Genomic DNA, 107,296 nt, shown 5'->3' with positions numbered 1-107,296 from the left:
ACACTGGTGCAGACGCCAGTGTGATTTCAGATGACACCTACCATCAGCTCAAACACCTGCCCCAGTTATCCAGTGACTTCACAGCTTTCGACAGCCCCGGAGGTAGACTTGAATGTCTAGGACTGTTCACTACCACATCTAAGTACAAGGGCCGGCAATATAAGTTCAACATCCATGTGATTAAGACAGCAAATGGCATCAACCTGTTAGGCCATGATGTTGCGGTGGCAATGGGATTGGTGAAGAGAGTGGAGGAGGTACAGGGCACATTCGGGGCGGATCTGGGCCTCTTGAAAATAAAACCTGTGAGAATATGCCTGCGGGACTATGCTGTCCCATACAGCATTAACACAGCGAGGAGAGTGTCTGCTCCTCTGCTTCCCAAAGTCAAGAAGGAGCTGGAGAGGATGCTCAAGTGCGGCGTCATAGAGGAGATCAGTGAGCCAACAGAGTGGTGTGCTCCCATGGTTCCAGTCCCCAAGAAAACTGATGATGTGAGGATCTGTGTTGATCTAAAACGACTGAACACGGCTGTGAAGAGGGAGAGATATGTTCTGCCCACCATAGATGACATATTACCAAAGCTGGCGGAGTCTCGAGTGTTCTCCCTGCTCGACGCGGAAAGTGGTTTCTGGCAAATTCCACTAGAGAGAGAAACAGCTAAACTGACCACATTCATCACCCCAGTGGGTAGATTCTTTTTTAAGCGGCTTCCTTTCGGGATCTCCAGTGCACCGGAGATCTTTCAGAGAGAAATGTCTCGGCTGTTCAGAGGCCAAGAGGGAGTGGAGGTGTACATGGACGACATCCTTGTCCATGGTGCAGATGATAAGGAGCACGAGGAGAGACTCCAGAATGTTCTGCGTATCCTGGAGTGTGCAGGTCTAAAGCTCAACGACAAGAAGTCGTTCTGCGCCAAAGGCAGCTGAGCTACTTGGGGCATCGAATTGACAGTGAGGGCATCCAGCCTGACCCCTCAATAGTAAGCGCCATCACAGAGCTACAGCCACCAAGTGACGTGCCAGGCTTAAGAAGGTTCCTAGGCATGGTCCATTATCTCGGGCGCTTCTTGCCTAACTTATCGGAAGTGATAAAGCCACTCAACGACCTGCTGAAGTGCGAGGCTGTGTGGATGTGGGACGCAGCACAAGACAACGCATTCCACAAGGTAAAGCAACTCCTCTCCACCGCACCTACACTGGCATTCTATGATGTAAACAAACCTACCATAATGAGTTCAGATGCAAGCAGCTACGGGCTGGGGCCTGGGCAGTGTACTGCTACAGAGACACTCAGATGGACTGAAACCCGTAACATTCTGTTCAAGGACATTAACTGATGCTGAGAAGTGCTACGCGCAAATAGAGAAGGAGTGTCTAGCTGCTGTTTGGGCCTGTGAAAGATTTTCCACTTACCTCTATGGCCTAGACAGCTTCATAGTCCATACAGACCACAAACCGCTGGTCCCTCTGATCAACAACAAGGACCTCGATAGAGTTCCCCTGCGCTGCCAACGATTGCTGATGCGTCTGATGAAGTACAACCCCATTGCAGAGTACGTGCCTCGGAAAACACTGACAGTAGCTGACACACTTTCCAGGCAGCCATTGTCTGTAATTCTGAGTGAAGTGTCAGAACTAACCTCTGATGTTTCAGCGTTCGAGGACGCAGCTCATGCAGCGTGGCCAGTGTCGCCATCCAAACTGGACCGGATCAAGCAGGAGACGAGCGTGGACTACGACCTTCTGGTGGTGAGCAGACTGATCACAGATGGATGGCCGAAGCATGTGAGCAGTGTACCAGCACAAGGCAAGGCATATCACCACTGCAGTAACAGCCTGTCATTATCAAGGGGTCTTGTGCTGTACGGAGACCGCATCGTGATTCCTCACAGTATGAGGAAAGAGATACTCAACCGGTTGCATGACGGGCACCAGGGCATCACCAAGTGCAGGGAACGGGCACGCATGAGTGTGTGGTGGCCCGGGCTGGAGAGAGAGGTCCAGGAACTGGTGACAAAATGTCCCGAGTGCATGCAGGTCAGACCTACACAGAGGAAGGAGCCTCTGATTACAACGCCACTACCACAGAGGCCCTGGCAGGCGATCGGGGCGGACATCTGTGAGTACGAGAAAGAAAACTACTTGGTAGTTGTTGACTATTATTCTCGCTACATAGAAATAGCTCATCTACCAAACATGAAGAGTGAGACCACAATTGCTCGTCTGAAAAATATCTTCGCCAGGTGGGGTTGTCCAGATGAGCTTCACACTGATAATGCTAAACAGTTCACAAGCAAAATGTTTGAGAGTTTCACTGTGACATATGACTTTAAACTCATCACCTCTAGTCCTCACTATCCTCAGGCCAACGGTGGGGCTGAGAGAGCAGTGCAGACTGCGAAGAGGATCCTACGGCAGGATGACCCGTTTCTGGCTCTCATGAGTTACAGAGCTACACCAATACAAGCCACGGGTGCCAGTCCTGCACAGCTGATGATGGGCCGCCAGATCAAGACGATGGTGCCTACAGTCGATAAAGTGCTGTTGCCTGTGTGGCCCGACTTCGCTAAGGTGCGTGAAGCTGACGCCAGGGCGAAAAGGAGCTACAGGCATGCTTACAACCGACGCTATGGTGCCAGAGCACTTCCACCTCTCAGGCCAGGGCAGAGCGTGGCAGTGAAACTCGACGGTGAGTCCGGCTGGACGACAGCAGCAACGGTTCAGCAGCCACACTCAGCTCTGAGGTCCTATCTGATCCAGACAGACCACGGGACCTTGCGGAGGAACAGGCGCCACCTACGACCTACATTCCTTCCTGGAGAGGCAGAGGACATGCAGGCGAGCGAGCAACCATCGCCACCCCAGCTTACACCTCCGAGTGACGTCACGCCGCTCTGCACCCCGTCCTATCTGGAGCGGAGGAAAGCCATGGTGATCGACGACGACGACATAGACGACGAGATCATTGTCAAGGTTTCGGCTCTTGGAGGGGCCGTGTCACCTGCTAGGGAGCCTGTTTCCCCTGTTCGTGTGACTGTCCCGGCGCCGGTGGAGCCTGAGAATCGTCTTCCAGAACCAGCTCGGGTGACTTCCAGGGGCAGAGTCATCCGTCCACCTGAGAGGTTTAAAGACTTTGTGTGTTATTAGACATGTGGCTTGCCTCAATGGAGCAGAATAACCTCCGGCAGCTACAGAGGTGACTGGGTTGTCTACCCCATACCCTCAGTAAAAAAAGAAAGAAAAAAAAAGTAACACACAATGTTGGTTTATGTTCTATTGTGACTTTCTCTGTTAAAAAAAAAGAAAAAAGAAAAGAGGAGAAAAAGAGGAAATGGGGAAAGGAAGTATTGTTATTATGACACTTTGGTTAATGGCACTTTTCTATTTATTATTATAGCACTTTGATTAATGGCACTTTGATATTTAAAAAAAGAACTGATTGATATTGTGGTTACAGTATTACCTTGCACTTCTAAGAGCTCAGATTATTTGCTCGTTTGAGAGGACACTGCACTAATTTTGTATTCAACAGTATACACTGTCTCTGACTCAAAGAAAGGGAGATGTCATGTGAATGAATGTGTGTGTCTCTAAGACCAGACCATATTAGGCGCTCATGCGCCGGAAGTAGGTCATTCCATGTATGCTACCGAAACAACGCTGTGTGTGGGTGTCTATACGAGAAGCAAATAAACACAACAACCTATGGAGTTAAAGCAGGTCGTCAAGAGTGTTTATTATATCGGTCATAACTTGAACACTGCTAACGTATTTATAATATTGGAAACGCCGCGCTGTGAAGAACCTCTACTGTCTTTAACTATGAACAAACACAACACTCTAACTTACCATCTTTAGATAATAAAGTACTCAACCTCTACTGTCTAAAAAATTGTAAAGTCAATTAACGACTGATGGCTGTTTGTTGTAGAGGGCGCTGGCAGACTTTGTCCGATACAGAATGCAGGAAATTAAGTCTATGTAACAAAAGAAATCCTTGTACTGGGCAGCTCCTAGTAGTCAACAGGGTCAGACAGGTTGTACTGGGCAGCTCCTAGTGGTCAACAGTGTCAGACTGGTTGTACTGGGCAGCTCCTAGTGGTCAACAGTGTTAGACTGGTTGTACCGGGCAGCTCCTAGTGGTCAACAGTGTCAGACTGTGGTTGTACTGGGCAGCTCCTAGTGGTCAACAGTGTTAGACTGGTTGTACTGGGCAGCTCCTAGTGGTCAACAGTGTTAGACTGGTTGTACTGGGCAGCTCCTAGTGGTCAATAGTGTCAGACTGGTTGTACTGGGCAGCTCCTTTATTGGATAATCCTGCATTCTGTGAGCAATTTCAGTCTGAGCTAGCCCAATTTTTAATGATTAATAATAACTCCCACCCCTCCTACCCAACCCCCCCCCCCCACTCCTACCCAACCCCCCCCCCCCCCCCCCCACTCCTACCCAACCCCCCCCCCCCCACCCACCCAACCACCTCCAATGTACAGTCCCCCCCCACCCCCACCTACCCAATCCAATGTACAGTTTCTACGCCTAATGTATATACTCTTTTCTTTCTGGACTCTTTTTGTATCACAAACAGTACTGTAATTGCAAATCTGGTATGTCATAAATGTATAGATGTAGCAGTACTGTCTATCTGTATGTCATGTATGTCATATATGTTACGATGAATTGAAAATGGGGGACCCTGATGTAAACAAGACGAAAGTCTTTCTCTGGTCTGCATCCCCTTAACAATTGTATGTATTGAGCTGTACTGTACTGTACCCATTCTGCAATCTGTTAATAAAGTTTTCATTCATTCATTCATTCATCCGTGGATGATTTCAGGATACTTTGGGACGCTACTAAAGGCTTTGTCAGAAATAATGCTATTACTTTCTCTTCAAGTCTTAATAAATCTCAGCTAAAACGAATATCGGAATTAGAAACCATTCTGTCTACCATCTCAACAGAGGCATTACTCTCAGCAGACTGCCGCTACACTAGCCAATGTTAAGAGTGAACTAAACGATCTTATCAGGAAAAGAGCCAAATCCTCCATCCATAAAGGTAGAGTAAATCAATACTTTCATGGTAGTCGACCGAGTCAAATACTGGCCAACAAACTACGCAATAGTGATCTTGTATAGGAAATATTACTACTGTTACATCAGAAAATGGTGAGCTGCTTACAGATCCAAAATTAATCAATACAAGATTTGCTAAATTTGATAATGATTTATATACTACAGAAGGCGAGCGTTCCTCTGAAGAGATTGAATCTTTTTTAAGTGGCCTTAACCTCTCTGTTTTGTCACCAGTTGAATCATGTTTAATGGGTGCTCCTATATCATTACAAGAACTCAAAACATCTCTGGAAACTATGAATAAAGGCAAGTCTCCAGGGTGGGATGGCATTCCCCCTGAATTGTATTTGCGGTTCTGGGACGTCTTAGGCCCACTACTACTTGAAATGATTAATATATCCATATCTAAAGGCTCCTTAGGGAGAGACGTGAATATGTCCCTAATCTCTCTTTTATTAAAAAAAGGTAAAGATCCAAACCAGTGTTCTAATTGGCGCCCTATTTCTTTAATTAATACAGATGCCAAACTATTTTCTAAAGTATTATCTTGCCGTCTTGAAACGTTTTTACCTAAACTGATTCACCCAGATCAAAGTGGTTTTGTTAAAAAAATACTTTCGTCTGATAATTTGCGACGTCTCCTTCACATTGTCAACTCCGCCTCTCATGCTAAAGTGTCGTCAGCTGTTCTCTCTGTTGACGCAGAGAAGGCCTTTGACCGTCTGGAGTGGACCTATCTTTGGGCTGTACTGAAACATATGGGACTAGGTAACATTTTTATAAATATGGTACAAATAATATTTTTTAATGCATCAGCCAGTGTCATAACCGGAAATATTGGTTCTCCTCCTTTCAAAATCACTCGTGGAAGTAGGCAAGGGGATCCGATCTCTGCAAGCTTGTTTATTTTATCCCTTGAACCTTTAGCCCAAGCTATACGGCAATCAGAAAACATTAAGCCAATCTCTGTAAATTCTACTGATCATCATATTTCGCTCTATGTGGATGACATCTTGTTATATATGGAGAATGTATCTCAGTCTCTCTCAAGCCTCCTGAAAATTTTGACCATGAGATCCCGGTTGTAACCCAATTTAAATATCTTGGTATTGATATATTTCCTTCAATTGAAAAAATTGTGTCTGTAAACTACAATAGAACCATTAGGTGTTATGGTTTGTAAACAACCCCAATAGCACGACACAGACAGGTAGTTCAGAGTTAGCCAAAAACTAAACGTGTATTTATTTTCAAACAGAAAGAGCGAAATAACAACATGAAGCATTCAGGGGGAATGTCCTGGAGCAGAGTAGGCTCTGCGGCGCTGCGGCCTCTGGCTCTGCGGCTCTGCAGCTTAGCCCAGAGCAGAGTTGGCTCTGTGGCGCTGCGGCCTCTGGCTCTGCGGCTCTGCAGCTTACTGTCAATCCACTCGGAGAGGAACAGAGAAAAAAAGGAATGTCAACAACCGAACGCAGGGATTACGAGGCAGTCCAGTAATAAAGCTGAGTCCAGAAATAACAAAGGCGATACCTCTTCAGTGTTAACGAAACACACAAAAAAACAGATAGATCTTGAGTCCAGGAAAAACGAGGAAAAACAGGGCATCAAAAAATACACCAAGGAGCAAGGTGAGATACGGGCGCGGGTCCACGGGAGCAGAGAGGGGCGACAGCGGCGAATTCCAAGGCGTACTGGAGAAACAGATGGAGAACAACACGGGAGGAACAAGCTACAGGCGGAGGTAGGCAAAACGACCCGACAATGAACCTTCAGAAACCCCGAGTATATAAGGGCTCCCTTCGAGCTGATTCGAAACTCCCTTCAGGTGTGTGGAGGTAATTGGTACCTGGAAGCGTGTGGTAATGGACCAATCCTCACAGTACCCCCCCCTCCACGGGAGCCACCCGGCGACCTGCCCGGCCTCGGCTTCCCCGGATGGGACCGATGGAAGTCGGTGATCAGGGCGGGATCCATGATGAGCTGGCGGGAGACCCAGCTCCGTTCCTCCGGACTGTATCCCTCCCAGTCCACCAGATACTGGAACCCCCGTCCTCGCCGTCGGACGTCCATGAGCTGGCGGACCTTCCACTGGAGGTGTCCGTCCACCATCTCGGGAGGAGGCGGATCTGGAGAAGGAGGCATCAGGGGACTGAGAGAGACAGGCTTCACTCGGGACACATGAAAAACAGGATGAATGCGCATGGACGCAGGAAGCTTAAGACTCACCGCCGTGGGACTGAGCACCTTCTGGATCTCAAAAGGGCCGACGAACCGGGGGTTAAGCTTCTTGGCGGAGGATCGAAGCGGGAGATCCTTGGAGGACAACCATACCCTCTGCCCAGGTTGGTACGTCGGCGCAGGGATCCGGCGTCGGTTAGCTCCCCGACTGGCGCGTTCCGATGCCCGGAGCAGCGCAGTCCTGGTGATCTCCCACACTTGACGACACCGGTCGAGATGATCCTGCACGGAGGGAACTGCCACTTCCGACTCCTGTGCAGAGAAAAGAGGGGGTTGGTAGCCCAGGGATACCTCGAACGGCGAGAGGCCGGTGGCGGAACTGACCATGGAGTTGATGGCGTACTCGACCCAGGGGAGGAACCGGCTCCAGGAAGCAGGTCTCTTGGCGGCAACACAACGGAGAGCAGACTCCACGCTCTGGTTCATTCTCTCTGTTTGTCCGTTAGTCTGTGGATGGTAACCAGACGAAAGACTAACAGTAGCCCCCAATCCCTTGCAGAAGGCCCGCCATACCTGGGAAGTGAACTGGGGACCCCGGTCCAAGACGACGTCCTGGGGGAAACCATGGAGGTGGAACACGTGGCTTGTCAGGAGGTCCGCTGTCTCGGAAGCTGAGGGAAGCTTGGGAAGGGCCACGAGGTGAACCCCCTTGCTGAAACGATCCACCACAGTCAGAAGGACTGTGTTTCCCTGGGATGGTGGAAGACCAGTGACGAAGTCCAACGCCACATGGGACCAAGGGCGGCTCGGAATGGGAAGTGGCTGTAATAGACCGGAGGGTGCCTGGTGGGAGGCCTTGCTGCGGGCGCAGACCGTGCAGGCCAGAACAAACTCCTTGACGTCGTTCCTCATGGTGGGCCACCAGAATCGACGAGCCAGGAAGGAGAAGGTGCGGTGAACGCTGGGGTGGCAGGCAAACCGGCTGGTATGGCCCCATTGGAGAACCCGGGACCGGACTGAGTCGGGGACGAAGAGGCGACGGAAAGGTACGTTGCTTGGAGCGGGATGGAAACGTAGGGCACACCTGACCACGGTCTCGATGCCCAAGGTGAACACTCCCACCACCCTGACCTCTGGGAGGATGGGAGTCGGATCCTCAGTGGTTGGAGCCCCCTTGGAGTGTAACCGGGACAGAGAGTCGGCCTTCGTGTTGCAGGACCCAGGGCGAAAAGTCAACGAGAAGTCGAACCGACTGAAGAAGCTGGCCCACCTTGCTTGCCGGCCGTTGAGGCGCTTGGATGCACGGATGTACGTCAAGTTCTTATGGTCCGTCCAAATGGTGAACGGTGCCTCGGCCCCCTCCAGCCAATAACGCCACTCCTCCAAGGCAGCCACTACCGCCAACAGCTCCCGATTGCCAATGTCATAGTTCCTCTCAGCAGGAAGGAAACGACGAGAGTAGAAGGCGCACGGATGGACCTTCTGGTCCGTCGCCGACCGCTGAGACAAGATTGCCCCTAGTCCAGTATCCGAGGCGTCCACCTCCACAATAAACTGCCTCTTGGGGTCTGGGTGGAGCAAGACCGGGGCGGTGGTGAACCTCTTCTTGAGGGAACGGAACGCAGCGCAAGCCGCTGGAGACCAGTCAAACGGCAGGGAGGGAGAGGTCAGCCTGGTAAGCGGTTCCACCACTTGGCTGTAGTTCCGGATGAACCTCCGGTAAAAGTTTGCGAAACCGAGGAAGCTCTGTAGCTCCTTCCGAGAGGAGGGTTCCGGCCACTCCTCCACAGCCTGGATCTTGCGAGGGTCGGCTCAGGTCAGGCCGCTCTCCACGATGAAGCCAAGGTAATCGACGGAGTCGGAGTGGAAACGGCACTTCTCAGCCTTAACGAAGAGCCGGTTGTGGAGGAGGCGCTCCAGTACTCGGCGGACATGCTGGACATGTTCCTCGAGAGTCTTGGAGAAGATGAGGATGTCGTCAAGGTATACTACCACAAACTCCTCGAGCATGTCACGGAGGACGTCGTTCATGAGCGCCTGGAATACCGCCGGAGCGTTGGTGAGGCCGAACGGCATCACCAGATACTCGTAATGACCCCTGGGAGTCTTGAAGGCGGTCTTCCATTCATCGCCCTCTCAGATACGGACCAGATGGTAGGCACTCGAAGTCCAGTTTGGTGAAGACGGTAGCCTGGGTGAGGGGCTCGAAGGTGGAGTTCATGAGAGGAAGAGGATACTTGTTCTTAATGGTGATCTCGTTGAGTTGGCGATAGTCAATGCAGGGCCGAAGATCTCCATCCTTCTTCCCAACAAAAAAGAAGCCGGCCGCCACCGGGGAGGACGAGGGCCGAATGAGGCCTGCTGCCAAGGACTCAGAGATGTACTTATCCATCGCTGCCTTCTCAGGGACGGTCAGACTGTAGAGGCGGCTGCCGGGAAAGGGAGCCCCAGAGCGGAGGTCGATGGCACAGTCGTAAGGCCGATGAGGAGGAAGGGCCTGAGCCCGGGACTTGCTGAAAACCTCCCCGAGGTCGTGGTACTCGGGGGGAATAGTTGAGAGGTCCGAGGGCGGCACACAAGGGGAACTCTGGGGGCGAAGGACTGGACGCCGCCTGAAGACACTGGGCATGACAGGAGGAGCTCCACCCCATGATGGTGCCGGAGGACCAGGCGATGTGGGGCTCATGCAGCGCGAGCCAGGGCCGACCCAGGACTACTGGGACAAGAGGGGATCTGGTAATAAAGAACTGGAGTCTCTCAACGTGGTTACCAGCAATGGTGAGGAGGACAGGACAGGTGCGTTGAGTGATGTCAGCCAGGCGGTGCTGATCCAACGCGAAAACCTCCAAGGGCCTCTCGAGGTTCTCAAGTGGAATGTTGGCCTGGGTGGCAAACTCAATGTCCAGGAAACTCTCATCAGCACCCGAGTCAACGAGTGCACCCACCGTCGCCCGCTGGTCCGCCCAGGCCAGGGTGACGCTCGTCAGATGGTTAGGAGGTGCATGGGTGTGGGAACAGGAAAAACGGCTCACCAGGATCTCCCGGGGTCCCAGCAAGCCTAGTCTTTTGGCCGGGTAGGACAATTGAAGATACGGTGTCCATCCCGGCCGCAGTAGAGACAAAGGCCGGACCTGAGCCTGGACTCCCGTTCGGCCGGGCTAAGGTGTGTGCGTCCCAGCTGCATGGGTTCCTCCTTGGTCACAGATCGGGAGGGAACGAGACCACCAGTCGCGGAGGGGGCAGGACGGTCAGCAGTCCAGTCACGAGTACGGGGGGTCTGGGGAACGTCTGGGGGTCCCAGTCGGGCTCTCTCACGCCTTCTCTCCCGGAGGCGTCCGTCGATGCAAATGGCGAGGCTGATTAGGGCCTCGAGTGAATCGGGCTCCTCCCGCGAGCTGGTCCCTTACAGCGTCGTTGAGCCCCTTCAGAAAGGTGAGATGAAGCGCCCGATCATTCCAACCACTCTCGGTTGCGGCCAGTCTGAACTCCAGCGCGTAGTCGGTGACTTACTTACTACCTTACAAAATGAGCGGCAATCTGGTGGTTTAACTGTGCCAAATTTTAAGTTATATTTTCAAGCGTTATCATTTCGTCCTCTGTTGAGTTGGTTTAATTAAAATTCTGAGGCCCCCTGGCTTAATATTGAAAAACATATTGTGGCGCCGATTCGTTTACAAGACATTGTCTTCACAGATATTTCACTAAAGCAGTGTAGATTACGTTATGGTCCGATAATAGCGCATGCCATATCTTTATGGCGCAAATATGAAAAGTTACTTAAATGGGATACTAAGTGGCATGAACAGACTCCCTTATTCCATAACCCTTTTTTGCTTAACGGAGGCCGCAGTTTTGTAGCTCAATCATGGTCCAATTGTGGCATTCATGTACTTGCCGATGTTATGGAGGACAATGGTCTAAGATCATTCTCAGATCTGAAAGAGTCATATAACTTACCTGGCACCTCCTTTTTTAATATTTACAGCTCCGTTCGGCTATGCGAGCCTATGGAGTTCCATGGACCAAACCAACTACTCACCGTTAATTACTTTGTCTAAAAAAAACTGCAGGTCTCTCCAAAGGACAAGTCTCTATCATTTATAAAGATCTATCACAAAGATGTACTTCGTTAATACCTGTTATCCAATCGTGGAGCACAGAATTGGGATTAGAACACCATCACTCTATCAATTGGACCAGAGTTTGGGGAAATATTACTATGGCATCACGAAACCCAAATCATCAGCAGATTCATTGCAATTTTGTCCATAAAACATATTTAACCCCCCAGCGCCCTTCCACCCTGACGTCTCGAGCCCCAGCATCCTTCCACCCTGACGTCTCGAGTCCCGCAAAGAGGACTCCTGCTCGCTCTCAAGCGCAAGACCTGTGTCCTCTCTCTCTCGCTGCCGACAGCTGCACTGAAGTGCACCTGCTCTCATTCTTCTTCCCCCCAAGAACATTATAACCGCCGTGTTGTTCACATTCCTGTTTCACATTCTTGTTATACTCTGCTTGGTTGGGAAGAATAATTAAAGAACCCTAAACCGCTCCATTCTCTCCTCCTGTGTTTTGCTATTGGGCTCCGCAAGAACCCCCCCATCCTCACAGAACACTGCGACCATGATGTCGGACTCAGCAGCACAGGAGGCCGGTGAATGGAGCACCAGCATCCAGGCCGCCGTCAACGGACACGCCAGTCTGGTAAATCAACACTCACAGATACTGGATGAGACTATTGCCCAACTCAGCGCTCTCACTCTCAGCGCCGCGGAGCGAGACAAACGATTAGAGCGTTTCGAAGCATATTTAACAGCCCAGTCATACTCCTGGTATCCCCACCTATAGTATCCCAGTCCCGGGAACCTCACGTACCCTCGCCAGAGCGTTACGACGGAAACGTTGCCAAATGTCGTGCCTTCCTCTTCCAATGCTCTTTAGTGTTTGGGCAACAACCTCTGACATTCCAGAGCGACAAATCCAAAATATCCTACCTGTCTGGTTTGCTGACGGGGCCCGCGTTAGAATGGGGGACAGCCCTCCACTTCAGTAATTCCCCCCTCTGCAATTCGTACTCCGGGTACATCGCCGACATGCAAAAGGTCTTCGACCATCCTCCCGGTGGTTCGGATAGAACGGCCGCCTTGTTTACCATCCACCAAGGACACCGTAGTGTGAGCGAGTACGCTATCGAATTCCGTATTCTGGCAGCGGGTTCCCAGTGGAACGATGAACCATTACGCAGAGCTTTTCGCCAGGGCCTCAGCGAAGTTCTAAAGGACGAATTGGCGTCGAAAGAGAAGCCTACTTCCCTTGACAACTTGATTAACTTAGCCAGAGAGCTGGACACGCGTCTCCGGGAACGCCGCCGTGAAAAGGTCAGCACCGTCAACAGTGTCCCGCTGCAGAGCCACAGGGCCGCTGAGCAGGAGCGCCCCGTTAATAGCGTCCCGCTGCAGCACCGCAGAACCGACGATTCGGAGCCCATGGACCTCGACCGCTCTCGCCTTCCTCTCCGCGAACGCCGTTACAGACTCAGGTCAGGGGCATGTCTGTACTGCGGGCAACTAGGCCACTCCATCGCCTCATGTCCGGTTCGCCCAAACGACGGGGCTCGGCTGTGATGCTGGGCACATGCACAAGCCTTAAATTTGTTCCCAGTTCCGGTCCAAATATGCAATTCAGTGCCACGCTTTACCACAACGGTCAATCCCTCCCTCTGTCCGCGCTGGTCGACTCGGGCGCAGACGAAAACATCATCGACGCTGGGGTAGTGTCCCACTACCACATTGACACCGACGCCTTACCCATCCCCCGAGATGCCCAAGGCCTAAACGGGAAGTTGCTCTCGCAAATAACACGCCAGACCACGCCTCTCCGCCTTCAACTCTCCGGGAATCATAGCGAGGAGATCCGTTTTCACGTCACTGATTCTCCCCATAACCCAATCGTTCTAGGCATGCCTTGGCTAAAGCTACACAACCCTGTAATAAATTGGCCAACGGGCTCAGTCACGAGCTGGAGTGCTCACTGTCACGCCTCTTGTCTCCGGTCGGCGCGGTCACCACTGGGGGCCACTGGTTCTCCCGTTCCCAACGAACCTGTTGACCTCTCGACTGTTTCTCCAATTTACCACGACCTAGAGGCTGTGTTTAGCAAACAACAAGCTCTCTCCCTACCTCCTCATCCCCAGTACGACTGTGCTATAGACCTGCTCCCGGGAGCCCCGCTCCCCGCTAGCCGCCTGTTTAACCTCTCACGCCCAGAGAGAGAGTCTATGGAGAAGTACGTCCACGAGTCCCCGGCCTCTGGCATTATTACCCCCTCCTCCTCTCCTGTCGGCGCAGGCTTCTTTTTTGTGTCCAAGAAGGACCACTCCCTTCACCCCTGTATTGACTACCGGGGTCTTAATAACATCACGGTTAAGAACAAGTACCCCCTGCCTTTGATTAACTCTGCTTTCGAACCCCTGCAAGGCACCACCATTTTCTCAAAGTTGGATCTCAGAAATGCCTATCATCTGGTCCGCATCCGGGAGGGAGACGAATGGAAGACGGCCTTCAAGACCCCGCTCGGTCACTTTGAGTACAAGGTGATGCCTTTTGGGTTGACCAACGCCCCTGCTGTCTTCCAGGCCCTTGTCAATGACGTTCTCCGTGATGTCCTGAACCGCTCTGTCTTTGTCTACCTGGACGACATTCTGATTTTCTCCCGCTCCATGGAGGAGCACATCCAGCATGTCCGCCGGCTAGAGAACAAGCTGTTCGTCAAGGCGGAGAAATGTGAGTTCCACGTCTCCTCCATCGGGTTCCTCGGCTACATCATCGAGGGCGGCAAGATCCGGGCGGACCCCGAGAAGATCAAGGCGGTGACCGACTGGCCCCGTCCCACCAACGTCAAGCAGCTCCAACACTTCCTGGGGTTTGCTAACGTCTACCGGCGTTTCATCAGGGACTACAGCCGGGTCGCGGCACCCCTTACTCAACTCACCTCGCCTTCCGTGCCTTTCGTCTGGTTGGACAGAGTGGACTCCGCCTTCGCCGAGCTACGCCAGCGCTTCACCTCCACGCCCATCCTTGTTCAGCCGGACACGTCCCGCCAGTTCGTGGTGGAGGTAGACGCCTCAAGTACCGGAGTGGGGGCGGTCCTTTCCCAACGCTCCGCCCTCGACCAGAGACTGCACCCCTGTGCCTTCTTCTCTCGCCGCCTGACCCCGGCAGAGGTCAATTACGATATCGGGAACCTGGAGCTCCTGGCAGTCAAACTGGCACTGGAGGAGTGGAGGCACTGGCTGGAGGGATCGGAGACCCCCTTCCTGGTCTGGACTGACCACAAGAACCTCGCCTACGTCCAGACGGCCAAGCGCCTGAACTCCCGCCAGGCACGCTGGGCACTGTTCTTCACCAGGTTCAATTTCACCCTGACCTACAGGCCTGGCTCCAAGAACACCAAGCCAGACGCCCTCTCCAGGCAGTTCGTCCCCGAGGAGGGTTCCGCACACCCGGACACCATCCTTCCTTCCTCCTGCCTGGTGGCCGCCGCCACCTGGGAGATCCAGTCTGTCGTCCGGGAGGCCCAGCGCGTCCAGCCTGATCCAGGTAACGGCCCACCTAACCGGCTTTTTGTCCCCGACCTTGTCCGCTCCCAGGTGCTCGAGTGGGTCCACGCCTCCCGGTTCGCCTGTCATCCTGGGATCAACCGTACCTTGTCCCTGCTGAAGCGACACTTCTGGTGGGTCACCATGAGGGAGGACACCCACGACTTCGTCCTTGCGTGCACCGTCTGTGCCCGTGGAAAGGCTTCCCACCAACCAGTGGTGCGTTATTGAAATCATCTGGGGTTGCACGCACCTAATGCACGCACGCTCCCGGCGCGTGCGCGCGCTCCCGCGAATGCGCATTTAATGTCCCCTCGCTTGAGCACAGACTAAAGACAGTGCCTAATTGCCTCTACGAATGGAATGTAACACATGTCATTCACAACAAGTTAGGTGTGAATGTATCTGAGAACGTATTTAACACACCTGACGACCGGCGCTATTGATATGCAAATAGAGAGTACTTATCTGGGGTTGCCCCGTCCCATGAAGAACGCATGCCTGCCACCAACCACCAGCCGGGCTCCTCAGGCCGCTCCCTGTTCCCGGTCGGCCTTGGTTGCATGTCGCCCTGGACTTCGTCACCGGACTGCCTCCTTCACACGGTAACACTGTTATCGTGGACCGGTTCTCAGAGGCAGTGCATTTTGTCGCTCTCCCCAAACTCCCCTCTGCTTCAGAAACCGCGGACCTGATGGTGCTCCACGTCTTCCGTCTCCACGGGATCCCGGTGGACATCGTCTCCGACAGGGGCCCGCAGTTTATCTCCCAAGTATGGAAGGCTTTCTGCCGGTCCCTGGGGGCCACGGTCAGCCTCTCCTCCGGGTTCCACCCGCAGACCAACGGTCAATCGGAGCGGGCCAACCAGGACCTGGGATCCGCCCTCCGCTGCGTGACCACAATGGAGCTTTCTACAGCTAGATTAAATGGTGCAAGCTATCAAACAATAGATAGCTGGAACCATATTCTCTATCAAGTTAGGACCTTTACTATATAGCTAGCAGGACATAACTAATTATATCTGTATAATTCCCTTTATTTTTTTGGTCTTTGTTGAAATCTTTGTTAAATTCTTTTTCTTCTCAGGCCTATGACAGGGTGGGTTGGGGGGGGTTACTATTATTAGTATTATTATTATTTTATTTAAAAAAAAAATGTCAACGGTGGTTGGTGCAGGGGTTAGGATTAATGAGGCAAGGGGCAAGCCAATGCGTGTAATTGGCAAATAATTTAAATTTATGTTTTTTTTTTTTTTTTTATCCACTTTTTCTCCCATTTTCTATATTTTTCTCCCATCCCAATTTCGTATCATCTAATTCAACCCTCCCATGTCACGGACGCTGTTTCTTGCCTCCCACAAGCCGGCTGCAATGTGGACTAAGTCATACATAGCACAAGTCCCCTCCGGTACTTGAGGTAACAGCAGTCGCATCTTTTCACCTGCGCAGCTCGATCTCTCAGTGGCGAGGAGTAACGCGTGGGAGGCTCACGCTGCCCCCGACACTTCCTGATTCTACTGCGCAGGTGCACCAACCGACCTGTAGGAGTCGCTGTCCACAACGCCCGATCCCCACCCATCAGTTTCCCACCCCCTAATACGGCCAATGTGTATTAGTATGAACGACCAGCTAAACTGAAAGCAAATGTGGAGCGCTGGGCTCGAACTGACGAGCCCACCGTCTCCAGCATTTCGTGGCGAGCGCCTTGCCCACTACACCACATAGCCGCCATTTAAATTTATGTTTTATGTGCATTGTATGCCTGTCCGTGCCTTTTCTTCCAAAAAATGAAAAGAAAATATATTAAAAAATAGTAATAATAATGCAGGAAATTAAGTCTATGTAACAAAAGAAATCCTGATTATACGTGCGCCATGTAAAATATTTAAACAACCATTAAGCAGTGTTGGGCAAGTTACTCAGGAAGTATAGGAGTATTTTGTTTTTAGCGCCTTTGAGGTGCTTTGGTACCATGAGGTGCAAGCATAGTCATAGTACCCTTGAATGAGTGCTCCTGCCAGTCTGCAGGGTATTCTTGTTTACTAGAGAGGAGATCCGGTACAAGAATCATGTCAAAAGAGACACTGAAAGGGAGAGTTTTCTTAGGTTTGGACTTACATGTGCTATAGATAACATTCAGCCACTCAATGTTGACCACTAGGAGCTGCCCAGTATAACTACAGTCTGACACTATTGACCACTAGGAGCTGCCCAGTACAACCAGTCTGATACTATTGACCACTAGAAGCTGCCCAGTACAACCAGTCTAACACTGTTGACCACTAGGAGCTGCCCAGTACAACCACAGTCTGACACTGTTGACCACTAGAAGCTGCCCAGTACAACCAGTCTGACACTGTTGACCACTAGGAGCTGCCCTGTACAACCAGTCTGACACTGTTGACCACTATAGGAGCTGCCCAGTACAACCACAGTCTGACACTGTCGACCACTAGAAGCTGCCCAGTACAACCAGTCTGACACTGTTGACCACTAGGAGCTGCCCTGTACAACCAGTCTGACACTGTTGACCACTATAGGAGCTGCCCAGTACAACCACAGTCTGACACTGTTGACCACTAGGAGCTGCCCAGTACAACCAGTCTAACACTGTTGACCACTAGGAACTGCCCAGTACAACCACAGTCTGACACTATTGACCAGTAGGAGCTGCCCAGTACAACCAGTCTGACACTATTGACCACTAGGAGCTGCCCAGTACAACCAGTCTGACACTGTTGACCACTAGAAGCTGCCCAGTACAACCAGTCTGACACTGTTGACCACTAGGAGCTGCCCTGTACAACCAGTCTGACACTGTTGACCACTAGGAGCTGCCCAGTACAACTACAGTCTGACACTATTGACCAGTAGGAGCTGCCCAGTACAACCAGTCTGACACTATTGACCACTAGGAGCTGCCCAGTACAACCAGTCTAACACTGTTGACCACTAGGAGCTGCCCAGTACAACCACAGTCTGACACTGTTGACCACTAGGAGCTGCCCAGTACAACCAGTCTAACACTGTTGACCACTAGGAGCTGCCCAGTACAACCACAGTCTGACACTGTTGACCACTAGGAGCTGCCCAGTACAACCAGTCTGACACTGTTGACCACTAGGAGCTGCCCAGTACAACCTGTCTGACCCTGTTGACTACTAGGAGCTGCCCAGTACAAGGATTTCTTTTGTTACATAGACTTAATTTCCTGCATTCTGTATCGGACAAAGTCTGCCACCGCGCCCTCTATAACAAACAGCCATCAGTCGTTAATTGACTTTACAATTTTTAGACAGTAGAGGTTGAGTACTTTATTATCTAAAGATGGTAAGTTAGAGTGTTGTGTTTGTTCATAGTTAAAGACAGTAGAGGTTCTTCACAGCGCGGCGTTTCCAATATTCCAATACTATGCGCGGCGTTGTTCTGCGAGCGAAAGAGCTGTGCAGCGTCGCATAACACGCGTCGATAAGGGGGCGTGTAATAGGGTAGGGTCACGTGGGGTCAGTGGCCAATCAGAGCAACTGCGGAAACGCACAGTTACGTTGTAGGTGGCATTCACGCGAGCGGGCCTGTGACGGTCTCGTGACCCAAATCAGCCATTGGGAGAGAGGGGCCTGAAAGCGTGGGTCTGAAAGCGTGGGTCCGTATGGTCTGCCGTTCTGCAGCTGGTTACTATTGGCAGTGACGAGCAGTAGTGCGTTATTGAAATCATCTGGGCTTGCACGCACCACGTGCACGCGCGCCCGTGCGCGCGCTCCCGCGAATGCGCATTTAATGTCCCCTCGCTTGAGCACAGACTAAAGACAGTGCCTAATTGCCTCTACGAATGGAATGTAACACATGTCTTCACAACAAGTTAGGTGTGAATGTATCTGAGAACGTATTTAACACACCTGACGACCGGCGCTATTGATATACAAATAGCGAGTACTTATCTGGGGTTGTACACAGAGTGCAACCCCGGAGATGGGAATCTGGCCTTAGGGTGTGTAAGTGTAGGGCAGGTGGAGATGGCTAGGAAGATGAGGAGCATTGGTGGAGTGGGTATAAGTGAGGTAGTGAGAGTAGGGGAGAAGAGGGAGGGGGGATATAAGGGGGTGATAGCTGGGGTACCGGTCGAGGTTAGCATAGAGCAGCTGGTGGAAGAATTAGGGAGGGACGGGCGTAATGGCATAGTTAAGAGTGCAGAAAGGATGAAGAGGGGAGCAGATAGGATAGAGACGGAGACGGTAGTGATTAAGTTTGAGGGTAAGGTTGTTCCTAGTGTAGTGTTTGTAGGGTATAGGTTGTTTAGGGTTAGGGAATTTGTTCAGAGTCCTCTTAGGTGTTATAGGTGTCAGGGGTTTGGCCATATAGCTGTTTCATGTAAGAAGGGACAGAGGTGTGCTAGGTGTGGCGGGGAGCATGAATATGGGAAGTGTGGAGAGGGAGTGAAGCTGAAGTGTTGTAGTTGTGGTGGGGAGCATAGTGTAGCGTTTAGGGGTTGTGAGGTGATGAAGAGGGAGGTTGAGGTTCAGAGAGTGAGAAGGGATGATAGGATTTCGTATGCAGAGGCAGTTAGGAAGGTAGGTCAGGGAAAGCAAGGTAAGGAAGGAGAAGGGCATTTGGCAGTAAGGGTAGTGCAGGAGGATCAGGGGAAGCAAGGTGTGGATCAGGGGTTTAGAAAAGGGCATTTGTCAGTAGAGGAAGTACAAGAGGAGAAAGAGAGGGTGTGGGGGGAGAAGTTGGAGATAGTGGCATTTGTGACAAGGGTAGTGAATACAATAGTGATGGTTAGCAGTAGGACAGAGAGGTTAAAGTTAGTAGTTGAAGCAGCAGTACTAGACATGGGTATGAAGGGGTTGACAATGGGGCAAGTATCAAGGGAGTTAGGGAAGTTGGGGAAGAGGGTTGTTGTGGGTGATCAAGTGGGAGAGTTGGGGAAGGGGGTGGTGGGTGTTCGGGAGGGTCGGAGTCAGCCCACAGGGGGCAGTGAGTGACTCGTGGATTGGGTTTGGATAGGGTGGTGATGTTAGGGATGGGTTTTGTTTTTGTTTTGTGTGTTAGGGGGTTGAATGGATTGTACAGTAGGTGGCGGTATGCACCTTTTGTGGTCGCGATCTGACATTAAACCATTGAAGAAGAAAAGAAGAGGGGAGAATGGAAGACTGGCCCGATTTCCGGGTCGGTAGGTGGCGGTAAATGCCCCAATTTTGGTGGCCGTCCGCCGTAAAACACCATTTAGAAGAAGAAGAAGAAGAAGAAGAAGAGTGCAACCCCGTCCCATGAAGAACGCATGCCTAGTGACGAGCCTCCACCAGGCGACGCGCTGCTCGGAGCGAAACAGTTGTGACGTAGTGACGTTTGGAAAATGCAGGAAATGCACAAGAAAAGAAAACTTGGAGGCATTTTCGAGGTTGAGGTGGGCATTTTACGGAATAACCATACACTCGCCGCCACAACCATCGTTTGCTTATATAAAGTAGTTGCTAAACAATGTTGTTGTTTTTGCTTTCTATCGCCGTCGTGTTTTAGTCAGACCGTAATGTTTTCGAGCGCTGACAGGTACTTCGAGGTTGGTTGCAGTTCCGCATGAGAGGGAAGGGGTATGTCCACTTTCCCCTGATATTGATACTGATGTATTGGTTAGCTAACGTTGCAACTCGGCGCGTCCGTCTGATATCGTTAATAATGACTGACTAGATATACAGCGATAGAATTTATTAATATAACATTTATTTGAAGAAATGAGTAAGTCACAAGGTCCGTCTAGGCCCGTGTCAAGCAAGCAGCAGGATCCTTTGGACATCCGGTCGGAATTATTTCTAAATAGAAGCTTTCATTCAAACTTGATCAAACTAAAATGTAAGTGATGTCACACAAATTTAACATGCATACCATTGGGGTTAACTTATTACATTTTGATGCAGATACTTTGGTATTCTAGTACTGAATAATTGTTCTCAAGCTCAATTCAAAGCTCTGTCAAAATAAAAATCTAAAGGGGTGCTGTCACTCAAACTGAGTAGATACGTGTAGAATCATTTCAGTACCTTAAGTTACAGCAAGAAAGAGTGACATTCAATTTGTTGTGGTCCCTCGACCATAGCAGCTTCCAATAATATAAATACAATACAATTAGCATAGAATAAGAATAAAATAAGATAAAATGACAAATAAAGATTATTATATATACAGTTTAAAAAAAAAGTGCAGTGCCGAAAACAGGGTGTAGAGTTATATACATACTTCATAGTTCATGGGAAACAACTGAAAATAAACTGCTGATTGCGTTTAAAGAAATACTACAAGCTGTCAGATTACTCGGAAGGCCATTAAACGGGCCAATTTCAAAGCTCTAATAAAAAAACGAAAAAAGCTACCACTCAAACTGAGTAGATACAACACACAACTGTTTTTCAGGGGCTGCAGTGGGCTCGGTAGCAGTACTGTCTATCTGTATGTTGTGTGTGTCATATGATGAATTGAAAATGGGGGACCCTGATGGAAACAAGACGAAAGTCTTTCTCAGGTCTGCATCCTCTTAACAATTGTATGTATTGAGCTGTACTGTACTGTACCCATTCTGCAATCTGTTAATACACTTTTCAATCAATCAATCAATCAATCGGTTTTAAAGCTAGAGTGAAGATATTGGTATCAGGTGAAACTAGACATTGGTATCATGCTAGGTTGTTGGGAAGGGGGCTAAATAATGCTCCAAGTTTATGCTACATTTTGGTGATGCTACACAGCTGATGATTGTGTTTAAATAAATACATTTTTAGGAGCAAGACCCACAGGTTTAGAGTAGTATTTCTCTAAATGCCATCAGCAGTTACTTTTCAGAGGATATGCCTTAAAAAAGCAGTTGGACATTAAATATGAACTAGTAAACGACATGTATACTCTGTTTCAGTGTTGGCACCATGCACTTTGTATTTGTTCTACTGGTCTCTTTTCATTCAAACATTAAATGTAAGGTTCCTCTTAGTGTTCTGATGTTCACTTGTTGGGTGTCATAGTTAAGATGACTGCTTTCCATTTCTTGTACTTTTATTCTGAAGGCAAAATTGCTGTACCGGAAGTGAAACTGCTACCAGGTGCTGCTGCTCTGACGGAGCTCTTTAGGTAAGTAAACTGAGATACACAAAGCGACGCCCAGATCCATCACTACTGTAGATATCTGTATTTTGGTCCTTATTTGGAAAATAAGGTATGAGTGATATTCCATTATAATGTGGGCCTGTTGAGCCCTTAGACATGTAACAGTGATTAAGGACTGCGCAAATAAATCTGAATTGAGTGTCATGATGTTGGCAATGCTTCATTAGACAGATAATGTCTGCCTTATTCATTCTCCCTCTTTCTTTCTTTCTCCTCTTTGTTCCAACTGTTTATATACTAGATGGCTTGCTCTGAAAGTGAAAAGGGTAGCTTGGAGGATGATGGATTATCTGGGGCTGCTGGTGGTTCAGAGCTGTCTGGCTGTGCCTTGGCAATGATGGAGAAGGAGAGAGACTCCCTCCTCAACCCTTCAGAAAGTCCTGGAACCTATGGTGGCAGTGCCCCCGCCAGCCTTCAGGTAGCTGCCCCCTTGCAGGGCTATGATGTGGAGTTCGACCCAGCCCTAGAGAGCAAATATGAATGTCCTATCTGCCTCATGGCCTTGAGGAATGCTGTTCAAACACCCTGTGGCCATCGATTCTGTAAGAACTGTATCGAAAAGTCCATCCGGTATGCTATTACTTGCTATTATTTGTACATTTTGGGGGATATTTTTCCATTTCAAATCATGATGTAGGCTTTTTATTTCCTTATCATCGCATTGCAAGCTCGCTAATTCAACAAAGGATTCCTCTACCCTTCTAGGTGGCGTTTATACTTTGTAAGATGGCATGATGGAGAATGTAGCTTTGTGAAGATATTTCCCTCTCTGCCTCCTTCCCTAAAGCGATACCGGGCAGCGATGCCCAGTGGATAATGAAATGCTGTTGGAGTACCAGCTTTTCCCTGACAACTTTGCCAAACGAGAGATCCTATCACTAACTGTCCGTTGTCCCAATACTGGCTGTGAAGAGAAAATGGAGCTTCGTCATTTGGAGGTAAGAATTATCTTAACTAGTATAAATGCATGCAGTGACATTTCCTGATTACTAGAATAGCCCTTGCAAGTCCATTGAAGAGAGGCACCTGAAGCGCTACTTCTCACAGGTGTTGGTTTACTTGGCAGTGGTCACCAGCATTTTTGTGGGGTTGAGGGATAGGGGTTGCGTTCATCATTAGTGGTTGTCACTAAGAGTCCATGAAGTCTCAGATGGTGGGGAACCGCAGTGGGACCGCTGCTGTTTGTATATGAATTTGGCTGAATTTTGGTATGTTTTTCTCTTCTTATTTTTTAAGAGAAATACAACCCATTTAGTTAATTTTCGCATATCAGTGCCCACATTCAAATAAACACTCATTTGTGAAATACTAAACGTGTTATCAAGCGTGTAAGTCAGAACATTATAAACTGAACGTGTCTGCGTGGAAAGCAGCTATTTTTGGGTTTCACTTTCACTTACAGAGCAGTTTTAACTTCATGTGAAGGAGAGAAAGAAGGCTCTAGAGATGAGACACAACGACAGTGGAGGATTCAGAAATATTTCGAATTAAACCCTGCAGCGAAAGCTTGGCTGGAGAGGAGCTCAGAGGATCAGTCCAGACCAGCAAAAGTACGTTTGCGCAGTATGTGATCAATGCCCTACATTGATCCGTTAGTCAATGAACAGATAGAAAAATTATGGATGCTGCTATTGTCCGTTGGTTTCTTTTTTAAATTAGAACCTAACATCAACTCTCTCTGTCCAACAAATGGATACTAATCAAAATGAAAATGTATTAATAACAGACGTAGACTGACAAGACACACCGGATCAATGTAGCCGTATAACATCAAAGATCAAAGTATGTGTTCTACAGATACTGAGCGTAATTTTGTAAAATGTTCGGTGTCACCGGTAATACCGGTGTTGTCGTGAGTTTATTAATCTTGGGAAATTCCACATCACCATGGCAACCCTAATGTGAATTATGACAAATGGGAATCAAGCAGGTCAGATAACTGACAGCAGTGTCCCTAGAGATGGCAAGCTATGTAGGTGGGCCGCCGAAGTAAATGGACCTATCCCAAGCCTGCCCTCTTTTCTTGATCCTTCAATCACAACTGTCACTTCCTCAAGTGACAGTTGTGATTGGAGGATCAAGAAAATAAACAAGGAGCGTCCTGGTGGCTCACCACGTTAGGGCGCATACCATGTGGTCACATCATCCTGTGTTTGAATCCGGCCTAAGTAGTTGCATGTCATCCCCCTTCTCTCCGCCCCCAATTTCCTGTCACTCTCTGTCCTATACAATGAAGCAGATAGGCTCTAAAACAGGGGTCACCAACTAGGCGAGTCAATATATGGTTTAACCCCAAAAAATTGATACAAAAGGTTTTTCAATGGATTCTGGTAGTATTGGGAATTTGGGCGTGCTAAATAACATACTAAAAGTCGACCAAAATCGACCCCTCCGAAAGCCGTCATTTCCAAGTTACAATGAATGACCTTCAAGAGACTGTCTGGAGCAGCATTCATTGTTGACATGAGTGGGACAAATCTATTGTCCTGCAGGTTCCAGCCCCAGTCTAGAGCATATATACCATCATCTGTTCCCATCCAGACCATGACCTGGTAGTATGCTCTACGACAGTGGAATTTGGTAGCAGATTCAGTTGGTGGTAGACGTTCAGGCGTTACCGTTGATGAAGCTGAGACAACCTTCTTGCTGAAAATGTTATATCTCATTTTTGCAAGCGAATCTGTGCACTTTCCACCAAAAAAGACAGCCATTGCTTGGCACCCAAGGTCATCGATCACATCTGTTGTCTGGTTTGGTACAGTGAATGCATTGGCACAAGCCTGAAGGACAGGATCCCCTTTTACAAGTTTTTGGAATGCTGTCTTTTTGCCAACTCCGAAGATCCGGGAAGTTGTGTCACAGCCAGTCACAGCATGGATGAACAGCAACTGAGAACACACATCCTGTCCGAGTACTTCTTTCAAATGGTTTATGGCGTACACTTTAAAACTGCCATCAGCTTTCGACTTGTCTGATCTGAAATAAAGGCCCTTGCTATCTCTCTGTGCATAGTAAAGAAGTAAGACGAGGAGATCAGTATCTTCTCCAATCAGCGTCATGGTGTGAAGAAGAGATGATCCCACTGCGGCCCTTACTATGTCTACATCAGCATCTCCAAGTGAATTGACCACAGTGCAATCCCGTTCTTTCAGTTCATCACTTATCATGTGGATCAGTTTCTGTTTATTCAGATCTCTTGACAGGAACTCCTCCTTCTTACCTGAGAACTCTGTCTCAACAGTGAAGTTGACAATGGGATGAATATTGTTTCCTCTTCTTTGATGTGTGTTGTCTTTAATGGATGGCCCATCCTCATAGCCATCAAACACAATGGTTGTAGCTGAGCCATAATGTTGGATGGTGAAGTCTGCATATGACTGTGCAATTTTACCATAGCTTTGTCCGTGCTTCCATTGTATTCGGTGAAGGAGTGAACCACCATCAAGAACATAATGCTCCGTTTCTGGTACAGAATCTAGGATTGCATCACTTGCATGATCACAGATCGCGTGCGCTAGTTGTGGTTTATCAGCTTTGCGGAAGACGTTTCCGGCTTCAAAGAGGGCAGGAGGGAAAGGACTGAGTTCGTAACGCATAACCTCCTCCAATGACAGCTCTCCAGTTTGGGAGACAATAAGGAAACGTTGAAAAAGAAGTGCAGAATCAATGATTCGATCAGGAGCAACCTTGATAGACGATTTTTGTCCAAGGGTTATGGCTTTATCCTTTCTACTAAATGAAAATGTGAATGCCGGCTGTCCGATCATTTTGTGCATGATGTTGCGTCCAACAGAGTCATAATCATGCACGTTCACTCCATCCTCAGCGACAACACCTGTAACAACATTCCTTAAAGAAGAGTCTGGAGAGAAAGGTGAACATATAGCAAGTTTTGAAGTGATCTTCTCCAGGTCAGCAGCATCCCTTTTCATCCTTGCCTCTGTTGAATCCTTGTGCTGTTCTGATGTTGTGTATGTCTGGTTTGAGAACTCCTGCATTGCGGTGTTATACTCTGATGTTATGCCCTTTGACATTGTCCAAAGGGATCTCTGATTGTCGGTCATTCCACTTCCATGTGTCATCCCTCCTGTAGTCTTCAATGACCTCATCAATGTTGTTTCGATTACAAGATCTGAGCTGAGGCCTGCCCATGATTGGCTGCTGCGACGGATAACATGAAAACCCTTTTCAAATTGTCTGAAGACATCTGGGTGGTTGGTGTGAAGCGGACTCATCTCTTGGACATAAAAGTGTGCAGATTTCAAGTAATTGTAATGCCCAGCCGCAGCGAATATCGGCATTCATTCAGAAACAGCGCGTAGGTGCAAAAGCCAGGAACCTGTGCGATCTGCTGTTATCAGTGACCTAGCAACTTCTAACATGTGTTGGTAATTTAGCCACAACTGACTAGTTTTGGATCTAGCACACAGTTCCATCTTCCTTTTTCCCAGCTCTTCATTTATTCTAATGAGGGTCTCTGATGTGAACACTGTTTCCAATGGCATTTCACCCTTAACTATTGAGGTATACATTGCTTCAGACTGTTCAACCATTGCTGCAAATTCATGACTATCATCTACCATTTCTGATATTATCATGCGGTTAAGACATTTGTCAACCAGAAGATGGCCACGGAATGCTCTCTGAACTGATTTGCCTGTCTTCATATGGGCTACTGAGTTCTCCCCATAGACTACCCCTAGATTGTCCTTAAGTCCTGTCCTGTACATCAGTGTACCAATTGCTCCTAGCAAATTCATAAATGTGTGAAATCCTCCTAGGAGCAGGACAAAGGACTTGAGGTGACTGCACTGTGGTGAATCTAGGATTATCTCTGCTGCTTTCCAATATAGGGGTTGGTCAAATGTAACTACTGGGGCAAGGTGGTGTTTGGATGCCAGACCACAAATGAACTCGTGTTGACAGAATGCATGTTTTGTCTCCGGAGTACATGTCTATCATTGGTAAGTATCTCACTGAAGACTGCCCTGGATGTTCATCTCCCTTATGAATAATGTGCATCATCCCCTGCCAACCAGGTGCAGGCTGTTTGAAATTGAACGATAACTCCCAAAGCAGATCAACCATCTTGTTACATTCTGCGAGTCTTGGAAGTTCTTTAAATGTGGTGTCTCTGCAAAAGTGTTTGGCAAAGTGATAATCTAAGTGATAGTATGTTCACAAGCATGTCTAGAGGTACCAGAATCAAGTGAAAAATCATAGTTATATATTTTTTTCTATTGAGATATATAGCCATTTTAAGCTTGGTCTGCCGCCATTTTGGACGCCATCTTGAAAATTAAGCCTTTCTGGAAGGTGTATTTTCCTAGATTTTTAGTATGTTAGTGAACATGCCCAGAGGTACCAGAATCAGTTGAGAAATCCTTTGCACCATATTCTCAATTTGAGATATAGCCATTTTAATATCTCCACCGCCATCTGGGACGCCATCTTGGAAATGGCGGCTTTCGGGGGGGTCGATTTTGGTCGACTTTTAGTATGTTATTTAGCACGCCCAATACTATCGGAATCCATCGAAAAACCTTTTGTATCAATTTTTTTTGGGTTAAGTGCTTTTTTTCCATAGATTGACTCGCCTAAACCTTTTTGAAACTGAGAGCTACTTCATGGGTACTGAGTCATACGAAGGGCTACCAGTTTGATACGCTCTTCTGAAATAACAAATTTGCTCAGTTTGACTTTAGTTATATTATTATCAATGATAAATGATACTCATCTTTGTGAAGACACTGATCACCTTAACACATCCCATGCCGGAAACGGCTTACGACGTGTTTCAAGTTCATGCAAATTCTGCCATTCCACGGCGTACGACGTTATTGAGATCATATTTCATTTTTTCGCCATGTTATTCATAATTCCCTCACGGATCCTGGTCTGATGCAGTGGGAGCATGCACAACTCTGCAACGCTTCAATACTGCCGCCTGGTGGATGATCGGCGAGTTGCAACCGGAAGTGGATCTCTTGTGATCCCGGTGCATCTGACAAATGCGTCCGGCACTCGCATATTGTTGCGTGACTGTAGACACACGTCCGTGTGTAGCGATCGCTGCCATAACGCAATAATCGATACGATTTGGCCGTTTATTATGATGATACAAACCGAAAAAAATGGATTTAGGAGATCGCCGTCAAATAAGTGGGATCTTTCTCCTCCAGTCTCATCGGTGAACGGTAAGAGGACGCTGACGTTACTTTCAGCCTGTTTGTTTATTATTATCAATGCAAACTGCTCTGATCAATATATCACCCATACTACATAAAGCATTTACTGACGATCACGGAATTATAAACGACCCCCCCCCCGTTCATCCGTGCATGATAAGTCATAACGTTTAGGATCATGTACAGTTGACATTTTTAATATAGCGTGGATCGGCAACAAACGGCAGTTGATAATCTATATATGCGTTTATGCCTATATCTCACGTTCTAGGAATTACTGCAGAAAACGATAAAAACATATTTATATTCTAGACGGCATTTTCGTATGAATGTATGAATGAAAAAGTATAATGTTCCCACATCCTGAACGATAGATAATCGATGTTGAATGGGCCATAGTAATGTCAATTTAGCAATACAATTTAAAAAGTTATAGCCCTGCAAAGAAGGTGAACATCTCCATAGACTTAAAGTGGTGGCAGAGAGTGGTATAAGATGCTCAAATTGCGTGGTAGGGAATGTGTTAATGATTTCTCACTATAATTATCAACGATGACTGAACATGGTGGGAAACGGATATCAATATTCAACACTTTATTGCTTATTGCTATTTATCTCAGCAATTGTTTTCAGATGATCACTTCACAGTTCACACCATTTCGTAGGAAAGATTTCCCATTTTCACAAGCCACTGATGAACCCTTTTAACAAATCATGAACTATGTTGCACCATGTACAATGTAATGTTTATAATTATGTAATGTTTACGAAAAATCTACTTTCATATTTTTTTTATAAATCTTATCAAATTTTTAACTAATGACAAACTGCTGCATTTTTTACAAATTATATCTTACATTTCATGAACACACTTATGCAATGTTTAAATATTGTATTCAACTTTGCCATGGCACTGCCATGTTGCCACTGACTGACAACATCTGGTTTCTTTGTTAGTGGGAAGACTGGCATTGCATGCTGTTCACCAGTGTATTGTAATCTGGTGTGTAACCTGACACTGCAACTCTGAGTGAGTCTTGCAGAACTTCTTGATGAAGTTCATGTCAGAAAACACTGATTCACAGAGATAGGTTGAACCAAACAGGCTGGGACACTCCTGTGAAAAAACTTGGGTTATTTAGATCTCGGCGGGGAGCACGACTTCCCAATGCACTTCCATCAGTGAAAAGGTTGGGGCGTGACCAGTGTTGCGTTGCTCATATCAACACTGGTTGCACGCACACTAATGACGCCACGTGCACGTGCGCTCCCGCGCATGCGCATAAATGTTCCCTCGCATAAGGACCGACTAAAGACAGTGCCTAATTGCCTTTTCGAATGGATGTAACACCTGACGACCGGCGCTATTGATATGCAAAGTAGCCAGGTGGGTACTGCGAGTTGGAGCATCAGTCGAGTGCAGCGCATTCCTGTGTGCACGGAGTGCAACCTCGTCCCATGAGCAACGCATCACTGGGCGTGACGTGGAAAAAACTCGCAGATTTTGCGTGAGCTCTCAAGCGCGCGCCCGTATTGCGATCCGTGCAATAATATTCACAGGGTAGATCTCGTCGTGGGACACAAGTTCCCAATGCATTGTCCCGTGGGATTATGCCCCCCCGCGGCGATATTAATTGAGGGGCGGATTTGCGGTGATGGAGAAATGAAACGGGCAACATTTTATTAGAAACGCAAGACTTGCCGCGTTCATCTGGTCCTTGGGGGCTACCTGGTGCCCGCGGGGCACAGTGTTGGTGTCCCCTGCTCTAAAACATATCTTTAAAAAAAACATTTTATTTGATGCATAACACATGCATTGGTCCAATAAGCAGTAAAATGGAGCCTACTATTTAAAAAATAAATGATTGAAGATAATTCTTCCCAGTTAATCTTTGAGTGTCGATTAGTAGGTGGCCCCTACAGTCTGGTGGACGGGGCCGCCCACTAATGGCTATGGCAAGGGAAACAATATGGCTAACGTCACTCAAAATAACATACGGCTCATAATCCAATCTCACTTCATGCATCGCTTTCATCCGTTATTCCTCCCAGACCCATGTGACGCAGTGCCAGTTTGTAACTGTGCTGTGCCCACAATGCCAGCAGTCTGTGTGGAAGAGCCAGCTGGAGGAGCACACAACCCTTCAGTGCCAACGCAGACCCATGTCATGTCCAGAATGTGGGGAACGCTTCGTTTATGAAGACGGACAGGTACGGATGGTTTCACTGGAATTCTGTTGCTAGGGGAACAGTTTGGACACAAATGTATTTCCCCATCAGTTATTGCATTAGTAAACATTGCAACAGGGAAGTTAACTTGGGTCCTTTAGAATGTTATTGTTCCGTCTATGGTTTAACAGCAGTAGTTCACATACAAATTGGTGAGAAGTGTAGCGTTATTGATAAAGAAATTATTTAATTTCCCCCTCCTTACCTGTCCCAAAGGGGTTAACTATTGAACAGCGAATTTACTTAACAGTATATACAAATAAATAGGATAGATTTTACAGTGTATACCTCAGTATATGATCAGCATATCATGACATACCTAACAGATATACTTCAAGTTTCAAGTTTGTTGATTAATGATCACAATAAAATACACATACTTTACGGTGAAATGCTTGGTTCTGTATGAGCCCCTGAGAGTGTGCGCCATACAGTAAGTAAGTAAGTAAAAAAAAAAGTAAAGAGGTATACAATCTAAGGTACAACCTAGGTACAATCTAAGTACAGTGAGTAAAAATTAGTAAACAGTGAGGTACAATGCAGAAAATGAGGTACAAAACTTTGAGGTAAGGTGCAAATGCAAATTAGGTATGAATGTAGTGCAATAATAGATAAATATAATGTAGTGTTAAAGTGTCTAAAGTGAGTGTTAAGGCGAGTATTCGTTTAAAAGTGAGTGTGTGCATGTGGATGTGTGTGCAATGAGTGTAGATGATGGGTTGTTACATGGAGTCATTGAGCATATGCTTCATATAGTATCAACATTATGACAACCCCTCCTTGCTTGCTCCCTCAGCTTCATGAGCTGCAGTGTCCCTTTGCTAACGTGGAGTGCGAGTACTGTGGGATGGAGCTCATCAGAGACCAGGTGAGTGAGGAGGGACGCATGTCCATGATGTATATACTGTACGTCTTGTAAAAATAAAATATATACTGTATAAGTTAATAAAAGATTATCCTTGCAACAGTATATAAAAAGGTTAAAGGAAATAGAAAATGTTTTGTATGAAATAGCATCATGACAATTGTATTACAACCCGATGACGTAAAGATAATTATATCACATTGTAATTTATACTGGAAAACAAAATACAGTCAAATATTATTATACTACTACAATTAAACTGCCATAGATTCCCCTGCATATAGTGCTGATATCAGTCCATGCATTTGAGTGTCAGTGTCTCCAAACTCGAGATCTTAACATGGCAGGGTTTCTCTTACCTTCCAAATGCCCGACTTTGAATGGAGCTTAGTGGATATCCTTTTTGTTTCAGATGGAGTCTCATCTTGATACAGATTGTCCAAAAGCACCAATTGCTTGTACCTTTAGCACCTTTGGATGTCGGGAAAGGGTAGGTGTTCAGGAGCTGACGGTGACATTTTCTACCACCATAACACTTTGTGTGCCAGCGCTGTAAAGGATAGGTATTTTCACTGTGCGTCACAGTGTTTGCAGGGCTATATCTATATTCTATATTATAGCTATGGAGACAATACTATGGCTCATTTGACATTAACTATCCATCGTTCAACATGTGTAAAAAAGAATACGTCTTTTCATGTATACGTTCGCGTGTTATACCGTGGTGAATATTGTATAGTTTCAGAATGATCCTGGTTAATTCCTGGTAACTGTTATGGAGCAATATGTGAATTTTACTAAAAGCGTTCGCGTTGCTCGCCTGGACACGCTACTATTTCCAATTCAAAGGTATATAATGGGTATTATGTTTTATCATAAATGCATGAAAAAGGGGGGGGGGGGGGATTGTCAGCAACGGCATACGTTTTGGAGTATGTTACATATAGAGCTGCCGCGGTATCGGTATTACCGCGGTATCGCTGTTACATCATGCCCACCGCAGAGTTGGGCTGAATGCCGCATCACCGCTGTTTTTTTATAATAATAATAAAGTACCCTGCTCTCGTTGGGCTTGCGGCTCTGCAGATATACCCTACTTCTCTGTCGAGGTTCCAAGCGACCCTATTGGGTACCAGAAAAGTCACATGAAACACTGCAGACCACTGATTGGTCAGAAGAGATACGCGTCACACGTTGGAGCGTCTTGCAGTGCTTTTACTTCCTGAATGTCAGCCATTGATCAGAGCTCACAGTCACAACACGGCTAATACGTTAGCTCCCACCGGAGACCGGAGTGGATTACCGTCGCTCCTCAGGGAATGAGGCATAATGATTTTACTGCAACGAAATGTTATAATAAAAGCCCTTCGTTCTATACACTTGTCTGATTGAAAACTTTATTAACAGACCGCAGAATGGGTACAACTCGGCACGCTCTGAGCAAAGAAAGGAACTGAGATATGAATTGAGTAACGCTTGCCTTGCTATGGTCCGGTAAATACGCTGATGTTATTGAACGTGTAACTATATAACGTTAATGCCACAAAACGAATGCCTTTGTAATCATAAGTAGTAACGTTATAATAATAATAAGAAGAAGAAAGGGTCGGGGGGGTAACCGGCGGGCGCGCCGCTACCACCCCTGCCCGCGACACAGAGGGGAGACTTCGAATCCGTGTTTCACTTTTAATAACGAATGCGTGCTTGCCGAATCCCAAACAATATTCATGCTGCAAAGTCATCCTCTAAAGATAGACATTTAGACTAGAGGCAGGCTATATGCTATAAAGAGTAGACTACAAAAAAAAATGCATTCAAACTTTTTTTGTGTGTGTGTGTGTGTGCGGTAATAACCGCAGCGGTAGGAAATATTTAGCAAATTTGTGCGGTAAGGAAAACATCAATACCGCGGCAGCTCTAGTTACATATGATCGTTGCGATCGATGTGAAATCATTGTTGGATCAAAGTAGGATTGATGTCGTATAGTCCTTACCTTTACTAGGAGGTATCCCAAAAAGAATATTCCAATTGTCTGATCGCGATTTCCAGTATTGATGTCGATCGGGTCCCTGACATGAAGTGGCACAAGATATGCCTTAAGTGTGCTGAACGCGTTTCGAAGTGGTCGGATGAAGCGATTCACTTGGCTTGGTCTAAATTCTCTGCCCGGACCATAATACAATGTAACACGCAGTGTGAAATAAGGTTTCAATGGGTGGGCGATACTGCAACCTAGCATGATGCGGCCAGTATTGCACTTTTGGGATCTCAGAATGATTTCCTATGGTAACACAGAGGTCCGTGAACCTGTAATGAATAAAAAAAATTATAATAAAAGAAAAAACGACCAAAACCTGAGAAATCTCGGTCTTGTGCCCAATGTGTTAAATTTAACCCTTTTAGAAAGATGAGTGTTCGCAGGGCAATTTGTGACTAGTCCTTTGTACGTGCGTTTTCAATGAGTTCTATAACACTGCCGTGATGTCAGGTGGGTCATGTAAGGAGTTTGATTGATTGATTGAAAATGTTATTAACAGATTGCAGAATGGGTACAATACAGTACAGCTCAATACTAACAACTGCTAAGAGGATGCAGACCAGAAAAATACTTTTGTCTTGTTTACATATGGGTTCTCCATTTTCAATTCATCAAGACATACAAATATACGGAGTCCACAATGCAACACAGCTCACTATAATGTGGATGTCTTCTAGCCACTACCCTCCTGTAATACAATTGTCGTAGCTTATCAATAGTTTGAGCATGGATCACACATATTCAAGCATTTCGAGGGGGGAAATAATATATAAATTATATAAATTGAGTCGGTGTAAGGGACCAAGCAGCCAGACAAGGAGGACACAGTGGTAAGGGACAAAGTAAGGGTTTTATTTTACCCATTTCAAAAACATAATTTAAATATAACATAAATGGTCCAAATAATATAGCAGGACAAAAACAGACCTGAACAGAACGGAAGACAACACACAAAAGAGAACTCAAAACTATATATAGGTCCTGGCCAGACACATAAACATAGGCAGGCTAATTGATATAATTAATATTTTACTCTACTATCTTAAAAATGCACATTAATCAAATAAACAATAAACATACAACATATAACATATCTACCGAACTAAACAACCAATAATCTTAAGTAATAAGGAAAATACATATAATAAACTAAATCACAATACATGTGACATGGTTTGGTCCACCACCCCCATCCGGCTATTTAGGGTGGACCAGTTGCAGCTGCTCTGTTTGCCCAGAGTTAGGACGGCTGGCTGTAGAGTTGAAGCAACCAAACAAATGTTAAGGGTGAGGGAACAAGTTAATATGTGCGGGTGCGGCGCACAGACGCATCCGTCACATACTCCCCCTCCTCTGGAAGCTCGCCGGCACAGCGGGACAGTTCTGACTGAGCACATCAGTGAGGAGGGCCATTATTTACAATAAAAAGTTAAAACATAAGTGAAGGTGCCCCCTGAAGGAGTCTCATTTCCTCCTCCCCATCCTGCCCCATCAAACCAACCGTTGATGAGGCAAGCAGGTTACTGACCAGTCTGTATGAAGAGACATTTTCACCAGTTAAGTACAGTCTAATACATGATGGCACCATGCAGCTCCCCATCCAGCTTCAGAACACAGCCTCCCTTTCACATAGGGCCTCTTGTAGTTCTCCCCTTCAGGCATAACGGCTCTTCAGGGCCAAGACACTACGCCCCACACAGGGCCATGGGCCGTCTCCGCTGGACTTCCGAGGTAGCTGCATCTTGGACACTGAATCTGCAGTCGTCTTTGGCAGGACCAGAACAGCTACCCCCTCTTTGTAGGAGTTTCCCAGCTGTCCCCGAACCGGGCTCTGCTGCTCCTCCACAAGACACACCAGCAGCTTTCACCTGCCCCCATCATGCTGGACCTTCCTTAGCACTGGTTACATCAGAGTCTTCTGGTACATCAGACTGCTGCCCGGGGTTTGCTCCACCCCTTCCTCCCGCATCTTCTTCAGGGAAGCAAGGAAAAAAATTGCGCACAAAAAAAACCCACTGTGTACTCTGCGTGCTGATCCCACCGCTGTCACTATTTGTAAGGGACCAAGCAGCCAGACAAGGAGGACACAGTGGTAAGGGACAAAGTAAGGGTTTTATTTTACCCATTTCAAAAACATAATTTAAATATAACATAAATGGTCCAAATAATATAGCAGGACAAAAACAGACCTGAACAGAACGGAAGACGACACACAAAAGAGAACTCAAAACTATATATACCGTAGGTCCTGGCCAGACACATAAACATAGGCAGGCTAATTGATATAATTAATATTTTACTCTACTATCTTAAAAATGCACATTAATCAAATAAACAATAAACATACAACATATAACATATCTACCGAACTAAATAACCAATAATCTTAAGTAATAAAGAAAATACATATAATAAACTAAATCACAATACAAGGAACCCCCCCTGACATCTCCTGTGACATGGTTTGGTCCACCACCCCCATCCGGCTATTTAGGGTGGACCAGTTGCAGCTGCTCTGTTTGCCCAGAGTTAGGACGGCTGGCTGTAGAGTTGAAGCAACCAAACAAATGATAAGGGTGAGGGAACAAGTTAATATGTGCGGGTGCGGCGCACAGACGCATCCGTCACAGTCGGCAACAAAGATAATGCTGATGTTAGCTAGCTGACCCACCTGATGTCACATCAGCTTTCTGGAACTCTGTGATTAGGGTAGAGCAGTAATTCAGTATCATTGTTTATCGTCTTTAAATGGATCATAATGTGACGAAATTATGATATTGTTGTACACAATTCTGTTGTCTAAATCAATGATAACAAGCCCATATTATCTCAAAATGAAATTGTAAGTATTTGAGGGAATATCACACTTTACAAAACCATGTAGCTCAATGCAATGAACATCTTTTGCATATGTGAGCAGATGAGGTGATGTAATTTTGGAATAGCACCCAGCCCTACAGATGTAGCCCTTTGGACGGTCCACCCTGCCGAGTGGTTTCCGGTGGTTGCCGTATTTACGGTATCAACCACTAGGGGCGCTCGGGTTGCACCAGGTTATATTTCGTAGATAGCTCAGCTCTACTCTATGGGATGTCCCGTGTCACCTGCAACTTTTTTTTTTTTATCCACTTTTTCTCCCATTTTCTATATTTTCTCCCATCCCAATTTCGTATCATCCAATTCAACCCTCCCCTGTCACGAACGCTGTTTCTTGCCTCCCACAAGCCGGCTGCAATGTGGACTAAGTCATACATAGCACAAGTCCCCTCCGGTACTTGAGGTAACAGCAGTCGCATCTTTTCACCTGCGCAGCTCGATCTCTCAGTGGCGAGGAGTATGTCACCTGCGACCTTGAAAGAATTCCGCTACTTGCACCTTTACTTGTCCGGCCACGCCCCCTTCCACCCATATTCATATAAGCGAGGGGCGTGACCGTACTCCACCTTCCCTATTCTTTCACTTCAGGAAGTGTTTCGCTATACGCACATGGCATGCAAGTGGCTTTTAGCTTAGTTATTCTCTGTGGTTACTGTTTTTCGGATCCCGAGGATGGCATCACCAACAATTTCCGTCACAACCTCCTCTATGCGCCGCGGGGGTTCCCTGGTCCCACATTCGTGGCGAGAGGGTGAGCCTCGGCGGCGCGCAGAGCTGGGTGCGCACCGTCCAGAGACCGTTGAGCGCCCCTCTTCAGTGAGAAGGCCCTCCGGCTCCGGCGTCCCCTCCGGGTATCACTTACGGCGCAAGCCCCCCGCCGCTGCCCGCTCCCGTCATTCGGTGAGCGGCTGTGGCTGGTGGTCGGGCGGTTCCACCAGCACTCCCTCCTCCCAATCTCCACTATTCGCTATGGCAAACGTCGCCGAGTGGTGCCGCTCAGAAGCCGTCCAGCGCCCTTCCCTCGTGAGGGAGGTGGCTCCGGCGTCGACATCAAACGGACCCCCGACAAGAACGGGCGCGGTCTCTCTGATGGCAGACGAGTGCGGCACAAGCTCTCCGCCTGCTTGCTCACGCCGTTTCTCCCGGTGGTGAAGCAGGCAGGACGGGTGGTCGGTAGTAGGAGGAAGAGTATGCGCGGGCCGCAGGGTTCAGGTCCCCCAGTCTCTGCGGAAATGCTGGTGCCGGAGTGGGCCCTACGTCCCCTACTAGCACATCCCAGATGTTGCATGGAGGGGACAGGGTTTCATCTTCGGTGCCTCGCTGGCGAGGTCAGTGCTCAATTAAAAAAAGCCCAGACGCCAAATGGCAAGTGACGCGAGATGTAAACATGGAGAGGAGTTCCGTGGAGCTAACCTCGAGGGGAAGGCACTACGCCCGGCAGCAGGTAAGGGAGCAGGTCTATGCCTGGCAGGCTGTATTTCCCCCCCCCCCCCTTCTTCCTTCGTCTCTCTCTCCCCCTGTTTTCTCTCTCTTGTACACCAAACCCCCATATTCCCCCTAAGAACAACTACGTTTCCTTCGATAAAAATACCCTCTTAGGAGGGGCGGGTTTTCATTGAAGCAGCGTGTAAACGTTTCACTGAACGTGTTGTGTATACTTCGACATGGAGTATGAGTGTTACGGGGCAAATTCTTGCTTGTGAATAGGAGCCGCTAGTGCTCGTGTGGCCAAGTTTTAGATGAAACTTGGCTAGTGACTAGCATGCTGTGGTTTTTCCTAGGCGATGGCACGTGCATATGCGATATGCTCGCGTGTGGGTTCACTTGGGGAAGACGACACACGGCTGGAAGCCACCCTCCTTTTTTGACCTCGTCTGTCTCTTCACTTTACGTGAGGTTGGGTGGGTGGGGGGGGATATAAACCGTTCTATGGATGTGTTATATCGATTTGGTGAAGTTCCGACTAGGCGTGTGACGGGGAGGTGGCGCAAATTGAGCGCTCCTCTTCCCCGTTAAAGAAAAAGCTCTTTCTCCTGCCTTTTTCATCTTACCCCTTATTCTTTCCCCCCTCCTCGAATTACTATGTTAAATAAAAAGGTCCCTCTAAAGGAGTGACAAGTTTTTGTTTGTAACAAGCGTGTGTTTATTCACTGTATTTTGGGGTAGCCCTCGTACGAAATAAGTAATGAGGGCCCGTTGTTTGTCTGTAACAGCTAAAGTTGACGGGTGGTGTTCTCTTGTGTGTGGGGGAGTTGTGGGGTTCATGTGAGAACACGCCTTTTTAAACGGGCGTAGACTCTGAATTCACAATAGACCTATCTCAAACCCTGCCCCTTTTCTTGATCCTCCAATCACAGCTGTCCGAGGTAAGCGACAGCTGTGATTGGAGGATCAAGAAAAGAGGGCAGGGTTTGAGATAGGTCCATTGGTGTTGCTATCATGTTAGCTTGCTAGCAATGTACATAGCACATAGCCAAGGGCGCTGCCCCTCTCTTTCACTCAGTCTGTGTTTTTTCATGTGATCAAGTGAAAAGCATGGCGGACGACAAGTCTTTCGCTTATGAAACGGAGACGCAGGGCTGCGGGTGAACGCGCCTTTTAAACAGGCGCAGCTCTGAGCCCACGGTTGGTAGCTAGCTGCTATGTTTGTTCATGGTGAAACAAGCACACTATTGTGGGTGTCTTTCATTGTAAACACAGCTAGTGGTGCCGCTCCGTGCTTCACCTCATATATTCGTATTTTACGCGAGGGTGGGCGGGGATAAACCCTTTCCCTTTTTTCCTTTGGGTATGTTTATATCCTCGGTGGGATTCTGACTATGAAGGGGGAGGACGTAGCTCAAAACGAGCGTGCCTCTTCACTCTGGGACCTCTCGTGCGCGTTAGCGTCATCACGCGAGTGCATTGGGTTCCGCCCCGTCAGCTCTCTCGACGTCGGGGCAATATTTGCATACCCTGCTCGTCTTGGGGAGAAGGGGGGGGGGGGGGGGGGGGCAGGTTCTCAGCCATTAAAAACGTCACAGGCTTCGCGTTTTCTTATTGGCCCGAGAGATATATCCGTGAGTTGAGATCTGCGTGGCAGGTCACTATGAATTGGAAATAGGGGACCCTGATGCAGACAACAAACATCTTTTTCTGGTCTACTGTACACATCCCCTTGGCAATTGTATGTATTGAGCTGTGCTGTATTGTACCCATTCTGCAATCTGTTTTCATTCATTTATTCACTCGCGTTGTCTTTTAACACATTCGGGGCCATTGGGATGTGTCTAATATCACTCAAAGAGGACCAGCAAATGTAAACGGACTTGGGGCTGTTTGTAGAGCATCCATTCTCATTGTCAATCGAGACCAGGCATAAACCGTCCCTTCAAAATGGCTTAAAGAATTTTTTTTTTCATCAATACGTTCTCATTTTATAGCGCAGTGCATATAAGCGTTATAAGGGATTCCGGCTAGGATATTTCCTGGAAGGCGAGATAAAGGGCTAATAGCTACTAACGTTATATCCAATGGCATTTCCGTTATACAGATGCTACAGTTAAAACTCAAACTGCATATGATCGGCACGATCCTCAAGCATGTATGCATGAAAGGGGGGGGGGGGGGGGCGCGGGGGACGTTGTTTCTTATTGATTACCAATAACCGTGTTCGTCTAAGTAGCCACATAGGCCGATCGCCTGTTTCAGTATCATAACAAGGCCCGACTTGGGCTGTAATTTACGTGAAAAAGATCTTACCATGAGCCGGTTGGATCCCCCAGAGCATTTCCCCGTTATCGATCGCCATCTGGTAGATCGATATGTCCATTGGCTGATGATAAATCCCCTTATTGCATAGTGAAATCCGCGATCCAAAACGTAATCCAAGCTACAGGCTGCACATCCAGAATCCAGCTAACTGAAAACTCCATTGAAAGTAAAAAAAAATAAAAATAATGCTCCGTTCAGCCACAGGGCACACTGCATTATCGCGACAGCGCCCCTAAGAGGATCTGGCCGGTATTGCACTTTGGCGAATTCAAAGAGTAGGGTACATCTGCAGTGCAGCTCGGCGACCTTGAATAGGTTATTAAAATGGGATAAAAGCCAAAACAACTTGCCACGGATATAGCCGTGCTTCTGTCCACAATGGGTGGAATAGAAACACGTTTATATCCGTTGTTCGTCCCCAATGTGTTAAGAGGTCTCTCCGAGATAAACCTGGCGTATTCCCCTCTCGTATGAGTGGAATTTGTGACTTATGGTTTTTTCCCCCAGGCGCTGTATATAAACCCTGTGTCACCGTCCTTTTGGACCGGTTCCTTCCTGGTTCTACCCAGACAGGGGGGAGAAACGTTGTGGGGGCTCTTTCTTGTTAGAATTCGCCCCCCACCGTGCTCAGGTTTTACGAGCCTACACGCTGTTCATATCAGCGCTTGGTCTTACGGGACCGGTATTAGCGCTGGCCCGGGCATGTTTATGTGTATTTGAATCGGCCTTCGGGACCAGCACGCCCTGGTCTGGCCAACGGCATTTTATTCGGTCTGCCGGGACGTTTTTTTTTTTTATCTCTACCGAGCGCCAGCTCACTAGGCTAGCTCGAGGGCTTGCGTGCATCTCTGTGGGGAAATGATGGGGTAGATCAAACATCGGTGGGGAGGTTTCACGCCCGTTAGGTGGGCCACCGGGAGCTGTGCGTTTGCATGCAGACCGCCTTGGTGGAGAGGTGCGGCAGCGTGTAAGGGCACGGGACTCATCCTCTGCCCCCCCCCCCCAGCGGAGCCTCCTCTTCGGAGAGAGAACCTCCTTACAGAGCCTCCTCCTCCGGGAGTTTTTCAGGCGGAGAAGGGCCTTCACCTGTTGTAGGCCCTGTCCGATGTGCTGGCGGTGTAGAGGGTGGTGTCACGAGTAAACGCCTGGAGCGGTCTCGATGCCGCGGCCTCGTTGATTAATTTGTTATCAGCGAGCCAGGTGCAGATTCTGCCGAGTTCTGAGCTGAGGGTTTTTTCAACCTGTAACTTGTTCTTGTCAGAGACCAGCAGGGCTGAGTCATCTGCGAACAAGTTGCAGTCGCAAGCTGACGACATGACATTTGCATATATTAGGAACAGTAACGGTCCTAGTCACATACATACCAGGGCATACAGTGAAATGCGGGTGGTCATGCCTGCATTGATTGTGCAAAATACAATAATGAAATAGGCATAGAAAAAAATAAAATGGATAAAACACAAGATATGCATGGTAAAAAAAAAGACATGCTAGGTTCCTGAGAAACTGGTTCTTATATACACTACTATGCAATATACAATGTTGACTCTTAACACTTTGAGCGCCACTCACGGCTAATCTCGGGTTTACGATAGTGACGTTGAAAGCCACGTCACGGCTTTTCTCGGATTTTTTTTTTGCGATCTGAAATCATATTGCATCACCCGAGCCTACCGTTGGAAATCCAGGGGCCGCCGGCGATCAGATGTGTAAAAAGCGCCCCCTATCGTCTCCCAGATGGTAAATCACCCTTTTGGAATGGACTCAATGAAAATGGATGGGGGAAAAAAAATATTCCAGTCCACATTTTCCAGTCCACTGATGCAGCCGGAGTTACCAGAGTTCATTCTGGATCCTCTGAGCCGCGGTGAGCATGGGTTATACTGTACACACGTTGGATCAATATACTTATCGATTTTTCCGAATGGTGATCAGGAATTGGAATAGACCATTTGGATACCATCTGATGTCGGGTAAGGAATCTATGTTATCAGTGTTAGGATAATCAGACTCGTTTTCGAGGAGATATAAGCTTTTTTGTGATATGTGCTCTAGCTGTTTCACTGTAAAATCCATGAGGAAATGAAAGCAGCTATTATCAGCGCGCAGCTCGAACGTACGTGCGTGCGTGCACGTATACTATTGATCATCTAGCGTTTATTTGAAAACGATTCATAAATAGGCCGACAAATATCAACGTTCTGGAATATTCCAGTAAAAGGCGATTATCATAGAATAGGTTGTTTTTCACCTGAAAACGGGTGCTTTTCAAAATGCTCTCAAACGGAAATGAAGCGATAAAAACACAATCTGCCTTGACAACACTGACTGGAAAATGATTCTTTGATAAGCGACGGGCAGATTAGACACATAGCCATAATTTAAAACATAGATTAGGCGATATTAACGTTAACATTAGCGCCAATGGTGGCATTCAGGCACTAAGTCGTGCGCCCCCTGGTGGCACTGAAAGTGTTAAGGGGATGCAGACCAGAGAAATACTTTTGTCTTGTTTACATCAGGGTCCCCCATTTTCAATTAATCATAACATATATGACATACAGATAAACAGTACTGTTACATCCAGACATTTATGACATACAAGATATACAGTACTGTTTAAGAGACAGAGTTTCTAAAAGAGAGTATATACAGTTAATCTACTTCTGACCATTATAGTCAAAGTATTTTCCTATGAACTGAAACTCATAAGACCACATAAGGCTAGCATCATTCAGTTACAGCTACTGTATATTGGCCAACATTAGCCAGCTATCTAGCCAGCTACTGCACCATAACTGCCAGCTAGCCAGCTGGCCACCCCCAATCCAGCCAACTGTACAAATTACGGTCTCAGCCAATCACATCGATATGTACAGTTAGTTAGCTAGCCATTCCATTGCGAATTAAAAGGTAGGCAGCCAGCCAGTAGCTAGGTAGCTAATGTTAGCCAACTGAGAAAGATAGCTAACGTTAGCTAACCAACAGCCAGCCAACAGCTGCAAGCCTGCAACGAACGCCTCGAAGGCCAACATTAGACAACGCCTCATGTATTAAACTAAAGTCAATCGTTGAATGGGTCATTTTGTTTAATGATTCAGTGATGTTGAAAGAAGAGCTGTCGAGGAGCTCCAAGCTGCACTTGGAGCGAGTGAGAGCTGAGGAGTTGTTGACACAGGTCCGGGAGGGGAGGGGGAGGGGCAATGCCGCAGCAGCGAAGAGAAGAGAAGACACACAAGAACGCCAGCTGGTATCGATAGTGCAGAAAGTATCGATATTGCGGGAAATTAGTATTGAAACTGTTTTAAATATTCAGAATCGATATGCATCGAAAAATCAATATTTTTGACAACACTAGTCTCAGGTTACATGGCTCAGAAGTAAAATGTGGAGCCCGGAGTTTTTATTTCTCATGCATTTCCATTGACTCCATTCCAATGGGTGCAATACCATCCGGGAGACGATAGGGGGCGGTATTTGCCCTTTCCGAGCTCAGAGCCAGTCCCAATGATAACGTGAGGCTGGATGAATGAAAAATGAATGGATATCGCGAATAAAAGAAATAATGATTAAATAACGAGATTTCTCGTCATTGGCACTTAATGCATGGTGGCTCGTCATTGGCACCCAATGTGTTGAGGCCTGTTGGAGAGGAGTTTTTTGGCACAGGGATTATAGTTGACATTTTGAAGCAGGCAGGGACCACGGACTCAGCCAGGGATATATTGAATATGGATGTAAATACTGGGGCCAGCTGGTTTGCACAGGACTTAAGTATTCGTCCTGTTATCCCATCTGGGCCAGCCGCTTTCCGAGTATTTATACCCATGAACATTAATCTCACGCTGTGCTCCGTCAATAAGAGTGTGTGTGTGTCCGTCCCCCCCCCCCCCCCCCCCCCCGTGGATGAGCCCCTTCCTCCCGTGGTAGCCGGCGTGTCAGTGACGTCATTAGCCGGTGAGCTAACGTCGCCACTGCTCGCTCCAAACCTGGCGTAAAAGGAGTTGAGTTCATCTGCGAGAGGCATCGGCACTCACTATTGAGGGGGGGCTGACTTTATAATCAGTTATCGTTCGTACTCCCCGCCATAAGCCTCTTGTGTCGTTCTGTGCCATCTGTGTCTCCATCTTGTTCGCATATCGCCGTTTAGCAGCCCGCACCTCCTTGCGTAGCATATAAGCTGCTACCTTATACTCTTCCATATTTCCCAATGCTCAGCCCAAGTTGTAAGCAGCGGTACGAGCATTCAGGGCCACTCGGATGGAATTGTCCACCCACGGTTTCTGGTTTGGGAAAACCTGCACCACCTTTGTGGGGACAATACCGTCAGCTAATGTTGCTATGAAGCTAACAACAACATCAGCAATGCATATTCACTGACGTCACTGGAGCTTGATTGGAGCATCCCCCAGTCGACATCATCCAGTGCGTCCTGTAGCGTGGCCTCTGAGCTCTCGGACCACTGCTTCACCTCTCGTGACACAACAGCCTCTCGGGCTCGTTGTTTGTAGCTTGGCAGAAGAAATATGGCGTTGTGATCTGATTTACCTAGCGGGGGCACTGGTACTGCCTTATAACCCTGTTTGAAAGGGGTGTAGCAGTGATCCAACGTATCCCCCCCCCCTAGTTGTGCATTTGATATGTTGGTAAAAGTTTGGCATAACTTTTTTCAAATTAGCCTTGTTGAAGTCACCGGCTACGATCATAGCCGCGTCCGGATGTTTGTTTTGGTGTTGATTCAAATAGTCCTGTAGGTCAGTCAGCCGGAGCTCTGGCGGTGTCGGCTTGCGGTGGAATGTAAACTGCAGTTGTTATTATGGCTGTGAATTCCCGGGGGAGATGGAATGGGCGACAAAGGATGGACAAATGTTCAAGGTCCGGCGAGCAGTGTTCTGTTCTCTCTCCTCCAGGTAGGATTGCATCCAGCTCACTGATAGAATTTCAAAACCAATTGCTTTTAGCTTGTCAATCAGAATGGAGTGATTGACAGTGTCGAAGGCCTTTTGTAGGTCCAGCATGACCATACCGCAGTATTTGCCCGCGTCCACCTCTTGTTTGATGTGGTCGTTCAAATAGAGAAGGCATGTGTCAGTGGAGTGGGATGTTCTGAAGCCAGATTGGAATTCGTAGATTCGATTTTTTCCCGTGGGGTACTTTTCGACCTGTTCGTATAAAAATAAAAAATTTTGACTTTGGAGCTGGAGGTAAGAATAGAAACAGGGCGGTAGTTGCCTGGGTCCAGTTTGCTGCCCTTTTTGTGCAGGGGGGTTACTCTCGCAATTTTGAAGTCTTATTGGCAGCAAATGTAAAGCATGGCATATAACAGAACAGCAATCAACCTCAAAATCAACCCCGTCGGCACCGGGGTCGGATGGTAGGTAGACAGTCCTAATGGGTGTAACTGTACTATCAGGGCTGTGTCTTCTATGTCAAAGAGAGCAATCTTGTGCCTCCATAGATGCAGCGTCATGATCTGGCTCAGCACATGCAGGAATTCACACAGATGCACATGCACTTCATGGCCGAGTTCCTGCAAGGCCTTAGCCTCAAGAGCACCACACCCCAGCCTCTCTGGACATCAGGGGTGTCCTGCTGTCCTTCCTCTGATGACCAAGGAGCCTCTGCACCAGTATCAGGAGGTTCCAGAGTAGCTACAGCCAGCTGCTGCAACAGCAGCACTGCCCCCAGTCAGCCCAGCGAGGAGGTACAGAGGCTCAGGGAGATGGACGGACGATTGGTGAAGCAGGACCACCAGCTCCGCGAGCTCATCATCATCAAGGAAACGCAGGTACAGCATATCCTGGTGTTTCAGTCCATTAACACATTGGCGACCGCTGGGATGCGTCTAATATAGTGGTTGAGGACCAGCTTTTGTAAACAGACCTGTGTCTTTTTGTACAGCTAAATCTATACTTTATAGTATTGCTATCTGTCCATTCTCATTGTCAATTGAGTTCATAAACCGTCCCTTCAAAATGGCGTAAAGAAAAAAAAATTCATCAATAGGTTGTCATTTTATAGCGCCGTGAATATAAGCATTATAGCGGATTTTGTCTCAAATATTTTCTGGAAGGCTAGTTATAGGGCTAATAGCTGCTAACGTTATATTCAACGGCATTTCCGTTTTACATATGCTAAAGAAATAACTCAAACTGCATATCATCGGTAATGTCCCAACACATGTATGCATCAAAGGGGGGGGGCGGGGGACGTCGTTTATTATTATTGATTACCAATAACAGTGGTCGTGTAACTAGCCACATACGCTGATCGGCTGGTTGCGTATCATAGCAAGCTCTGATCCGGCTGTAATTTATGTGAAAAAGATCTTACCATAAGCCGGTGGGATACCCCCGAGCATTTCCCCGTTATCGATCGGCATCTGGTAGATCGATATGTCCATTGGCTGATGATAAATCCCCTTATTCCATTCCTTTTTCCATCTGCGATTCGAAACGTAATCCACAGTACATGATGCTGGTTCAGGATCCGGGTACTAAAATACTCTATTGAAAGGAAGAAAAAAAAAGTGGTCCATTCACCCACAGGGCATACTGCAGTGGAGCGATGGCGCCCCTAAGAGGATCTGGCCGGTATTGCACGTTCTCGATTTCACAGACTAGGGAATATATGCAGTGCAGATCTGCGACCTTGACCCGGTTATTAAAATGATATAAAAGCAATAACAACTTGCCACGGCTTTATACGTGATTCTGTCCACAACGCATGGATTCGAAACCCGTATTTATACGTGGTTGGGCGGCAAAGTGTTAACATGTCCCATCTAATCGATATGTCCCACTAGTCGGCACATTGCCAGGTGTTTGGTCTTGTTGTTCTTTTTTTGTCAAAACTCAGAAGAAACCAACCTGTCCCATTCATCCCACAGACACGTCATCTGGCAGAGTTGCGGCAAAGGGTGTGTTCGCTGGAGGAGACGGTGAAGGAGCTGGAGGCCCAGCAGTGTCAGGGCGTCTACATCTGGCGCCTCAAGGGCTTCTCTGCTCACCTGCGCAACCAGGAAGCAGGCCTGTCGGTGGTCGAGCACAGCCCAGGCTTCTACACGGGCCGTCCGGGGTACAAGCTCTGCCTGCGCCTGCACCTGCAGTCCCCAAACGCCCCACGCTGCTCCAACTTCATCTCCCTCTTCGTCCACACCATGCAGGGCGTTTTTGACGGGCAGTTGAGTTGGCCCTTTCAAGGCACCATCAGGCTGGCCATCCTGGACCAGGGCCCTGACGGCCAGGATCATGTAGAAGTGATGGAGACAAAGCCAGACTTGCAGGCTTTCCAGAAGCCCGCCATCCATCGCAACCCCAAGGGCTTTGGCTATGTCACCTTTTTGCACTTGCATCAGCGGCATCAGCGGGCCTTTGTCAAAGATGACACTCTGCTGGTACGTTGTGAGGTGACACCGCGCTTCGACAGCGCTCTTCGCCGCGAAGGCACAGGGGTGCAGCCCAGATGACCTGAGGCCTCAATGTAAGGGGACTATGTCTACATAAATTAAAGTATTTCTAAATGTGCAGTTGCTTATAAAAGTACTACTTCATTTGAAAATGGGAAAGAAATTAAGTGATTATTAACATACTTGACAAGGAACGCCAAATCTGGGGCTTAGTGCCCGTTGTGGCAGGTATACTCTACAGTATATTTGGATGAAATAGTATCCATGTCAATACTGGGGAAGTGTGTGATATGGTATTTCCTGATATTTTGGTATTTGTGTTTCAAAGGGTTCCAAAGGCTCAGAAATTTAGAGAAAAAAGGACTGTGTAAGAAAGTATGCAACATAGTATTTATTGCTCAAGTTTTCCTCCGTGTCAGTTTATGATTTCTTTAAAATGAAGATGTAAGCCAATCATTCTGTGCGTCTTTGTTGAAATGTTCTCAAATCTACTCAATGTTCATTTACAATGCCTACGTTTTATATTCTACACTTTTGGTAAATCTGCTACCAAATTGAACAGTCTTCAAACATCATCAGATAACTTGCTCATAAACATCTAAATGCCTAACTACCAAGACTGAATATTTCTGTGCAAGACAAATTTTCGGACTATAAGCAGCGCCTTTTCCCCCATTTTTCGACCCTGCGGCTTATATAACGGTGCAGCTAATCTATGGATTTTTACAGCTAACGGCCACTAGGGGACCTCCAAGCGAGTCAAGGACAAGTAACTCCCAGAAACCAGGGCTGGATATAGGAACAGTCAAGGACAAGTAACTCCCAGAAACCAGGGCTGGATATAGGAACAGTCAAGGACAAGTAACTCACAGAAACCAGGGCTGGATATAGGAACAGTCAAGGACAAGTAACTCACAGAAACCAGGGCTGGATATAGGAACAGTCAAGGACAAGTAACTCCCAGAAACCAGGGCTGGATATAGGAACAGTCAAGGACAAGTAACTCCCAGAAACCAGGGCTGGATATAGGAACAGTCAAGGACCAGTAACTCACAGAAACCAGGGCTGGATATAGGAACAGTCAAGGACCAGTACCGTACTCAAACAGCCATCTCTTTCCCGACAATCCCCTCTGTGCACGAATCCTTACATATGGTAATTAAACATTAAAACACCTGCGGTTTATAGTCCAGTGCGGCTTATATATGTACACATCATTCAATTTAGCTGCTGCGGCTTATACTCTGGTGCCCCTTATAGTCCGAAAATTACGGTATGTCATAGTATGAAATTATATAACATTTTAATGTGCCTACATTTTCAGTTGTATTCCTTATCCAATTTAGTCTGAATAACTAATATTCTAAATAGGGATGTCCGATATATGGGTGATTTATTTTTTGATGAGCAAAACTGGGCAGATGCATATTAGCTGATGATAGTGTTTTCTTTTATTTATCGGTATCAGTCCAAGGAGCAGAACAGGACAGATGTGAACAACCAATGATTGTTTATCTTGTCTGGCTGCACAGGTTTTATGGTGTTTCTCTTGCCATGCAGGTTTTGTTTGGATACTTAAAACATGCACAACAGCATTGAAATACATTGCAGAAACAGAAATAAAGACAGAATATTTTCCAGAATGTTTTCATGTCTTATCACTTTCAAATATGTACAAAATTGGATTACTGTTGGAACTTGTTTTTATACAGACCACATCATATCGATATCGGTAAATATTGGTTACCAGCATAAATGTATTATTGGTTTCATCCCTACTTCTAAAAATAAGGGGTGGTTGTCTTTTTGCATTTGTTTCAAGATGTATTTACAAGGGATGTTGTAATTCTGTAGGGCACTGTATTCTTACACTTTGGAGAGCAGGAGTGAGCTTACATGTCCAGCTGAAATGGAGCAAGCTCTGAATCACCTTTTGATTGATTGAAAACTTTATTAACATATTGCAGAATTGGTACAATACAGTACAGCTCAATACTAACAACTGCTAAGGGGATGAAGACCAGAAAAAGACTTTCGTCTTGTTTACATAAGGGTCCTCCATTTTTAATTCATCAAGACATTTATGACATACAAATATACAGTACTGTGTAAGAAAACGAGATCATAAAAAAATTAAATATATACATCCGAAGGGGAAGAAACTGCACATTTAAAGGAAACCACTTTAAAGCCCAGTGGTTTCCTACAGACACGGGCAGCTTCAAGCTAGATACAAAAAAAATATAATAGTACAATTAATACAATTATTTCCTGGCATCTGATGAGCTGGTAATTCCTCACGGTGTGTACTTAAGACGAGGAACATGATGGTAGTGTTCGTTTTCCAATGCAACCCCAGGAACACCACTTGGCAGGCCAAACAATTCAGATTTTGTTTGCAGAATTGTTATAAACAAATGTGCCTACCCAACCTTTAAATGGGAATACTATTCAATATAAGTGTTCACTGTGTTATTTGTATCACTACTCATTACTCCAGTTACTAATATTTCGGTGTAGACCTTGGGTATCTTCAAAAAGGATGATCTGCACTTTGAATTACTGTAATAGAGCTGTGTGTTTTCCTCTGTCATCACTGTAGATCTTTAACAAGTACAATGCACATTTGTCTTGTTTTTTTGTTTTGTTTCTTTTATAAATGTACAAGGCATTTTCAAGTGCCTAAAGTTATGTAAAAAAGATTCAAGTGTAAACATTATTAAGGCAAGGTCATGGTTTTGATTTTAAAATATACTCTAGTCAGTCAGTTTTTCCAAAGGTGCACAGGGAAGAAATTAAGCATGATCTTAATAATAATAATTTAAAAAGAAAAAATGGAAATGTATCAAGTTGCACAAGCTTTTTTTCCTTTTGTTTGTTAAGGTTGCATGGATTTAGATTCGAAAGACATGCTACTAAAATGGTGCTACTGTAGAACTCTCTTATGCTGCCTTTTTTAGCCTTAATGCTGCCTTTTTTAGCCTTAATGCTCATCTTGATTTCTTTTATTTTCTTGTATCGTCACAATGTTTTAATCTTATGTTGGACTGTGGACTAATGTGAAAGGAGGTTGTCGCACACTCATAGCCTTGACGCAAAAATAACCCGTCAACGTTTCAGATTTAAAGATGGACTATTTATCTTTAAGTACACTGGCATGTTTACTGTCCACTCACTCCCACAGCATAAAATAATATGAAAAGTTCCACCTTAATTAATAATGCAGAAAACTGTAGGTGTTCCAGGACAGTGTGCAGTGTCACTGCTATGGCGTCGTCCACAGACAGTTAAAGCCACATAGTTACCTTTGTCTTTTTAGGTGAATGAATGAATGAATGAAAACTTTATTTAACAGATTGCAGAATGGGTACAATACAGTACGGCTCAATACATACAATTGTTAAGGGGATGCAGACCTGAGAAAGACGTTTGTCTTGTTTCCATCAGGGTCCCCCGATGGAAGGTAACGGCACAATGGTTGTCCCTTGAAGCACACTGGGATGACAGACTACTGCTACAGTGATGTTCATGAACACAGGAGCCAGCTCGTCTGCGCAGGAATTCAAAACACATGGGTGGGACCCCGTCCGTGGTTTCACCCTTTTGAAGGTTCTCCAAACCTCTGATGTAGTGACCCCAGCTGAGCTCCCCTTGTAGTTGGTGAAGGGCGGCCCTTAGCCCCTGCCACATACACCTCATGTTGGAGTCCTCTCCTCCATACTGGGACCCAGTTTTTTTTACTTTATTGTGTCAATGAAGTCACTCTACATTTAGGTGTAGTATATGTACACTACACACATATACATAGTTACACGTATCCATACATACATGTATACATACATACACACAAATGTACACGAGTAGATTATTTTCTTACCCATCACCCATACAAAGACATAACTGCATCAAAAGAGTAAGTACCAGTATAGATGTTATGATCCTGGACTAGTAAACCTATCCATCCATAGTATACATCCAATATCCATCCCTACTCGTCCCCACATACATGTAAAAAAATAGATAGATGGGAAAAAAGGAAGAGAAGGAAAAAGGACTTGAATTTTCATTATAGGTGTAGGCCTACGGGGTGTTCCCCAACAATTGAGTAGTAGATCAAAGATAACTCTGCCTACTGCTACTCTAGTTTTCTATTGCTGTTTCATGTTACTTAAATCCTCATCCAGCTTGCTCTTATAGTCCCTTTTTGCATTTTGATATCATTCTCTTAGTTTGATATGGATGTTTGAGTTCATCCATGGTTTGCAGTTGGGTCTCGGTAGGATGCTTTCATCCACCAGCCTGTTTATGTGTCCGATGACATGACAGATCCAGCCCTGAAGACAACTGTTGTGTCGAAACATTGGCTTGGATGGGTTATTTTTGGCTATTAGGCTATGAAAAACCTTCCTTCACATTATTGCACTTTTATCATGGTCAGCAACTCTCCAAGATTGGTGTGCGTTACCCTTTTACTTATTTCACAATGTTGGACCGTGAACGACACTACTACTGCTGTTTTTATCTTTTGATAAGGTTGTTTGTTGTTAAAGGATAATACATGCAGGTATTTTTGTTTGTTTATTCTTTGTTTGATTGTCTTGGTTGCCCCTTTACATTACTCAGTCAGTACATTTACAGATATCGGGTTTGTTTTCCTGCCCTCAGAAGCCATTTGCTGCCATTTGTTTTATAATATGATCAACTTCCACAGATGTGTAAATTACTCAAGCTAGATAATCCATCACTGTAAACCTTATAGGGATAGTTCAGATTTTTATGATTATTATTATTTTTTAACCCTAGCCCTATTTCTTACTTACCAATGATGGTGATCGGTAGCATATGGCAATCCATGCTGTTCCTGGTACTATAGTATCACAGGTTGACAGGAAGCGTGTATATTTTCCCCAACGGAGTTTCACTTCCGCATTCGGTTTGCGCGATCTGATTGGCCACTGATGTTTTTTTCAGCGTTACTCCTAACAATCGCGCCAGCAGGCTGTTACCCTAACCTTAACCAACTAACCCTAACCTTAACCAACTTCGAAAGAGAGCGACTTCGAAAGAGTCGCCAAGCAGTTTTTTAGGAGTAACGCGATTGGTGCTGAGCGAAACGTCAGTGGCCAATCAGATTGCGCAAATCGAACACGGAAGTGAAACTCCGTTGGGGAAAATATACAGGCTGACAGGAAGGGCTCCCTATACAATCCCCATCCCTAACATAAACATTAATTAAAACTGTCCTTTTAACACTTTAATCGCCGGAAACGCCGTAACTCGTCATTGCCCGCCATGCTCATTCTGCCGAAGACGCCGTAACACGTCTTTGATATCAATATTTCAAAAATCTGTGATCGAAATCATATTTCTCCTCCGGGGACCTGAGATATACTGCTGATCTCCACTCAACTCTCTAACGGTTCAAGAACGCCATCTGGTGGCCGATCGGCAGATCGGCCAACAGGAAGTGACACGCCAAACAGGAAGTGCTCATTCATATTTCGTCCGGGCACTCGCGATCGTTAGCCGGACCCCATCTCGACACACTGGATAATCAATCGCTTGCCCTAACTCAATAAACAACGTTATTTGGACGTATATAGTATTATACAACCTGGAAATGGTTCATCTAGATCAACATCCCATAATCGAAAACTGTCTACTCCAAGCTGATCGTCCAACGGCGCGAGGAAGATACGGTAAGATCCAGCGTTATTTTCTAACGTGTTCCATATAAACTGCTCTGATGATCATATGACCCACACTAGGTGAATGATATAACGTTGCCCACGGAATTATAAACAACCCCCGCCCATCCGGTCAACATCAGATGATACGTAGTAACTTCTAGAAGTACCTCCAGTTGACATTTTTTATCTGGCACCGATCGCTACCAAACTGTATTTGATCATCAATATAATGCATTTGGGGCTATAAATAAAGTTCTGGAGAAAGCTGCAGAAAACGATAAAAACATACTTATACTTTAGACCATATTTTAGTATGAATATGTGAATGAAAAAGTATAACGTTGCTACACCCTGAACAATGGATATAGGACATTGAATGGGCCATAATAATGTCAATTTAGCAATAGAATTTAAAAAGTTATAGCCCTGCAAAGAAGGGGAACTTCTCCATAGACAAATAGAGCTGGCTAGGGATGGTAAATTATGAATTTAACCATGGCGATCAAAGTGTTAACATACACCTATTCATGTGGCTCTACACCTAAGACTGTGGAATATACCCCCCATGGATTATAAATACCATTGGAGTAACATAAATCATTTACTGTATATGCCATGGATTACTGCATAACTGAGACGCAACTAGGAACTGCACAGCTGTGACCAGAACATTTTGACATTATTGACTAATTGGCACGTGATTGGGTGCAGCTGTCAACAAACTATTGTATCGGAAGAGGACGTGGGGATTGGCTGAAGACCAACCCCCCCCAGGCGCCTCCCCCCAGCTCTCTTCTAGTTTCCCAAAGGTACATGATGAGGTCATAGAGACACACCATGGGCTTTATAATGGGAGCCCACAGTCAATATGGCAGACCTTTTCTAGCGGAAGTCTCAGAACGTGTGTGAGCATACTTCCTTCTGCGACGTTGGCTTCAGTTGCATCCTCTAACTTCATCCTCCATCCATGAGGACCCTACGGAACTGATGGAAAACTACACACCACAACTGATTCCTCCGCCAGTATACTTTGTTGGACCAACGACACCAGCAAAGCTGGCAGTATGTTTAACTCATTACTTTATATTTTTACATTCAGTGTGGTAGATCACAGAAGATATGAATTGCAAGGTATCAAATGCACTTCTCAGCTTTTCTTTTCTTTATTGTACAGCAGTTTGTAATGTAGGCTACATGATGTGATTGGATCCATTTAACATGAGAGCAAGTGTTTTCCATGAATTGTATTTGTTTTCCTAAATATTATTTAATTTAGTGCAGCTGGTTGTTTAATTAATCTGACTTAATCATCCATTATACTGTACTCCGTACCTGCAAACAAAGCTACTAAAATACTAAAAAGGACTACTTGTGAATATATAACCTTCATCTGTCTGTGTATAAAACCTTCACGTGTGGGTGCTGTGTATAAAAAGGCTGTAGTTATTTTAAGTCTTCATCCCAATATGACTGAATAACCTCCTTTCACATCCTAAGTCATTCAGATTCAGATTCCTTTATTGAGCCATTTGTGTAAAAACACATTGGTAATTGTTGCAGCAATACAGTGTATGCATTTTCTTTTCTTTTTTCCCAGTAAACAACACCAACACAGACACATGACAAGAAACGAAAGAGTAATGAGAGTATATGAGCCAAAACATCAAGCGACGTGTCACTGTCCAAATTATGTTTCGAGCTTGCTGTACATTCAGGAAATCTTTGACATCATGGCCCCTTTGCCTGATGATGATAAACCACTGTTGCTTTTATTCATCAATGTAAGGGAATCTTTTGTTCGCTCCATATCCTGAGGGACCTGCTTCAGCATCTGTCCCTTCTGGTCTCACTTCACTGTCAGTACTTGGTTGACTAGGAGGTTGTTCCTTGGAGCTGCTCGCCTTGGTACCTGTCAAAGAGACACGATTTAATATTATCTTTACAATGTTGAATAAGTGAGATATACTATTAATTGCATGGTATTTAGTTTTCATTGAGCATTGTCGTCATTGTTTTTAAACATATCAGAAGATCAAGCTTCTTAACCCTTGAAAAGGTCTGTGCATGGCACCAGTGACTCCTAATAATAATTCATTGTATTTATAAAGCATTTCTCAGGAACCCGAAGTCACTGGAAAGTCGAAGTCCATGACTTACCTGGAGCCCTGGGAGCATCTCTCTCACATTTGAGTGTGCTCTTGGCGAAGCACTCCGCCATCCAAGACAACACCTCTCCACAGTATTTCAGCTGAATGAAAACGGGTTATTTTTTTATAGATTAAAAATACATATTGTGATTATTCCCTCTTTATTGGCATAATATTGGTGTATTACTTTTCCCCCAATGTGTAATAAGTAGGGATGTTCCGATCACGTGATCGGGATCGGGGGCCGATCACGTGATTTTCAGAAGATTTAATTCAACAAACATGACCATGTTCACGTCTTAAACTCATACTGAGGCCTTAGTTTTGGTTTTAAATTGCATATCATCATTAATTTATTTATTGTCACACAGAGCAGAAGAATTTTGCCAAAACAAACGCATTTCCTTTGATTTAATTATACATCAAATGATTTATGTCAAGGATGAGGGACATCCACTAGTTGCAGAACTTGCAGTCACCTGATTTTTACTGACGATGGCGCCATTGCTCTGATGAAGCAGCAGGTTGGAGGCAGAGTTTTTAGATTACTCCGGTTGCAATGCCTCGCTTGAATGAAGTTATATTATCGTACTTGGCTTATCACGTCCCGCTCTTAAGCCTATCGAGATATACCTCATCTCATGTACCTACTGTACTTACACAACGAACAAAACCAATACACCCACACCTGCCGGGTCCCGCCCCTACGGAGGCGTAGCCTATAAGATAGCAGGCACAGTCCCCAATACACCCTTCCTCTATTTTCGTTCCCAGCATAGCGGATGCAATGCACCTTATGTAACTAGTGTTATGAAAAGATTAGAGAAATTACGTAATGTTGAAAGCTTACCGGAGGTTTGCTTACCCCTGGCATCTTCGAGGCATGTTTCAGCGACACGACGGGCCTATGTTGATGTTTCCTCATCTGACGACAGCAGATCAAGGGGCAGCGTACATGGTTTGGCTATCGGGCCGGCTTGTACAACGGTGAGTCCTGTGTCATTAGGCATCAATGTTGGTATTGGTAATGCTGTGGAGTATGTTTCGGCGCCAGGGCCGGGGTGGCTTGGTGAACGTTCCACTGCAGTGGACGTTTTCCTGGCAATCCTGGAGCACGCTGCTAACGCTAATGCTACTAATGCTACTACTGCTAATGCTAATGTTGACGCTGAAATGGGTCGTTGTTCTAATGATCCCCGCCGCGGGACAATTCCGCTTTTCCCTCCTCTTACCCGCTTCATTGATGAAGGTCAGTCGGTTGCTAATGTGGGGGATTTCGCTGAGTCCTATTTACCTTTTTTACGGGTAAACGAACTAACAACTGGGTGCAGGCCGGGTGTACCGTGGCTACATAGCCAGGTAGCTTTGATCCTGTGCCCCGGCGGGGATGAGCGATGTCCCACCCGGCCGATGCTTGAGACCGCATCGGCTCGGAGGGTGGCAGTATGGACGGATGAGTGGTATACTGCTGCAGGATGGTTTGTAGCGGCGGCCAGTGTTATGGCTCAGCTGGCTAGTTTCCTATCCACATTGGCGTCGGGTAGTAGGGCTATGGGTCCAGCCGACATTATAAACATGTTGCATGTTTGTGGTGTTATAGAGATCTTGACTCAGTCGCAAGCTATAACTGCGGGGAGGATTAGGATGCTGTCAACGTTTGTTGTTCGGCATGTTTGGTTGGAGCACTCTCCTCTTGGGGAAGAGGATAGGTTTTCTCTCCTCATGACTCCTTTTTCCACGGAAAGGCTTTTTGGTCATTCTGTGGAGGCGCAGGCGGTTGTTGATCTGGGTTCTACATCGCCTCACGCTGTGCAGCCAGAGGTGGGAGCACGGTCTCGTCAACAACTGTGGCGAGATCCTCGACAGGCGGCTATGTTTCCCCCGCCGGTGGTGCCCTGGGCGGAGAGTCAACGGGGTTCCACAAGGCTGACAGCCTTGGCGGCCGAGGGATCAGCCATTTTGGGTGAATTCGGTTTGGATAAAACAAGCCGTCGTCACTTTGCCGCAAGCAGCCCGCTCCCTGTTCAATCCTCTCTCTGTTACCCACGGAAGCGGGGCTCTGATCGTTCTCCTTTGGCTGCGGGCCGCAAACCTTCTTTGAAGCGCATGCGGCCCCATTCTTCACTTCTCATGGGAACAGGGGCTGACACCCAGTTGATGGCTGAGCCTGGGTCTGTCCATGAGAATGTTGTGCTGTCGCGTGGCTCCTGCACCACACATTGTGTGATGGGTGAGCCTGGTGTTATGGCTGCCACTAGCTACAGTGGTCAGCAGGGGGACTCGAGGCCTCTTCTGTTGAATGCACAGCAAGGGTTACCCCGGCCTCGCCTTCGCCAGGCGGGGTATCGCGCTGATGCCTCCCACTCCCGTGAGAGCGGCAGTGGTCTGCGAAGCAGAGGCGAGTGTGATTTGGGTGGTAGCAATATCACTGCAGGGCTTCGGCGTGTAGGAGCCCATGGGGTCCTCATGCCTTGCGTGTCTAGCTGCGGAACGACTCCTCAGCGTGTGCTAGAGGGGTGTTCAAGGGTGGAGGTGTGTCAACCAGTTTGATGACAGCTTCTCCCGTATCAAACCGGCCCTTTCTGTCGGGGTCCCCCCTTGGGTGCGTCGCACAGCGGGAGGGACCGGGCCAACTATCTACTATTTCTTGCGGCCCAGCGTCAGTTGACGGCGGGTGCGCTGTGGGATTATTTTCACATATGGCGACAAGAATGCCATTTGGAGGAGTGGATAGAGAGAACGTTGAGGGAGGGGCTTGTGTTACAGTTCGCACAACCCCACCCTCCGTTCTCAGGTTTGGTGCCGACCCTATTGTCAGGGTCAGAAGCAGTGACAGCCCTGGCCGACGAGATCCAATCTCTGTTGGCGAAGCAGGCCGTCGTCGTGGTTCCGAGAGAGGACGCGATGTCAGGCGTCTACTCCCGTTATTTTCTGGTGCCCAAGAAAACAGGGGGGGTCAGACCTATACTGGATCTGTCCGCGTTCAATCGTATGCCAGGTCTCATACCAGGCTGGTGGTGGAATTCCTCACCAGGCTGGGTTTTGCTGTGAACTGGAAGAAGAGTACGCCTCTTCCCAGTCAACAGGTGGAGTACTTGGGCTTGACGCTGAGGTCGAGGCCCATGATTGTAACCCTCTCGGAGCAGCACCGGGTGTCTTATCAGTCGCACGCACGGTTTCCGTCTGGGAGGGACGGTCACGGCGCTGCAAGTGATGCGTCTGCTCGGTATGATGGCATCTGCTCACACGGTGGTTCCTCTTGGCCTTCTCTTCATGAGGAGGATACAGAGGTGGTTTTTCTCTATGAGAATAGATCCGGTGAGGGACAAATGGAAACGGTTGACGGTTCCTTTGTCGATATGGGGAGATCTCGCCCATTGGAAGAGGCTGGGTATCCTCACCATTGGGGTCCCCATGGGCAGCAGGCGCTCACACGTCGCGGTCTTCACCGACGCCTCTCTCACGGGTTGGGGAGGGACGTGTCGGACCCACGCAGTGGGGGGCAGCTGGCCGGCGGTTCATGCCGGTCCATCTACCCCGCACATCAATGTGTTGGAATTGAAGGCGGTCCTTCTGGTCCTCAAACGGTTCGGCCACCTGGTGGTAGGCGAGCACGTTTTGGTCAGGACAGACAGTGTGACGGCAGCGGCGTATATCAACAGGCAGGGTGGGACTCGGTCCATCCACCTGCACCGGGCGGCGGTCGAACTTTGGCTATGGGCATCTCACAGGCTGCGCAGTCTGAGGGCGCTCCACATTCCTGGTGCAGGGAATATGGGCGCGGATATGATGTCTCGGGGCGGTCCTCGTCACGACGAGTGGGAACTCCGCCTGACATAGTCAGACAGATCTGGGATCGGTTCGGGGAGGCCTCGGTAGATCTGTTTGCGTGCCGACACTCTCACAAGTGCCCCTTGTGGTTCTCGGTCAGTCGAGCGGATCATCCCCCCTTGGGGGTGGATGCCTTCTCGATCTTTCCATGGCCGCCCGGTCTTCTGTACGCCTTTCCTCCTGTACATCTGTTGGGTCAGCTGTTGGAGCGGATACAGAGGGAGTGCAGGACGGTGATCCTGGTCGCGCCGGACCGGGGCACGGCAGTGTGGTTCCCGGTCTTGATCCAGCTTCTGGTCGCTCCTCCTTGGGTTATTCCTTGGTCGGCGACGGCCCTCTCACAGCACAACGGGTCTCTGTTCCAGTACCCGGTGTTGAGCCAATGCCTGCTGGTGTGGCTGGTGGGAGGGTGAGTCTGGAGAGGATGGACCCTTCTGTGGTTGATACCATCCGGAATGCACTTGCTCCCTCCACTGTCGCGCTTTACGCGGGCAGATGGCGTATGTTCCAAGAGTGGTGTAAGGCGGGGGCCGGGACCCAGTCTCCTGCCCCCTGGATGCTGTCCTGAGTTATCTCCAGTCTCTCCTTGATAGACTGTCGGCTTCGACGGTTAGGGTATATGCAGCAGCTATATCCTCCTATCATGAGGGGTTTGAGGGGACTGTCTTGTTCAGCCACCCTCTTGTGAAGCGTTTCCTGCTTGGCGCTCGACGCGTTAAGCCGGTGCAACGCTCTTTGGCTCCGACTTGGGATCTTCAATTGGTCCTCGGCCGGTTGTCCTTGGCCCCGTTTGAGCCGCTCGAGCAGGCGCCGTTGGGACAGCTCTCCTTCAAGACCGCGTTCCTGCTGGCTGTCACCTCTGCTAAACGCGTGGGTGAGCTCTGTGCTCTTTCGGTACGTCCAGAGTGCCTGTCTTTTCGGGCCGATTGCGGTGCCACTCTGCGACCTAATCCTGCTTTCATGCCTAAGAATATCCGGAGTTCCTTCCGCTCCCGGGATATTGTGGTTCAGGCGTTTCGTCCGCCTCCTCACACTAGTGAGTTGGATGCGGGCCTTCACCTGTCATGTCCGGTCCGCGCTTTGGGAATTTACCTCAGCCGTACTCAGGACATCAGGGTTACCGACCAGCTTTTTGTCTGTCACGGTGGTTCTCGTGCGGGTAAGGCACTGTCGAAACAGCGCCTGTCCCATTGGTTGTGCGAGGGCATTGCTCTCTGCTACACGTTGGCTGGGCAGGATCCCCCTGGGGGCGTCAGGGCGTACTCCACTCGTGGGGTGGCTGCCTCTGCCGCTCTCCTGGGTGGGGCTTCGGTGGGGGACATCTGTGCTGCAGCTTCATGGTCCTCCCCGGGCCCCTTTGTAAGGTTTTACCTCATGGACATGACCAGGGGTTCTGTCTCCCAGGCGGTTCTGGGGTCTGTGGCCTTTCCTGCTTCCCGTCCTTGGTAGGGTAGCAGGAGTGTATGGGTATGGGCCACAGTGTGTTAAGTCACACGTGGTTCCGCCTGTGCTGTGTGTTCAAGGGGTTCTAGTTCCTCCTTGTTCGCACTCCGGTGGAGTTGACTGCGCCCCCCCCCCCCTTCGTTAGGGAGGATGGGGTGACAGGACTCCCCAAACCCCTTGATGTGGGCTTTCGGGTCCTCAGGGGGTACATTTGTCAGGCCTCATGTCCGCTCTTACCCCATATCTCGATAGGCTTAAGAGCGGGACGCGATAATCCAAGTACGATAATATAACGATAGGTTATGTATATAACCTAGTTATATGAGTACTGGCTGAGCATCCCGCTCTTAAGCGGCCCTGAGTCCCCTTGAGGGATCTTTTGACTGGGAACGAGATTTTGGCGAGGAAGGGTGTATTGGGGACCGCGCCTGCTATCTTATAGGCTACGCCTCCGTAGGGGCGGGACCCGGCAAGTGTGGGTGTATTGGTTTTGTTCGTTGTATAAGTACAGTAGGTACATGAGATGAGGTATATCTCGATAGGCTTAAGAGCGGGACGCTCAGCCAGTACTTATATAACTAGGTTATAACCTATCGTTAACTTTTCACCTGGATAACGTCAACATACAGGGTGAATGTAATGTGAGAAATGGGAGGGAGGGGGGAAACAATTTTTTTTTTGTTTTTAAAAAAGAAATGGTTTGGATCGGATCGGGAACGATCGGTATCGGTAGATACTCAAAATCACATGATCGGGATCGGATCGGGAGCAAAAAAATGTGATCGGGACATCCCTAGTAATATGTAAAGTATCTTATTGCTGTTAATAGAGGTAATATTCATATTTAATACTTTTTGAGTAACTACCCCAACACTGTTCACATATTCACAAATATTGACTCAAACATAATTATGTGAATTCCTAAAATGGGTGGCATTCCCCTTTAAACATGGCAACATTCTAGTGGTGCTGTTGAAACATCTGATGTTACCTGAGCTTCCATGGAAGTCAGGCGTTTTTCTTGATCCTTGAACCCACCAACAATCCTTAACAAGTTCTGGACCCTTTGTCAGAAAACAAATCTCCGTCAAAGCACTGTTTCTTTTAGTTATTTTTTTATCAAAAGTACTGATAATTTGAGCTCAAGTTGTCTGCCACTGCCAGAATATACGATACAACTGACACTCGTACCCAGAGCTGTCTCTACACCTGTACGTCACAGCCTCTTGAAACACCTCTGCCCAAGAGGGCAAAAATGTTTACCAATTCGGGACGCGTGTATCCTTTCCGCAACGGAATTCGGTTTCCGGGTTCCTCTGATTGGCCGCGACCCCCACATGACCCGCCCCCCTATCCACCGCTCTGCCGCTGCCGCGCGCGGCAGAACGAGCGGCCGCGGACTCGCTCGCTTCCTCAATTTATACGCATGGAAGTATTGACTGAATGAATGAATGAATGAATGAAAACTTTATTTAACAGATTGCAGAATGTGTACAATACAGTACGGCTCAATACACACAATTGTTAAGGGGATGCAGACCTGAGAAAGACGTTTGTCTTGTTTACATCAGGGTCCCCCATTTTCAATTCATATAGAACGACTACGCCGTAACAAATCATTAAAGAAATATACCGTTAACTGGAATATGTTGTGCCTTTACACATATGTTGGATTGTGTAATTGGTTTGTCATGACAAACAAATAAAAAAATCGCGATTTACCCGCTGGCTACAACAACACACAGTGACTGCATGTAGTCACTGTGTGTTGATGTTGTAGCCACCTCCTCAGAGGCGATGCCGCTCGCTGCAGCACATTCTCGCCGCGGGCTGAGCTCTGGTGTCCGCTGGAGCAAGCCAGAGACAGCGGGGATTCGGCTCCCATCAGTCGGGCAAGAACTGCAGGTTTTCAGCCTCTCCCCTCTCTCCTGGAGCTTAAGGGGGAGCTTACTCCTGCCTCTGAGGAGCGCAGTGTGTCACTGTGTGTTGTTGTAGCCAGCGGGTAAATCGCGATTTTTTTATTTGTTTGTCATGACAAACCAATTACATAATCCAACATATGTGTAAAGGCACAACATATTCCAGTTCTGTATCACACTAGCTCCCGCTCAGCGTCTCATTGTATATATCTCGCTTCAGCATATATATACTGAATACATTTCAAAATGTACCTTTAAATGCCAGCATTCATCTGGCCACACCCCCATCTGCTTACCTACATAAGCAGGGGTGGTGCCACACACTCATCTCCTTCTCAAATTTCATCACAAGCAACGTGTTGCTCATATGCCCACTTGACGTGGAGAAAAATATTGGCTGACAATGTTTACGAGGAAAGGAAGAACAAGACATCATATCTTTATTTTCTCTCTCACTATTTTCGAGAAAATACGGCGATATTGTCTTCGTCACTGGAGTGTCTGGAAGATGGTGATCATTCTAAAATCCTCCACCGGTTTTCGTATTGGGAGCACGCCGCTGCATGCCTCTCAACTGCAGTTCCTTGCTGTGCTGGTTGGGGTGAAACCTTTCAGGACACAGCTGAACTGTAGGACGCGCCGCTGTTGTGAGAAGCGGTGGGTTTCAGGTTGGTGAGTACTGTTTTGCTTGCGGCTCCACTTGTCTGTTAGTGCTATGGGGGCTAACTGACAATGTTTACGAAAACCGGCCCCAGATTAAAGTCTTTTGTTCAGCCTCTTAGGCAACAGCGGAAGACCTTAGTCTGAAGCCCATTTTAGTTAACTAGTGGGCCACGACCATTAACACTGGTGATCCCTGTGTTTTCTGGACGAGTGGATGTTTTCTCTGTCACCGTGTAGGCCCCATCTTTCATATCCAAATGAGAGTATTCCCTCACGAGGAAATATGGGCATAGATGTTCGTTAGTGGAAGATCTGTGTTCAAGTCAGCTACAGGCCAGTTTGGTATTGTGCTGGCTCCGTCGGGTGTTGGTAAAATCACCGTTGTAAAACTGTGTTAACATCTTGTTTCTCTTTTCTCTTAAAAAGTGAGGAGGGTTTCAGAACGGCGGCCTGTCTGAGTGAGTGTTATATCATTGTGTACAAGTTCAGGTGATAGCTGCTTAGCTTACGTGCTAGTGGTGGCCTACTGTTAGCCAGTCAGCTGTTAGCTGCGGCGCTAGCCTGCTGTGATCACTAGGTGGCCTACCTGGCTAGGCTAGGAAACGTTAGCTTGCTGCTATCGGCCGAGGCCCAGCGCGGGGTGGCTCCGGCCCCTCGCGCGCCGCCGCGGTTCCCAACTCCCCTCTCCCTCACGGGGAGAGGCGGGGGGGATTCGAAGTCTCCCCTCTGGTCACGTGCACCGTTCGCTCGGCGTCTCGCGGGCAGGGGCGGTAGCGCCCGACGGTTAGAGCGGCCGTTAGCTTAATGCTACTCTGTTGAACGTGCTTTGATTATAACATGTTTTAAACACTCTTGACTACGACGTCATCTTTGACAGAGGATGTTCGTCGAACCTGCCCTGGGCCAGGACGGCAAGGACTGCATCAACAAGGGGGACCGTAGCGACGGGATGGAGCGGCGACGCTGCCCAGATCAACAACACAGAACGGCTGTGTTTACTACGGTGCCTTGAGACTGCACTTTGCTTGATCTACGCTCCGGGTAGGCAAGGCCTGACCAGACCTTGTACACTTCTTCTGGCTTTCCCTTCTAAATGTTTTGTAAATAACGATGTTTTCCAAAACGAGTGTTGCTGCACTACATTTAGGATACGACGCGAGTTATGTGTGAATTGTCTTGTCACTGGTATTTAGCTTCTCCATGCAAATCGGGTTGTTGTTACAGATGTGAAAATGATCTGGTTTGTTGTGTTGAGAAACATCATGTGTGTTTATATGTACTGTGTACTCACAACTAAGGGGGTTAAACTAACCTATAAAGCTATGCTTAGTGACAAATGAGTAAATAATGATTCTTTTCTCAGCCTGTAATGACAATGAACAGTGTGTTCACATATTAACAGGTTTTCCTGTTTTAACTGGCCGTATTAAGGGTAAAGTAGGAGGATTGTGTTTCCCCCCGGTTCCCTGGGGACTTCTTCATCCTCCTCTCAGACATGTTGTTGCACTACATTGTGTCACTGTGTGGAGTAGGGATACGATGTAACCCTTAGCTTGATTGCTGAGGTTGTGCTAAAACTGCTGGAGAAACTTTATTTTCCTAAAAGAAAAGATTGTTTGGTCGCTTTCGTGTGTGCTTAGCAAGGCCTGTGGCCGATACTAATCGAGAATTATGTATTCTCTCATTATGAAAAACGGCGTTCCTCAGTGTTTTTGCCATTTTTTATAGGTGATGATGGGTTGTGTGTGTCATGTGACCTACAACTGGGTTGGACTGGCCACAGAAGCACATGTGTAAGTTTGGTACCGGGGCTCTTGGAGAGCCCTCTCTATTCTGTGTTTTTTCCTTAGTAAAAATCAGATAGCAGGTTAGCTCATGCGCTGTGTGAAGCTGTCAGACGCTTCATGGAGCTGACTATGACTGTGTCATACTCTCTTTTTGTCATTACATCGTATCTGGGTGTGGGGTCGTAAAGGGGTGAACTGGTAACCTTTCCTCCCCCTTTTTTCTGTTGGTCAGGGGTAAACCCACCTGTCCTTCAAGGTTCCTGTCACGTTGCGGTTCGGCACGTTACAGGGTGAGGGGGGGGGGGGGGGGGGGGAGTTTCCTGGTCCCACGGCCTGGAATATTGGGCGTGTGCACCGCAGAAATTCCCCCGCCATAGAGTACGTCACTGTGCGCGTCTCTGTTGGTAGGACTTCCGTGTGCTGTTCAGGTCCATGTGATGGATCTGTTTCGGGGGGTGGTCAGGGCTCCTCCTCACCAAGCTCCTATTTGGGCCTTCTGTGAGTTGGGACTCTCCTTCCATGTGAGGGAGCCTCCTTCAGAGTACAGAGCCTCCTCCTCAGATTGTCAAGGTGAGTGGACCCTCAAGAAGGAGTCCTACTCTATTGTGTATGTATTCGATTCAATTCGATTATTGAGTGTGTATGGGTTCAGTGCCTCTTCCCCGGAGAGCCCTAAAACCAATTTTTTACATGGCTCAAGGTGCAATATATTCTTATCAATCTGTACAGCTTGCGTGGGAAGTCTCTCTGGGGATTCCCGTCTCCTTCCTATGGGAGGGTGGTGGGATGTAAAAATGTGAAAAAAATTTACCCCGGCTGTGTAGACTGGGATACATACTGTTGGTGCTTCCTTCTTTTCTATTAAAAAGAGTTGGAGTTAGGAAGTATCACACCCCTCTTGTCGTTCCCCTGGGCGCCTTGGGGATTCAATGACAGGTCTAAATAGCCTGTTCATTGATGTGGGTGTGTCCCGACGCACGTACAGTGCTAGCTCTGGGTGTTCTGTAAACAGGCGACTGACTGGCACGCCTTGGTTGCTTGAGGTTAAAACGGTGTTTTTATAAAGCAACTGGGATGGAGGTTTTTCCTCTTCCGACGACCAAATCCGACGACCTGGTTTGGTTATCGACGGATTCTCGTTCATATCTGGGGGATGATGACGGAATGGATCTGAACATATGTAGAGGGGTCTCACGCCCTGGGGGTGGGCCACCGGGCGCGGTTCGCCCGAACGTCTGGGTGGCGCCTTCTTTTCATGTTTAAGATCAACACTCATATCTGCCCCTTCTCCTGGAGTAGGCATGTCGGCGTGGTTAGGGCACGGGACTGGTTCTGGTCACGCTGGTCCGGATCAGTTGAACCCGTTGTCCGCCGGGGATGCAGATCTGCTGTTCTGGTACCCTGAGGGACTTGGGCTTTTTTCAGGGGGAAAAATGCCAGGTCGGTCCGGGTGTCACAGGGTTAAGCGCTATGGAGACCCTGGTTGGGTACATATTTTACTGAGCACTGTCGTAATGGCTTACGGCCATGCCAACCTGTACACGCTCGATCTCGTCAGATCTCGGCCGCTACACAGGTTGGTCCTGGTTAGTACTTGGTTGGGAGACCGCCTGGGAATACCAAGTACGGTGTGCTTGGGGCTGGTTCTCCATTCTTTTTCACTCCTCTCTCACGCATGGCGAAGAGGGGCCTGTTGGGGTGGTCTTTGACCTCCTCTGGTGACCCTGTGCTTCCCGTATCGCCGGGCCCGGTCCGAAGTCATGTTTCGTCGACCCGTAGGCCTGGGTTAACCCTTTTTTGAAAAACTGAAACACTTGTACTGCGGTATAGCCGGTGTATACCCGCAGGTGTGTTTTGGAGTTTTTTTCTTGAGGGGTTATAGGAACAACCACCGCATTGGGTAACACCAAGGTGGTTGATTCCCTGGTGTGTTGGAGCAGTGTCAACTCCCGGGTTCACCGGTTGAGGGTGCCCCTGCACGTTCATGACGTCTGCCAATCATGTCGGCCTTCTCTGCCTCAACCCCTCTGGGTGGGTTTTTTTTAAATGGAGGCTTGGTCATGCAACAACGCCAGCTTACGCCCCTTCCGCCGGTGCGGCTGTGTTCAGCTGTCCCCTCTGGCGCCTGTCTCGTCCGCAGTCTCCAGGCTAGGGTTAACAGCCTGTTGCCTGGTTTTTCCCTGGTGCGCTGCCTGCTTCCGTTGGTTAACCTTTTTTGTGTGCTTACGGCCATGCTGACTGCCTGTTCTGCAGGGTCAGTGTGCCAGGCGGTGTACTATTGGGGGGACGGGGCCCGCTCGGCTGAGGGGCCTTTGTCCGAATACGCTGGCGATGTGGGGGGCGGGGTCACTAAGTGCCCACCTGGTGGGGTCTTGATGCTGGCATCATGGACTTCTCCAGGCCCCCGTTCCAGGGGGTCCAGTCCCTTTGGTGGGTCTGGGTCTTCCTTCGCGCTCCGCTGCTACGGCCTTGCCACGGGGTTGGGTTTGCCCTTGACCCCGTGATTCTGGGGGCAGTAACAAGGTTGTTCCCTCCGTTCGTTCCCGGGTGGCATGCGGGTTGTGCGTGTGTGTAGTCGTGGGGTCAAGCCACGGTCTGCTCACCCTGTGCGTTGAGTTGCTTGAGTGCCTCTTCGCACGGTCAGGTCCGTCGCCCTTCCGTGAAGCCCCCAATAGGGGGGGTGCCCTCCATTAGGGGGGGTCGGGGGGGATCGGCCCTCCCTGATGGCTGTGGGGGGCCTCAGCGGGGTACATTTGTCGAGCTTCTAGCTCCCGCTCAGCTCCTATTATGCAATGAGACGCTGAGCGGGAGCTAGTGTGATACAGAACGTTAGGTTATGACTATAACCAAGTTCTGTTAACACTAGTGGACGCTCAGCGTCTAGACGCCGCTGCGGCCCTTGATTTTTCATTGTGGTGAAATTTGTTGGGAAGGAGATGAGTGTGTGGCACCACCCCTGCTTATGTAGGTAAGCGGATGGGGGTGTGGCCAGATGAATGCTGGCATTTAAAGGTACATTTAGAAATTTATTCAGTATATATATGCTGAAGCGAGATATATGCAATGAGACGCTGAGCGTCCACTAGTGTTAACAGAACTTGGTTATAGTCATAACCTAACGTTAACGGTATATTTTTTTAATGATTTGTTATGGCGTAGTCGTTCTATATGAATTGAAAATGGGGGACCCTGATGTAAACAAGACAAACGTCTTTCTCAGGTCTGCATCCCCTTAACAATTGTGTGTATTGAGCCGTACTGTATTGTACCCAGTCTGCAATCTGTTAAATAAAGTTTTCATTCATTCATTCATTCATTCAGTCAATACTTCCATGCGTATAAATTGAGGAAGCGAGCGAGTCCGCGGCCGCTCGTTCTGCCGCGCGCGGCAGTGGCAGAGTGGTGGATAGGGGGGCGGGTCACGTGGCGGTCGCGGCCAATCAGAGGAACCCGGAAACCGAATTCCGTTGCGGAAAGGATACACGCATTCGGGACATCCACGACCAAATAATTTTTAAAGAAAATGTGGGTATAACGTTAAATTATCAGAAAAGCAAACAGAGTATAGTGCTAACGCTGTGTCTTTTTGGCGTAAGGAAACTATACCGTTATGGCTTCATTGTCATTTCCATGGACACGGTGAATAAACAAGGCTGCACAGATGTCGTGAAATTAAATTATTTAACTTTTTTCAACAGATTTTCAGTTCTTATTTATAAAAGAGACTAAAAAACATGGGGGAAATAATAATACAATATTGTTTATTCAATAGGTTAAATGAATCAATAAATAATTGAGTAAAAAAAACTGTTAGTTTACTTCCTGTTTGGGAAGAGATGTTTGACAGTGGAAAGTCGTCCAATTATCTGCGTAGGAGTGTGAATGGTATTCAACCTTCTTTCAGGTGTAATTTTTTCAATGTTCTCTCAGAATTCTATCTTGGAACTTCTTAGCTTGTAATGGTCTCAAAATGTTATATTGCAATATTAGACATATTACACATCTGAAAGAACAACAAACTGAGTTGTGAAAACACTGGTCGATCAAATCATCAAAGGGGAAACGTTGGCGAGACGGCAGTTTACTTGGAGGAAGTACTCCTGAGTCTCTCCTCGCTGCTCTCCCAGTGCAGGCGCTCCAATTTTGCCAAGTAGTTCTCCTTCTGCATCGTCTCCCACGTCATCAGTCTCTGGTCCAGCCCTGCAGGCAGTTCCCTCTCTAGACACACACACAGTCCAGCAAATGAATAACAAAAAAGGCCATTTCCAAGCATTGAACAGGTGAGGTACAGTAGTAGAACTTTAAAAGTGTTTAGTTTGAACTGTTTAAAGTTGTATGGTACAGAGTTTGTGTATAATTAATTTAGCCATATATTGTATGGTGCACAGAATCATTTAAAAGTGAACATTACACATATGCTTGGCACACACAAAAAAAAACTAAAAACAACTCTGCTGCTCTGAAGGTATCTGTATTATTGCAATGCACTAAATGGGGTGAGGAGATGAGAGAAAGGGCGTTCACACCCAGATGCTCCAGCTTGGACTCCGGCCTCTTGAAGAGGCTAAGGAGGACCTGGGAGATGTGGCTGATGATGATGAATGGCGGAGCCAGGGCAGGACGGTTATGGTATTCCACTATCAGGTTGTACCTCTGGAACTTCCAGAAGATGTCTGTGTTCCCCTGAACCACCTGGAATGTGTAGCTGGCGGTGGGAGAGTGATAATAAAAATGTATAGATTATTTTACATTTAGAGGGTCTCAGTCAGACTGCAATGTCACAGTCAACTGTTAACGGGTTGATAAAATCAACAATAGAATAATACCTGCGATCAATTGGTGAGGCTTTCCTACCTGCTGCGTGGCATCCCTGTGGTCCCCAGCCACTTTTGCAGTATTTGTTGAGGTAAGCTACCAAATTAACCCTACTGAGGTATCCATTTTACTCAGTGGTGGTCAAAATTAAGGTAATGCTAAAGTAGACTATATAAATAGGCACTATAATTTAACACTTTCAGTGCCAGGCCGTGTTTTCCTTTTTACCCCGTTGATGCCACGGTCCACGGCCCATGTAACGTTAATATCGCCTAATCTATGTTTTAAATTATGCTATGTGTCTAATCTGCCCATCGCTTATCAAAGAATCATTTTCCAGTCAACATTGGCAAAGCAGATTGTGTTTTTATCGCTTCATTTCCTTTTTATAGCATTTTGAAAACCACTCTGAGTCGGTTTAGAAGAAAAAACAACACATTCCATGATAATCGCCTTTTACTGGAATATTCCAGAACGTTATCATTTGTCGGTCTATTTATGAATCGTTTTCAAATAAACGCTAGATGGTCGATAGTATATGTGTGCGCACGCACGCTCGTGCCGTGCGCTGATAATCGCTGCTATTATTTCCTCATGGCTTTTACAGTGAAACAGCCATATCACATATAGTGGAAACGCTTATATCTCCATGAAAACGAGTCTGATTATCCTAACACTGATAACATAGATTCCTTACTTGACATCAGATGGTATCCAAATGGTATATTCCAATTCCTGATCACCATTCGAAAAAATCGATAAGTATATTGATCCAACGTGTGTACAGTATAACCCATGATCGCCGCGGCTCAGAGGCTCCAAAATGAACTCTGGTAACTCCGGCTGCATCAGTGGACTGGAAAATGTGGACTGGAATATTTTTTTCCCCCATCCATTTTCATTGAGTCCATTCCAAAAGGGTGATTTACCATCTGGGAGACGATAGGGGGCGCTTTTTTCACATCTGATCGCCGGCGGCCCCTGGATCTCCAACGGTAGGCTCGTGTGATGCAATATGATTTCAGAACGATAATACAAAAATATATAAAAATCCAGAGAAAAGCCGTGACGTGGCTTTCAACGTCACAATCGTAAACCCAAGATTAGCCGTGAGTGGCGCTCAAAGTGTTAAATAATGTACCAAGAAGTGGACATTACAATCTGAGTTCACAAGATTATATCTCATACGATGTTCCCATTTGTGAGAACTGAATTTGGGAAACATGCTTTCAGTTATTATGCTGCTCCGTTCTCCTGGAAGTGAATTATTACAAAAAGATTTGAAGCTGTGGAGTGTTCATGTTTTTAGTTTACATTGTCTCTCCTTTTTAGTACTTTTACTGTCATGTTTTTATTTGTGGTTGTTCTATATGTGAAACTATCTGTGTGCTGCCTTCTTGGCCCAGGTCCACTTGGCAAAAGAGATTCTTACCTGCTGTCTTACACAAAAAATGCAACTATGATTTTGAGCCTGGACTGCTGCTACATACAGATACTTTTACATACAAATTATCATTGTCATATATGTGTATATAGTGTTATATTGTATTTATCTCATTCCACTGCAAGACTGCAATTCGAAACTGGCCCCTGTAAATGTCCTAACCCAACCCCCTCCAATGTACAGTAAATGTCCTAACCCAATAATACACGATACACGCATTTTCATATAATGTATGTAGGCTATATAGTGTTGTGTTTTATTTATGTTATTTATCTTACTTTAATCTGTATATGACTTGAGCTCTAATGTGTCTAGTTCTCTTATAGCTGAGCTGACCTCATCTCTCAACACATTTCATTGTACCGTTGACCTTGTGTTAACATAAATGAATAAAGAAACAAAGTAACTTGAACATGAGATGGAAATCTCAATGTGATTTACCCTGGTTAAAGGATAACTAAAAACGATATTTTGGCCTCTGATCTGAATACAGTTTGACTTCTGACCTGAACATGGCAATGAGGAGGTTGAGCAGCAGGACGTTGGTGACCAGGAGAAAGATGACCAGCAGCAAGATGACCAGCCAGTTGGCATAGGTATTGGGACAAGGTGGCAGCGTGCCCATGATTATCAGCTCTGGGTCCCTGGTGCAGTTGATCTTTGGCATGTGTGCCGCTGTGCCCCAATTGATCAAAAGATGAAAATATTAGATTGACTTAGATTACAATAGAATAGGAAAAACATGGACATGTTGGTTTGTTTTTGCTTTGTCAGGCACACATATTGGTCCAATCAACCATGACCTACAAAACATAAAGTAGCATAGTGGTTGATCTAAAGTACATATTTATAACAGTTGGATTATGAAAGAAACTTAACTAAGGAAATTAATTATCCAAACATAAAATAAAATACACCATTTAGAATTACAATAATGTGCTATGGTATTTTGGCCATATTTGACAGCCATAATTCACCGTCTATTTCCTCCAAAGGGATCTGGCCAAAAATGTGCAGGTAGGGGCGATACAAGGCCCTGCGGAACATCCAGTCAATCCTTGGGTCGTTAGGGTGGAGCAGAGCCTGGGTCGCGACCCCATATGCAATGAGCCACACACTCAAGAAGAAGAGGAAGAAGAACACGTCCTTCATCTGGAAAGGAGAATTAGTCAAATACAAGTATCATGTTAATGAATGAAGGAACATTTATATCATCTAAGTGTATTGATTTAAAGGCCCAATCCTTGATCCAAATGTAAACAAATGGAGTGCCCCACCACCAGACATAAGACTGACATGAATTCTTTATTATATTCGCTGTATTTTGTGGCTGTAGGTTTGTTTACATTGGTAATGTTTGTAAACACTTGAGTAAAACAGATGAGTAACACTATATTTACAATGAGTTAAGTTTCCATCTACAGATCAAAATATTCAAGAGTGTACAATATGTGAATCTACTGCAATATACTAAATATCCATTCATAGGGTATAACAATACATTAGTATTGATTTCATTTTTACTCTGGACTCATTTCTTAGTCTTTCTTATATTATTATTATTATTAAATGGTAGTAGTTGGTAGTACAATGGTAGTAACTAGTCATTTACGTCACCATTCTCTCCACAATGATGATCTTTGGACCCAGCTGTTTATGAATGGCAAAAATGTGGATGAGCCTGAGTGTGAAGACCATGAAGTCCAGTGCCAGAACAGTCCTTCCTGCCTCATAGGTGCTCTCAACCATCCTGCCACACCAAACACACCACACAGATTACTCAGATCATTTACTCACCTCAAAGGGTATATGGAGCACAAATAAGTTTAACCCACATTAACCCTTTCACTACCACACTACAAAGGGTTAACACGTTCACGTTTCGTAATTATGCCACATCAATGTGGAGCGCCCTACCCACAGCCGTAAAACATTTTTTTAATCCCTACCCACCTTCAAAACCACTCTCAAAGAGCACCTACGGGAGGCTGCAATTCGAAACTGGCCCTCATAAATGTCCGAACTCCCTAACACCCATCCACCCCCTCCTAATGTACATTTCTCTCCCCCTCGTATACATATATTTACTGTTAGGATCTCTGTTTAACAGTACTGTATATTTGCATATCGTATGTCACAAATGTAACAGTACTGTATATCTGTATGTTGTGTATGTCATAAATGTCATTATGAATTGAAAATGGGGGGGACCCTGATGTAAACAAGACGAAAGTCTTTCTCTGGTCTGCATCCCCTTAACAATTGTGTGTATCGAGTTGTACTGTACTGTACCCATTCTGCAATGTGTTAATTAAAGTTTTCAATCAATCAATCAATTCAATCAATCACTACCACACTACAGAAGGTTAACCTTTCACTACCACACTACAGAAGGTTCTATTTCATTATGGCTGCCGCTCAGCATCAGTTGCATATATCTCGCTTCAGTGGATATACACTGAATACATTTCAAAATGTACCTTTACATACCAACATCCGTCTGACCACACCCCCATCTGCTGCCTACATAAGCAGGGGTGGGGCCACACACTCATCTCCTTTTCAAATTTCATCCACAAGGAAGTGCCTGTTATATACCCACTTGACGTGGAGAAAATATTTAGTCTGAGGAAAGGAAAACAGAAGAACAAGGAGATACGTTGACATTATATCTTTATTTTCTCTCTCACTATTTTCGAGAAAATACGGCGATATTGTCTTCGTCACTGGAGTGTCTGGAAGATGATAATCATTCTGTGTGACCTCCACCGGCTTTTCGTATTAGGGGCTCGCGCCGCTGACATGCTCCCCAACTACAGTCCTCCTTGCTGCGGCTGGATGGGTTTGGCCCTCCGGCCATGCAGCTGGACTGTGGGAAGCACTGACTGTTGTGAGGAAGCGGTGGCTTCCAGGGTGGGGTAAGTACTGTTTTGCTTGCGAGCTCTGGTTGTCTGTTGATGCTGTGGGGGTTAGCTGACAATTTTACGAACGCCGGCCCCAGATTGGGGTCCTCTGCTTGGCTTCTTAAGCGGCGGACGGAGGATCTTGGTCTGAAGCCCATGATGGTCAACTAGTGGGCCGCGACAGAGGCCTGGTTAAAACCCGGGATTCTCTGGACAAGCGGATGCTTCTCTGTCCCGTGCAGGCCCCATCTTTCACTTGAGTGGAAGTACACCCTAAACGAGGAAATGTGGGCATGGATTTTCGTTATCGGAAGATCCATGTTCAAGTCGGCTGCAGCCCAGATGGGATTTGTGCCGGCTCCGCCGTATGTCTGGTAAAATCACTGTTGAAAACTGTGTTTGACATTTCTTTTTCTCTTCTCTCTTAAGGATGAGGAGGGTTTCAGACGGCAGCCTGTCTGAAGTGTGGCTTGTTATGTCGTTGTGTACAGTTCAGGTGATAGCTGCTTAGCTTGCGTGCTAGTTGTGGCCTACCTGTTAGCCAGTCAGCTGTTAGCTGCAGCGCTAGCCCGTTGTGTCACTAGGCTAGGAAACATTAGCTTGTTGCTATCAGTCGAGAGCGGCTGTTAGCTTAATGCTACACTGTTGAATGTTGCTATGACTATAACATGCCTTAAACACTCTGACTACAACGTCATCTTTGACAGAGGATGTTAGTCGAACCTACACCGGGAGCCCTGCCAGCGAGGACTGCGTCAACATGGAGAAACATAGCGGCTGGGTGGCGCAGCGACGTTACCCTTGTCGCCAACACGGGAGATGCCGTGTTCGACTTCGGTGTCCCGTTAACCAGATTGCAGTTCTCTCGGCCTGCGCTCAGGGTAGGAGTCCCGACCGGACTTTAAACACTTCTTCTTTCCTTCCCTTCTAAATGTTTTGTAATAACGATGTTTTCCGAAACATGTGTTGCTGCAATACATTGAGGATACGACGCATGTTGTGTGTGAATTGTCTTGTCACTGGTATAGCTTCTCTCTCCATAGAAATCGGCGTTGTTGTTTACATGTGTAAAAATGATCTGGTTAGTTGTGACGAGAACATGTGTGTTCATGTAACGTTTGTAACGTGGGTGAACTCACAACTAAGGGGGTTAATTAACCTGTGAAGCTATGCTTAGTGACATGTGATTGAGGAATGAATTCTTTCTCAGCCTGTGATGACAATGAACAGTGTGTTCACATATTAACAGGGTTACCTGTTCAACTTGGTCGTATCAAGGGTAAGGTAGGAGAGGTGATCCCCCCGGTTTCCCTGGGGCTTCCCCCCCTCCTCTCAGACATGTTTGGTTACAATATATTGTGTCACTGTGTTTGTGGGGATACGATGTAACCCTCAGCTTAATTGCTGGGGTTGTGCTTTCCGCTTGAGAAACTATTTTTTCCTAAAGAAAAGATTGTTTGGTCACTTATCATGTGTGCTTAGCAAGGCCTGTGGCCAATACATAATCGAGGATTCTGTCTTCTCTCGTTATGAAAAACGGCGTTCCTCTGTAGTGCCATTTTTTTTTGTGATGAAGGGTTGTGTGTATCTTTGGGATATACAACTGGGTTAGGTTTGGCCCACAGAAGCACATATGTAAGTCTGGACCGGGGCTCTTAAAGGGGCCCTCTCTGTTCTGTGTTTTTTCCTTAGTAAAACTCAGGTAGCATGATTAGTACATGAGCTATGTGAGGCTGTTAGATGCCTCATGTAGCATGCTATGACTGTGTCATGCTCTATTTGTCATTACATCGTATCATGGGTGAGGGGTCGTAAAGGGGTGAACTGGTAAACCTTTCCTTCCCTTTTCTGATTGGTCAGGGGTTAAAACCACCTGTCTTTCAGGGTTTCTGTCATGTTGCTGTTCGGCATGTTACAGGGTAAGGGGGGGGGGGGGATTTTTCTGGTCCCACGCCCTGAAAGATTGGACGTGTGCACCGTGGAAATTCCCCCGCCATAGAGTACGTCACTGAGCGAGTCTCTGTTGGTAGGACTTCCGTGGGTTGTTCAGGTCCATGTTATGGATCTGTTTCAGGGAGTTGTCAGAGCTCCTCCTCACAAAGCTCCTCCTCGGGGAGAAGTGCCTTCTGTGAGTTCGGACTCTCCTTCCCTGTGAGGGAGCCTCCTCAGAGTTTCAGAGCCTCCTCCTCAGATTGTCAAGGTGAGTAGAACTTCAAAAAGGAGTTCTGCTCTATTGTATGTGTATTCGATTCAATTCGATTATTGAGTGTGTATTGGTTCAGTGCCTCCTCCTCGGAGAGCCCTAACCCAAGTGTTACATAGCTCAATGTTGCAATATTTCTTTTCAATCTATACAGCTCGCGTGGGAAGTCTCTCTGGGGATTCCCGTCTCCTCCCTGTGGAGAGGGTGGTGGGATGTAAAAATGAAAATAATAAATCAGCCGCGTCACGTGGGATTCATGTCAGTCTGTGTTTCTTTCTTTTTTAAATAAAAAGAGGAAAGAACATGAAGCACGACGGCTCCTTGTCGTTCTCCCAGGCGACTTGGAGGAACAATGTCTGGTGTCTTGTTAGACTATCCATTGATGTGTTTGGGTCTCGACGTGTATGTAAGTGCTGGCTCTGGGTGTTTCTGATGGGAATCACGCATGAGGCTGGTGCGCCTTGGTTGCTCGTGATTAAAACAGCGTTTTTATAGGGCAACTGGGATGGAGTTTTGTCTCTTCCGAGCGCCAGTTTACTAGGTTTGTCTCGACGAATTCTCGTTCATATCTGGGGGATGTTAACGGAATAGATCAGAACATAGGTAGAGGGGTCTCACGCCCTTGGGGTGGGCCACTGAGCGCGGTACAAATGGGACCGTCTGGGTGGCGCCCTCTTTTCATGTTTTAGATCGACACGCATACCTACCCCCTCTCCTGGAGTGGGCATGTCGGTGTGGTTAGGGCACGGGACTGGTTCTGGTCGCGCTGGTCCAGGTCAGTTAACCCGTTGTCCGCCGGGGACGCAGATCTGCTGTTCTGGTACCCTGAGGGACTTGTGCTTTTTTCGGGGGGAAAAATGCCGGGTCGGCCCGGGTGTCACAGGGTTAGGCGTTATGGAGCCCCTTTGTTGGGTACATGTTGTACTCTGCACTATCGTAATGGCTTACGGCCATACCAACCTGAACGCGCCCGATCTCGTCCGATCTCGGAAGCTAAGCAGGTTCGGTCCTGGTTAGTATTTGGTTGGGAGACCGCCTGGGAATACCAAATGCAGTAAGCTTAGGGCTGGTTCTCCATTCTTTTCGCTCCTCTCTCACGCGTGGCGAAGAGGGGGCTGTTGGGGTGGTCTTTTGGACTTCCTCTGGTAACCTTGTGTGCTTCCCGAGCCGCCGGGCCCGGTCCGAAGTAAAGTTTCGTCGACCCGTAGGCCTGGAATAACCCTTTTTTGAAAACTGAAACACTTGTACTGCGGTATAGCCAGTGTATACCCGCAGGTGTGTTTTGGAGTTTTTTCTTGAGGGGTTATAGGAACAACCACCGCATGTGGTACCAAGAGGGTGGTTGATTCCCTGGTGTGTTGGAGCAGAGTCAACTCCCGGGTTACCCGGTTGAGTGTGCCCCTGCACGTTCATGACGTCTGCCAATCGTGTCAGCCTTCTCTGCCTCGACCCCTCTGGGTCGGGGTTTTTTGGTGGAGGCTTTGTCATGGTGCGCAACAATGCCAGCATACGCCCCTTCCGCCGGGGTGCTGTTTTCAGTTGACCCCTTTGGCGCCTGTCTCGCCCGCAGTGCTCCAGGCTCGGGTCTAAAGCCTGCTGCCTGGTTTCCCCGGTGCGCTGCCTGCTTCCGTTATGGTTAGCCTTGAGTGCTTCAAGTTTCGGCCATGCTGACTGCCTGTGTTGCAGGGTCAGTGTGCCAGGCAGCGTACTAGTGGGGGGAAAGGGCCCGCTCTTGGAGGGGCCCTGTCCGAATACGCTGGCGATGTGGGGGGCGGTGTCACTTAGTGACCGCCTGGTGGGGTCTTGATGCCTGGCGTCATTGACCTCTTCGGGCCCCCTTTTTCCGGGGGATCCAGTCCCTTCAGTGGGTCTGGGTCTTCCTTCGCGCTCCGCTGCTACGGCCTTGCCACGGGGTTGAGTTTGCTCTTGACCCTGTGATTTTGGGGGCAGTAACGAGGTTTGTTCCTTCCGTTCCTTCCCTGGTGGCATGCGGGTTGTGCGTGTGCGTAGTCGTGGGGTCAAGCCACGGTCTGCTCACTCTGTGCGTTGAGTTGCTCAAGTTCCTCTTCGCACGGTCGGATCCGTCTCCCTCCCGTCCTCCAATGAATGAATGAGGGAGGGTCGGGGGGGCTCGGTCCTCCCCGGTTCTGATGGTTGTGGGGGGCCTCAGTGGGGTACATTTGTCGAGCTTCTGGCTCCCGCTCAGCTCCTGTTATGCAACTGATGCTGAGCGGCAGCCATAATGAAATAGAACGTAAGGTTATGTATATAACCAAGTTCTATGAATTATGGTGACGCTCAGCAGCTAGGCGCCACTGCGGCCCTTGATCTTTCATTGTGGTGAAATTTGTTGGGAAGGAGATGAGTGTGTGGCCCCACCCCTGCTTATGTAGGCAGCAGATGGGGGTGTGGTCAGACAGATGTTGGTATGTAAAGGTACATTTTGAAATTTATTCAGTGTATATCCACTGAAGCGAGATATATGCAACTGATGCTGAGCGTCACCATAATTCATAGAACTTGGTTATATACATAACCTTACGTTAACCTTTGCTAGTGAAATGGTTCACCTTCTATAGTGTGGTAGTGAAAGGGTTAAGTATCAATCTAATGAGGAACTATATCTTAGCAAACATATAAGAATAAACATTATGTAACTGATGGCTCCCTTTTAGAATTAGCGGTAAGCAGGTAAAACATGGGGATTTGAGGGTCAAATCGATAGTTCTTTACTGTGTTGTTGGGAAGTGACGTACAGTAGAAGCCATTCTGGAGGGATTTCAATGAGAAAATCAGGTCTGAGACTTGGGTAACTGATACTTACTTAACGGTTTCTTCTAAAGATTTATTTTTTGGCGTTTTTATCGCTTTATTTCTACTGGGCAGTCCAGTAGATAGAGATAGAGGAGGAATGGGAGACAGAGAGGGGGGAAGACATTCGGCAAATAACGACGGGTTCGGGAATCGAACCCGGGTCGGCCGTGTCGCGGCTGAGCGCGCTATGTGGTTCGCCACTGGGGCGCCCCTACTTAACGGTTTCTTGACATATTTCCTCATTACATCCTTGGTACTTAATCATTATTATTGTAACCCCTACAGTAATGTGTGTGTATACTATTTCTCTTATGTCTTATTTTCTTCAAAGGGCATCATAGATAGTCAACATCACTCACCTGCACAACACTCCTACAACAAAGAGCAAGATGGCAACCATGTCACACTTATTCCAGTTGTCCTCCACGTAGAGCTTGAACTTCTTCATGATGTTTATCTCCTCATCTGTGAAGAAACTCTATGACACACACGTTAACATTCAACTGAAAAACATAAAGATTTGTTATAATGGCAGTTTTTCCTATTGTACAGAGGATGTCTGTAATACGCTGTATGTGCCTGTTGTATTGTATTGCTGACATGAGGTCACCTGCTCTCAAAGGCCACTCACTTTCCTTTATAACTGTAAGAACAATGAATGGCGTGCTGCTAAATCATTACATTATGTACATAATGTACTTGTTGATGTACAAAGTATAATCTACTGTTTGTCATTTGTCTTGCACTGTTCTGTTAATCCCTAATAATAATAATAATGGATTGGATTTATATAGCGCTCTTCTCTGACTGACTGTTGCTCTGACTCAGAGCGCTTCACATTATTCGTTCATACACAGTCATACCGGTGGTGGTAAGCTACAATTGCAGCCAGAGCTGCCCTGAGGCAGACTCACGGAAGCGTGGCGAATAATCAACGCCTACGGCCCCTCCGACCACCACCAACATTCATTCACATGCATACACATTCATACGAGGCAAGTAGGTTAAGTGTCTTGCCCAAGGACACAACGGCAATGGGATGGACATGGGCTTGAGCGGGATTCGAACCACCAATGTCTTGCCCAAGGACACAACGGCAATGGGATGGACATGGGCTTGAGCGGGATTCGAACCACCAACCCTTCGATCATTGGACGCCCCGCTCTACCCCTGAGCCACGCCGCCCCCCTACTGTCCTTGTACTATGTGTTGTCCAAGTGTTTCTGACTGTGATTCGTATTCTCTCACAGACCAGGGCCTGTATTCACAAAGCTTCCCAGAGTGTGAGTGCTGATCTGGCAAACAGCAGCCAGGAACACTTGACTTTATGACCTTATTCAAACTAACACACTGAAACTGACTCTAGATCAGTACTCCCACTTTGAGTACTTTGAGTACTATGTTGCCTACACTCAATCTATACCTATCTACTGCCTTACACTGTAATTTAACTACCTACCCCAACCTAGTCTATCCATATATAACACTGTATGATAGCCATGTACATGAATACTGTATATATGATGTATAAACATGTATCTATATCTGTATGAATATATCTGCATATATTGCTGTATACATACCACTGTGCACTGTACAGACTGTACTATATCTATATCTGTGTATATCCCATACCTACCCTTATTCGTTATACCACTGGCCAATATACCATAGTGTGTTCATACTTGTATCACTGCACATAATAATACTGTACGTACATTCGATTTGCATTTAGTCAGTAGCTTTGTTCTATGTGTAACGGATGGTATCGTGAAGCGCAGTCAAGAAGGGCTGGGGTGAGTAGCGGTGCTATGGGTTAAACTCACTCTCACATCCTCAAAAAAAGACGCATAGACCCAGCACTTAGAAGTGAATTCACCTCTTGGTACAGCGGTCTGTGTTGTTGCCTGCGGTGTGGGAGACCGGGGTTCGACTCCCACTCGGGGCATCGAAGTTTGAGGTGACGTTGTCACAACCGTTACATATGTATTCCATATAATCACTTGTTACACTGTATAAAGGTATGGTGAAATGGATTCACCTATGACCTTTTGTTTTATTGATTATGTAAGTGATATATGACTGATTTATGCTGAATGTTTCATATTTGTATGTGTATATCTGTGAGGACCACAGGAAGAATAGTCAAGACGTCGGTGATGACTAATGGGGATCCTAATAAACATAAACATATTGTTGTGCAGTTTACTGTTACTTAGTACTCTGGTTAGATGCCAACTTATTTAGTTATACTGTACTTGTGCTGAACGATGACAATACATTTAAATCTAAATCTAATCTAATCAGACAGGAGCTTGACAACACTGTCTTTGCATAATTTTGTGGCTAACTAGCAGGTTGCTAGTGTGAGGAACAGTATGGATTGTGCTGTGAAAACAGACAAAGAAGGTTTTTCAGTAAAGAGGAGGAAGGATGCCTCCTCTATATATCCACCTGTCTGAGTTCCTCCAGCACCAAGGTGAAGACCCAGAAGTAGAGGATGATCTCTGGGGCTCCAGGACCTCTAGGGGGCGCCGGGCGGAAGTCTAAGAGGAGCACGTAGGTGAAGAGGAAGAGGAACGCAAAGTACATGATGACGTTGCCAAGGAACACAGTGACAGGAGCACTCCAGAAGCGCTGCCAGCGCCGCAGTAAGAAACGCCACCACATGAAAGCGCTGCTCTGGGCTGCTGGGCCACCCAGCGTCTCTCTGGAAAGTAAACAGAGGGCACAAGGTGATCACTGGATCAAGACAATCACTCTATCACTTGCTACATAAAAACCGGAATGTAATTAATTCCGCTCTTATCTTTGGAAACAAATATGTTTGATTTCATTGGAAACTCACAGAGGGTCACCATCATCTGTGAGCAGTAGAGCCTTCTCTGTGTCCAGACTGTCCAGCTCTGAGAACTGTTCTCCTCCACCGTGGCTGTCCGACTCCTCATCACTGAAACACATGTAAGTTCAGGCTAAGTGTTTATGAATGCACTCTCACACGCGCACACACACACACACACAGACACAGACACAGACACACACACACAGGCACACGTACCAACCAACTCGCTTACACACAAATGTAGACCTGAAAGCAGCTTTCGATGGTTATTGTTTTAATTTTAACAAGCCAATAGTCACATGTTATTACGAAAGGGTGTGTGTGACCCTGCAGCAGTGGTCACCTGAACTTGATGAGGTTGGTCCAGATGAGTGGAGGACAGAAGAAAGACACCACTAGTTTGGAGATGGCTCTGTCCGTCGTCATGGCACCCCACCAAAGCTTAGTGAGGAGAGCCTGGAATAAACAAAAAAAAGTACTCAAGTACTTAGTTACTGTCAACTGAGAAAACATGAACACTTTGTGTTTGTTCCTAAATTCAGACGTCAGAGTCTCAACTAAGAGGGTATTGGCATTTTCATACAATATACCACAAGAGGGCACCATACACCATGGAATATGTTGCTGCTATTCTCCCCCCCCCCCCCCCCCCCATCTCTGTGTGTCTGTCTGCAGTCTCATTTTCACTTCTGTTTAACACTTTGGTTGCCTTGGGTTAAATTAATGATATACCATAGATTGCCAGCGCTATTTGTCTATGGAGAAAGTCCCCTTCTTTGCAGGGCTATAACTTTTTAAATTCTATTGCTACATTGCCATTATTAGGGCCCATTCAAAGTCCTATATGTATTGTTCATTGTGTAGCAACGTTAAACTTTTTCATTCACATATTCATAGTAAAGTATGGTCTAATGTATAAGTATGTTTTCATCTCTTTCTGCAGCTTTCTCCAGAACGTGATATATAGCCCCAAATGCATTATATTGATGATGAAATACAGTTTGATGGCAATCAGCGCGATATAAAAAATTCCAACTAGACGTACTTCTAGAAGTTACTACACGTCATCTGATGTTGACCGGATGGGCGAGGGGGCGTTTATAATTCCGTGGGCAGCGTTATACCAATCATCTAATGTGGGTCAAATGTTGATAAAAGCAGTTAGTATCGAAGATGGTAACGTTACACGCTGAAACTCACCCCAGTCTCCGCGCGCCGTTGGGCGATCATCGTCGAGTAGAAATTTTATCATTATGGGATATATTATTACCCGGTCCATCTCCAGCTTGTATAATGGTATATACGTCCAAATCATGTTGTTTATCGAGTTATTGGCAATCGATCGCTATCTAGTGTGACAAGCTAGAGTGCCGGAACCTATCCCGAGTGGCCGGAAGCAATAGGGCCGACCAGCAAAACCTCTACTGCGCTTCCTGTTAAGCAGTTGCGCCGATCGGCCACCAGATGGCGCTCCTGAACCGCCAGAGAGCTCAGTGGGTCCTGCTGATGGATCTCAGGCCAGCGGAGGGGGAATATGAATCCGATTCCAGATTTTTGAAATATTGATATAAGGACGCTGTACAGCGTCCCCCGGCAACTTTAGCATGGCCAGCAATGACGCTGTAAAGCGTTTTTAGGCAGTCAAAGTGTTAAAGGACAATTACAGTGTATTTCATTTCATGCCCGATTTCTCTCATCATTCCTACAGTTTACATTGTCCACACAAGCCATTTCCTATTGGATGATTCTGTTGATTTAATTTGGCAAACGTTTCCTTTATTGTAAAGCGGTATTGAACAACCACTTAACCCCCCCCCCCCCCCCCCCCCACCCAGTGAGTGGAGACTAGATGACTTGATACTAAATATGGTAATAATACACAGACAGTAACAACAATCACATTATTTTGTCTGCACACTTTGATTCAAGTGTTTATTGTCCCGGAACTTGCTGCCTGTTGTCAAAATCAAAAGAACACTGATGGGTTATTTGTAGTGATGAGGATTGTTGTCTGCAGAACAGTGTAGGAGTAATTAGTGATTTACAGTATTTCAACACCAGGAAGGAACAGCATGCTTAGCTACCTGTCACTCGTCAAATGTGAAGAATGTAAATATAGGATTATATACAATTCTTTCCAACCCTAACCCTTGAATCAATCAAAGGAACAGTTGAAATGGTGCCAAAATTTACAAACCTTAACATAACTCAAAGGAACAGTGAAATTGGTACAAATACAAATACTATATTTTGTGTCCCCTCTTTTTACCTGCACTCCATCATGGGCAAAGAAGCATTTGGCATCTGCCTCTGTGGCCAGGTTGAGGATGGTGGATTTGCTCCAGCAGCGAGTTCGCCTCACCAGCAGAGCATATGCCCTGTCTTCACTGTTTGAATAACACTCCCCAAACAAATCTGTCAGAATAACACAGTGGTAGTGAACTGACCATTCAACAAAAAAACGAAAAACTGAAATTTCAAATAATTTACTGTCTGGGTGAAATCAGTGTGTGACCGAGGACACATTTTGTCTCGTAAAGAATGACAAATGAAGAGTAACCGTAGATGTATTTCCCCAATTTTTAAACCCAATACCAAGAGCTGTGTGCAACACTTTAGGAATCAAAGCAAGATGTTAGGAGTCAAAACAACACGTTGGGAATCAAAGCAACACGTTGGGAATCAAAGCAACACGTTGGGAATCAAAGCGATGAGACTTGACACATAGAAAGATGTTAGATGTCTCTTTCAGAGAAAATGGATTAGAGCTTATTGATTGATTGATTGATTGATTGATTTAAAATTGTATTCACCTATTGCAGAATGGGTACAATACAGTACGGTTCAATACACACAATTTTTTATTTTTTTATCTACTTTTTCTCCCCATTTTAAATTTTTTCTCCCGTCCCCAATTTCGTATTGTCCAATTCTACCCTCCCCTGTCTCGAACGTTGTTAGGCCATGCCTCCCACAAGCCGGCTGCAATGTGGACGAAGCCTTGCATCACGTGTCCCCTCCGGTACTCGAGGAGGCAGCCATCGCATCTTTTTCACCTGCACAGCGTGATCTCTCAGCGGCGAGGGTCTGTGTGGGAGGGACACGTGTAGTCTTTTACCAACAAACTTGCAGTTCCGCGTTTGCGTTCTGCGATCTGATTGGCCACTGACGTACGCTCTCTCTACGCCCAAACAGTGCGTTACGCTAGTTCTGCCTCCAACAGCCTGCAGCCTGCTCGCTAGTTCTGCCTCTAACCTCTAACAGCCTATCCAATTCATATCAATCGAAATAACGTATTGTCGTATTGTTTTCATCTCTCTATATTAACGTGAGACAGTTTGCATCACTTCCCACGGTTCTCGGCACTTATTCTACCGGTAGTGTGGTAGTTGTTGCCACGGTATTGGGTCTTTGGGTGAATACTTCATTGGCGGGGAAGTAGAACACTGATAGCGGTGTGTGGACCGTCCTGCGAGCACCAGACCACCGTCCCGCGAGCCCCAGACCACCGTCCCGCGAGACCAGGTAGAATTTTAGGTGCACGGGAAACAAGTCTCGCGGGGCGGTGGTCTGGGGCTCGCGGGGCGGTGGTCTGGGGCTCGTGGGACGGTGGTCTGGAGCTCGCGGGACGGTGGTCTGGGGCTCGCGGGACGGTGGCCTGGGGCTCGCAGGACGGTCCACACACCGCTATCAGTGTTCTTATTCCCCGCCAATGAAGTATTCACCCAAAGACCCAATACCGTGGCAACAACTACCACACTATCGTTAGAATAAGTGCAGAGAACCGTGGGAAGTGATGCAAACTGTCTTGTCGTGCTTTTTTTGTTTTTTTTATTGATCTTTTCCCCCCTCCTTTTTCCTCCGATTTTCTCCCATCCCAATGTTAGTCGTTATGCCAATTCCCAATCCCCTTCCTGGTCGCTGCGCACTTACCCCCCACAGTCGGTCTGGGAGAGTGGAGGCTATCACGTGCTTCCTCCGACACACGTCTAGCCAATCAACCGCTTCTTTTCACCTGGCAGCGCGGACTCTCACTAAGAGGGTGTAACGTGTGGAAGGATCACACTACCCCCCTTAGATCCTATCCGCGCTGAGCAGGCGCCCCGACCGAACTGTAGGAGTCGCTGTTTACAACGACCCGGACCCACCCCGCCAGCTTTCCCACCCTCTAATACAGCCAATTGTATTAGTGTGAACGGCCAGCCAAGCTGGTGACAACGCCGGAGCTGTGAGCTGGACAGGCGAATCCAGCGTCTCCGGTGTTGGTGACGAACGCAATCTCCGCTACGCCACCTGACCGCTCTGTCTTGTCGTGTTTTTAACATTTATGTTGTGTTGATGGAATCACGTTAATATAGAGGGATGAAAACAATACGTTATTTCGATTGATATGAATTGGATAGGCTGTTAGAGGTTAGAGGCAGAACTAGCGAGCAGGCTGCAGGCTGTTAGTTAGAGGCAGAACTAGCCTAACACGCTGTTTGGGCGTAGAGAGAGCGTACGTCAGTGGCCAATCAGACCGCAGAACGCGAACGCGGAACTGCAAGTTTGTTGGTAAAAGACTACACGCGGGAGGGACACGCCGCCCTCGTCGCTTCCTGATTCTACTGGGGGGGTTTGGACATTTACCGGGGCCAGTTTCGAATTGCGGCTCCCGTAGGTGCTTTTTTAGAGCGGTTTTGAAGGTGGGTAGAGATTCACATTATTTTACGGCTGTGGGTAGGGCATTCCACATTGTTGTGTCATAATTGCGAAACGTGTTTAGTCCCTTGTTTGAGCCGAATCTGGGTTGGACATGATTTGTGTAACTCCCTCTGGTGTTGTGGTCGTGGTATTCACTGTCCTTTGGGAAGTATTTCGACATATACATGAGTACCATAGTGGTGTAGTCAGTGTATCTTGTAGACCAGGCCCATTGCAAGTTGCTGTACTCTGTCTACTCTAAGCCATCCTAGGTTGTTAAAATGGGCAGGGGTGAGGTGGGTTTTAGCCCTTGGTTCTATGCTTGGTTAACTGTCTGTAGTGTGGTAGTGAAATGTTAACCTTCTGTAGTGTGATAGTGAAAGGGTTAACCCTTTGTAGTGTGGTAGTGAATGGGGTTAACCTTCTGTAGTGTGGTAGTGAAAGGTTTAACCCTTTGTAGTGTGGTAGTGAACGGGTTAATAGTCGCCAAACTAATTATGCAAGTCTATACTGATCAGGAAAAGCAGTGGATCACACTGGAACTTAGTTTAGCACTCTCAGCAGGGAGAAGGTGGTATTGGTAATAGCTGTCATCAAAAAATCTCTCACCAAGGGCAAACTGCTCATACTTGGCTTCCTTCATACTGCGTGCAGACTTAGCCTCAGACTCTAGGCGAGCCATCTCCTTCAGGATCTTACAACCAGCCAGTGCTGCTGCAACAGCCTCTGGGCCCTGAAATATTGAAAGAAAGGCTGAACCCAATGTCAATATATTAGACTCAGCCTAAGAGGACTTTTGCAGAATCTAATGTTGTGAATATGCCAACATTTACAAGTTCACCTGAAGACTCCATGTTCAGAGCCTGCAACTCACTGTGTGTGTGTGTGTGTGTGTGTGTGTGTGTGTGTGTGTGTGTGTGTGTGTGTGTGTGTGTGTGTGTGTGTGTGTGTGTGTGTGTGTGTGTGTGTGTGTGTGTGTGTGTGTGTGTGTGTGTGTGTGTGTGTGTGTGTGTGTGTGTGTGTGTGTGTGTGTGTGTGTGTGTGTGTGTGTGTGTGTGTGTGTGTGTGTGTGTGTGCGTGCGTGCGTGCGTGTCTTCCTCAGCACATACTTATCTAACTCTGTTTGCTTTTCAACTGCCAATACAGGCACTAAAATAAAGCCATGAAGCAGACGACAGAGCCTACTTGATCCTCATTTGAATAATGCTCTTGAAGGGAAGATAGCTTGGCTCAACTCAATGAGTATAAATATACCATTTATAATTTTTTCCAGGGCTGACTGGCGCCTGCCAAGTGCAAGCCCTCATCATTCTGCTGTGCTCCCAGATCCAGGAACCACAGGCTTGGTTTCATTGGTTTCAGCAGTGCAATACATATAAGTCTGAACCCAGACCAAGTGACACAAATGGCACATTTAACCAACAGTGGCTCGAGCAGTCATCTAAGTGTGTGTCCCTGAGCCACTGAACCCTGAGCCACTGAACCCCTGACTGCTCCTGACGAGCAGGTTGGTACCTTGCGGCTGCCTCTGCCATAGGACAGCGATGAATCAGAGCTGGCAGATTGGTACACCCCATTAAGAGCCAAGCTACGCTAACCTGAGCTGCACTCTGATAGCTTTTGGCTACTGAACAGATCCATTCTCATCCATAGCTGTCTGTGTGGTAGGTACAACATGTTATACAAGTACATCTACCCCAGTACAACGTTTTAAAGGTATAATGATAAAATGATAAAATAGAACTATATAGACTCATACAAACATAATCCCTCTCAATCATCACTTAACACAAACTACAAGTGTGTGACAATGTGTTTATCTACAGAGACCCCTCCCCCTGCCTGGATTTTCTTTCTTTCTTTCTTTCTTTCTTTCTTTCTTTCTTTCTTTCTTTCTTTCTTTCTTTCTTTCTTTCTTTCTTTCTTTCTTTCTTTCTTTCTTTCTATATTGCTCTGCACGGGACGTTTCTGGGCTGACCTTTGGGAAACGAGTGCACTTACATCAAATAATGACATATCAGCCTATTTGAACGTTTTATCAGTCAAAGTCAAATAATGATGTTCCAGGAGAATGATATCAACACATGAAATAGCAGGTGTTATGCACTCAGGCCACTGAGCTACAAAGAACATGGAAGCAAAATCCAAGGACAAGATGATTGATGATTGGCCGGGGTAGGAAATTAATACCAGCCACAATGCTGGTAGATTTTGGCTGCTGGTTGGTTAGTTTATCAATTCCACCAGCCATTTTTGCAGGTGTTCTTCTCTGTGTGAGATTGTATTCAAACATCAATTTTGTCTGGGAATAATTCAGGGTGAGTAGTGAAACATTTGAATTCATCAGACAATGTGACAGATGGAGCAAAAGTGTTGTTTCCCACCCTAGTCTGCACACTTTACCATCCCCTCCTCTTGACCTGGCAGAACTGACCATGGCCCAGAAGTAATTAGCCATCTGCTGTCTGTTCTGAAGAACAGCCCAGAGGAAGAGGTCTCTCCAGGGATGTTCACAACATTCCTCCAGCTCTGCCGGGTTCTTCTGGTTGTGGAACAGACGTCCCTTGGCTGGTTTATCCTTTGAACACACAGGCAGATGGCATAGTATAGTCAAATATCTTGTGATTCCAGGAGGACTAACATTAACAAAGTTTACCTAGTTACCTTGCCATGACAGGGTTATACAGGCTGCAGTTGGATCCATGTTATAGCATCTTCCCTCCCCTCATTGTTTTGCCTTTAGTGAGCCTTCTGGTGAGGAAATTCCTCCGGTCTTACCACAAGTAATGCCATATGGTTCCCCAGAAGGGAAGAAAGGTAAGGGAACACTCCAGTTGATATAATTAAAATATTTTCAATATTTCACTTTAGGGAAAGAAAAAGATGTCCACCTAAACATTAAGGGAATTCACTTTAAACCTGCACTATGGAACCTTAAATCATGGAGTTGGGCTGAGTTAGGCTGGACAACAGAAAAACCTCCCAACAGTGATGCATACAAAACTCTCCTGGTCCAGCATCACCAGTGCTGTGGAATCCATAAACGGCTATGGTCTCATTTCGAAAGCATAAAATGTAAACGACTCAAAGGTAAAACAGTGCCTAAAGTTAGTTTGCTGAATACATTTATTTTGTGTGGCTGTTTTCTCTTATTCAACATGTTTAAACAAAGTGCAGTTACCTCTAACAGCCACAAGGTTTCAATTTTCTGCAGATTTGAATAAAGCAACTTAGCTCTTACCACCTCTCATGCCTTATACCACTGCTATGCTGATGACACTAAACTCTTCCTTTCATTTCCCCACTCAGATACACAAGTCTCTGAATGGATCTTAGCCTGCCTGTCCAACATTTCCACCTTGATGACAACCTCAAACTGAACCTGCAAGCTGGTTTATTGGCTTGTGCCACCAAGGCATTTCAACAGCGGCCCGCCTGATCTCCAACCTACCAAAGTCAGCACATGTCACCCCACTTCTCAGTGACCTGCACTAGCTTCCCAGTTCAAGGTTCTTGACCCGGCATTCTGTGCAATGAGGGGAACGGCTCCCTCCTTACCTCCGGTCAATGGTCTCTAACTACACACCCTCAAGATCCCTACACTCTGCATCTTCTGGCTGCCTGAGACCCACTCCTATTCAGGCTCCTGGGGGGTCATCGAAAACAAAGCAGGCTATTCTCTATCTTCCCATCATAGTAAGGATAGCCGTCGACTAAAAACACACTTCATCAATCAATATCTGAATTTAAAAAAAGGAAAAATAACTCTTTTACTGTCTTTTACTATTATGTACTATGCTTCTATGTCTATACTACTATCTACTATGTACTATGCTACTATACATAATATGCCTACTATGCTAATAATATATGTCTATACTACTATGCACTCAGAGTGTAGCACTCAGGCTCAGCACTACTGGACAATCAATGCCATTTACCCTTAGCCGCCAGAGGTGTACCCCTCCTGCTGACTTGTTGTAAGTCGCTTTGGATCAAAGCGTCAGCTAAATGACTAAATGTAAATGTAAATATGCACGATTCTCTGGTCATTATACATTATGTTTTATTCTGCACGGAATGAATGACCTTGTGGAGCATTACATTGTGTAATACACTTCATGCTGGCAGCTTGTGTGACCCATTGCCCTTTGAGGAAGGGAGGAAAAACAAGTCAATGGAACATAGATGTCCCTTCCCTCATAACAGAATCCTACTTTATTTGGGAGCCTGTGACGTACCTTGGTACGTGGGTTGGTCATTACCATTATTACTGTATTTATGACACCTTCTGAACATCAGGTTAGTATATTTAATGTGTTGTGTTTTGTATATGATGTGTGTGTGTGTGAACATGAGAGCTAATGCTGTCTCTTTCTTTCCCTGTCAGGTGCTGCCCGTCCCTACACTGAAGAGTGCTGATTGCCTAATGAATGACAGCTGATGGCAATCACCTCGAGAGGGGTGGGTAGACAAATACCTGACAGCACACACATGTCTGGGCGCCTCACTGTGTCATTTGCCAGTGACCAAGTGGAGTGATGTTGCCTCTGTTTGCCACTATTGTGTAGTTATTATTATTGTGCTTGTTTATGCCAATTGCCACTGTGTATGGACTTTTGATTATGTGCTGCCTGCGTGGACCAAACCCTGTGGGGGGTATGTATATTGTTGGCCATTTTAGATTCATCCTACACTGTAAGCTACATGGTTAGAGTGGTGTTCCTTTGTTCCCAGATTGCCAACCACGTGGCATGTGGTTGTGTGGTTAGGGTTTGCCTTGTTTATTATTATTCTCACCTTGTTTGTTCTCCCCTTACCCTTTCCCTTTGTGTAATGATAATTAAATGATAATTGATAATTTAGGACCTGCTCCGAGGTCATCAATTGGCACACATGCGATGCATGCATGCAATTCGTATCTGCGATTAACCCATCCCGTTGTCCTTCCCCCCCAAGGGCAGCCGGGAGCAGACAGGCGTCAACGTGAGCCGCGCCAGGGGACCAATCCAAGTGCTCCTGTCCGTCTTCGTCAAGGACGCCACAGCGTTAGCGATCTTGTTGTTGTGCATGTTTTTCCATTGGGTTTTATCTTATCGGGGGGGGAAACCCTTGCGAGCACGGGGAGAACATGCAAACTCCACACAGAAAGGCCTGGGAGATACCCCACCTGGGTAACTGGCATCATGGAAACCTGGTCCCCAAGCAGGATTCGAACCCTGGACCTTCTTGCTGTGAGGCGACAGTGTTAACCACTACACCACCGTGCCGTGTGTGTGTTGTGGGTTGAAATCCCCACTGACAACATCCCTTTTCCCTTTGGGAAAAGGCCGTGGGTTGGAAGCCCCACATTACAATAAACATAATTTACCATTTGAAACGTCTTTGTTTACTATCTGCCTACCCGGGACTGTTTTGAAAAGCATTTTACTGAGAGGGGCTGTTTCTGCTCATGTACAGCCCGCTCCAGCTATTATTCTGTGTGGTCCTTAGACTTTTGTACATGACAGAGCCATTTTTCATTCAGACATCTTGACTCAATGAGAAAAAAACAAAGATTTGACCTGGATCTGAATGCATCCATAGTTCCCTCTTAATAGAGGTCATAGATCTGAATGCAGTTCTAGTTCCATCTTAATAGAGGTCATAGATCTGAATGCAGTCCTAGTTCCATCTTAATATAGGTCATAGATCTGAATGCACCCCTAGTTCCATCTCAATAGAGGTCATAGATCTGAATGCACCCCTAGTTCCATCTCAATAGAGGTCATAGATCTGAATGCAGTCTGAGTTCCATCTTAATAGAGGTAATATATGAATACAGCCCTAGTTCCATCTCAACAAAGGTTATAGAATATGCATCATACTTTACCTGGATCTGAGTGCATCCCTAGTTACATCTCAATAGAGGTCATAGATCTGAATGCAGTCTGAGTTCCATCTTAATAGAGGTAATATATGAATACAGCCCTAGTTCCATCTCAATAGAGGTCATAGAATATGTATCATGCTTTTGAACATGATACTATGATTTTGAACATGACCTAACACTGTGAGTAGTACAAAAGGCCATGTAATTCACTGCAGTCATCAATTGACATACAGTAACTGTTGCAACATCGATGGCTATAACTTTTGGAATATTGTTGATTACTCACTGTAGAAATCTTCTGGTAGAAGCCTTTGCAGGAGTCATGAAGGAAATCCTTTAGCACTTTGGACACCTCATGCAGGGTGAAGCGAGGCTTCTGCTCAGGAGGGTGGTGCCCAGGGACCACTGGGGTCCTGGCTGTGCCTAACAGGAGCTGTTTCTCTTGGTACTTCTTGAGGAGCAGGTTATATAGGAGGCTCTTCTCTGAAACAGACCAATAGAGCTCCTGCAGGCGACCATAGGTTAGGAACTCACCCAGGTTCACGCCGTTGTCCACAAAGAGTCGCACAAAGTCTGGCTTGTCGTTGATCAGCGCGTCCATCATCACGTCCTCAAGGTCACATGCCTGCAGAGGTCATAGATCCATGTTACCATGGTGAGCAATTTCTCTGAGTCAGACTGATAGTATAGTGATAGTCAGTATCATATTGCTGGTGTTAGGTGAAAGCTGCTGCATATACCTCACATTTCTTTTTTCTTTTTTACTTTGAATGGTTATGGAACAGTAACCCATTGTGTTCTACGTTCTAAGTTCTAGCTAAGATCTAGCTCGCAATCTGAGAGCAAGATTTTCTTAATTTGAAACATTGCATTTTTGGAAGCGTAAGGTTTATCGGACAGCATCAGTATCTCCTTCATGCCAACAGCTCATTATCACTTCTGTGATATTGTGATATAAATGCTGCGCACAATAGTCCTACCAACTCTTCCTAGTCACTAGATACAGACACAAAGATCATGCACCCATGCACGTGCGTACACACACACACACACACACACACACACACACACACACACTACACACACACACACACACACACACACACACACACACACACACACACACACACACACACACACACACACACACACACTAACCAGGTGCCATGGTAAAATATTTTGGAGCTCAATACAGTTAATTTTAGATTACTTAATATATTCTGGTTTGTCTATACATTTTTTGCAACTTTATTAACCCTTTAAAAATGCAGTTATATTCTTTCACTGTTGAGGCTACCCTGTGTTTTTCAATTGTCTTATAGATTGAGCCTTTATTTGAATCCTTAATGAATGGATTATGACAGGATTATGACAAACAATTGTTTTACTGAACAGAAACAAACAAACATTATTAATAACATTATGACAAACTCTTAATACAATTTCTTTCTCACCCTCCATTCCACATCACCATTGAAGATGTCACTCTTAGCGATGTCCACCCTGTTCCAGGCCACCGCCAGCTTCAACTCATCCAAGAAGTCTTGAGCCTCTTGGCTTTGGCTTTTGCAGGCTGACACACACACACACACACGCACACACACACACACACATATATATATATATATATATATATATATATATATATATATATATATATATATATATATATATATATATATATATATATATATATATATATATATATATATATATATATATATACACACACACATCAACATCAACACTAGTCAGGGGTTTAAAGGTTGTTAAATCTATCTGTGAGGTATTCAAAGTTCAATTCTCAACTCACAACACCAACCGGCCCAGCAATAGGCCAAGCTGAAAACATTTCATTTGATCGTTTGTTTTGAGGAACATATAATACCTTTGACTAGGGCTTTGAGAATGACCGTATCCAACTCTGAGCTCTCCTGTTCTGGATCATGAACAGTGAGGAGATGACCATTATCCAATATCTTCTGAATCTGAGGCAGGCAAACAAACACAAAGTCATGTTTTTGATAAATAGAATGAATTAATGAATACAGTTTTATTTTCCATCACCGTAAAGTATCAACAGTAATCAAATGTTACCATAGAGGAGGATACCAGCACTCAGGGATAATACATCAAGTGCAGCAGAAAGGTACAAATGGATGCGTTTCAGCACTCAACTTTCCAACCAACTCAACTGCCCATGCTTTATGATACTCTTATATTATCCATGAGTTCTGGTTTCTCCCTCTACTGCGGTGCTAATCAAGAATGTGCTCAGCCAGTGAAATACTTGTTTGACTTGTCATTATTCCACTAATAAATAAAACTATTAATACTGTATGTGCTAGATCTCTCACATAAGATATTGATCAGATATAATTAAACCATCCTACAGAAATGGAGAATATATGTGGAAATGTGAAAATCCCATGTCTTGGCCCAACTCTCTCTCTCTCTCTCTCTCTCTCTCTCTCTCTCTCTCTCTCTCTCTCTCTCTCTCTCTCTCTCTCTCTCTCTCTCTCTCTCCCTCACTTGTCTGCTTGACCAAAGGGACATGGTCAGTGCAGGCAGGGGGAGGCCACGCAGTGCTGGGACCTCCAGTTTCCTCCTCAGCCAGGATAGCCTTCCCAGTTATGAGCAGCTTTCCTCCCCCTCTTCTCCCCCAGCCACCTCCTCCACCAACACAGGCCTCACCTTCCTTCATCCAGCCAGCCAGGATGACAGCTCCTGATGTGGGGCTGAAGCCAAAGCTGCTCTCCCTTTCCCTGCTTTTCTTTCTTCATGATCCATAAAGTCAACTCAAATCTGATACAAACACTGTATCCTCCCTGTCCGCCCCCCCCCCCCTCTCTCTCTCTCTCTCTCTCTCTCTCTCTCTCTCTCTCTCTCTCTCTCTCTCTCTCTCTCTCTCTCTCTCTCTCTCTCTCTCTCTCTCTCTCTCTCTCTCTCTCTCTCTCTATTTATATACATATATACTCTCTCTCTCTATTTATATATATATATATATATATATATATATATATATATATATATATATATATATATATATATATATATATACAGATATACAGATATATGTTTCTCTCTCCCTTTCTTTGTCTCTCTCTCTCTCTCTCTCTCTCTCTCTCTCTCTCTCTCTCTCTCTCTCTCTCTCTCTCTCTCTCTCTCTCTCTCTCTCTATATATATATATATGTATCTCTCTCTTTCTCTCTCTCTCTCTCTCTATGCAAATATCTCACCAGCTTGACCCAGTTGTTGATATCTGTGCTGTGGTGGGCATTGGGAAAGGTGTCCAAAAGCAGATCCTGGACGCTGTCCATATCCCAGCAGCCCCTTTCCATTAGTGTGACCAGGATGTTGGCCACACCCCCTGATCCTGCTAGTATCAGCCACGGTGTGGCATTACCAATGCCCTTGTACATCCTCTGTGGAAAGGAAATGGTGTTTACCAGAGACTCACAAAGCATATCAGTGTGATGAAGTAACTATTCAACTGGAAAAGGTTAATAACCTCTGTGGCTACGGCTCTAGTTTTACAAACAAAATATAAACACTTTACACTGGCTTCAAACAGACGTGAACAGAGGTTTACTTTAGTATTATTATGGAAGAATCAGGCTCTAGTCTAGCTAAGATTAAAAATCTAATTCTCAGGCCCAGATCACAGAAGATTCTAAACCAGATTGTACCTGTTTTACATAACTAAAGAAATACCCCTTTCAGATGTATTAATTGTTTCAGCCAGATCAAACTAACCTTTAAAATCTTAGGTTCACCGTGGACCAACAGACACAGCACAGGAATTTCAAAGCTGCCTGTTCCTGCAGGAGATGAAGTGTCACTATTGAAAATGGAGTTTATTTACAACTTGTGACTGAATCGAATGAGCGGTTGCATGTGTAACACTGGCCTAACGTGAGAAGAGACTTGTATGTAATGTCAAATTGATCCGTTCACATTAGGTGAATCACGTGTTTGAATTTGATATACAGTTACTTCATTATAACCACACACTGCCTTTTTCTTTTAATTGTTTTTATGCAAAGCACTTCTATGACTGGCAATGTCACTAACTCACTCATTCATTCATTCAATCAGTCATTTGCTCACATTTAGCCACTCTGCCCCTAGTGGCTGCTCACAGGCATGGCACTTTGTGTAAGACCAGTTCAATCTATGCGAGAATGCTTTGCATCTATGCCACTGTGTGTCCTTGTTCATGTCCATGGAATCATGGATGTATGGTGGTCACATGCCTGAAACCTCCAGGCTGCTGGATAGTCTCACACTCAGACTCAGTCTCTTCCTGTATAAGTAACACTTTGTAACAATGCATAGTAAAACAATGCATAGTAGATGAGGCCACACCTCCATAGCCTGTGCGCTGAAGAGAGATGTGCTTGAGCAGCTTGACCCTCGTCTCACTAGTGGCTCCCAGTCTGCGGGGGTCCTCCTCTACCAGCACAAAGTGGGAGTGGTGACCGTCCAGAGAGTAGACTGCCCCGTGGGGCATGTCCTGTGATGTGTATACAGCAGGCTCATCTGCCTATGGGACGAGGAGGTACAGACGTATACATAGGTTGATGCACTTACCCAAAGTAAAAAGGTTTGGACAAATTATTATATGAATGCAGCCATTTTCATATAGATCATTCATGAAATGCCATTGTTTTTTCTCTCTCCACAAGTATCCTGCTAAAGGTTTTTATGGGAAAGCAGAGCATGAACACGAAGAGAAAAGCACTTTCAGAAAGGAACAGAAAGGATTGATTGTTAACAGTTAGACAGGCAATAGGTCCTATATTGAGTTAGTATTGACCTTGGCAGTGAGCAGAGCCTCTCTGTTGTGAATCATGTTCCAGGGTGCAATACCGATGGCCACCACCCGAACCTTAGAGGAGGTGCTGGCCAGGGCGTGGTCTCGCACTGCCTGGCCCAGGTGCTTGGTGATGCCAAAACGAAGCCCACTGGTCAGAATCCAGGCCCCTGTTTGTGGGAAGCAACATCATTGAAGGACAAAGAAGCACAGGAATTGTATGTGATTCTTGTCATAATAACTAGCTTCCAACCAGTCGCTGATACTAACACCATGTAAGGTTGGCAGAAGTCTTTAACAGGCTTTTAGTTTTATACAGGCTAGGCTTTTTTTCCACCACGTTTTTTCCACCTTTTTCAGAAGCAGTTCAACAAAAATCTACCACTTGAATCACCTCAGAGCATTCTGAACTGACTGAATAAGTGTAAGCATTTAAAAATCCATGGAGTACCATGACGTAACTGACGCACTCTACAGCTCCACACAGATTCATGATAGAAAACAGTCAATCAAATCAAATCTAAATCTGGTGAAGAAAATTCAAAAGGGGGGTTCTGAAGCAGCCAAAGGATAATATCTACTAGATTATGTGACTTTTCAATCAACCTCTATAATAACCCTGAAAATGCCTATGTTGTCGTCACCTGTGCTCTGTGCAGCCTTCACCAGTCCTTTTCTCACTGTGTCCCTAAGCCAGGGCTTCATCTGGGCCAACTCATCTCCTCCCACCAGCTCCACCACCAGGTGTGGAGGAGCTAGGCCCCACTGCTCTGTCAGCATCTGGTAGATCAACACCGGGTCTGTTGAGCTGCGCACCCTCACAAACTAGATGAAGAGGAAAAGTCAAAAACATTTGCATATCTGTTCAAAGTTCAAATGGATTATTTAATACAAAATTAATAACAAATAATAAACACTTCTCGGCCTTTCAAGGCTATCAAGAAGGTCATCAGAATCTTCCCTTTCTTGATAAACCAGTCAACATGATACAGCATAGTAAGGTACATTATATGCTATGGCTTTGGGTCCCACCTTTCCTCTCGTGTGACTAGAGCCAGTAAAGTCGATGTCGCCAACTCTTCCTGCTGTCCAGGTGCTTCTCTCCCTCTCCGCTCTGCCTCTGACCATGCCCCCCATACCCTCCAGAGCTTCGTCCAGTGGAGAGCAGCATGGACAGCCCAGCAGGACGCTGCATATAACATACATGAGACTCTTTACAAATCCACTAACTGCCATATAGTTATTTTCTTGATCCTCAATCACAACTGTGGCTTCTCTGACAAAAACGTTGTGATTGGAGGATCAGGGCTGGGTTTGAGATAGGTCAATTGTTCGTGCCCATGCATCACAAATGTATATAATTACGATGTTGCAGATGTCACATGGTTCCATGGTGTAACGGTTAGCACTCTGGGCTGGACTCAATCCAGCTATTTGAGTTAAAATCTCAGTGGAACCTATGCACTTCCTTAATTTCCCGAAGGGGATAAATAAAGGAACAGTTGATGTTCAACATGTTTTATGGATATCTATGGATATAGAAAGTATTGTTTCTACCACAGCATGGCTATCTATCCCAGTTGATATTTAACAGAGAATCTTGCAAACTATCAATAATCTTAATATGCATAGCCGGATTATGCCACTAGGGGGCCTCAGGGCAAGAGAGTGTTATGGGCTCACTCGTCCCTCTTTCTGATGGAGGAAATCTGACAAAATTGGGGCCTCTAACCATTATGCTGGGGCCCCTTTTAATTAAAACTATGCTTACATGGGCACATATTCCATTTGAAATTTATGTAATTCATCTGCACACAAACCTGGGGCTCTCGAGACCTTTGGTGGTCCAGGGCCCAGGGATATTTGCCCATGTATTCCTGGTCATTAATCTAGGCAATCCTTAACACATTCCCGGCCAACCACGTATATATACGTTATTGGGTGCCAGCGGTTAACGGCCAAAAAGGTATATACGTTTTTAGATATTTTTCCATTTTATTCGATTTTAATACCCTATTCAATGTCAGGGAGCTGTATTTTGCATGTAAAAGGCATATTGGGACTCCGAAGGTGCAGTACCGGCCAGATCCTGCTTGTAGCGCTGTATCGAGAATGCAGTAACCCCTGTTCCAGACTGGGTGCCACACTGAAAACGCTCTGGGCGCTCTTTTCTACTAACCTAGGGCTTCACCCGATCGCATTGAATCGTTTTCGGGACCCCCGATTCATTATGCTGTGGTGGGTTATGTCGTCGACCAAATGGACATACGATCTACCAGATGGCGATCAAATAATTGGAATATTCTTTTTGGAATCCCACCGGCCACAGGTGAGAACAATTTGACGTCAATTTCAGCCTGATCGTGCATTGGTTTCATAGCCATCTCCCTGATCAGCGTATGTTGTGGTAATAACGAATGCCGTTATTGGCAATCAATTAATCAGAAACGACCCCCCCCCCCTTTCATGCATTCATGATGAAACATAATACCTATCATATGCATTTGATTTTTTAATTGTAGCGTGTGTAGGGACAAAACGCCAATGGATTTGGTATAATACACATTGCGGCTTATAAATAGCCTCCCAGGAATTAGCCCTGATCATTCCGAAATAACACTCATATTCACCACGGTATAAAACGGGAACGTATGAATGGAAAAATGATTTCTTTTTTGCATCTTGAACGGAAGTTTCTTACTATCAAATGACTGACAGCTATTGTATCCATAGCTATAATAAAGATACAAATATAGATTTAGCTCTACAAACAACGTGACGCACAGTGAAAGTGTGTAATGGAAAGCTGGCCTCTCTGACACCTCTCTGACACACGCATGCACGCACGCACACACACACACACACACACACACACACACACACACACACACACACACACACACACACACACACACACACACACACACACACACACACACCTGTGTTCTTTCGACCACTCCAGTGTGTCCCCACATCGTAGACACTGTCTCTGTGGGTGTAGCGCCCCCTGTGAACAAGAAAAAGATGCCACAAGATAGTATATACATTTTACGTCAGACATTTCATTAATCACTCGACCATACTTTCCTGCAAGCGCATGCGAAAGGGATATTTTGGTCAATGCAAAGGCGGTAGCATTTTCATTATTACATTATACACTAAATATTGCAAATGCGGTTGCTGCAGCTACAGGCACATTAGCAAGAATATATTTCCAAAAATAAATCAAGTGTTTTTGACAATACAAGCTTTATAGAACATACCTAACATTACAATACACTGTAAGAACTTCTGCAAACGAATCAAATGAATATGCAAAAAGAAAAGATATCACCCACTACTGACAACGATTATCTATTTGCATTTAATTCTAAACTGGCTTTTCTCGATGGAGCTCATTTACCTAGTAGGTAGTTCTGCTGCTTGTAAATGATAAAAAAATATATGATGCAATCATATACTGCATTCTCATTGGTCTAACAACCAGAAGTGTCCAGTCCCCATACAGCACATTGCTTCCCTGGTCACTTAGTCACATTTATTTGGGTAATGGTTGGTATGGTTTACACAAGGCAAACGGCCAACATATCAATTTTTAAATGTTTAAACATATTTATAGTTTATGTAAAAGCAAGCATCCCTTTGGGAAGGGATTTATTTGACTACAGGGCAGGGCAGGGTGTGTGGGGGGAAAGACTATATCGCCCATGCAAACTGCAGCATTTGCATGAAATACTAGAGAGAGAGGGACAGCCATGTGTTCGTGTGTGTGTGTGTGTGTGTGTGTGTGTGTGTGTGTGTGTGTGTGTGTGTGTGTGTGTGTGTGTGTGTGTGTGTGTGTGTGTGTGTGTGTGTGTGTGTGTGTGTGTGTGTGTGTGTGTGTGTGTGTGTGTCACTCTATACATGATTAAAGGTGAAGAATAAGAAGAATATGGTGTAATGGGTCCCTGGATTTGTTGTGTATACGCTATGAGCCACTACAGGGCCACACAGACGTCTGCGGAGCATCATGTCACCATCTCTACATATGTCTTAAATCATTTACATACTGTAATATAACAAGATTGTTATTGTTATACTGCTACCTGAAGATATGATATGTTAATGCAATAAAATAATATTTAACTGATGATTAACTTCTGGAATGTGAGGTAAGCAGGTAGGAAATGGGGATCTGAGAGTAGAGTCAAATGGATAGTTATTTAATGTGTCACTGGAATTGAAGTAAAATAGAAGCCATTCTGGGAGGATTTCCCTGCACTGAGTCATCAGATCTCAGACTAACTGATGGTTAATCAGCAGTTTGTTATAGTCCTTTATTAGTCCCTATGTGGATCATTATTATTATGCCTCCTAAAGTAAAGTGATACAGAGAGGTCGTTGGAAAAAATATAACCAAATAATTTAGTGACGTTCACTGTACAAAACGTCTTGTATTTCCAAAAGAAAAACATCTTAGTTTTGTTAACTGTCTGTATTTATATATATTTCTTTTAATTAGTATTATTATTATTATCATTTATTCACTCTTCATATCCAGAACATACATACAGACATAATACAGTCACTGTCACATAAATGACAAATGACATCTGTACCTGCCCGAATCTGGACGGCAAAAACAGCAAATGAGGAACATTACATAATTAAAAATGGGCAATTATCTGAATTAACACACAAAATGGAGTACAATAATGATGTATCAGTGTGGATTTGCTTCCTTCATAGGCACAAAGTAATCCAAGGGCTGGTTCCAATAGAAACACTCAAGGAAACTTAAAATTGTCTGGTGGATCTAAGAAGCATAATAAAAAATTGTGGGATCTAATGGGGTTATATTTCTGGTCATGACAAGAGGTCTGTTTTAATTAACTTACATGCCTTGGTTTACTAATTGTATTTCGTTTTCATGAACCCTCCCCACTTGAACCCTAAAGCATTTTATGGCATCCAATATGCAAGTGAATCTATCCACCAAAGTGTAAACACATTTATCATGGAAACAGGTCACCTTTCCTTCATCTATGTATAACAAAACACACAAAACAACAAGCAGCCATACTTACTAGAGGTGTGTCTCTATCCTGCATAGCTGTGAGGTTTAGTGTTGTGCTCATCTCCTGCCCCTGTGCCAACGCCAGGTATCCAACTTAAAGGGTTTCTTTTACAAGGCTTGTTCCAGGTGAACCCTTGACTCCATCAGGAAGTAGTAAACAGGTGAACACAGTCCCGGAAACACACCCACCCCGCCCTGCCCACCAATTGCAGCCTGTGTTGATAACCATAACCTTTGCATATCTATCAGCACCTGCACGCCACTCTCATCAGGACCAAGTCTCAGTTCTATCGCATGAACAACTCATATAGTTACGTATTATAGCATTATAACTTATACATATTATCTGTGTAATTTTTCATATTGGTGGGCAAAGTGTGCTGTGAATGTTCTTCGTATAGGCCATGGAGTCATACCTTAAAAGGACCATGAAAGCTGTTTCCGCAATAAATAAATTAAAACAATAATAATAATAAATAAATTATAAAAAGCCAAATAAATGCTTCACTATGGCTTCAACGTGGAAATGTCAATACTAGTATTGACCACTAGGAGTCAGAAGTTAGCTGAACAAATTATTTTCAACATATTGGATGCAAAGCACAAACAACTTAATCAAGCACAATTGCACAAACAACCTATCACAACCCTTTCTGCCTGAAGGCCTTCATCAGTGAGCAACAGAAGCCTCTTACAATGAGCTATATTTCAAAACCTAGACTCACAAATTACATTCTACCAATAACTGCAGGTAGTCAACAGGTGCATCTCCTTTTTACTAAATGTAGTCTAATCTTTATGATCAATGCACATTATAATTCTGCTCTTCGTCGTATAATTCATCACCATCATCATCATCATCATTATCATCATCATGAATAACAACAACAGAAAGTATCTAATTTTAAGATCGACATGCACCTCATAGAAAACTAAAGACAGACTGGAGTTGAGTTGATCATTCATAAATTAATCTTCCTTATATTAAAGTTGATATTAGCTTATCATGACCTGCTGACATGAAGAGTTGCCCTATATGTTATGTTGCTCCACATTTATCCCAATTTGAATTAGGCTAGTCCCATGCCATGCCACAAAACCCTCCTTCAAAACCGCTCTCAACGAGCAGTTGGCTGCAATTCGAAACTGGCCCCGGTAAATGCAATGCCCTCGAATATATATATTTTGTATGATCTCTTTCTCATTAACAGTACTGTATAAGTGTATATCTGTATATCTTGTATTGTATTGTATGTACAAGTTGTATGTCATAAATGTCAGGATGAAACATACTGTATATCTATGTCATAAATGTCTTGATGAATTGAAAATGGGGGACCCAATTGTTTGTATTGAGCCGTACTGTATTGTACCCATTCTGCAATCTGTTAATAAAGTTTTCAATCAATCAATCAATCAATAAAAATTTCGGCACGATGTCGCAGTCGTTGTCCATAGGCAGAAATGCCTGCAGTGCATGCAAATAAGCACAAAATGGGGAGGCAAAAGTCATTCCAATTTGGCGCCATTCCAAACCACCCCTCACCCACACCCATATGTTTACCCCCCATCAAGCTATACAAATAGATCTGAATGGGAGCTGTGATAAGCTACAGCCAATAAGCACGGGCCGCCCATTGTGAGGGCTATACCATACAAAGATCTGCGTGCGCCCAGAGGCTTTAAATAGGCCTGTCCCTCTGTTATGTCCAGAGAAGCGGTCAGTCGTGGAGTAGACCACATTAGGTTGTTTTCCCCTTAACTTTAAAATACACAAGAGGACTTACAAGGAAAGTAATGACTCCCGCATTAGATAGAACCATTATGCACAGAGAAACTACCATTGGCTTGGTGTGCAGAAATCTATTTGGACCGGTCGATCATGATCAGCTGAGCCGCGACTTGAAGGCGAACCTGAAAGAAATCGCGGAACAGGACGCACGCCGGTGGAATTTCAACTTCGAAACTGATAAGCCACTACCTGGCAGATACGAGTGGGAAGAGACACCCCTGCAGACATCTCATGTTTTCTACCAGGAGTCCGCGCAGGATGAGGACATGCACGCAGAAGACACCTCCATTCGTAGCTGCCACAATGAAAGTCCATCGCACGAAGAGACTCTACACTGCCATCATGTCAAGATTAACCTGGAGAATCTTGACATCTCTAATACTCACAAGTTGTCAAATGAAGCAACACCCATGCAACGAAAGAGGACATTATCGGAAAGAGTAGCCAGCCACACAAGCAATGCTCAAATAACAGGTATGACAATAAATGTATATCTAATTGATTTATTTGTAATTCGTGGGCCACACAACGCGCACAGGCTACAATTACGTGACATACTAATCAAATAAATCTCATGTCTTTACAGATTTCTTCGTGAAGAGGAAAAGGACGTCAGAAACGAAGACCAGTCTCAATTCTTTTTTCACAAATTCCAGTGAGCAAACCCTTCGGAAAAGAATACGATGAGATGATAAACGGCATAAGGACATGCATTATGGATGCTATATATTATAGCATGCCTTTCTTCACTGCAACCACATTCATGTATTGAATGCAATTTAACCATTGTCTATTTAATGTATTGTGAAATTAGGTTAAAATTCAACCAATGTCAATGTTTTATTTAAGTTTATTTATGCTCACTATTATTTAATTCCTTTAAGAATTATATTTCCTTTATTGTTGTCATTGTCAACCAAGACATGCCTTGTATGTTTCTGAAACGCTTTAATATATTATTTTCTGTTTAAAAGTAAGATGTGAAATGACTAAATAAAACTATTTTTCTATATATTCAACTTCTTTGTATTATTATTAGTAGTAGTCTATATTATTATTATGGGATATTTGTGCTTGTTGGTTTATTATTGATATTAGGCTATGCTATTAGATTCAATTAATTTGTCATCATGAGTTCGCATCTAGAGTTAGTTATATTATGATAAGCTAATGTGTAGTGGTGGATCTGGCCAGTGATGTAAATAATATGAGTATGTACATTGTAATATGGATACACCATTGGACAATAGTAATGAATACGGAGTAAGACATAGGCAGTAGATAAATATGGATTTGAATTCAGACAACAGCCTATTTTATGAACTCAGATGAAGATTAACTGTTTTTTTATGTCGTGAAGTTCACTTAAATAGCTCACTCTACAATTATGTCAATACTTATACGTTTTGCATAACTTTACCACCCAATATCATATACCGAGTATCATAACAATAGTTTATTTGTTTTCAATTTCAGTTGTTTTTAATCTTTGAAATATTATTCTCCAGATAACATCACACATGTTTCCACTCAATCATTTCACTATTATCACGTCAATCATAGACATGCAATTTATGTGCGCATTAAAAAAAAAACATGAGCAATCATCGGCGGCACAGTTGAAAGAGATATCGAGGAGTGTTATTGGTAGTGTGTGGCATCTATTTTCACCTGCAAATAAGCCTTTTTTTCTAATTAGCTCTACGACCCCCCACATCCTCAACTCGTCTCTTTTCACGAGGGCCGCTTTCACAGTCAAATCGACTGTATTGTCCTTAATCCGTGGCGCAAAACAATGCTAATGTTTATTTGCGATTTGTCAGCTCCTCTCAGCATAGTAATGCTTTTTAATTCGTGTCTGCTGAAAAGAGGATTCACATTTACACAAAAAAATAATCAGTTAACAACACTGATAAGTTGTGAGGCTGGGCAGATAGCGACTGTAATGAAGACCACTCCTGTTATAATTCCATTCAGGGTTAGCCTACATTGTCCATCTATTCAGGCCTACATCGGTTATGTTTGTATAATAGCCTATACCTACATGGTTAGTGCAGTATTTCTGCATTAAGTGCAGATGGCCCAGTCCCCCCAGGCAACAAGGAAACCATTAACAAAGAAATCTATATTCAAACGGTCCCATGGGCACCAGTCACACTCCAACTGTTGTTTCAATCCCATTAAGGATGATGGGAAATGTCAACCAACTGCTCAGTATATTTAAGTAACTAAATACTAGGTTCTGTTGGGATAAAAGCATCAGCTAAATGTAAAAAAATACACCCTTAAATACATAAGTCATTGTATTGATCATTGATTGAGAGTTTAGATGTTAAATACAGAAATTGAATGCCTTCTAATAATAGTGGAGATTTCTTTCTCTGTGGGCATGTGCAAAATTCTCCTCACTTAACAAAATTGGAAAGAGAGAGGGTAAGGATATGAGTCAACAAGATTCCTTGGGCAGGTGCCAAAGAACCACAAGCTCCCCCCCTTTGCTGATATTAGCTGAAGCATTAGATGCTCTGACCAATCAACAGTAATTGAAAAAGACAAAAGATGATCAATCTAAATAGATTTGATGATTTTTGGTTGTTTAGGATTAGAAAATACTGTTCGCTCACATGTATATTGAATACATTTGTAAAGAGTATGGGTTCTATAAGTACAAAATCTTGAATTCTCCATTTGTTACAACCTCTAGAATAAATTATTTGATGATTGGAGTTCAGTCTTATTGTTGTTGGTTTCATCAGCTCCAGTTTTAGAGCGCTAAGTCTCACCGGCGCTGTCATCATTGTGCACAACTTTCCTTGTCTCCTTGTCCTGTTGTCCAAACGGCACTAATAACAGAAACAACTCTTTAGGGCTTTGAAAACCTCAACAGCATCCCCATGACAACACCCTCTCTCCCCTCACCCGCCTCAACATCTCCACAAAGGCAAACTGCAGTTAAGTGGGGGGAGCCCATGTTGTGGACACGAGGCAGAAGGCAGAGTCCAGATGGTCATTTTGGTCTTTTATCTACAGGGCCACTGGTGTGGAGGAATGCCTGGACACTCCCCATGGATGGCTAGTGAGGAGGAGGTCACCATCTGCTGCCCCAACGCAGTGTCATTCCCCTGGTGTCACGTTCTCACGCCTGTCCCACAACTTCTGCGTGTGTTCTTCACGCTCAGACACCCTTAGGCGTGTGTCTGACATCCACTGTGTATG

At 45.9% G+C, this 107,296-nt stretch overlaps 2 protein-coding genes across 3 annotated transcripts; one reads left to right on the top strand and one right to left on the bottom strand.

Annotated features, from left to right (window-relative positions):
• The first annotated feature begins 20,152 nt into the window (after window positions 1-20,152).
• Window positions 20,153-51,922, top strand: traf6 (TNF receptor-associated factor 6). Of its 2 annotated transcripts, XR_014620828.1 has the most exons (10): window positions 20,153-20,255; window positions 21,901-21,964; window positions 22,242-22,570; window positions 22,788-22,938; window positions 30,241-30,399; window positions 31,214-31,285; window positions 31,695-31,772; window positions 45,410-45,739; window positions 46,841-50,678; window positions 50,823-51,922. XR_014620828.1 is itself a non-coding variant. In XM_084337484.1 (9 exons), the coding sequence occupies exons 3-9, from the start codon at window positions 22,242-22,244 to the stop codon at window positions 47,417-47,419; spliced, it is 1,698 nt and encodes a 565-aa protein (XP_084193610.1). In that variant the 5' UTR covers window positions 20,153-20,255; window positions 21,901-21,964; the 3' UTR covers window positions 47,420-51,922. The 2 variants fall into 2 exon arrangements, 1 of the variants encoding a protein (XP_084193610.1); XM_084337484.1 differs by having other exon boundaries at window positions 46,841-51,922.
• Window positions 51,923-54,818: 2,896 nt separating this feature from the next.
• On the bottom strand, window positions 54,819-106,875 carry trpm5 (transient receptor potential cation channel, subfamily M, member 5; the record flags this gene model as incomplete). Its single annotated transcript, XM_084337105.1, has 26 exons — window positions 54,819-54,970; window positions 55,207-55,297; window positions 61,462-61,534; window positions 68,925-69,057; window positions 69,366-69,544; window positions 71,605-71,773; window positions 72,076-72,250; window positions 72,716-72,848; window positions 79,378-79,496; window positions 81,473-81,728; window positions 81,867-81,968; window positions 82,204-82,316; window positions 84,130-84,275; window positions 87,153-87,276; window positions 88,978-89,121; window positions 92,702-93,040; window positions 93,870-93,988; window positions 94,304-94,403; window positions 95,656-95,841; window positions 96,173-96,237; window positions 96,785-96,962; window positions 97,236-97,402; window positions 97,877-98,057; window positions 98,265-98,421; window positions 100,172-100,239; window positions 106,864-106,875. 26 exons carry the CDS (start codon window positions 106,873-106,875, stop codon window positions 54,819-54,821), a joined length of 3,681 nt encoding a protein of 1,226 aa, XP_084193231.1.
• Between the last annotated feature and the right edge of the window lie 421 nt (window positions 106,876-107,296).

The sequence above is a fragment of the Notolepis coatsorum genome (assembly GCF_963971535.1).
Source record: "Notolepis coatsorum genome assembly, chromosome: 20".
Taxonomy (NCBI): domain Eukaryota; kingdom Metazoa; phylum Chordata; class Actinopteri; order Aulopiformes; family Paralepididae; genus Notolepis; species Notolepis coatsorum.
The sequence above is the reverse complement of the archived record's forward strand: the minus strand, read 5'-3'. Positions and strand labels throughout refer to the sequence as shown.

Coding starts and splice junctions, on each gene's coding strand:
- traf6 (XM_084337484.1), top strand. CDS start 22,242: ATGGCTTGCTCTGAAAGTGAAAAGGGTAGCTTGGAGGATGATGGATTA. Junction 22,571..22,787: donor TGTATCGAAAAGTCCATCCG/GTATGCTATTAC, acceptor CCTTCCCTAAAG/CGATACCGGGCAGCGATGCC. Junction 30,400..31,213: donor TCGTTTATGAAGACGGACAG/GTACGGATGGTT, acceptor TTGCTCCCTCAG/CTTCATGAGCTGCAGTGTCC.